This window comes from Pagrus major, chromosome 8 (genome assembly GCF_040436345.1).
Source record: "Pagrus major chromosome 8, Pma_NU_1.0".
Classification (NCBI taxonomy): Eukaryota; Metazoa; Chordata; class Actinopteri; order Spariformes; family Sparidae; genus Pagrus; species Pagrus major.
This window is the reverse complement of record NC_133222.1, coordinates 9,459,368-9,603,546: the sequence shown is the minus strand read 5'-3', so window position 1 is coordinate 9,603,546 and position 144,179 is coordinate 9,459,368. Positions and strand designations below refer to the sequence as shown.

The following is a 144,179-nucleotide window of genomic DNA, read 5'->3' as shown; positions in this document are numbered from 1 at the left end:
TGTTTAGAGACAAGCGTCACATTCCGAACATTAAAGTGGATTTCAGCGGATGAGCACGTAAAAGGCGTATCCTTGGGGAGCACTGTGATGTGCTGGTAATGAGTGGAGGTAATGAAAGACTTCACATAGACAGATGTATCCATTTAAAATAGTAATAACTACAGTTAAGATGGCAAAGAGCAAATTACACACAACTTTCACTGAAGCACATGTTTATTCAGACTCTGCAGGGACCTGTCATTTTTACTGAGTCCCTTGGAAGTTAAGGGAGCTCCTGAAGACTCTCATTGCCCCTCAAACAAGGTCAAAACTGTGATAGAGCCCACATGACAAGTGCTACTGTGTACTGTACCTTTGAGACAAGGCTTTGCTCAGTGCGTTATGCACCATACATCCACTGTTGTGTATGGTGAATGTGAGTCGGTTCAAGATGAAATGGATTATCTTCTAAATGTCTCTTCTGTACATGATTTAACATGATTTTAACACCAACCCATCACAAGTCAGTTTGAAATATCATACACATGATTTCTTCTTTGAATTATTTAATTCCAACTTAAGCCATATACTGTATAAACATGGTGCCATAGAAGATGAGAGACAAAAGACATCCATCACAGAACTTGTATCCCAAATGATCATTTGCTATTCTGTCTGCAGGCAGAGCATGTGTGACCTAGAGAGGATGCATGTCCATCCATATGGATGCTGTATCTGCCGGCTGACAGGGTAAATGACACTTTATAGAGCTGCGTCGCTCATCAGGCTGCGTTTGTACGCTGGTGTGTAGGTTAGGCCCAAACCCTTCACCTCTTGTCTGTTGTTTCAGGTACAGCCTGCCAGTGAATCACTAAAGGTCAATAGACTCAAATGACAGAGCTGAGCACTCCTTCATTCAGCTCTGATGGAGAGCGGCGAGCAAGTTAAAGACAACGCTGTTGTTCGACAGCAAACCGCTCCTTACCTGAGCAGTCATTTGTGCCGTGTAATTCCCCTGGCACTGTGTCACAGGGATGCTTTGCAGACAGCTGTGTGCTTTGCTGGGCCTTTGTTGTGGAGTCACATGAAGTGATGGATTGTGCACTGTTGAATGAAGATGAACCTCTTCCTGCGAGTGAGAAGGTGTCTGCACTATGTGTGTTTGTGCACTGCCTCCGCCTTGTCTTCTCCTGGAGGGTCTAGCCATTTATCCTGATTTAGTCTGGAGTGGTAACATCAGTGCTTCCCCTTTGTGCTGGACAGAGACTGATATTCAGCCTCTTAAAGCCGAAGTGGCTTTCCCTACAAATCTGTGGTGTAAAACTCTGAAGAATGGTGTTTGTTTAAAACTTTGAAGAATGGAGTGGTATTTGTGTGTTTGCGCTGTGTGTGTGTGCGTGAGAGAGAGAGAGAGAGAGAGAGAGAGAGAGAGAGGAAGAAAGGGAGAAACTGTGAGGACATGAGTGTCTTTGTTTGTGAAAACTGTTGCCTCTCACAGTCAGCGTGCACAGAGCTCGCCTGTGCCAAAGCAGTGCTTCCCACGCAGCTAATGGCGGGGATGTGGAAATGAGTGGCTGGCCAGGGCGATGGAGGCAGGGGATGTGTTAATTGAAAGTTAGGATCACTTTGTGGCCATTACAAGGAAACCTGAGACGTGTTAACGCAACAGAGTTAGGCAGCACCTGCTGTCACTGGCTAATTGTGTTGGGTTTGGTCATGTCTGTCAGGAGCGGGTTCCCATCACGCTCTGCCTCCAGTTACAGCTGTATTACTGCCAGAGTTGACATTACAGCAGCAGCCACAGGGGAGTTGGAGCCAACCTGCGACCTCACCGCCATGGCTCAGGCTGATGGATCCTCGAAAGCCAATATAAATCTCAGCCATGTCATTATTTTGCCATTTGGGGTTTTTCTCTGTTTTTAATTGCATTTCATTAGATATTTTGTATACAGTATTACAGCGCGATGCCCTTTTTAACACGTGATATTTTAGATCAGTGGTTTTCATCTGGAATTATTGTATTGACTGGCTGGAAGAGCCTCTGCTAGGGAAAGAAAAAACGAGCCGTGTGTTTCCAATTCATCCTCACTTACATATGCATCAGTCACAAACCAGGGTGCTGTGCAGATGACTCACTGAGGAGGCATACTGTGCTTTTGAGGACCTGCTAGGGGCAGCAATGTATAATCTGATTTAGACTAGAGCAACCTCCTATTTATTTTTAATTGTCCCACTTTAGCATTTAAGAGCTATTGATCCCCGGAAAAGCATTAAGTGACAGAATCACTATTACTGTTAGTGCTCCCTGCTTGGGGAAGGCACATCAAAGGACATTTTAATGTCACTGACTTTCTGAGGGAATTTGAAGGCTGGTTTTGAACAGGCCAGCCTATGAACGTAAAGGACACACAATAGACAAACGCAGAAACAAATGTGAGGGCAATTTGCAGCTAATCAAAGAACGGCTGTGAATTGATTTTTCTGGCCGAATGTTTGTAGGGCGAGGGGTTTCATAAAACAACAACATTTAAAAGTCGTGTTGGGTTCTTGTTAAATCCCAAACATTGATGGTCGCAATGCATTATTTATTAAGAAAATGAGGCAGAAACAAATATAGATAGATAGATAGATAGATAGATAGATAGATAGATAGATAGATAGATAGATAGATAGATAGAAGCTATATTTTTCAGATCCCTGGTGCTTAATTTGTCCACTATTTGTCTGCTGATATCACACCTGTAATCTACCCGGGGCTCTTTGTTGAACAGTCGCCTTGCATTGACTCCACTCACAAAATACGTCCCTTTCAAGTGAGACCTCCCCCCTTCTTCTGCCACCATCCCCAGATGTTTTGATTAGCAGCAACTCGTATGCTGGTCAGATCCCGGGATTAATGATGGATAATTTGCCTAAGGTTGGCACAGCACACCGCCACGCTGCCAGCCTTTGGATGCCATATGGGCAGAAGCAGCTGTTTTCATTACTCTCCCTTGCCCAGATGTGTCAAACAGGATGCCGACTTCAATCCGCAGTCTTGCTGGCACTTGGTGGGGGGTGCTTTCTACTAGCTTGGCAGCTAATTACTTTAATGTAACCGAGTATGGAGGCCCTGCGTGTTTTTTAAAGGCCTTTTACAAACAGCTGAATGCCAGCTGTCACCTCTGTGCACAATGAGGGAAGATGGATAGGTAGTAGCTGAGTGTCTGATGAGGTTGGCCGCGGGCACAGACCCAGCCCGGACCAGGGGCACGGAAGCCTCTCCTCACGAACAATGGGAAGGTCATCCCAAATACATGCCGGAGAGCCACGTGGCCGCAGCGCCGCAGCGACACCTCTCACTTTGCTAAAAATCCGCACTTTCAGATCCGACCTTGCCCGTGTCGTCCATGTCGCTGCGTTTGCCCTCTCTCCACCCAAAAAGCTACTGCGGAGCTCGTTCAATGAAACGAATGTGAATGTGGTAATCTGAGCCGCGGAGGTACGGTGCCAAGTCACAGCAAAGACCACACACAGGATAAGCTGGCACAGGAGCAGAGAACGGCAAGTGAAAACAGAAAGGAGGATGCTGCCAGAATGTCAGCTGGGTCTTTACATGAGATTGCACACACCATGGAACATGTGTTCAATGTGTCCCATTTCCTGCTGAGCAGCTCTGTTTTATTGTTCAGTGATAAATCCTGAGATTTGTCCCAACTGCCACATTTTTCATTGTTCAGACGCGTATGCCACTGCTGTCTTTAAACTGTGTATAATGTGCTTTAAAGTGATTGACACCAGCCAGATAAAACCTTCCCTTTTATTCTGGGACATTGACACATGTCAAACGCCCTGAATAATACAAATAATAGCTCGGTGCATTCAGTCAATTTCATCATTACCGCAGCACAGGGCATCAATAAGTTTTCATTATGTTGAGATGCCATGTCTATATTATCACTTAAACAGTGCCCAGCAGCAAGAGTGGAGCGCTGACATGCTGAAAGGGTCAACAGCGCCTGTCTGTGGCTTTGATATTTCCATCAATAAGACTTCATGTTTCCACACCTGTATGTCCTCACTCCTCTAATGATCAACAAGGGGTTGCTATCAGTCAATACAGTATGATAGTTCCTTCCTAGGGCAGGAGATGATGAAAGCATTGTCTTCATCCTGCGCCTCCAGTCATCAAGGTGCTGTAACTGCATCCGATGACCCGATGTTTTTAATGTATTTATTTCTTTCCTTATAGTTCACAGCAGAAAGGTTGAATTCAAACATTTTGGAATTTGAAGCTTCGCTCGTGTTATTGACAGGCCTAAGAACACGAGCGATGTGGGGCTGGTAACGGCAGCGGAGCTCCCTTGCAGCTCGATCCAGCAAAGTCACAGGGGTGTTGTTTTGTTGCTGTTGTTTTTTTTGTTAAGTATTGATCTTAATGTTGCACTTCATGTTTGGCTTCCATTGGGGAAAAGATGAGTGAAGAGAGCATTTAGTAAATCAAAAGATGTTCTTTTACGCATGCTTTCTTCTCTTTTTTCCCCTCTCTTTGTATTTTGAGTGGCATTTTGTTCAAATTACTGAAAGTGCCTTAGGGGAGGTGATGCCGAACCTTTAAACTGTCTTTATTGTATATACAAGTTCTGCTGTATTTCCGCCGTGTAGTTCATAATTCAAAGTGGTGTTTGTTCACCGTGGCTCCAACACTTCTCTGTGTAGTGTGCATCCCCTTCACAGCACTTTTATAGTCATGCTCACTTTTGGGCCTTAGCCTCCTCTCCCATAGGAACCTATTATCCTTCTTAACATATGCAAAAGCTTGCTGGATTGTGCATCATACTCACTTAGGGACTTGACACGCTCGTATTATGAGGCTCGTACTTCTGTGCGGGCGGCTCAGCACCATTGTAGGGGTGCTTCTCATTTAGAAAGCTCTCCTCACTCTGAGGGCTTTCACAAAGAAAGTCATTATAAGTTTTGAGCCAACATGAAGGGTCATACATCAGAGAGAAGACGTTAATATGTCTTGGTAGTTTTGTGCAACTGGAATATTCTGCTGGACTTTATTAATTTTTATTTATAATCAGTGTTTATGCATTTCTTGTGTTGAAGATATAAGGTATGGTCTTGTATTCTTTCTGCCTGCTACTGAGAACACATTTTTGGCATTTTATTCACCTACAGAGCATTGCATTCTTTTTTGAGAAGCAAAATGTTATAAATATTTTTTAATTAGATTCGAGGACACAGAAAAACTAGCAGTTTTTCTCATCATCGCGTCTGTTCTGAAAGCATACACTCAATAGAGATGGGGGCACCTCAGTGACGCTTTGATTTCAGCTATGAAATTTTAATTTGAAAAAAGAAAGGAGGGAACATATTGCGCTCATTCAAATCTAACTTTGTTCCCTCAAACTGGAAGATTGGATTTTCTTAATTAAATTATCCCCCTTGTTCACATACTCAAGGGGGCCATTGGCTCAAGGCAGTGAGAAAAATGTGTCTGGGTTTTTGGATGCACGGCTGGCATAATGCTGGTTTGTGAAGAGAATGAAATGTTTTGTTCTGGTTAGACTCCTTTTTTCCATTCCATTTGGACTCCTTTTTTCTAACTGGCCGTCCCTGCTTTCTTCTGTGCTCCTCTGTGTTGTGCCAGCATCAGCCCTGAGCCTCTCACCGAGAAAACGCTTTGATGTGTCCCCACTGTGCCGCCGCCCCCCTGTGCCCTGATTGGTGGATAGCAGGCGGGGCTGGCGGGGCAATGTGGGAGTGGATGGGGGATGAAAGCGAGCGGGGCAGCGAGGGGGCACCTGCACACAGAGCCTTGCCTGTGTGTCTGCTTCATCTTCAACTGCTTCCCTTGACCGCAGGCTGAACTCCTGTGTCAGCGACCATCACACGGTCGCTGTGACCTCCCTCTCCCTCTCTCTCAATTTATTTCCTTTCTCTCTCCCTCCATATCCTCCTCTTTTCTTTCGCTCCCTTTTGTCTATCTCTCAATAAATGTGTTATGAGAGAGCAGCAGATGACAGGTGAATCTTTCTGTGTGTGTGCGGTATTAGGCAGAATATGAAGCAAATGAAATTCCCACTTTATTACCAAAGCAGAGGAATACATTCTCATTTTAGAAACCGTAAGGTATAACTTTAATACACAGTCTCGAGCTGATAATGACGGTCACTGAAGATTTTATAAATCTAACCAAAATACAGATTTTAAACTCATCGGTAATGACTCCGTGTGAGGCGGATGAACAATATCCGACTTCATCTGTCAGCTGTAAAGCTGTTCTCCTGATTCTCGGATCTGTGGGAATTTGATTAACCATAAAACGGTGCATTATGTCATTCCTATTTATGCCATTTAGAGCTGCCAGAAGGTCACAGCTAAAGGACCCCCTCCCCTTTTTTTTTTACTTTTATTGAGATGTCTCAGCAATAAGGGTACTGTTTCAGCACAGCTGTATGCCAAGACAGGCCGATCAGCAACAATGAACGTCTCTGTGCCATCACATTTCAGACTTTACTGTCTCCAGAAGAAAAAAGGGCTTTTTGGTTCGTGGATGAAACGCGGTTAGCTCATGCTTCTGATTTTCTTTTTGCAAAATATGGTCAACATTACAATTCGACTGGTCGTCTGTGATTAAAACAAGATTTCATCACTGAAATATAAACATTGGCATTGTTCTCCTTTTTCACTGTTTTCCCTTGTGTGGTTGAAATGTAAAAAAAATATATATAAGAATCAGTGTTTAGCTTCTGTTTACAGCAACACATTTGACCTAAAATATAAGCACTCACTTCAGCACCTGTGATGATAGTTGACCTCAGGTCCATCTGTACGTGTATGAATTTGTCTTTCTAAGCGGAAGGGTGTCAATATTATATTTCTTTCGACACCAGGCCCAGCTGTGACCCTTGTCTCTTATGCTGCTGATGTGCAGTCATGTCTCCACACTTAGGGAACACTATATGATTAAGATCTGTCCGCTTTTTAGTGCTTTTTTGGATACGCAGAGATCTTAGCTGACCCTGTGTAAATGCAGTTGTTGCAGAGGTGACCTGCTTGTAAATGAGGGTCATGGTTCAGGTGCTAGAGGTCACAAGAGCCGGCCTTCTCTGTGCATGAGGGCACCTCAGTGGCTGCCACCGCTTCGACCCCCAAATGCTGAACGTGCATTTGATTGTGTTAGGGCCAATAACGTATGGAGCTCCCAGGCAACAGAGAGGTCACCTCTGGGCCCATTGAGATGTGAAAGGTGACAGGCAGCAGGATCTAAGCCAATAGAACTCAAAGATCATCTGTCAGACGTCTTCGACAGGAGTGTTTGCTCAGCAATCAGACGGCATTCTTTTAAAGAGACACAAGTACTTTGTGGAGGGGGAGATATTCTTGTATGCCATCTGATACTGTGCAATTGCTAGAAAATTGTTTAATGAGAAGAAAATAATAATGAAAACAAACAGTAAAAAAAACACATAAAAAATAATATATCCTCTTATCAGTCTTTGGCTTTAGCCTTGTTTTCACTCGCCTAGATGTTTAAGAGAAACTCGATGGGATTGTTAAAGGAGTGTAAAAGACTTTGAAGGCTGCCTGTGCTTGAGAATTTCAGAGCAAAGCATCACAACGCACAGCACTTAGGCCAAATCCCAAAGGCCGTGACTGGCGCAGCGTGTCCCACATTAGCTCAACCACAGCTCACTGAAATGGACTCGCCTGAGTGGAATGAAACCCATAAGGCACCATGCACACCACGCCAGCGGCTTTATCAGACAAAGATCAATGGACGGCAGCATTCACTCTGAGCACCCAAGCTGCAAGGACAAATACAGTATCTTGGGGGGTTGTGAGAGTCATTGATAGGCTTAGGCTGTGTATGTGTACGTCTCGCCTCCTTTAATCAGGTTTCCCAACAGCAAACACTGGGCGTCAAGTGATGCGTTTCAGGCAGCGAGGCCTTTCAGGCAGGACAAAAGGTGGGAGAAGCTGTGGGACTCAGGGCCCAGCCCTCTCCTTCACTGAATGTCTCTCAGTTTTCCAGTGGAGCTCAAAAGGCCTTTGCCCTTCCAGCTGTAAAATTGGCAGACGGGGAGCCTCTAAAATCCCCTACTACTGTGAGTCCACACAAAACTGCAGCGTTTACTCAGAAGGAGCTAACCGAGCTTTAGCACAGCCCACATCGGATTGAAAACAACACGTTTTCCATACTGTTATTGTGAGTGAGAGCAGCTGAAGTGCAGCACATGTCTACATGTTTTGTGTTTTATATTGGGTTTCTATTACGGTTAATAAATGGACAGAGTAATTGTTGGTCATGAAGGAAATTAACTAAATTTGAATAAAAATGGTCACACCCATGCAGACCTGAGAAAGAGGAGATTATTGTTAAAACTGTGTTTTTATCATTACTGCAAAGAAGAAGATAAGAAGATAGGATAATCAGTCACAATTTTATAGAGGGTTTAGTTTAGTAATTACTCTGAAGAAATGACAGTAGTGTGATGAGATGAAGAATTACTTTGATAAGTGATTAATTAGATGATATTTACAGTTCAATCATTCATAGCTTTAGGGAGAAGACTCAAATCTTTAAAAACGAATAATGAAATTAAGAAGAAAACAACTAATATGTTAGTATCTATCTTGTATATTTGTATAAACGACCTGCTAAACAACCTGCTATACATTATTATATCATATCATCATGATATCACTGCACACTATTAGTTTTCAGCAAAAACGTTTTTTGAAATCATACTCAACAACGTGTGAAAGAACACATAACCCTTCCTGTTTGTCAGAGATTGTGTCTATGCACCATTTGCTACTTAAGCATTGCCTCAGTACAGTGATCCACATGTCGTAAGTCTCTATACATTAGAGCACTAAATGAAACTGGAGGGTCTGCATTCATCATTATTGCATCACAAGCTAGTGAACTGAACTGAAGCCCCTCAGTGGAGAATATCATTTATTTATGAAGTGGTGCGTGACTTAAGAGGATCATGGATCTTATGAGGGATTTTCAATACACACGGTAACATAAAACAACTGCATTTAAACGAAGTAACAGGTTATCATTACAAAGTTGTTTATAGCAGCCGCTTCGGAAAATCCCTCAAGGTCCTATGAACGCATTTGACAGTCAGCAGCGCTAACTTTAAGCTAATTTCAGCAATATTGTTTAAAGTCTCCCTCCAGTCAAAAATGCGTTCCTCTTCTTGCTGAAAATTTGAGCTTCGCTGTGTAGAATGATAGCATGTGTAGTCTGATGCCAGAAGAGTGTTTTCACACGAATTGCTGAAAGTGGAAATTTTTCTCTGTGCTCACCTAAAATCTGCTTGTAAGAAGCGGGTCTAAGAGCTAAAAGCCAATCCTGTTCCAATATTCAACTTATACAAGTGTGATGAGAAGACATCTTGTGTCCAGCAAACAAATATATATACTCTTGAATTTTTTAATTAGGGGGAAGGAGGTGCTGTTTTAAGGATTTACATGTGGCAATTTCACATTAGAGTATTTTTACTTATGCATGTGTAGAGGGGATCTTTATTTGACTTCGGTCTCCAACATAGCACTTAAAAAGCTGTTTTAGACTTTAATCAAGAATGCTTATACCATGCTAATGCTAATCATTTAAATAATATGTAGACATTTTCGTTGAAAACATTTAAAAATTAACTGAAATTATCACCAGAATGTGTAGAAATAACAGTTTTGACATCATGTATTGTCTTGCAGAGATAAATACTGAAGTTAGCATGCTAATCAACTAGCCCCAGCCTGCCCAGGTCCAAAGCTCCTGTGCTAGTGGTGTAAACACCAACACTCCCTCGCTGCTTCAAGCTCCAGGTCTGGACCGCTAACTGCACGGCTTACTGTGCTAACCAGCTAACAGCAGTTACAGCAAGAAGCAGTTAGCGGTTACTCTAATGATATACTGCCTCCTATTTGTTTTGAGTATGATTGACAAGTGGCCAATTCTTATATATTGTTCCTTTAAAGTCTCAAAAAGACCTTTTTACACAAAATGTTGCATATTTTTAATAACTGATGATCAGTGTTGGGTGTAACGCGTTACTTTGTAACGCGTTACTGTAATCAGATTACTTTTTCAAGTAACTAGTAGTGTAAGGCATTACTCTACTGAAAATAGTAATAATATTACAATTTTCCGGGCTCGTTACTTGCGTTACATTTGCTAGTAGCTACCAGCTACTTCACCACACACGCATCACACAAAACAGCACGGAGGGAGGGGGGGGGGCGTGAATGGATCAGTGATTGGTTGGGGTTTGACACGAGGTATCATTTACCATCACCGATTGGTCGCCAGCGGCACCCGCCAGGGCAGATGGGTAAAAAATGGAAGAGTCAACAAGTCCGGAGCATGTTGCTGCTGCTGCTTCTGCTAGCTCGTGTCCTGAAGAAGGCACCGCTCTGCAAAAAACCTCGTTCGACGGCTGGAAATTCAACCACTATTTTCAATATTAGTTAATATTTCTTTGTATTTGATTGCACAAGTACACTTGTTTGTATTTGCACTAGACAATGTTAATTGAGGAAGTTAAACAGCATGTAGGCCAGTCTGTTGTTGGGTTAATAAAGACCTTCAAGAAGACTCCTCCTTTGTCTGCTCTCTTTCCATCTTATGCATCTCAGGCAATTTTAGAGTAAGTAGAAAAAAAGTAACTAGTAATATAACTAGTAATATAACTAGTTACTTTCTCCAGGGAGTAATATAGTAGTGTAAGGCATTACTATTTTTGAGAGTAATATGTAATCTGTAATATATTACTTTTTAAAGTAACTAGCCCCAACACTGCTGATGATCCTGAATGACTGTGCACTTGTGGTTATAGTTCTTTGTTTCTGTTCTACAGCTGGATACCTTCTATAGGCTCAAAACATCTATGCTAATCATGATCTGTTGCTATAATTGACCATCACAAAACATCCAATTAGCCCTGTGAAAACACACTGTAAATGCTTGTTCATCTCTTTGCCATTCCTACATCCACTGATAGAGAAAATACAAGGTAAAACCGCCGCTAAAACTGACACCATGAAGAGAAAATACAGCAAAATGGCTACTAATTAGAATAGTAGCTGGTCTTCTCTAACCTTTTGCAAATTTATAAAATTGGCTAACTACAAGGTTACGACATAGGCGCGGGGACACTTGGAAGAAAGACAGTGGAGGAGATGTGCAGTTGACACAGAGCACATCAGTCAGGGCCTGGCCATGTTGTTTACATGATTCATAGGACTCACTGCTCATCACGGCCTGTGGCACTCTGTCAGGAAGGAGAGAAAGGATTGTAACTTTGGCCCTATTGTTTAACAGCTCCCAAAGACGGAGGACACAGAAATTATTCTGAAGAGCAGGAGGCACACGGTGGAAAATGACCTTTAACTGCACTTCCTTAGCTGAATCTCATCCAATTAGAGCACTGTATATTTTCCCTAATAGCAGCTGATGAGGCAGGGCGTATGAGCGAGCACGCCCGACCGGCGTTGCTATGCAGCGAGATGGCTGCTTAGCACCAGAGGAGCGCTAGGGAATAAGTGAGCAGAGAGCTTTAATTTGATAGGGTTAGAATCCTGCAGGCTCCGGGGTCGTGGGTCACCAGGAGCTTGTCTCACACTGAATATGAAGAAATCAGAAGTAAATTGCTTACATCTGCTGCCAGTGGCTGTGAAGGCTGTGATTGGCTCCCAGAGGTGTGCACTATCTAACGCAGGCAGCGGAAGGGGGCCTTGGTGCAAAGAAGGCTTGTAATTGGAGTAATTCTGCATTAATAGATGTTAAAAATCCTCCAAGCAGCTGGTTTGAAAAGCAGTGCCTTCATGAAATGCTGCAGGATCACGGGGGCGTTTTTTCCTTTTTTTTTCTTCTTTTTTTTCCTCTCTCTCTGTTTCTTCATCTTCCTCTTAAAATGCCTGCACTACGTTGCAATCACAGCAGCCCGGCTGTAAATGCTTTGTCTCCCTGATGAAGCCAATGATGGTTGTGTCAGACAGGGGAGAAGATAAATAAGGTAAACAAAAGTGCCATGTGAAAATTACTATCCATCAACATTGTCCACAGTGTGGAATGAGAGGAAATAGCTTGTAATATTACTGCCAATGAATAATGTTATATCAGGTCAAAGTTTAAGATGCTGCATATTGTCTCCTCCATGTTTCCATCTATAGATTCCATACCAGCTTTGTTTGTCTCGTATTCGTTGTGATTACCGCTGAGCTATTTCTCCATGCTACAAATACTGTACATGTTCTCTCGTCAGTGTGACACTGTCTAGTGGTTCATGCTTCTCATCACAGCCCCTACTTTGGGACTGTGTCCAACAGAAAATGGGACAGGCTGTGAATTATCACAAATGCTCTGGCAAATGACACTTCATTGGAAGGTCTTTGTCACCAATTATGTGTCTATTAAGAAACAGTCAATCAGTCAATGTGCAAATAGCTAACCCTCCAAGGGCTCAGCTATTGACAGGATGCTGTCAATAGTCCATCTGATATGATTTAGCTGTGGAGGAACTATGTGCTCACCACAGAAGCTTGACAATCCCCGCCGACCGTTCGCAGGCTAACTTCTCCTCTCGCTAGTTTATTGACCAACAATTATTTTAATGAGCCTTTTTAATGGAAATGTATTATTCACATTGGATTTGCTGAGCGGCTCCCTGTGTGTGTATGTGAACCTCTTGATTACAAGGTCTTCAGTGCATCAAGTGTAGGTCATTTCCTTGCTTAGCAAAAATAAAAGTTTCCATTTCGCATCAAGAGCAGCACAGTTGTGTGTTATGCAACTCAAATGAGCCACTTTCCTCTCGTCTCGTGGCCTCCAGCATATTACGCAGCGGCTACATTTGACTAAACCAAAACGCAAATTGGATGTCTGGCAGACTAATTTGATTTCCCAAAAACCCTGAAACTGAAACCCTGTTAGTTACCTCAAATGATGGACGCTAATATAGTGTTTTCAGCATGTAACTTCAGCTCGGCAGACTATCCCATCCCAATCAAAACAGTTGCTTCCCAAATGTTATTACATTATGTTGCCATTTTCAGATAAATGACTGTAAAACGGCTCTGTCTCACCATTGATGTCCATGCACAAACACATTACATTTACTGCCTTACTCTGGTTTCACACAGTCCCGCTGTCTCATTTAAGTAACTTATATACTTGAGATAATGTGCTACAATACCATCACTGTGGATTAAAAAACATCTCTTAACTACATGCAGCAATGGCATGGAAGCAGACATTTTTTGATCATTTAAAACCAGAACGCAGACTCCGTCAATCCCTCTCCTGCTAAGTTAATTTTCAATGTTTACTGTTTAGAGGGCATTTTACAGCTCTGAAAGCTGTCACCAGACGTGTGCAGAAAGGAAGGGAGAAAAAAACAGGCAAACCTGCTTCACGTGGGTGCTGGGAGCTTCTGCTGTCAGACAGTCTTCCTGTCAAACACTGACTGGATTGTCAGTCAGCAAATTATAAAATGAATGACAAATCTGTGACATTGCATTTGCCTTAACCAGGCAGCTGGGTACAGTAGCATTCATATTCTGACACAGCCTGATGGATAATCAAACATAGCAGTCGAACATGGCCACAGGGCACACACACTGATACCTCAAATACAGTTATTCCTTGCCATAAAATGCATGTGATTTGCCTCAGCTATTGCCATTAGGTAGGTAAGTGCATCTTTTCAATTTCCCCCCAAGCTCACAGGAGACTCTTTATGCTCAGGATAGATCAGACCGACAGTGAGCGAGCTGAGGACCTGATAGTCCTCAACTATCCACCATAATTGCCATGACAGACTCACTTAAGCTTCTCGTCCATCCAGCAGTATTACCGACATGGATAGATCTCAGGATTCTTGTTGTGCATAATGGTCACACACCGCCGGAAAAAGCAGAGGTTGCGGCGTCCACAGTTTAGACCTTGTTCTTGTAATGGAAGGTGTCAGAGGAATGTAGGTGGACTGAATTCATCCCACCGGGATGCTGTTTAAAGACTGACAGGGATTCGATTAATTAGTCATAGGCTGTATATAGAGACAAGCTTTTTTAACTGACTTATTGCACATAAAAAAGCACTCATTCAAAATAGAAATTAAACCAAACAAGAAATTAACTTCAAAATAAACTTTTTTTAAAAAAATATCCCCCTCTCTAGGGAGCTCTCTTTTCTTACATTTTATTTTTATGCTTCGGATTTTTTCTCAACAAGCAGAAGACTCCAATGAGTCCTTTGATTCCTTTTTTTTCTTTTCTATTTGGCACATTTGAATAATATTTCCTGTTTCCTTGTTTCTGATATGATTTGTGAGAGGAAAAAAAATAAACAGATAATCATTAAAAGCAGAGTAGTCTCATAAATCAGTGGTGGGTGTTCCAGCTGAGGTAGCTCAATAAGCTTTCCCTTAAACATTGGCCCATGGTAATGGGAATATCTGAGGGTCAATCGGGGTTAGGCAGTCTTCCTCAACAGGAAATGAGCTTTTGGTGGGCTGTGTTCCCAAGGTAATGAGCAGTGTGTGTGTGTTTAATCTTAGCTAATATTGTTATAATAACTGGATAAATTATTAAAAACAAGCAAATGGCAACATCCTAAAGACCACCAGTGCAACTTGAATTTGTTGCCTTATTTTACAACTTTTAACAGGACAATGGAGCTTCTTCTTGAAGGATTTTATGCTTATTGGGATCTCTTTTAAATGTTGCCCAAATGTGAGCCTCTTAGAGAGGGGTTGGGACACCAAACCCCTTACATATAACCTCTGTTTTCTTGGGCTAAAGGTCATTGCTACAACACTTCGTAGCTCGTGCTCGTCTAGTAAACTTCCTCATCACGTTCCTGTATGCAGGTCTTTCCCTCCTTTAATTCTCTGCACACCCCGCATTCATTTCACCCCCACAAGTGAGCCGTCAAATCTTTGTTCTTTTCATCTGTTGTAAGGTCATTATTGCCTCGAATCTGCCGTAAAGCAGCAGCAGTGAGGGGCTATGAAATTCATGTCCTAATATGCAAATGAATTCATGAATACTCCATATTGTATAACCGCATGCATCTGGCATGATTGGGCAGTGTGGGACAAATTGTCCTCAGCCAAGGCATTTTGCTACTCAGCAAAAGCTAATGTTGAGGAGTGGAACCGTGTTCACAATTACCATGATAAAGGTGAGCGGGGGAAGAATAAATTGTGAAATTAGGAACTTCTGCATGCCCGGCAAAAAAAGAAAAAAGTCCCCCCGTATATAAATACAATTCAGACTTAGTCCTGAAATCACAGAACAAATGCATCAAATAAATACTTTATTCATGTGCAGCTAATTTCACCCCGCCATTTTGATCACGTCATTCCCTCTGGAAAATTGCAATTAAGTTTGGAGAGATAAAACATGCCAACTACTCTGCATTTCAAGGCTTGATTGGCCTATCAGCTAGTCAGTATGCCGCCATGGTTTTCATCACTGTTAATTGATCCTTTCTTTAATTAATCTGGAAAGGAAAGCCCATATCTCTATCCTGTCTGATCGTCCCCTCTGTCTGTCATAACACAATAAAGGCCCCTATCCTACTGCTGGTAACTCTGCCTTAGCCTCTCCCTCTGGCTCTCGGCCAAATGGACTATTTATGGCGCACCTATCTTACGACGAGCCTGCTCCACGGAGTTCAATGGCTGGGTTCATTAACAGTGCTTTACCCGGCTACTTCTAATTTGCATGCACTGACACCTTGCTTTTAATATGGATGTGAAGGTTAGTGGTAGGCCAAGACTCTTTCTCGACTACCATTGGTTTAAATATTGTTCTTCCAGCTCCTTGTCCCCCCACTGTCACTAACACTGCCACATTTCCCTCTGATTCAATTATACCCCCGCTTTTTTTTTTTTTTCATGCTTTGTTCCACTGCTGGCATTCGTCATGTATGTTAGCATACATGATGTTAGCATACCCCACTGCAACATGGAATAAAAGCTTTGATTCACATGAGTGAAGACCTCACATGAGTAATGTGCATTATACATACAGGTTAAAATAGGACTGGGCGACAGTATTGAGTATTGTAGGGATGACTATTGGTACTTTCACAAAATATCAACACAATGACATTTTTGATAATCACCAGTAAAGTGAATATAATGACTAAGTATAAGAAAAGACAGAACAGTGTGGTAAGTTCAGAAAATGACATCACGTTACTATAATGCAGCTTTTAAAGGTGCACTATGTAGTTTTAAGGAAGAAAGAGAAGAAACCTTACTTATTGATTTTCATAACTGAATAAACTGAATAAACAAACAAAGGAAACTCAATTTCAGTCTGTTTTACCGTTTCCTGTTTGTGTTAGCAGGACCCCTCTAAGTAACTTCATTTCTGGCATCACACAATGTCCTGGGGAGCTTATTCCCTTTGAGAACGGCTTGTTTAGATGGAAATATATGAAATAATTATTTCTGAGTTTGTATTATTACCTCAATAATATTGGAAATATTAACTGTCTGAGTTATAGTTTTGTCCCCGAAACTACATAGTGCACCTTTAAAACAAGGAAAAAACAACACTTGTGCCATATTATGATATAACAATAACCAAAATCTAAGATTTTATATATATTTTTATATCACGATAACAATATAATGTCTGAGGTAAAACGTCAATAAAATTCTAAGCCATTTGATAAAATGAATACATAAAAAACGCAGCAGTTTAAATGCTCATACTAAATGGAACAAGCTCGTCGAAGAAGAAAGGGGAAGAACACGAGTGTTAAAATCACTTTAATATAATAATTATGATTATTTCTGTAAATACAAAGGTTTCTATAGGTCTTTGTCTGAGTAGCATGGGTGTGGTCTTCCACCAGGAGTATACCTCTAGACTTTTTAAAAACAAACTTTCTTTGTCCATGAAAAAAAGTCTCTGCCCTCTCTTTTGTGTATTTTAACAGTTGGCCTGTGATTCTGACAGCTCTACCTGCTGTAATGGTTGCCTCTAGGAGGTGTGAAACAAGGTCTTAACACTTGGCTTTTCACTATGAATGTGTGGTTTCTTTCTGTGCTCACAGTTAAAGTTACAATTGGACCATAAAGCGTTTTTTCCCCAACAGACTGTAAAGAAATGGATGGGAGGCAGCTGAGAAATGAACATGTGAGTATCTGTTTCTGTCTAATTAAATCCGCAGAACAGCCTCAAGCCTTCCTCTGCCAAGACTGGATTCAGACAACTTGCAGCCACTGTAGCCGCCTTGTGTGGTAGCACACTGCCACCTATTGTTCAAAGTCCTCATGTCGAGCTGTGAAACCTTTGTCTGCCTCCTCTCTTGATTGCTGAAAAGACAAGTTAGCTGGTAACAGATAACTGATGATAGTGACATCAGTCATGTGCCGGGATAAAACACTCTTTTAAGATCACATATCTCTTTTGAAGGCTTCTTTATTACTATTTGTACAACACATAGGCTACCTCTAATGGCACAAATCATCTGAGCAGGAGAGTAATGTAACCCCAGCTCTTATGTGTTATCATTGTGAAATGTGTTTTCTTAGTGTGGGATTCTGCAAAGGCCCATTTGTTGTTGTTGCTCTTGAGAACAAAGCAAAAGAAGAAGTGGCAGCTGGAGGAGCAATTTTTGTCCATCAAGGGCTATTGAGAGTTCAATTATTTATCTTGTGAAGTGTTCCAAGGATGTGGTCAGCTCATCAGGGTTATAATGCACGGAGTGAGAGGACATGTGCATGGAGCACAGGGAGGAGGATGTTGTTGTAGTCTGAAAAAAGTCAGCTAAAGCTTGTTTCCAGATACGAGCACTCCCACGCTCCCTGCAGCTGATGAGGAAGTCTTTAGGAACGGACGCTGTTCGTATCTCTGCCGGTGAGGAGGACAAAAAACTGACCATGTTCGACACGAGACAAAACTTTAAGACTGACGAGCAGAGAAAGGAGAGAATTGCTTCATTCCACTTTTAATAATATTTATTTATTGTAAGTGTGTAATGTGAATCTCAAGGTCAAGCCTGCTGGCCACTTGCATGCAGCAACAGACAGTTCGTCCTTTGGAAAAAATCTGTGGGAGTCTTAATGACATTATATGGATACAGTATATAAAGTGTGTGGAGTTCATGTTGTTGTGCATCCAGCAGTATAATTCTCTTTATCTTTTGAAAACGCTTTGAGACATCATTTGAATGCAAGAGACGTCTTTAACTGACTAAATTATTATATTTAAATTCTTAAATAACAAAAAAAAAAATAATCATATTTGTTTGGGAAAGAAAATTTCAGCTGACACTGAATCAATTTACAGAAAATGATTTTGCAAACCACGCTGTGATGATAAAATGGATGATCATGGACTGGCCTGGAATTGTTTACTTTTTGTTGAATAGGTAAATTAGATCCTATACACTGTCTTCTGAAGTTTATTAACACCAGTATATTTCCTTGTTTTTCTCACCATTAAAGGTGCACTATGTTATTTTTGAAAAGAAATCCAGAATCTAAGAATTTTAATATTTACAATATTAATGAGGTGATAATACGAACTCAGAAACATTTACTATTTCCATAACTGAATGAATAAGCCATCCTCAGAGGAAAATAAGGTCCCCAGAACACTGTTTGAAGCTAGAAAGGTGGCAGGGTCCGCCAAATATAAACAAAGTAAAACAGTATGAAACTATGTTGTACTTTAAGGTCAGTATGTATATTCAGTTTTCAGCTTGTTTGAGCATAAAAATCAATGGAAAAAAATGTCGTAGTGCACCTTTAAGTGAGTTTTTCCTGATGATAATCAAGGGTTTAAGGAAAGAAGATGACATAAACTGGATAGAATGTAAAGCCGTTGTTTCCCTTTGTTTTTATGATTCTGGACTATATAAATAAAATCGACTTGTCTTGATGATGTAAATGGTAAAAGACGTGTAATGGCACCAAAACTAATGTTTACTAGCCCAACATCATGCATTACATACTGTATATATTGACAGAAATGCAGCCCTGCAGTGTTACAACAAGGACTAATTAACAGAGTAAACTGACAAATGTCTGATTCTGTTATCTGATTTTGACAATTGCCACTCTAGTTTGATGAAAAGTGAACAAATGAACAATTGTGGATGCGACGCAGCCCCTAGAAGCTAGCTCTTCCCTACACACTACATAACCAAAGTGTTGAAAAACAACCGACAAACGTTTAATGTCTTTGAAAGACTTGATCTGGCCAGAAGGACCAAAGCGAATATATATTTCTATCCTTGGACTTGGACTTTGCAGCTACTGTCTGCAAAGTATTTATTCAGATATTATGAGAGTGGCAGGAGAATTGCTGCACTGATCAAAGGAGAATTTATCATCCGCGCTTAAAGCCAAGGAACCTTCGGCCATATTTTATCTGGCAAAGATACATAACAACAGTTAATGGAGAAAGGTTGGCAGGGGAAAACTGAATTTGCATTATGTCCATAAAGAACATCAACGTCCTGGATGACATCATTGACGGTTTTTGGTCCATGTTGCTGTGTAGAAAAGCATAGTCAGTAATAATTTTATATCATGAGTATCATGACTTACATTATTTTAATGCCATGTGGCCAATGTCCATTTATGGTATATTTTCCGTATTCAGTTTCAAATGAATAAAAGTTCTGATATACATTGGTCAGACTCAATTATGCATCAGACCTTTTGGCCCACAACTTGCACGATAACTTAAAAAATGTCCAAATCTGACGTTACCCAAATCCGTCTGAAAAAAGACAAAGCAGAAGTGAGATCCAGTGAATTTCAAGTGATTGTTAAAACAGCGCCTGAGGCGAAACCCATCACTAGTTTATCTACCAAAAAATGGATCACTTTCAGAATTCCTGCTAATGTCCATCCATTTCTCCCAGTCAAATGGACTCTGGAGAAGTGACTGATTTTACACTGAACTCAATAATCCAAAGCCTGTGCAGCTTAAGTCATGGAGCTCCACTGTGCCTATGTTAACACCATTAAATCACCTCAAATGTCTACATGATTCAATCTTTTTCCACAGTGGACGACAACTGAATTGAATTTCCCCAAAGTGGCTGTCCATTTCCTGTCTGCGTGTGACGAGTGGCTATGGTTGCTGGGGAATTCAGACCCACTCTCCCATTCACTTAACTCCCATATCACATTTAGCACAAAGCGAATGGATGCCCATTCTTCAAAAATGTAAAAAAAAAAATAAAAAAAATCAAAAAATGTTACATGAGAACAAAAACATGTTTTTTTCTGATTTTGAACTTTAATTCACTTCTTTTTCTATCTGTTTGGAAACATGTATGTATTTTAACAGTTTGCAAAATGTTCTGGACAGACATGGATATTCTGTTTATTTTGCGCAAGGATATCTTTTCTATGTCTCAACAGAAGACCATATTCAGCGCCTACATTTTGGCGTTTCAGCCAGATGAGGCCCTGGCCTTGGACGAGCCTGTCAGTGGCACTCTATAGCACAGCAGCTCTTAGTGGCCGTGACTCCATGACCTGCTTTCTCGCTTCGTTGTGAATAGCTGCTGGCACCTCTCTCCAGCCTGTCTACTAGATGAGGAGCAAGTTTAAAGAGATACAGCGTTTTTTTTCGCTCACAACCATTATGTTTTTGCCTTGATTATGTTATTATACTTTATGCTATGTCCACATGGTTCTGCACAGTTTGACAATGCCCTCCAGGTCAGGTATAAGAATAACTAAAAAGGAGTCTCCTTCTGTGTTCCTCAAACTATCTTTGTATAGTTGGATTATACTCCAAGCAAACGCTCAGCAGGAATTACGAAACACAGAGAAAAATATGAGAATGGTGTTTGGCTTTAGATGAGTACAACCACGGAGTTTATTTGGCGCTTCCCAGTTAACAACCTTTGTAGTCTTAGCGCATAAAAGAAATAAAAGACATTGTACTGCTATGTGACATCAATATTCCCCATAGCTTTTGTCAAAACTTTGTTGCACTGTTTTTATTTCCATGTAACAAATCCACTTCTAAAGTACGGGCACTCTAATCAATTGGAGGATAAAACCTTCCACCACGAGTGCAGCTGTAGTCAATCTGAGACAGACGACGTGCACGTAGGCTTGGGAATGCTGATTCCCTCCGACAGACTGGGCCTGTTTGCAACCTGCTTAATCCCGAGCATTTTAAAAACTGTGTTTGGAATAAACGGACTAAAGGGAATAGAGCACCTAAGAGCTGGAGAAATGGAGAGCTCTACGGGGCTTGATTGGCAGGCCTTGTCAGTAAGTCTCTTCCAGTAAGAGGCACCTGCCTCAGCCCAAGTGGGATCCCTCGCTCCAAAGTGAAGCGCAAAGGCATTGTCTTAATTATCCCCCTCCCCAATCCCCGCACCACATCTCAACAAGAGGAGGGGAAAAAAAAAAAACACAATTAACGGTAAGCGTTTAGGGGAGAGAGATTATTTACTGGGGCCCATCCAGTGGAGACAGACGCTCAGTGGTCCTGAGAGACAAGCATGTCCATCAGCTTGGGGAAGCCAAGCAATCCAATTAAAGTAGAGATCTTTCAGGCGGTCAGTGCTAACCGATGGTGTTCATCATCCAGCAAAGACATTGCTTTAATAATTATTTTCATTGAAAGGGGAAAACACCTGTTTTCATTGTAAAATATACAAGAGCAATTGTTTTTTAAGATGAGCAGATGAAGACCAATCATAAAATGGTCCAAACGCATTGATTAGAGTTGTTTAGCTGTATTTTTACGGCAGGCATGAAGCCTCACGGACTGGACTCAGTGAAGTACTCAGATCTTTTGCTTAAAGCTGTTTAAAGGAACGTTTAACTGGTAATGAATTAGTCTCAACCTAATACTGATGCCTGTATATAACCTACTTAATACAAGACCATGAGCCAGAAGATTGGCTACTTCTTTATAGTCATAATTATTCTTAACTTGTGCAGTGCCCATTCAAAACATGCCGTTCAGCACAGATTAAACATGTTTGATATTTACAATAAACACCAAGAACATCAAGCCTCAAGACCAACAAAACTAGGTCTTGAGGCTAACATTGGCTAGCATGCTACTGTTGAAAGAACTTGAAATCTCACCTCCAGTTCTTGCAGAAGAATAGAAAACCTGTCCACACTCGGCCAGACTCGTTGAAACCTTCTGCTTTTGTCTTTTTTTCTCACAGCGAGGCATTACTACAGCAGGTTGTTGCACCATGCTAGTCTCCGTTTTGTTTACGTCTGCTTCCCCATGAGATCACGTGTGAGCCCAGCTTCAGCAACGAAGCCAGTGTTGAAGCCACGCCCCTCCAAATTTCCTAATATTGAACGTTAGCTGGCTAGTGTTAGCAATGTTGATGTTTAATAGCTAGCCTTAGCAACATTAGCTAGTACAACAAACTGGCAACCATACAATGGAAAAACACCTTTACAGTAACTACACTGCTTGAGTAAACATATTCACATTCCACCACTGAGTCCGTAGGTATGTACTATAGGTATCACCAGTTGTCAGCCCTCCACATGGAGGTCTGACCACTCTGCGATGAACAAGGCTATTCTTATTAAGACAACAAAAGGCGTGTGAGGATGTGACAGGAGGAAGATTCCAGTACTCTCTACAGTGTGCAGACTTCACTACAGACCCTCCAGGCTGAGGCAAAAAAAAAGATTGCTGCAATTCAAAGAACAGGACTTTACTTTGAGAGAGGCCAACCAAATGAGAATCTGGGCCTTGGGTCCCCCTTGGGTCAGCTAGCAGGTGGGAATGAGATGAAGCAGAGCGGGAATAAGGAAGGAAAAAAAAAAAACAGGATGGCAGAGTGAGAACGTCACATCTGGGCTGAATTAGGAAAGTAATACGGCGGGCCCAGAAAAGTGTTTGAGGATCTGGGAGGCAGATCTCCTTTCCTTAGGAACAGCAGGTTAGTGTGTCAGCGGGGAGTCCAGATGAGAATGATTAGAGCTGGCCTTTGAGGAGCAGGTGCCTCCTCTACCTCTGCTGCTTAGCACTGAATGGACCGTCATTAATCTTACAATGTCATAAGGCATTTAAGCAGATGATACTTTATGAGCTTGTCAAATTCCACCTTGTATGTGGTTTGTTTCAAAAGTGGAATTCTCTTGCATATGGAGCATTGAAGTTGCCCTGTGACGGAAGAAAGACGAAAAACTGGGGGCCTCTTAATAATTCTAGATGGATTACCTCAACTTACATTACATCATTTTTAAATTGTGGACACATTATTTGACAATATCGCAGTATAGTATAAGCAGATTTAACATCGCCCCGAACAGTTGCTGCCAACTATTAAAATGGAGATACAGCCGCTGACAAAATCCTGTGAGAAGCCAAGAGTAACAACAGTGTCTCCTTAACAGTCTCACAATTTCCCCCATGGCTCTATCATACTCACTGTCTCTCTCTGCTCCCCAGCCCGCCTGCTCTGCATAGCGTGGACGGACACGTTTGAGAATCGATTCAGCGCTACATTAGGTAATCTAGTAATCATTTACACCAACTGTTTTTGGATAAAACAGAGGCATATCAGACAGGCATTAACGTCACTACGAGGAGAATGGAGCACTTTGGGTGCGATGTGAGCGCCGTCTGACTTGGACGGCCCACGTTGGGGTTTCGCTCTCAGTTTCCCTTCCTCGAGCGGTACAGTGAAGTGGAAGATCTCCTTTTTCACGCCACCATTTCCACCCCATTTCTTTGCATCTCACTGTTATCTCCTATCTCGGAAAACAATTCAGTCAGTCATGAGGCTCTACCCCAAAAGAGCGAAGCGTGCATCTGCTCGCAGGCGAGTGGGAAGAGCAGCTGTGGACACAGACCACTGCATGAGAACTACAGTGTAGGTGTTTGTCAACATAAAAGGCTCTAGACAGACACTGATACTCTTTCACAATTTTTAGATCCGCACTGGAGCACTGTTTTGTTATTCATTCCACCTCATGATTGCATGCATTTCCCTACATTCAGCTCTATTTAAGCATTGTGATACTGATACAAGTAGTGATGTAGGGGGATAGATTATGGGGCTTTTATCGTTTGACAAGTTCTCCACAAAAAAATTCTGCTCGCTTTTCAAAAAGGGATGTTAAAACACACCTTTCTGTATCGCGCCTGAAACCTGAAGTGCTTTAATAAGAATTGTATGGTCTGTAGCTGTGAGCTATCTTAAACCTTAAAACCTTGGACAAAGACGGGGAGATGGAAAAGAAAATCTAAGCCAAAGGCAGTCTAGTTTGAACGGCTTTCTAGACTTGCCTCGAGTGCATTGTGTAGATTTTGGGGTGCAAAAGAATGAAAATGTGTTACTCTCACCTGACAGTGGGTTTTCGCTTAAAAACTAAAAAAAGGGGGTTGTGTTCATGCAGGATGTTTCAAGTAAAAAGAGGTTGGAGATTGTTGTTTGCTTTCTGTGAGAAACAAAGTGGTGTCTGCGGAGACAGGAAATCAACATTTAAATGTTAGGAGGTTAGAGAAATGTTTGCATAATTTACGAATAAAGGGAACTTTCGAAACAAAATGCATCTATAGAACTACAGCTGAAAGATTTGGATCACATTTGGATGTCTGCACGACAATATAGAGACTCAACGGATATTCATATTTCTTTCTGTGGTTCTTAAGAACTTTTAAAAACTAAATCTCATCTGCTTCAGCCACTCAAAAAACTTCGGCCTGAGCGAAGCGCTTTTCTCATCCTCTCGCGTAGGTTTAGGGATAGAGGTGTGGGTGGCTGCGGATCAGTAATGATTTACAAATAATAAGTAGAGGAATGAACAAATCAATAAATCAGTAGATCTCTGGATATTTGTGAGGCAAGCTTATTTCTTTATTTATCCGGCTGCTTTATTTGTTTTCAGCTCTCCAAGGCAGGAGCAGGAATCCCAAATTATCCAGGGGGTTAGGGGGCGCAGTGCCCCTGAGCCCCGAGCCCCATAGCGGAGGTAACGTATTCAATGGCCTGGGGCGAGTGGAGGAGAGGAGCGGCCCTGCTGCATACTGATGGCAGGGAGAGAAGCCAGTAATTGGAGCTGCAGAGGAGAGGGGAGAGGAGGGCAAGCACTGGGAGATGATGGCTTTGTTTTCTCTCTTCCTGTCTGTGCCGCTCAAAACTCCTCCCCCCGCAGACCTCTCTCTCCCTCACACTCACTAAGTAGAGATATGGAGAAATTGAATAGAGATACTTGCTAATTGGTCTCTTGCTGCTTGCTTAAAGGACCATAGACATTCTTTTTCATTTGCCTATTGAAACTAATAAACTATGTCTGTCTGCGTTTGTAACGCCTGTGTGAGTGTGGTAAATCAAGGATTACATGAAGCACTGTGTGGCTCTAATGGAGAAAAGAGGAAGGTGTGAAGGACTGTTATTACAGTAGTTTTAAGAATGGTCGTTGTTAAATCTGCTCACTAAAATGAGCATGTCCTTTAACAAATCTACGAGTATAATACCATACCAAAGCTCGACTAGATCATTCACTGCTTTATTTCTCTTGGCGTGAAACATATGCGTTATGTCCACGGAAGCCAATTTAAAACCAGTGCTGGCTAATATGAAGTAAATTGGTCAATACTATTTTAATCAGAGCACATCATGGTTAATTAAGAAAATTACTTTGACAAACGGTTTGAAGCTGGTGCACGAGCTCAAGCCAACACTGCAATCAGGCTCATTCCTCACGGTGGTGCTCCCTCATGTGGGGTAAGGAACGCTGAGAAAGGCTGTTACATACATTACACAGCATCACCATCACCATCAAATCAGCCAGGAGAAATAGGAGGTGTGGAAATGAATCTGTCGCCTAAATACTTCCAAAACTGGCACATTATCCCCACGACGTCCTCCGTTGACACAGTTAAATGGTATGAAATACACTGGACTGGATGCTGGAAGGAGCTTGTGGTGGCGTGTTCAAGTCATCGCTGTTGGCCGGTCTGCCTTTAACAGGTTGCAGCCCCACAGGTCACGAGAAGGACATAAGCAAGTGGAGCTTTCATTTCCTGTCAAAGAGGAGCGGAGAGACGCTTTCCGAGGCATCAGTCGCAGGCTAATTGGGCCCCGGTGGGTGACACTGCAGCATCATAAATAAAACAAACACAGTTGTGGTGTTTCTGCCACTGGACTCTTTAAACCTTCATCACAGAGCAAGCGGTTCCGATGAAACACCCAGCCTAATTACTGTGGTACGGGGCTGTTATCTGTTCTGCCTCGCCGTAATTGATCCTCTTTTTTTCCGCATGCATTTATGTTTTTAATCAGAAATGAGAGCATGCAATGCCTGAGAGCTTCAAGACCTTGTAGGAGCCGATAATTAGCCGCTCTGGTTAATGGGCCTAACCGTGCTTGCGTGCTACATGACTCTCCGGTGTCATAACGTGGCAGAGCTTGGAGGAGACGGTGCTCAGGGGTGATACACATGTGATTAGTCTCCTCACTTCACCACAGCCCTCTTCACACCTTAGCTTTGCAGTCAGCAGCACCACATGCCTCTGGTGGAGAAAATTACATATCCTGAACTGCACTCGCTAATCAAATCGGCTCCGCGTGAACCCCCTGACTGATCCGTGACCAGTGTTAAGGTTTAATCTGTGTTTTAATTCTCTTGAAAGGAAGAGAAACACTGAAACACGCAAGTAGTGTCTACGGAGTTATACTTCAAGTGTAGATGATGAAAGTAGTGTGGCCTCTTTAATATGTGCTGCATTTGTGTGTTTGTATAGCAGCATGTATGCTAATTTGGATAAATATACAACTTGCCCTTGGCCGTGAATTATAAATCAGGCTAATAATAATACACTTACAGTCTACTGCTTCTTTTAAATTCACACTGGATCAAAATACATCAGCTCCCCCCGATTGTCATGTTGTGCATTCTTCATTCTGCTGGGTTTGCAGGAGATTTCACTTTGTTATTCAGCCAGTGGCTCCTTCCTTGGGACCATATATCCATATTCATTCAGAACCTATAGAATGTGTCAAATAGAGGTGTCCTAATTGTGTCCTTGATGAAAGGCTATTAATATTGAACACTTTCACATTCACCCATGTGCCAGCGCGAAGGAAATGTGTTTTCCCCTTCTTTCAGCGAGACAAAAAGCAGATCTGTTCATATCTCTAATGATACCTGATTCCCCGGGGGTTAGTGGCGAGACTAGCGGTGTGGCTTTAGCAGATTCATCAAACAAAATATGGTGCTCTTTCCTCAGGAGGCTGAGAGTCACATTGCGTTATATCACTGTTAATTAGAATGAAATATGCAGTTCAATTATTCTTTGTATTGTTTCCTGACGCGTGTGCCCGTGCTAACTATAGAGCGCTGATGTAACACCGAATGTTAGAAAGCTAAACACTTTATTCTCCCACAGTTTACCTATTTTTCCGCGTAACAAAGGGAGCCCATAACTATTCCACACAGCTTGAAGGTTCTTGTAGATCTCATAAGCAGTACTGTCATGATTGCGGCAGTAGCTGGCCTGATTGGCTGGGTGGCCGGGTGTCTGCTCCCATGTGACATTGTTTTTGAGGCAGCCAGTAGCTGTCCTGTGGCCGGTGTCAGTACCCGCCAACCTCTGATCCGGGAACAGCAACTGTCAGGCCTGCACCTGTAACACCGAGACCTTGTGCCTCCCCGCCATCCACAACGAGGGGTTGCGCTCAGACATGCTTTGCATCTCACCGGCACTCATTGGCCCAAGCAATACTCCTGAGACTGGGCATGATCCCAGCTGTTGTCTTCATTTTAATGCACTCTGAATAATATTAAAGCAGAATCAGTTGAATTTATTAATGCAGCTTGCCCCTTAGAGAGATGCTTTTAAAGGCCAATGATTTAATTTTAGCTCTTAAAGGCCATCCTCTATTCTTGATGCTATAAAGAATTATGGCTTTTGCCATGTCTTAACACCAGTGTGTACTCTGGGCCACAAAATGAATTATTAGTAAACTGGAGCTGCTGAAAACAGCGGCTATTAGCGGCCATTTTTCTCTCTGTTGTTATCGCAGACATATTCCCAGCCCCTATTCCCAGAGACAACATCAATCCTGGTTACCGTGATTTATATCTTCTATCATTGGGAGAGACTAAAGCAATGTGCCGTGATGTTAGTTACAATCTAGAACAAACAGCAAAAGCAGGTTACAGCATCATTTTAAAAGCTCCCCGTGCAGCCAGCTCAGGTAGATACAGGCAAATAAATCGGTAAAACTCAGTCACTTCTGTCATTTAGATTGTGTTTCTGCTGTGTTGTCTGCTCTTTATTGGTGTCAGGGTTCTGTCTGGAGGCAGACCATAACCTCTGCACCTTTAATTTAGGCCAGTTGGGACTTGGAGCGCAGCCACTGATCTCTGTGACCTGCTTCTCAGGTGGTACAAGCAGACCAAATAACACGTGCATAAGAGCTTTAACACATGTAAGTCAGCCATGAGTCGTGCTTTTCTTACTTTGTCCTACTGTGCGCATTATGTCTCTCAGAGAGGAGGTCAGAGAACCTTAACGGCATTGCACATGTAACAATTACTAAGGAGGTGCTGAGAATAGTGGCTTATTCAAATGAGGAGGTTTTTTTTTTTTTTTTTGCTACGCATCTCCTTGTAAAGCAGCGCAGAACTGCAACAGAGAGAAAGGGTGCAGTGTTCTCTCTCTCTGCACTTGGTAGTTTGACGCCCGCTCCGGGGCTGAACATCAGAGGAGCGGCTGCTGAAAAAACAGGTTGTATGGGTCCTTGCACACAGCCTGCCTGTGGTGCTGCCTGAAGGACTGCCATGGAAACAAGGAGTGTGACAGGCTCTGGGGGGATCCGCCACAGCTGCAGGCACTTCCTTTTTGACAGCCTGATGAAGACATCACTGCCACACCATGCACAACAACAACAACTACTGGAGAAAAAATGTGATCAGACAATGTTAACTGCTGTGTGGCTCAAATGTTCATTAGCAAGCTTGTAAAACATCCAGGGATTTTCCCCACTGCATTCGGGGACCATATTGCACAGTGACTTCCTCTGCTGAGATTCGCCGCCCTCCCAGGAGAAAATACATTGATAAATAATTCCTTAAATATCATCACACCTCTTTGAAGGGGGGCTTATGTGTGTTTGTGTCTATGAGTGCGTGGCATGAGTGTGCATCGGTGCATGGAGACCCGAATCAACAATTGTTGCAACCCTGTCAGACTCGTCTGTATGATCCGCTGACTGTGAATGATACAGGGAACATCCAAGTCCACAACCTCAGTGCCACAGACTCAAAGATTTGACAGCTTGGAGGCAGGCAACCGTATTCCCATATGACCTCTCCTAATGTCACTGGCAGCATTTGCCTCAATAATATATCTGACACATGACACAATATTATTTCAACTTAAAAATTGCTCTTTTCCAAAGTTATTTTTTATGAGTTAAATTGGGCTTTATGTGCCCACTAATTGTCAGCTTCTTATTTTCACGTATTCTGTCACAGATTTAGATGTCCTGGTGCGGCAATTTAGCTGTTTGCTGAATGTCGATTAAAAGTACCCTGAGACTATTGCTTAATTGGTTTCACCTCTTGGGGACACTTCATCGGGTCTTGCCAGTGATCTGCATGTACCCTCCGCCCCTCCCTCCCCAACTCTGCCCTCCTCCCGACACAGCCACCCCCCTCAGCCCCAATGGAGCCAAGAATGTAGGAGGGTTTCAGCCAGTGTGTGGGATTTAGCTCGTCAGAAGCTCAGGGTCACCTCCACACCCTCTCACTTTGAAATGGACCCCTGGTGGCAGCTCCTGGGAGAGCCCAGTGATGTCTCTATCAGCCTGTCAAAAGAGATAGCCCGGGGCTCCACCAGGTCCCCCTGAGCCAATCAAACTCTTCACAAAGCACAGATGGATGCTCTTTCACCAGCGTGCTACTGCTGAGGAGGGGGGCACCCGGCCGTGATGCTCAGTCCCCCAATCAGTAAGAACAAACTCCCACCGGTGGGGTCCAAGCCTCAGTTCAGCCCAACTTCAGTTCTAACTATGTATATTTTAAAAGAGGACTTGCCATTTGTCTACTATCAGACAGAGAGCAGTTAAAGGAGGAAACTTTCTGTCTTTAACTGCTTCTGATGTAGATAATCTCATCTATTGAATCAATGCTTTGATATTTTGATGCTTCAATATTTTTAAGGAAACTGTCACAAATGTTTTGAAAAATCAAAATGGTGAAAGGTGTCAATAATTGATATTTTGAATGCAAACTTAATATGGAGGAGAAAATTGATAGAGGTCATACTACATCGCTCTACTTGAAAAAAACTATTGTGGGAAGATGGAAAAACCTGCGTATGTGTGTGTGTGTGTGTAGCCATTAGATAGGCCAGGTGATTTTAGTGGAAATGTAAAGCACTAAGTGCTGAGGATGGAGAGAGCACTCTATGTGAGATGAGCTCTTTCTCTCTCATCTGGACCCTGTTATTGTGAGAAGGCAACAAAGCAATGCATTAGGAAGCACACTGGAGCCACACAGCTTTGATGTGAGCTCGGTAACCAAGGCGCAGCGGTGGCCGGTGTGTGAGCTCTGTTCCAATGGCTGTGTTGTGTAATCAGATGTGTTTACTGTGTATTCAAGTAAAGAAGTGGTGTAATCCATCCTCACTAGAGTGCAGTTATTGAAAACACCCAGGCAAAAACAAGAGCTCAAACTGATCAAGATTCTTTATTCAGGATTCTTGCAAATTCTCCATTTGATGATGCAGACACGATACTGAGTACAAATAAAACTCTCAAATTAATCAGTCTAAGATACACTGACATAGAAACTTTACTTAAAAAAATGAAGTCAGCTGAAAAATAATACACATAAATATACATTTGCTGCTGAGATAAGATTAAGGAAGCTGACAGCATTATATTATGTACATTAAATCCTTACCTCACACAGAAAAGCAACATTCAGAACTGGCCAAACATTTTAAATGTGCGACATAACATATTATTTTGATTATTATTTACAAATCAGTTGTGATTTATAAGACCTTTTGACCTATAATTACATTTAGAAATGGAAAAATAAGAAACATTACCATAGTTTGTTTTCCATAAACTTAAGCTTGTATTAACTTTACCTGAAGGCAAATTTCTCAGTTTCACCAAAGTCAAAAACAAAGTATAACTGCGGTGGTCTAAGGTAAGCCAAACCCAATGCTTTTCATTCCTTTTCTAAATTATATCCAAAGATGAAGGCTGGGGCTTGCAGCGCTCTCTTTTCTTTACCTCCAGGCTTGTGATTGACAGCGCCATGTGCTGCCCTCCTAGCTGCTGCAGTTCACAGCCTCTGTCAGGGGGGTGGCAAACACACAAGCCAGAGAGGGGCTGGCTGCCCCTCAGCAGCAGGGGGCAGAGTTATGGTGGTACTGTGGGGTGCGTGGGGTCATGGGCTCTGCTGGCACTGGAGCACTGCTGTCAGGTGGACTGCGTCGTGCCGTATTCAAAAGGAGACCAGCCTTTCATCCAGCGTGTCCGCGGAGCTTACTTTCTCCTCCGCGGCTGGCTCTGGCTGGTGGGCGCTCTCAGAGCGCTGTACTGCACCTGTAAAAACAAACAGGAGTTTGGTCAGAGGCAGGTAATCCGAGCTCAGTGGAGCGCACGGTAATGGCTCCCCTGAGGAGAGCTGGTGCAGGGGAAAGCGAGGCGGGCTCGCCTGTAATGAATCATTTTTTAAACACAGGAGCAGAGGGGATTAATCACAGGGAGGAAGGATTTGAAGAGTCAAGGGTTCCGTACCAGTGTACGCCCCCCTCATTCTGCACCACAATCACAATATTAGAAACAGACATCAACTGTTGAGATGACCTGCCAGGCCAGTGAGGGAGTTGCAAACTGCATAATCACTCACTTTAAGTTATGTCCCCTAAAGAAAACTTTGTTAAAGCCTGAGAATAGCATAAATTACATTATTTAAGTTACCAACATCGTTGACGTGCCACTTTCTTCACAGCTTCACAGACCCTTGGTGTGACTTTGATTTCTTCAGCAAAAAACACGACCTGACATGTGACATCTGAACTTGGGTTTTTTTCTGCGACTTGCATATGTAGAATTAAGCTCAAGATAGATTTCCTTTTCAAGAACCCGCTTGATGTCAAATGGATTTACAAAATAAATGTATGTTGTAGAATCATGTTCTCTTTGACATTCCCAAAATGTGATTGAATTGTCCGTATTTTTTTTCCAAAACTGCCACCGCAATCCAAAGAGGACTGATCATAGGCTAAAGTGAAAAGGAGAAGAGCTGGAATTTGAAAAACTTGCTTTTGAAGCATGCTTGCTGAGCTCAAACAATACGGTGAATCTGTTGAATAAAGGTAAGAACTCTATGCTAATTAGCTGGTCTCCATTATTAGAATGGGAGATGGAATGTGGGAACAAAGTGACTGCCTCCTGCATCAGAACATGAAACTGTCCTCAGAACTGACAGATGCTTCTTATTTCAGGACAGACACACTGTTGTCAGAAGTCTCCGTTTGAGGCAGACTTTGTAGATGTGCACAGGCACTAATTGCCAAGTCACATTTGCAAGAAAGACAGGAGTCAATTTTCAGCCTTTGTGGTGTTTTTGTGTCCACACCTATCTGAGGATTGAAGTTCTAAGTCAACAAAAACAAAATATGTGGTCTATTGTTTTGGGTCTCCTGTGTATATGATGTTAAGGTTATTTTTTTCACAGTACATAATGAAACGTACTTATGATGAATCTTAAGGGTGTTTTGTTTTTTATGATTGGAGCTATTTTTTTAAGATGTAGTTTCTCTTTTAAACCGGGCTAAAAAGTATTGTTTCCAGGAGATTTGAAAGTGAGTCATTTTCAAAGCTCAAACATTGTATCCCAATGGGGAAGAAGACATACAAAGGATTCCGAATCAAAAATGTATTCACCACCTTGTTTTGCCAACTCAGTCAGCCAAATCTCAAACAACACAGGCTCCCTCCAACATCACAGAGAAGTCAGGAATGGCTTGCTGCAGGAGGACATCAAGGGTGCAGCAGAGAAACAGACTGGGGTGAGAGTGTCTTTCCAGATCCAGACTGTCAGGATTTCTCGCTGAATTCCGTCTGGCGAGTTACCTGGGAGATGAAGGCACTGTGTGGCACTTCATTTCCTGGCCCGAGCAAAATTCTCAGTCAGAGAACGGCGAGCACCCAGCGCCACTTACAACGCCCTGACAGCTCTCCTCGGCTCTGTGATGTAAATGCAAATGACATATCAGCCATGGCTAATATGTAATCACATATGGCACCCAGCAAGACGACTGGGGCTCACGACTACATTAATTGACTCCACCACCCTGAAGTGACTGAGGCCACATCAGAGTTTCCGTGCTGACACAACAGCCAGAGACGTCAGGAGCCCTCTGCCGGCCCTCGGCCAATCAGCGGCTTTAATGTCACAGCGCTTCAATCAGACAGACAAAAATTGCTAATAACGGGACGAGGCTGCAGCAATATGGCTGAGGACGGATCTGAGCAATCTCCTCACTCGGGCGCTACGGCGACTACATGGAGCTGCACTGAGGAATAATTGGGCCAGAGCTGCTTTAAAGGCGAGAGTCCATTAATAATCAAACAAAGCCAGAGGATATATTTCTGCAACACTCGGGAATTCTGGTACAGCAAATAATGCAGACATCTTTGGGGAATTCCCTCCCTATCTGTATGTAAAATTGGACCCTTACCTTTTGAACATCAGAAGGCACCCTCTTGAGGAAATTCAGTATTTCATTATTGTCAATAGTATATGGGTTGCGCAGCTTCTTGGTAAATTTGTTAACGCCTGTGAAAACAAGAACACATTAATAAATAAAGGTGTCATACCAAGCAGCATATTTTTACACAGTTTTACATTGCAGATAATAATTATAATAATAATAAAAAGAGTTGTGTAACTCTATCTGTACACAGTATAGGGTTCCCACCAGGGTATCACTAACTGCATTATATGATGCTGTTTCAATTGATCCTTCTCAGCCAAACTGAATTCAAGCTAAATCAATACAATGGAGACAACCATGGATAATAATGCTAACTCTACTTTGAGAAACAGGCGCACATTCATGACAACTTTTCCTCACTTTTGTTTGCTTCAATCTGATCATTCCTAGCACATCTATATTTACTTTGCACATGGCTGCATACCACAGAGAAAAGAATATCTCTGGGGTCTTGTAATGGGACCATTATATTCACAGCTTGGTACTGCCTGTACCTCAACATGCAGACAAAGAACCTAAGGACTTAAATATGTGCAAGCAACTTGAAAGGCTTGCCTTGCAACCACAGAGATGGGGGTTAACTGGGGAGGCAGAGGAGTGTCTCAGACTGTGCGTTTTTTGTTTGATATGATGGTTTTTTGGTATTGATTGTGTTGAAGGCAGTGTGGAAGTACAGTGGTTGTGGGCTTACAGCTGGAGGAGGAGAGCCTGTTAAGGGCAGCGTATCTCCCTGACCACTGAGATGACTGTCTATTCTGTATGACTACAGCAGATAATGAGAGGCTAGACCAGGAGCCTACAGACTGCCCAAGGACATCATGTATTATATACAGCTTGCTACTCTACCTCTGCTTTGTTTTCACACAAACCCTAGGCCTCGCCTCTGCTGGGCTCTGCTACATCAGCCCACACTGAGCAGAGCAAACCTCTGCAGCTGTCTGATCTCAGTGCATCTGCAGAGGTGTAGGGATGGCAGAGTTCTTACATTACTGTACTTCATTAAATCCTGGGTTTCCAGTTCGGAAGATTGAATAAGAGTAGTGTTTTGCAACAGCAAGATAGGCGGCAATTTGTAGACAATTTGCAAGGATGTTCGTAGTAATCGTAGTAATGAAGGATCTATCGAGTAAAAGAAAGTAGGAGTTTGTAAGCTTTTGCTATTTTGTCAGCTTTAAGTTACGCCTTTTTTTATATTTACCATTTTAAGAATAAAATGTGTTTGTAGATGTAGAACTTACCCCATATCAGCACTATATATCGCAGTGGGACCAAATATAATAGCGCTGTTGCCACGAACAGCACCAAGCAGGCCAGGCACGACAAGAACGGGACAGACCAGTTGAAGATACTGTGAAAGAATAATCGAATCAGATTAATTTGAAGTTCTATAGAAAAAAAAATCTTTTCAAATAAAAATGCTTTGTAGGACAAATATAAAATCATCAAATTACTTTCTGATTCGCTCTCCGATGTTTGCAAGTTCCTCCAAAGCGTTCTGGACAGCCAAGACTACTTCCTGCACCATATGTATCTTATCCATCAGACCCTTTTTGCCGGATTCCTAAAAAAGAAAAGAAAAAACGCACAGACACACTGATGAGGTACACTGTATGTCAATTGTTGGGCAGGGTAGACAAAGACCAGTTTATCTCTGCTATGCTATTATGTGTGATTTATCTATTGAATGGCCCATAATGAGCAAACACTGTACATCTTCAGACTCTGCTTTTGAAGATGAGACGGACTCAGTGCTCAGAAGCTGTTATGTGGACGGCTGAGAGATTTCAGCTTTTGTCCGCCACGTACAATAGAGCTGTTGCACAAGTGCGGCACAATCAAGACTCTCTGGTAGATGAAAAGTACACAAAATGGCCATCCGCAATCAGGCGGACTAGACGACCTAGACGAGACGTGCAGGGGCCTCTCACAACTTAGGAAAGATTCCATTCAAGCAGCCTGCACAGGACGAGTCTGAACATGTTTTTACAAATCTGTCGGGCCAGGCTCGCTAACCTATCCTAACAAAGAAAAACACTTCACCCAGCTTAGAACACCAGTTGGACTCATTCTAGTCATATTATTTGCTTTTATGCACTGACATAATAATGACTGCGTCTGGTAAAGCAATAAGTCAACATGTGAGGGGGGGAGGGAGGGTTTGTCTCAAAATTAAATAAATGTGATCACATCAAGGCTAGATATAACGACAGGCATGAAGCCTTCCAGAGGCAGAGGAGTGACTCGAGATAACACAAGTAACACAAGCTAAAGAGGGCTGAGAAGCCTCACATCAAAAGGAGCAAATAATGACAGGAATGATGACAGAGGGCGGGAGAGGAAGAGTGAGTGGGAGAAAGGGGGATGAGAGTGTTGGGGGAGGGCACTCTGATGGACCCTAACAGGAGGGCTTGGGGATGTCTATATGTTTATGTTACAAGTCAGCCGCAGCCACAGCCTGTGTGCATTGACAGGGTCCAGACAGAATGCCTTTATCAGAGCTTCATGAGGCAGCCCCTGGGAACACGCTGTCTGCCAGCACAGAGAGACTCCCCACTGTCAGGCCCACTCTTCTCCACGAAAGGCGCAGGAAGAGAGCAATTCCCACACTAGCAGAGCCTCCCCCACTGGGCTCGGATCTGGACAGACACTGGAGGCTCAGCACTGTCCAAAAAAGGAGAAACTATCACAAATATGCCTCCTTTGAGATTAACATCTCATGGTCTCATCATGGGGAGAGGGGACCATCTGCATTTAGGCATCATCTTACTCCGCTCCGCTGCATCGAGGGGGCTTTAGCTTCACGTGTGTCTTTTAGTCCACATCAGGTGTTAATTGAGCTCTTTATCCTAAGTTAATTTTGAAAGCGGGGAACTCTGTTCGAATCTGCTAAAAAGCCATTGCAATCCGTGTCAGGAGCTCCTGATGGACCCAGAGAGCCATGCACTGGGAAATGATAGCTCACTCGATATGGAGCCTCATCAGTTAGGCTCACATTCCTTTTCATATTTTCTTGTTTAAGCAACCCAATTACATGATTTAGAATTCAAAATCTAATAAGAGATATGAAGCATTATTTAACTGCAGCGGATACACATGCAAGGTAAATTTTGCCAGAAACACAGCTCCGGCAGGAAATAAAGGAGGAAACCATATTGGCTTTCATTTCTAAAAGGGAAAAACAGACAAATAGATGTACTCTGAAGTATGCATCAAGAGGCAGAGCTCTCATGATTATCATTATTCATGTGCTTTAAGATTCTTGAAATCCTCCATCTCCTTAGCAACCAAAAACTGAAGTCCTTCCTACATTAATCATTTGATGATATTTTTTATCTTTGTTCATTTCTCTTTTCGACCGTGTTCGTGAGTGCAGAAAAAACAAAAATAAATAAAAGATCTCCTTCTGAAATGGAAAAGCATGGGCAAACTGGGGATGGACTAAATGAATCCTAAATGTCTACTGATTAGAAAACCTGTGTGAAATCATATTCTCATTTCAGATAAAATTGTAAAAGCTTCCTTTTAAGGTGCTGTAATGGAGAACCAATTTGATCTCCCGCACAAAGGTAAACATATTCTTGCAGACACGTGGGGTGTTATCAAAGGCTGGAAAAAGCTCATTTAGCATCATTTTAATTAGAATAAACGGTGCCAAATTTGAATTCTCAGACTGAATATTTTTCAAGTGACTTTTTTTTTTTTTGACAAAGATAAGAATTGCATCTAAATGAAAGACACCTGTGTTCCTGGTGAATCATCTCACATGCGGCTAACAAACAATTTGCCAGGATAAAACACAGAAACACTCTCTGGGGCTTTAATGTGCGGTGGCTCGTCTCATGCACGCCACAGATCATGACACGGGCAGTCTGTCTGACTGGTGTGCTCAAGGAGACCCAGCGGTGACTGTGGACTGTTGGGTGAGAGATGGAGCAACCCCCCAGCCCAGTCTAGCACCCCCACAACCACCTCCTCACCCTCCCCTCTAACTCCCCTGGGCTAGGCTCTGGGAGCAAGTCAACCCCAGACCAGCACTGCCAGCCGGGGGGCAATGAAAGGGCTGTTTCATCTTCCCTGTTCGTTTCTATTGGAGATCTATGGACTTGTTTTGCCTCTCTGTTTCTTTATGTTATGATTAAATATTGTCTATCTGCACAATTGATACCTGAGGCCAAAGGGAAGTCACTTTGCCCACACATAATTTGTAAGCTGTCTCTTTCCCAGAGGACAGATTTGTTCACAGGCAGAGAATCTGTTCTGTATTATCCTGCTGTAACACTGCCTTGCCTTTCGTCTCTCTTTAACGTCATGCCTTCACATTCTTGCTGCTCTGTCTGAGGTTTAAATATTTCCTTCCTCAAGGGGGAAAAAAAGGGGGGATAAAAACATATTTGAGTGGTAATCATAACCTTCTCAGAGGGAAAAGCCTTTATTCACATGTTACAGGAAAGACTAGGGGGAAAAAGCAAAGGCTTTGAAGCCATCAAATTTAACACTGATCACTCTTTAACCCCAAATATTTTTAAAGAAGACTTTGATAGGAGGTGTAAAGCTACACTGCTTGATCTAACTGCATGATATCACATTCAAGTGACAGCGAGACCATAACAAGACTTTCAAATAAGCCACTTTAAATTAAAGCTGACAGCTTAAAACAAACATGGGTGACTGCTTAATTAGTAAATGAAAGGAGATATTTCATTTCCACGGAGTGTGAAAGGGCTTAGGGAAGCTCACGGAAAACCTTTCAGAAAGCTTTAAAGAGACGAAGGCTGAGTTCAGAAACATGTGCGACGTATTGAGACAATCTTAAACCTCCCTCTAAAGACGCTGCCGTTTCCTACACTAAAAGAAGTAAACATTCCTCTCTTATAAATTGAGGTTTTAAGGTAAAGACAAATGTAATAACCATTCTATATGAAATTCGGTGCATAAACATAATCCGGCCCGATTCTATATTCATAAATACACTGAATTTTCTGGACCACTGCTGTTTGTTTAAGCACCAGTTTGCCTGTTTTTTCGAGCAATGATAGCAGGTCCCACTCTGTGTGTGCAGACATATCATGCGAGTTTCATCTGTGAATTAGCCCATCCTTTCAGACAGGATTTGGTGGATGTGCCTGTGTTTTTAAAAGAATCTGGCTTCTTTCGTAGCCCCAGGTCATCACAACAGAATATATTGAGCGCATTATGGATATGAATCCTGGGCCTAGACACGCAGCGCAAGGGTCATTGCTCGGAGGCTTTGCGTTAGCTCCACACTTCATTGCCATAAAGCAATAATACACATCCCTGTTAACTCTTCCTTCTTTACAGAAAACAGTGGGATGAGTATAATTGAATATTATGTGCTGTGGGGAAGTATAATTTTCAGGCTACTTAAAGATTTCCTGTTGTTTTGTTTTTCAAGAGACACTAGAGAGATATATTAATAAACATCATCACTTATGATTTCTCACAAACGAACAAGTGAAAATGACTGATAACCTTTAGGGCAGAGTATAAGTTTACTGCTGTGTTATTGTACTTTGTTCATTTGTTCTGGTTGTAAAAGGTCGTTCTCGTCGCAACTATCACATTTAGACAATGATGATACGAACAAAATAGATTTCATCACCAACATCTGTGTGCAAAATCTAATTGACACTGCTGTTTAGATTTGATTTATAGATTTTAAGAGGGTGGCAGTATCTCAGCGGAGTACATTTGTAGAGTGACACTGAATACCCAGAGGAGCAGAATAAAGAGCTACATGCTACGACTGTTTCATAGATGTTGCCCTCATTTGGGATGCAGGAAAATATTTCTATTCTTAGTTAGAAAAGAGCCTCTGAGAGGTAGCTGTCACTGTGACTGTGAAATACTGTGAAATACCAACTAGAACCTGTGTGGCTCGTTGGTAAAATTGAGTTCATTTGTATCAGAATCGCAGCTTTTTTTGCTAAACCAGGAATTTGTACTCGCCAGAAGCAACGCAGACAATGTTATGTGTTTGATTTAACCTTGGTTATTCAGAGAGAAATTTTCTCAGACAATTTTTTACACAAGCCACTGTGTAATGTTAAAACATTCAGTGTTTATATTCAACCTTTTATTTATAGTGAAAAGTGATAACTCGCCACCAAAACATATTATCCCTTAAAATGTTAGAAAGAGACAAGATAAAATACCTTCTCGTCTTCCTCCTCGTCGTCACCCATGCTCATGTTCACCTAAGAGAAAATAAAGGGTAGTGGGTGATTTCAAACGAACGGGACATGTGGGCACTGGAGCATTTTTAACAAACACCTAGTAATGAAATTTTCTTTGAGTACATTCACCCCTATTGGGAGAGGCTTGTTTCCATAGAGACTGCATCACAGGGGTGACCTCACACAAAAGGAGAGGTGAAAGAGGGCCTTCCTCACAAGAGCACTGTCACACCAAAGCAATCTCATTTCTCCACAACATAAGCACACAGAAAAACAGAAAAGAGGAGGGAAAAAAAAAACACATTTAATTTGGATGCTGTTGCCTAGATCACTTTATATCAAGTCATCCCTGACCCCAATGTGGTGCACACTGTGACATTGCCCGGGAACAGAGCTGTGTCATTGCCGGCCAGAGGGTCACAGAGGGGTGGCAGAGTCTCCACACTGGATATGAGGGTGAGCATGGGCTTTAACATTGCCCAGGGACGGCATCTCTTTGCCAACAGCCATAAACACAATCACCGGGCCGGGTTTGTTACTTTGGGGAGGGTGTGTGAGCAGGCCAGGCCCCTGGCTGGCCGGTGAGAAGGCTTACAACACAGTGAAATTGGGGGGCAGTCAGAAGTGTGAACAGCATTAACCTTCACAGACATGTGTAGGGCAAACATAATTTCCATAACAGTAGATAGAGATAGTAGAATGCAGTGTGGAGAACTATAGTCCTGCTTTTACAGATGTGCTGAGACTATATCAACAGACTGTAGGCTATACATACATTTACAGTGATTCAATTTTAGTGGCTCCTTACTGCTTGGTGTTTTATTGGGCCTCTGGACGCAAGGTAGAAACTAGTTTAAATAGCTATAAAACATGTGGAATGCTGCTACAACTGACTGCACTGTGAGGTGAATTTATAGAACAGCTCCTGCATTATATAATATACATGCAAGTGTAAGAGATGCTAATTGGCATTAGAGCTGCAACCATTAAACGTTTCATTTTTTTGTTGAGCGAAAGAAAATTAGTTGTACAACTACTTTGATAATTGATTCATTATTTAAGTCATTTTTAAAGCAGAAATGTCAAACGTGTTGTTTCCAGCTGCTAAATGTAAGAATTTGCTACTTGTGTTTGTCATTTATGATAGAAAATTAAGTCTTTGGGTTTCGGTTGACAAAACGCACCATTTAAAGACGTGTCTTTGGGCTCTGGGAAATTGTGATGAGCATCTTTCACAATTTTGACTCAACAATTAATTGTGAAAATAATCAGCAGATTAATCGATAATGAAAACAATTGTTACATAACTGTCAAACTGCATTTGCCCATTGTGTCCCCAAAGGATTTTATTCCATCAGGGTGTGAACAGAGTAAGGTTAACATATAGATTGAATTTACACTGTAACAGCATGTGTCTACAGATGCGTATGGGTGAATACTGAAGAGTTCGGAGTCACTCACTAGGTCCTGGTTGGAGCTGGCCTTCCCTGCAGAGAGCTGGAAGTACTGCCATCCAATGAGCAGAAGCAGGAACAAGGGCAGCATGAAGAGATCCCAGTTCCACACTGTCACGAGGAAGATCTAAAGAAGACAGGACATGACAGTGTAACGCAAAGCCCATCACGCTAAAGCAAGGACCCAGCTTTCAAATCTCAGCAAGCTCAATGCTCCCAAAACAAAATATATAATGGATTTAACCACATCCTAAATCTCATGAAAAGCACTACAGACTGTAAAGCCTCTGAGATTTACAGCCGATGGCAACAGATTTTACTCTTAGTGGTTTGAAAGTAACAGACATTCAGGGACAACTTTTAATATCTTGAAATCCTATTTATATACACCAATAACACTGCGCTGGCAGAGTGCCTTACTGCAGAACAGAAAGTATGACATGGATAGGCATGGTATGCTGTCTTTTAACTAGCACATCAAATCCTCTTAGATTCGGAGGCAGTGAGGCTCTCTGACGAGGCGCATATGGCAACTGGAGAAGCATTTGCAACATTTACCCCCTCCGTGGCGATGATACTGAGAAAAGCCAAGACCCCTGGTAGAAATAAGATGGATCACACTGAATGAGTAATCCCTCATAATTCTGTAAAGGAGTGGTGCTAAGCACGTTGCACAACACCCACTGCATTTCACAGCAGAGCACTAATTGGACGGCTGCATTTAAACCCATTTAGTGACAGCCTAATGAGTCTGTCTCCAACTGAAATTATCAGGAATGTGTGAGGAGGATCACACCAGCAGGTTGACAGGGATGAAATAAAAATGTCCCCCACAGCAAGTTGAATCTTAAAATCTATTATAGTGTGATTATGCGCCAATACACCCAACATATGGTCCACTTTTACTTACCACAGACATCTTTCATAATGTAAAATCTTTCTCATTCTTCATATACAACAGTTTCTCTAATTAATGTGTCCATTACAGCAGTTAGATTCATCTTACTTTCTTAACAAGTTGTTGTTTATTTTTGCAAAGTTCATATGAAAACATTGTGTATAACTTCTAAGCTGAACCCACATGATGCTAGCACTGTGCAGCCTAGGCTCACAGAGCTGGAGGCTGCGTAGAGTATGAACAATATGTTTGAGTTAAGCCCGAGACAGGATGTGAAGCACTGGGGCCTTCAGGCCTCAATAGCGGGCCTGTAAACAGCAGACTGCTCCTGTCATAGCAACCATACAGAGTCCGTGCATGTTGCTCTGGGGGGCGATCTACCTACTGCCACACCAGGCCTAGGTTCAAATGGCCACCAGGGAAACGTGAACCATGAGTAATGCAGACAACACTGTGGCCTAGCCGCCCTAGGCTTCACTACTGTACAGCTTATTATCCCTCAATATAACCTGGGAGATGGCGGGTGAGCCGAGGCCCCATGCGGAAACACGGCGGGATGACCAAGAAATAAAGGAAGGAACAATGTTATTTTTCATAAGAGCTCATCTGAATTACGTATCCGGCATCAAACTAGAGCTGGTGGGGGATGAAAAAAGGTAAACAATGAATATGCATGATGTGCAGAGGTAGCTGCAGTACATCTCCTCTCTGTTATGAATAACCTACGTCATGTGTTGTCACCTCAGTTCCCATGAGGCGGTTCTAAAGCGACGCTCCCCTCACCCCAGAGGAATTCAGCTGGACAGGTAGCTTGTCATATTCCCAGTATTCTCATAAAAAAGCGAAAAGAAAAGAGGGGGAAATGTGCCTGGAAACTGACATGAGCCCAGCAGGAATGTTGAACCTCCTTGCCCTCCCTGCAAAAGCTGCTACATTAACCACTAAAGTCTAATTGCTTGGTCTCTGTCTTCCTGTGCAAGTCAACAGAGGGAGCCAATTCATTTCCACCCAGGGAGCCGGCAGAGAGAATCTGTCACAGGTATTCATAATCGCCCACTAATGCAAATTTCTGCTCACCGCGTTCTGGCTCAGTGGACAAGATAAAAGCCTACAGAAATACAATGCCTTGTGTCTAAACTGAGTGCTTAAATGAGGGTATAAACCAAAACTGTCAGAAATATCTTCTCAATTCCTCCCTCATGGTATGTCAGCCCATGTGTTCAGGATTTACATGCTTTTTTAACACTAATAAAAACGACGGAGAGAAACATCTGGGAAAACCTCTCGGATTCCTTCACTCAGGTGCACAGACTGAGACTCTGCCGTCAGATATCCCGCGGTAATGAGCAGAGGCAGGACTATACCTTCCCCTTGTCTCCTCGCATTCTCCGGAGTTTCTGTGAAATGGAGACAGAGCTAATTCCCCACTAAGTGGTTTATGTTTTATTAGCGAGCAGCTGAGTGATTAAAGGACGTGTTGGACAAAGTGCAACCTTTCAGGCGTAAGTGTAAATTTGTATAAAAAATAATCCACATTTTAATTGCCGTCAGAGATGGGCTACGTTTCAGTCTTACTGTGGATTTTTTCGTCTGCCTACAAATTACGCATGACAAGTTAAACCTTGAAGTTTTTAAACATGGCGATGCTTGTATGTTTCATGAATGGTAAAACAGTCATTTATTTAACTTGGAGAGGACATAAAGCAGCAAACAAAAGCAAGGGAGGTGATAATTAATGATATACCTGAACATTTAGGTTTACACACAGCAGAATTGGATAACGAATGACTTGTAATTGAACAAGTGTTAGTATGTATGTCTGGGAGGAGTGTCTCTAATGTAGAAAACCTCCCTTGACAAACACCATTTAGCTGAAAAATGTCTGTATGATTATGCACAGGGTGCCTGGGGAGAAAAAAAAGAATGAATTAATAAAACTATTAGCACACGGTGGAGTAGATGATGGAGATGCACTCTCCTTAGCCACCTGTAAGCGCTTGGAGAAGGGGGCAACCCTGGGCAGAGCAATTCTGCCAGCAGGGTTAAGAACAGCCTGACAGATTTGTTTTATAGTGCCATTAATATGATTCCACTAAATGCATTCTGCGCCTTCTCATGCAGATCCCCTGGCCAGCAGAATCCAGCACCTAATAATAAAGCACTCAGCGATTAAAAGTGTGAATAAAATAACTTAAAGCTGAGCAAGCATGGCAGCTCCCACCACCCACACTCTCCCAGGAGAGGGAGAAGGGATCGTAGCAGGAACAAAGGGACAAAGACACCCTCTATAAGAGTTTCTACCATCCTGTAAATTGATTAACAGAGGAGGGGGTGGCCCGGTCTACCAACCCAAACTAACTGACTGGCAGACGCACCAACAGACTGCATGGCTGCCAAATGCTGCTATACACGAAAACATAAATGGGATAAAATTAGGATAAAATACAGGCTTTACCTCAGTATAACACATAATACTGTTCGTGAGCCAAGTTGATGTAAAGTCGCAGCACATGGGGCCACACAATATCAATGCTGTTGCAGCTAACTAAAAACACCCTTTCCACTATTTTCATTTTTTTTAACATGGCAGATTACAAAAATACCCTTATTTTGAAGACTACGTACCATCCAAAAACACGTAAAGATTTAATCTTGGCTATATCTTTACTACTCTCTTCAGTTGCACTCCACTTGGAAAGCTAAACAAAGCGAGAAGAGCGCCAGCCAGCATTATGAGGGTCAGTCATGGGGGCTGTGGACGGATGCCAGATTACGTGAATATATACTGAAAGAGTTTAACAAGGCTGACTACAGGCTGCAGGGTTTGTGTATGTATGTGTGGTTGGCTGTGTGTGTATGTGTGTTTTTTGTGTGTGTGTGTGTGTGTGTGCAAGAGACGGGGAAAAGGACAGAACCCGTGCGGGTGACTATGTGCAAGTATGGCATACACAAAAATTAATCAAATAAATTCAAATGATTAATATTTTGAAAATAAATCAGAACCTCTACAAAACCTTGAATAGTCTTTACTCTGAGAGAGATGTTCTTTTTCTGGGTGAAATCAAGGGCAGTAAAATTAATCTGCATTACTTCCTCAATTAAAATATAACAAAAAAAAAAGAGATTAATAATGAATCAAAGGCACAAGTAGCAGCTCAGCTCACGCAGGTCTTTTTTTTTTCAGCTGGGCTGAAACAGAGTCTGGCTGAGGGCTTATGTTGGGGACAGGAGCGGCAGGCTTTAAAGTAGCTGTAAACGCAGAGCAATGAGACATGTAATTTGTGTTGAGCTCGGGCCAGTGTGGGGACAGGCTTTCAGGGGGTGTCGGAGGCAGAGGAAGCACAGATAAGATTTCTCTTCGGGGCAGGTAGAGTGTGTGGGCAGCTATGGTGCTCTGAGCTAACGCTGAATAAATATTTCACATATGCTCAGCTCAAGTCTTATCGACTGGGGAGAGAGGGAGAGAGAGAGAGAGCGAGAGAGAGAGAGAGAGAGAGAGAGAGAGAGGCTTTATTCGAGTGAGTGCAATAAAATGGGGAATCTCATGTCCCTCTTCAGCGGGGCGAAATCGGTTGTGGACGGTCCTGGAGTGTGATGCAATTTACAATTCAATTTTTAAAACGGATATGGATTTAGTAACACTGATATTTACTGTACTTAAGTTACTCAAGTTGTGTTTAGTTCTCCACTTTGTTTACAAGTATTACTTGTAAGTATTGTAAGTATTATTACTATTATTTTTCTGTATGATAGCTTAATAAAAAAGTAAACATTTTTAGTAATAAGGCCATAGCCAAATATAAATATAAAAAAATATATTCTTTAGGTAAATAAAAAAATAACATAAAAACAGTGCTATATGGTCCAATTTCATTTAATTCAATGTTCACAAATTAATTGTAATTTGTAAACAAAAGGTTTGCCATAGCAAAATGATAACAAAATGCCACAGCTTATAAGGACGCCTACACAGTACAGTGAAATAGTGATAGCAGCTCTTTATCAAAGCACTGAGGAAGAGCAGCCGTGCGAGGCAAGGCATTAGCATTTGCTCACGGGGCCAGCTCTGGCCGTTGTCTCCCCAACTGTCTGACACATGCCAGGGCCAGAGTAGCACCAGTATGAGGCTGGAGCGGGGCAGTCGGCGGGGGCCCCGTGGTGCCTGTCATTGGTGGCTACGCTGACCCCACACTCCGGCACTGGCCACTAGTGTTTAATCCGTGTCGGGAGCGTTAACACTGAGCGACCTCCTGGGTGACAGATCTGCCATGCGAGCCTTTTCCCCTGAGGAGGTGGGGAGGGAGTGGCATGGACTCTCTCTCCCTGTCAGCTCGGCTCACACGCACGTTAACGCGCCGGGGCCAAGACCGGCCCCGGAACAGCCATGCACGAGGGCGGACAGGTCGCCGCCTCAGCTGCCTGGGGAGAGGTGTCCTCTGTGACTAGGAAGGTGGCGAGTATGTTAAAGGCAGTCATTATGATATGGCACACACAATGGGGTTAAACACAGAGCATACTTCATCTAGGCTGAAAAAAACGCATAATAGTAGAAGTACATCAGATGCACAGACAAAACCGTGTTTTCTCAGGAGTCAATAGGTTCATTCAATCAGCAATAATTAGCTTCTTTGTACTTAAAGTTAAATAAAGTGAAAAAATAATGATGTATTTAGTTAATGTAAAAAGAATCAAAAGTGTTCTCAAAACTGAAATCCACGCCCTAAAACATAGAAATAAGGAGCAATTTCAAAGCTCTAATGAATTAGTGAGAGAAAACCTATTAATCCCACTAATAAGGGGACATGTTTCAAGGTTACACATCCCAGTCAGCCAACCTCAAGAGCTATCAAGTGACACATAGCCATTCAGGGCAGCTAAATAATAATAACACTGTGTTAAATCAGGAGGCACTGCTGAGCAGTTTACAAGTAGTCATAGCCTATCATTTAATAATTAATAGATCTCAGACTCAGACAAAACCATGAATACACCCATCACCATCACTGCCATAATTTTTTTTCCCCTACTAGACACATTCCCACTGCGAGGTCTGTGAGAACTCTCGCAGCCACAGAGATGGAGAGTGTAACCCCCATGAGACTGAAGAAACCCACTCCTTTAAGGCCTCCAACTTTTTCCAACAGAGACAAAACAGATGCAAAGCAGAAACAAGGAGACAATTCACAGGCGTGCTCAGTCCTCTCTCTGTTCTCACAAAAGCTCGGCCACACTGCAATGCAGCAAACCACAAACAGTCCGATCCAAGACTCACAAAGCATCTCATTTTCAGGGACAGTGTTAACAAGAACAATTATGACAACTCTGATTATGGCTTTGATCTCGGCCAGGCTGGTGTTCTGGTTAATGGCCCCGACTGCTGTGGCTCCACACAGGTGGTCTCCCCGGACCTCTGGAGTCAGATCTGACCCTGTCCTGCCCTCATCTGGGGAGACGATGATTCTATCAGCTCCCCAAAAAAAGTGCCCGTTGCAGCTGCCAAGTGTGTTTACAGCTGCACGGCATCAAACATTCATCAAATGCCATCTTTACAGTGTGTGATGTGAGGCAATCAGCATTTCACAGGCTGTCAAATGATGTCTAAAGCGGTTGCTACCTGGCAGTGTCAAAAAGAAAACGGTTCAAATACTCTCATAAGGTATACAGGTTTCTTTCTAGTCTACCTCCTGACAGATGAGGTACCTCATATGTTAAAATATTAATTCTACTTAAATACTTAAAGCGGTCTAATGACAGCAAAGCTCAAAATCAGCTTTCAAGTGTAAATGATCCTTTTTCTTTTTTCTTTTTTTTTTTTTTTTTAACTTTCATCCATTTCATCTAAATCAAAATTGTTCTCAACTTTAAACTTCTGAAGCAGATTAATTTGGCCGGCTAATACATGCCCATTTAGCTTCTTTTTTTTTTTCTTCCTTTTTGGTGGAAGAAACTTGTGTCTCTTGGTCTAATGCACAGAATGGAGGATTTCACTCCAAGTTGTTCCCACAAATGGCTCCTGTTGGGAAAAGTAACTGATCTCCTCGGCGTCTCCGTTCGCGTTTCCAGCAGTGCTGTAGCTCCATCTACAGGTCCCGTTCTTGTGTGCAGCAAAGAACTCTGGGTGACCCCTCTGCAGTCACTGCTGATGTATAGCACATTCATCTCGCTCAGTCTTAGTGAAAAGCACATCTAAAGGCCGTTATTTTATGAAGATTTTAGCTGTCACATTTCCTCTCTCTCAGAGAAAGGAACATGCTGTTGTCAAACTCTTGAAAAGCGCAGATCCTAGGCTCATTACTGTAGCATAAACAAGAAGAGGAGGAAAAAAATCCAAATTTCTTGTTTGTATTTCCATTCACTGATGAAAATGTTTATGAGGATTTGCCAGAACTTTGTTTTAATGCGTGAGAAAGATTTTTTCTTTTCTTTTCCTTTTTTCTTTTTTTGCAACATTACCTAATTAGAGAAACTCTATTTTAAAACTGCTGCACATTGGTGGAAAATCGAAGGCGACTTCAAACGCTACGGACTCTGCTGATGAGATTGCACAATCAAAACAAGTGACCTCCTGCACTCGCAAACAGTGACAATCCTGCAAGTATTTCCATTCCTTACAGAGTTTCCTCTCACACACAGCAACACTGAGCAGCAGCATAAAACCAAATAAACCATCAATCTGTAAATGCTAATTTGATATGTTCCTGGATATGCAGCTTTCTAATTTGCCACTCATGAGGGAAAAGTTATCTTGATGTGAACAAAGAAGACTTCGGCGAAAGAAAAAACTAAACACTTTTTTTCCTCACTCTTATTCACTTGGTTCACGTGAACCAGAGCAGTGATCCCTCATGCAAAATTTGAATACCTTACACACCACATACCAACAACCACTTCATAATGCATACATGAATCTACATAAACAGGATACAAATGTAGACTGCATGCTGTGTGGAGGTCAGAAAATTGGCCTGTGGGACTGAGTGATATAATGGCTAAGTATTCCTGGTAAAGCACTACACGAGCGTCCCGCAGTCCCAGTAGAAACCACAGCAGCGGTAATGCATTACAGGATGTATATGGTGTAAAAGGGTAGGACTGGTCTGCCTGCTTGATAAATAATGTATTGTAATGTATATTAAAGCTAGACCCACCACTGCAGCGTTTCCTACCGGCATACCCTGAGAAGCCCTTGTGCTGCCTGCCACTGTGGAAAAGAGCAGACACTAGTGGTATAATTATGCACATCTGAGAGGCAAGCAGAGGCCATCTGTCAATGTCTGAATCAGTTACCTTATTACCACTGCCTAAAGATATAAAGATAGGAGTGGGAGCTGCTTTCATTAAGGCACATGGTGGCATGCTGCTTTAGACAGCTCCAAACACTAACTTAATTGCAAATGATGACTTGGAGGTGGAGAGAGGAGGAGGAGTGGCTGTACAGTGAGCAGCCTTGGAGTGGGCAGGGGCACAAGTGTGGATAGTGGCATGGCACCGACGCAGTCAGTGAAGACCTCGTTGTTGCCCTCACTCAGTGTCAGACGCTAGTTCAGAGCTTTCTCCTGTTACTATCAATTAGAAGCCATATTTACATGTGATTTGCATGTTTGACCGTGATTGTTGAGAATATAATGAATCATTGAAAAAAAAGAACTTTTCACTTGTTGAACTCTGCTGATGAGTGGGTGATGAATACACAGTGGCAGATTCACTCCGGGCAAGCACCTTCGACACTTAGACTATTTGAAGCACAACTCATCGCAGACAAAGGCGTACTCTGACTACTCTGTTACTGTCTGCTTTTAAAAATATCGACCAGTGAGCTGATGTGAGTGTCTGAAAAACAGAGCAGTTGTTTCCAATAACAGGACTAAGCAGCCACAGACAATGTCACGAGAATTACCGTCTTCAGATGACACACGCAAGCGACAAAAATAAGATTGGGAAGCACTATGCTACAGTTACGGTGATCATGATGAAAACGGTGAGTGTGTGAGTCTTTTTCCTTCATTCTAAGATCTCTATTTGTGTGCCTGACTTCTAAACAGCAGGTGGAGTAGAAGTGGAAATGAAAGATTAGAGTGTGCCACCACACACTCCCATCGCCTGCGGAGGATCTAATTATAGGTGGAAGAAGATGGCCCCATCCCGCTGACCTGTCACCTGTCAGCCTGCCTATCCTCCTGCTCTCCTGCCCATATCCCTGCCTCCCAGTCTCTCGCTATCTACCTTCGTGGACCGCACTCTTACCCAACTGTCTCCCTCTTTCTCTGCTCCAACTTTCTTTCCCAGATAGTAGCCTGCCTCCCACTCTATCCTTATACAATCGCCTGCATTGTTCTCCGTCTTCCTGTCTGTGTGTCTGCCTGCCTGTCTTGCTGTTCTAAAGGCTGTGATACATTGAGCCCGGCCATTGCCTGGAGGGATTTGCACCTCAGGATCAGTGAGAAGGGCTTATAGAATACACCAGGTATGAATTGCATGTCATTCTGAGACAGAGCAGACAGAAGAAAGGCGGTGAAAGGAGAGTTCTTCACACACCCTGTCTGTGACCGCTTCCTCACCCTGACACGGCGCTGGCAGGGGCTTTCATGGCAAGTGTACACTCTTAATCATGACATTACATGTGCTGTACTGAGGGGGGATTCACAGGGTGATTTAAGATTATTTAAGCTTAGGACCTTAGATCACATACCCTCATTAAAAACAGCTAAACAGAGACATTTAAACAAGGTTCAAATCTCGGAGGCAGAGTGTCACTCCTCCACCCAAGGAAGCTGAGACTGTGATCCTCCTTACACCGTCCCCCGGGTTCGGAGGCTTTGCTAAGAAGTCAGATGTACAAACGCCCAAACCCCACCCCCTTCAAATGCACTCTAATGTCATCAGAACTGAAGGAAAGCCAAGTGGGGTTTGATTTAAAGGATAAAGCACATCCATCACATACGCATGGGATAAAAACAGAAGGCAACCATTGTTTTTCATGGGAAAAAAGACTTGCCGAGAGAAAACGGCTAAACCAAAGATTCTCCTCAACATCTAATTCACATAAAATGAAAGAGTTAAAACCGGGCTGCAGTGAAATGGGACAAAACTTGTTCGCCCCAAGGCTTAAAGAGAGTTCATTAACGTGAGGCAATGACTTACCAGAAAGGCTATTAGACTCCGTTGCGTGCTCTCCCATTGAAAACAGCTTTTAATGTACTGTAACGTGTACAGAACTGCTGTGCTGATTTTTCGTACCCGATATATATTCCGGGCAAGAACCTAATGGGAAATAATTGGAACAAAACACCGGTTAGTATTATTTGATACTGGACATAATGGTTATGACTTTTTCAATGAGGTTGAATCAGCTTTACAATCCCTCATTTACTACTTGTGAGGTTAGATGTTTAAAGCCAATTAAACAAATTACTTTGACTATGTCCGATCCAAACTGTGGCCATGTGTAGCTTTGTTGTGGCCGCTTTATTAGTGGGATGTGAGGGGAACATAATGGCCGAGCTTTCTTTTGTTCCATGTGCTAAATTCTGATAAAATCATCAATAGATATCACCTTTTTGGAGAACTTCAGGTTTTCCTCCATTAATTTCGTCTCCTCTGGTTGGAAGGTTCTGATACCAGCCCTGACCTGGAGCGAAAGAAAATAAATAAATAAACGCCACAGCTTAACTACTTTTTGACTTCACAGTATATTATATAGACCATTATCACCTTTCTAACAAGCCTGAACACGTTTGATTCTTACTTTGTTATAGATGACTTCCAGCACCAGAGTGATGGTTCCTTTTGATACATTTCCCAAGTCTTCTTTCTTCAGGAACAGACAAATCTCCTGCCCATTCTGAACCTATTAGAATTAGAAAAAATATATCAGATATTTTACGAGGTCAGACCTTTACAAATGTTATCCTGTCACGGAAGTAATGCATTGGCTGATCATAAACAATCTTACAGTCAGTAATGGAATGGCCACTTTCCCCAAAAAGTTTGGGGCTTTGTCTCCATTTTCATCGAGGACGGTCAACTCTAACACATCATGAATGTCCTTGATGGGGCTGTAACACAAGAGTTAAGAATTATTTCCTTTATATTCAAATATACATTACAGAATATGTTTTGTTTTTTTCTCCACATGTCTTACTTACAATGTAAAGGCTTTGCCCCAGTCCGGATTGAGGGACCTGTAGATCGTGTGAGTTTGAAGTTTGCTGTTACCGAGTTCAACAACACAGAAGGAGTTGCTTTTTCCTGAAAATGACAAGGAGGTATTTTAGTTAAAGTCCCCCTCCACTCAAAAATGTTTTTCTTCTTGTTTCCACAGTTGAAAGCTTCACTGTGTGGAATGATGCATGTGCATAATTTGACACTAGAAGGCTATTTTTTCATACATTACTGAAAGTGTCAATTTTCTCTGCATGATTTGTGACTTCACAAATAGTTTGGAAGCCAATCCCGGTCCTGTATTCAATTTGCACAAGTGTGATGTGAGTCTGGGGCCTCCAGCACACAGAGAAGTGAAGTAGCAGACATTGTGTGTCCAGCTGTTATGGAACTTTGGAAATAAAACATAAAACATACATACATATTCATATACTCTGGAACTTTAAATGATGCAGAAAGAGTAGATTTTAAGGACTTTAACAAGATAACTGAACTTTTTTGTGAAAAACCATCATCAATCAGACACAAATTATTATTCAAATTAGAGTAATTTAAATACATATTTAAAAATGCCTGAAGGGTAGCTTTAATGTGAAGAAAAGTCGATGACCATGAGAATAGGAGACAGAGAAGTGGATTGTTGTTATGGATTACCATTGAGGTCTGTTGCATGAAGATCATTTGCCCTTATAACCTTGACCTGAAGGAAGCCAACTTCATCCATACACTTGTGTGAGTTCTTTAAGCACTGAAAAAAAATATTCAAAACACATTTTTTGAGCATGATCAATAAGGTAGCACAGAAAAATGCATTCTTAAGACCTGGTGTATAACACAATTACATGGGTATTAGTGTAAATGTATCTTTATAAAATCATTACTAATCATAACTTTACTCTTTACACATTTAAATAAAAAAGAGCTTACAAATTTCTCCTTTACTGTGTCTCTCTCCTCAGGCTTCTCCAAGGTAGCTGTTTCAATGTCAGAGATGGAGACTCCCCAGCAGGGTCTCAGGGTGACCAGAAACACCAGTCTGCCCTTTCCTGGGTCCAGCACATGATTGTAGAGCTGCCTCTCATTAACTTGAAGTCTCGATAGGTCAACCTCAAACCTTAGACACAAAAGGAAAATAGTTCCATTGAAACACATAAGGCCAACTAGTTCTGTGGAGGAGCCAATGTGAGCAAAATTTAACACTACCCACCAGGAAATACTCACATCCCCCATGATTCCTCACCCTTCCTCCCTCTCTTAGAGCACACCTCCACCTGCAGAGGCTCCTGGTTATCTTCAGACTGATTGAAGTCAAACTGCTCTCTCCACTGGGGATTGGCCTGAATGCAAAGGTTCTGAGGGCAGTAAAGACACAGATTCAGCACATACAGTACTGTGCGAACACACACACACACACACACACACACACACACACACACTTTGACGCATGTCAGGTTTAATGCATTATCAGGCTGAGCAGCTCCTGCATGACAGGTGGATTAAGTCTTCATTCAGTTCAACCAGAACAAGGCAGGAGAGGAGAAAGAGAGGTGTGCTGTGTGTATGTGTCTCTATTTGTGTGTGCTTGTATGTGTACACCTCAGTAGCCACTCTGGGATTGTAAACACTGACAGCTTCCAATTAGAATCAGCTTTGTCCAACAAACAAACAAGCAGAGAGGAAAGCGGAGAGGTTTACAAAGAAATAACACGACAACACAAGACAAGTGCACCATAGAATCATCAGGGGGGAGGCCAACAAGTACAGGTAGATGAACAGGGCATGCTGGGTATGCAAATGAAGGCAATGAAGCCCAGCACCCGAAGCACAGGGAGAAGTGAGTGGCAGCCTTGCCCAGTCTAATGAGCTGCCTCTGCCATGGCCCAGTGAGCCAAGGTGGAGGTGAGTCACTGACAGGCACCTGCTGAGAGGGAGAAGTGGGGAAGTAAGAGATAGGGGCTGGGAAGAAGGATCTGAAGTATAAAGAGCAGACATTAAAAAGACTGCGGAGCAGGAGGAAAGGGGAGTGTTGGAGAAGTGGGAAAAGAAAAAGACTTTTAAAAAACGTCCAACCTTGCTCTTATACTTCTGATCACCGAGGCGAAGGCGGACGTAGATGTCGCCGTGGCCATACTGCGGCAGGTCCTGTCCCTCCACCAAGGTGATACCAAGCACTCGAGACCACATCTGGTTCTTCGGCTGATTCTTGTGCGTTTCAGCAGGTCGCTGAGTTGGTGCGGCCTGGTTCTGCTGCAGGGCAAAGATACACACAGACAGTGGCAGTTTTATTTTAATGTGCGCTCGCCTCTGTTTACCTGCTCCTGCCTCTGCCTGGCACCTCATCATGCTCACAGAGTGCATGAAAGTAGGACAAAGGTTTACACTATACAGTACATCTCTGTTGGAGCACATTAGCACATCTCTACTGACAGGCAAGCCACACCATGGAGGCTCCTGGAGAGAGAGGAAGAGAGGGACGTCAGCGAGCAGCCAGATGTCCCTGGCTGTGACAGTCCCACTCATCACTGGCTCCCAGACTGAGTGTGGGGAGGCAGGACACTTGGCATACTGCACCAGAGACAGCAGGCAGCAGTGAGTAATGATGCAAACCACACAGCTCTCTCATCAGCAAATTATGCATACATGCAGTATGTATGGCCAGCATCTGACTTTACTGCATGTTGGCAAATTTATCCAGTTTTAATTCAACCAGAAAAATATCAAATCTCTTCAACTGAAGCAATTCGACCAAACTAACAATGATGTTGTGCATTCAAGAACTCTTTGGAAATCAAGGACAAGCCCAGCAAATAATCCACTTCTCCTGCCGTGTGTCACAGAGGGAGTGAGAGAGGGAGGCCTTGATATGTTTCCATGTTAGAGTTCCCGTGAGGCCGTGCGGTGATAGGCCAGGGCTGTAAAAACAAACAGCAGAGAGGTTGTGTAGGGCTGACTGTAATTAAAGAGCAGGACCGTAATCTGCTCTAGCCTCTTTGATTGCCCAGCTCCTTCGACTGCCCCGGCGACGCTGCTTCAAACAGCCCCACTACAACTCCCCTGCCACTCCGGCCCCTCCTCTACACTACGGGGTCACAACCCACATTGCCACCCAATCCGGAGGGGATCAAAGCACATCTCAGGGACCTGAATTAACATGGAATACCACAGGCACAGCCCTATAAATATCAGCCCCTTCAAAAGAAGAGGAACAGAGGGAGTGGAGGAGCGATATAAAACAGGCCTCAGCCAAGTCATCCCAAGTGTTTATCTTGGACACATTTCTATCTCAGCGGCCAATAAAACAATTCCACTTAACTGTAAGTGGCCCCTAAAGAGAATCTATTCCTGGTCCTAAAAGGGCTGTGCGATTGCTTCCATATGGTGGGACAGCATGGGGACAAGCACGATGAGCTCAGACCCAGGTCCATTTGGCTGGTACCTCAGCACTGTCCATCCACAGCTGTGATATTACATCCTAACATCTGGGTTATTGCCCGCTATGCCTGGGAATTATCAGCGTTGCCGATCTTAGGCATCCCACACTGGCAACATGCCTCGAACAGCAGAGCACCCCCTCACCACCACCCCTCCCACCCCTCTCCCGCTTCTCCCATACGCCCCCCTCCTGTTTGAAACACTATCACACAGCAGAGTTTTACTCAGGCACTTGCCATTCCCTGTCTCTGTGGTGGTAACACAGAGGGAGAAAACGATGTTCTGAAAGAGGGGGAGTGGAGCTGTAAGAGCTGGGTATTCAGCACTTCCAGGATAGGTGTTAAATGCAATAAGATATTGTACGTTTGTCAAAAATGAAATGGGAAAAAAATGGCATTGTTACATTGTTAAATTAGCACTGCGATTTAGGCAGCAGAACATTGTGAAGAGTCCCATCACACATTTCTGTCTCCCTTTGAGTATCTTTAACCATCTGTAGTGGATAACCTACAATGTGCATGAAAATGGCTTCATTCCTTTGTCATCTAATTTCAAATTGAGATTGTCTACTGGACCATCAAGAGACTGAACAGTGGCAGATGCAGTGACTACATAGGTGTGAATATAAACCCACTCGCTGCAGTGTGAGTCCCAAACAGCAACCCTCCTATTTCACTCTGAATCTAATTACAGCTGCAATATATTGAAAGCCACTTGAGAAGAGATGGAACTTTGTTTACTACAAAACCAAATACTGCTCTATAATACTCATCTAAGGGCTCTTTCATGAGAACGTATTCAGTCAATATTATTTATTTGGGTTTTGATCAGAATGTAATATCGCACCGTACTTGTTTCACAGCAAATGATACCACTGAAAATATAATATGCAATGCAAAAAAGCTTCAGTGTAAAACCACAAAAGAAATAGGCTGTGCTGAAACCAAGGTTACACACAAAAGCCTGAGTCCTGAGCATACACCTCATTCTTTGTTGCACCATAGTACAGTGAGCTACTGCCCCCTAGTGTTTTAGATAAGTGTAACTGTCAGCGTGTAATTTAGAAATACTGATGGCATTCTGGATACAATTTAAAAGTGTAAAAATAAATGTAAAGATATACAAATCCATACCTTATTCTTCTTTTGTGGCCATCTCTGTGAGAAAAGAAAGAATTACATGAATCAGTACAAACAATTCAGGGGAGACTAGGGATCAACAAATACTTCTCATATCAGAAATATTCTTACGGGGCTTCTTTTGATGGTGGCATCTCTAAACATTAGGCAGACGTCAACCAAAATAACGCCCATGTCGTCTTCTTTACTTTTTGGATCATCGAGACGCAACTCCATTTCATAAGTTCTGTGAAGAGACAGAGAGGGCATTAAAAGTGATGATCACTTATTGATATCTTTATGATAATCTATACCCTAAAATATTATTTAAAAAAAAGTATTATTCCTCACTTGTACAATTCCAGACTTTTCAGGGAAATTGTGCTGGAACCCATGAAATCATCAGAGGTGCGATTTTTATCATAGACCTGCAACAACATTACAAACCTCGTTAAGATTATAAACAGATATTGTGTGCTATGGTACGAGACCACTTTTGCATCTTCTGTTCAAACAAACAATCCCTACCCGAACTTCCACGACATGCTCTCTGTCTCTGAGAGGATGGGAGAAGGACTCATTCCACCGTGGATTCAGGTTTTTATAAACCACTTTGCTTTTGTACAGCTGTTTTCCTTCAAGTTTGAACTTCACATAAGGATCACTGGTACCTACAATCAAACACAAAATGGAGCAAATCAGAGAGATCATGTTGTGCTACACAAGCAATAATTAATACATAAGCACAGAGTGTAAAACGCTGATTTCGTAGCAATCTACGGCGAGCACGTATTATTAAATGCTAACTATGTTTACTTTGTTTGGAACATATTGTCACTTTAAAAATGTACCCTGTATGAAAACACACACGTACACACCCTTCCCCCATGCTGGTTGTGTGAGAGACTGAAATATATGAGGAGGAGGTGCACCCCACACATGGCAAAAACAGAGGGATGTAGCTGTTTAATTGTGAAAGAGTAGAAACACTCGCCAGCATGAGGCAACCAGAAACCAAAATCTAGAAGCAACCAGTGTTAATCTCCCAAGCCTGTTAAGAAAGTCTGTCTGCGAGTGGGGTGGGGGTATGGGACTTCTTTGTTTCTGCAATTGCATGCAGATTGGCCAAAAAATGAAAGCCAGTCCCATGCCTTCATTTGTATAGGGGAATAAAGGGGTGCTTGAGAGAGCCTGCAGGGAGGCTTGAATCACATGACAAAGGCCCTGTGGGGATGGGCTGTCAGGCCTGTCAGCTCCCCACTCCAAATGAACATCTCGCAAAGGCAGGCAGGACCCACAGCAGCTCCACCCTGCCAGCCTGTGACAGGGAAACCTCCAGGCAACTTGACAGGAGGAGAATGTGGCAGCTAGCAAGGAGAAAAGCTCTGGCATGACTGAGAACGGTGACGATGGAAATTAATGGGAAAAAAGGGGAGAACAAAAACTAAGGAGTGGGGGCTGGTGGCGTGGGTCCTTTCAGAATATGTAATGACAATGTATGCCATTGGTGAGCCTTTGGCACGGTGTTTATTGTTGGGCAAACAGTGGAGAGACAGGGGGCGTGTGGGGATTGCATCATCATGGTGCCATCTTGTCAGGGAAAGTAAGGTCTCAACTAGCAGGGAGTAGGGCACTGGGCGCGGAGGGTCCTCTGCCACCGGGCAGGAAAAAAAATTGTTAAGCATCTTTCCAAGAAGGACGTCCTTTCACCATTTTGATGTAAGGTGACTTCCCAAAGCTATAGGGGCTACAGCAAAGTGTAAATTTGGTTAGTGCTGCAGCATAGCCTGAGGTTCACATTCTTTGATTGGATGAGAATAATATTACTTTAAAATATTGTCATATCACAGTTTTTCTATTATGAAATGCATCTATCACTCTAAAATGGCCACTTTTAACTATTATTTTTACTTTAAGTAAAACTAATTATGCAAGTCAAAAAAAATGCCAGTTGCAGTAATAGACACACTTAATGAGACCACACATGAATTTTCTCACATGTTGTAGTTCCACTTATGGCCACCTGATGTCACTGCTTTTCCAACAAGAGCTCTACTGAGCCTGGCCCTCAGGGACAGGTCAAAATGAGTGGCAATTAGTACTTCACACTTGTGTCTCTTCTTCTTTCGCTTTCTCACGGATCAATATTATCGACAATGGGAAGTCAATAATCCAAAAAAAAAAAAAACTACAATAACACCCAATTATGAAAATCAGCTCACTGCAATGTGTAAAAATCTAAATGATCTTTCAAATACATGATTTTATGTCTGGACAAGAAAATGAATAATTACAACCAAAATCACAGATCAAGATTAATTTCTATAGGATGATTCCATTCATAAATTTGGTTTTACAACCTCAATCCTCCTATAGAAAATCAATACAGACTCATTTTCAACATGAAGCCTGCGGACATTAACAAAATAATTCAAGAGGAAAACGTTTGGTAATTTGTGGGGTAAGTGATAACAATGCCTCCTCTTTAAAATCTATGAGCCGCAGGCTTTGTTTAGAGACAGCCAGGAGGGAAGAATTATTAACGTCTGACTGTCAATCAAATTTAGCAAACAATCCACCACCATCACTCCAGGAATACCATTTTAAAATCGGTTCCAACTAGGCTGCAGTACCAGTGGATTCATGTACAGGTCATGTAATAGTACTGATTGCTCTATCCCAGTCTGTCTTTTGTCATACTGGTCTGACTGCATACTTCTCTCGCATTTTTTTCCCTTCTTTGTACATACACCACTCGACAAGAGACGCCACTCTCACAAGTCAACAGAAGCATTAACTGAACATAGCCCATCTTGCCTTTACACACAACAACACATTTCCCCGTACCAGCGTTCCACTATCTGATTGGCTCATAAACACAGCAAGATAAACAAGATGTCTTACCACTACAGTATATGTATGTGCAGTGTTTCATCAGGAGCTCACCCGGAAAAGCCAGCACAAAAAAAGCCACATTCTTTTAGGGTGTACATGAAACCTGATATGGTATCTCTTGATCTGGTCTGATCCATCTGAGGGTGTTTCAAAAATTCCCACAGTCATGAGAACAGTTTGATGTTAGCTAATAAAGAGCTAGTAATTATCCTCTCAAGGTCTTAGCGAGACAGGGTGTGAAAGGCCAGGACTTATGGATCACCTGCAGTGTGTGGACCTACCGGAGCGCTTGTCTCTGATGACCAGGTTCCTTCCCTTTTTTAGGTTGATGTTCAGGAGGTATCTCTGGACCACGGCAGGAAGTTGGGCCTCAGGCCCTGTAGTTATCATCTGCAGTAGAGAGAAATTCACATTTATAGGCTGTCTCATAACTGATGCTTGGCGTACTTGGGCACAGCAGTCCAGGGAGTACTCACAGAGATGTCCAAAGGATCTATCACACTTTCGTCAAAGAAATCAGCCTGTTCACTGCACATCTGCATAGAGAAGAGTGGCAATGACTTTTGAATGAAACATCAGAATGCAAACACAGTATAGTACAGTCAAGCTGAGATGGCTAGGTGTTTATCCATTTGAAGTTTTTCTAAGTATTCCTCATGACTATAGATACTGTTTTAGTAACACTTTATATTAGGGCACACACATTCACCATTACCTTATTGCTAGTTAGTAGCATATTGGCTCTTTATTGGCCATTATAAAGCACTAAATAATGATATTCTACAACTACTAGGCCATTAGAGTTTACTAGTAGAAACTGTGTGGGTTAATAAGTGTTAACTACTAGTGAATTAGTAATGAGCAAGACCTCAGTTAAGAATGGAGAACATATTCTGAGTTAGAAAGACTTAATTTAGAGTTACTAGGACAATATTAACACGTCTAGCTTCAGAACAGAATAGATTAACTATTTTTGTAATATTCTTTTAATTAGTATACAACGACTTCCTTACTTACTATCAAAAATCCATAATTAGGAACTTAATTGAGAGAAAAAGCAGTTGTAAAATACAGCTCATGCAAATCAGACATTAATAAATTAGTTTTAATGAGTAACAGAGCCACTATGCTGCTACTTACATGAAAATGCTACTGAGTTAATAATAAAAATGTGTACCTCAAAATTAAATGTTACCGATGTTTGTTAGTGACACAGCTAATGTGAATACAATATGCAAATACTGCTAGCAGACAGTAGAAGGTGTCAACAATAAAGCAGAGTCAGATGTTAATCAGTCATTTTTGTTTCCACGGTGTCATTGTGTGTCTGACTAGTAACACAGGTTTCCGACTGGTTTCCTTGTCCTAACAGACATCCAGACAGAAGACGATACAATAGTTTTAGTTTCAGATGTACCCAAGGGCTGTATAAAGTCAAGTCCCAGGTGGTCATTTTACATGTAACACCAACCATCTGAGGATGCTTTTGATATGTTGCACCAGTAGACTGAATAGTCACTGTCACAATGGGTATGTATATAGAATATACACTATGTCTATAAAACCACAAGCCTAATCTTTGGGCTTAGGAAAGGAATGTGGATTTCATGCTTTTCACCATATTAGAGGCTGTGGACAACTCTTAACCTAACAGCTGAAGTGTGTGAAAAACCAAACCACAATATTTGAAAGTGAAATGAAAGCTACGATGACCCAACATATTATATGTTATTTTAGTTATTGTGGTGTTGCTTTATATTTTATCAGTAACAGCTCATTCGTTTTTATGTGTAATTCCTTTATTTTATCACACAACATCTTTTGGACTACTTTACTGTGGCACTAGAGCTTGCATACTTTGATTTTACTTCTTCGAGATCATCTAAGTTTTTATAACATAAAAGATGCTCTATAAGTTACTATATAAGCACAGGACTGGCATAGTTTGTTTCCATCAGTTTGATTTTTCAACATGAAAAGAAGTCACTACTTTGACATCTGCCAATTTTGAATATCATAGTCAACAGTACATGCAGACTACAAATAAGAACAGGATCTTCTGACTATTTTTGTAGTTAAAAACACCTGTAAAGAAACTGACCTCTGCTATGTCTTCCAGGGTATCGTCACACTGGGCCTCTTGTAGCAGAGCGTCATCCATGGTGAGTTGTTTCATCAGAAGGGGAGAGCTGTTTTCTCGTTCAATTTCCTCTGAGTCTGTCGTCCAGGGCATGTTGACCCGCTCCTCAGTGGGAGAGCCACAGGCAGAGTCCAGAGAGGTACCATCTGCACTCTCCAAAGGAGTTCCCAGAGTATCTAATCTCAGAGCAGGAGGTTTTTTGGTTGATGGCGGAGTCCCTTTTTCGGATGCTGACTTTCTCTGCTCAAATGATGTAGGCCTCTTTTCTGTGTAAGGGTTCATTTGCTCTCCAAGTGAGCTTGCTCTGAACAATGCTGCAGAAACAGCACTTGAACGAAATCTGTCTGCTGGGCTGTCTTCACCATAGAGACTCTCTCTGTCTACAAGGTCTGGCCTTGGTAACAGACCAAGTGCGCTGGTAGAAATAGACCTTGGTGCAGGAACAGGGGCAAAAGTAAATTTCGGTACATTAGCCTTGGCTTTTTTATCCACTTGTGCATACAAGCCTTCTTGAGTCAGGTTCACCTTGTCCTCCAAGCCTGAATTTATCACATTTCCAGTTCTCTCATAAAACATCTCTGCTGGTGCACTCACTCTATTCAAAACAGCAGGTTTGTAAGCTGTCGGCACTCTGAGTCCAGTTACTGAGACGGAATCGGTCAGTTTGTCTGTGCAAAGTGGTCCATCGATGACGGAGTTACTTGCCACAGAATCAGTATCGCTGTGACCAGGGGAGCTGCCAAAGAAGATGGCGTCAGAGGCAGCAGACACCAAGGCATGACCTGAAGAGTGTGCTTCATCGGGCACAAACCTGAGGTCTGGTACGGAGATACTGCGCCGATGGGCCAGCCCCCTCCCCTGCTTTCTAAGGGGCTTGTTACGTGCCTTTTTGAGGTTGGGTAACTTAGTTTTGAGACGGAGGTTCTCCAAGAAGTTCTTTTTCTTGACTTCCATCCTGAGTGATACCTTTCAGATAAAAAAAAACAAAACATGATTATCAAGATGCTTTGTGTTACATGTGTGAAGGCTTAACACAACAAACATGTAAAATGCACTACAGGTAGCCACTGATTAAGTTTATAAACACATTTTCAAAAAAAGGTATTGTCCAAACTCACACATAGTTTTGAGCAAAAAACATAAAACCTCTGAACATATTTCCCTTCGGTGTTTGGTGATTCATGTCGGACACTTTGGCCCAAAAAATATTTGATAAACGCACAGTTTAAACTATTTAGGCTAAATTACTTTATGTAGTGTCTTTACAGGAAATGACATCGTCGATTTAAGATGTAGAAAAACTGTGGCGGAATAAGCACTTTTAAGAAGTGCTTTTGAAGGTAGGGTGCTGCAATTCCCAAGGGTTCTTGCGGGGCTTTCAGGGGCCCAGCAAAAAGTGGAAAAATGTATCTTAACTATAATTTCATTCATTAGTTACACAACAACACCATGTATGAAAATTTTGGTCATGTGTTTTATACACTTTCTGTAATAAAACATCCAAAAGCAAAAATTCTTATCAGATGGGGGACTTTGGGACAAAATCTTATCAAAAGTGGGTCTAAGGTCTACTTTGTGTCCGTTCAGGGGTCCTCAACCTGAAGAAGTTTGAAAACCACTGCTTGAAAGAATTTGTCACCATTGTGGCTGCAATGACTATCTCTCTCTGTCTACAAGGTCTGGCCTTGGTGAAAGAGCGACTGCGCTGGTAAACACAGACCTTGGTTAATCTTTGAGTAATCGATCAATCATTTAGTCTTTAAAATGCCAGATATGCTCTTCACAACCTTCAAGAATCCAAAGTAACATATGCCCAACCAACAGTCCAAACCTAACCCTCTGTCTTGACTTCTGTTTTAAAACATAAACAATGCTAAACTACATGCGGATCAGCTAAACCAAAGATAAGAAATATCTCAACATCAGTGGTATGGCCTAATGTCTCACAAACATTTCAGAATAAAATGATTTTACATGGCCTTATTTCAAGGATTATTCAAGTACTATAATATATACAAAGAAAACATCATACTATACCTGCCTGGTCGAAGTTTACCGAACAGCTTGACAAAGCCACGCACTGAATCAGTCTCTACCGAGAGCAGCAGTAAATGTCCAGAGAGGAAGCTCAACCATCCTAACTATGATGAAAAAAAAGTGTACCAAGCAACACTAACAAGTAGTTAGTGTACTCCCCTGCTTCTTGAAGACAACTTTGAAGAGAAGTGATTGGTGGAGATGGCAAACTGGGTGAAACTTGCCGTACCAGTCTGACAAGATAGGTTTCAACGACTTTGAGAATGCCACAGTCATGTGTTGGGACCTACCCAAGTTTTTGTCCCAGTGACTCCACATACAGTATAACTTTAGGTGTGTGTAAAGAAAAAAATCTTTGAGTATCGAGCATATAAAGACACCGTGGAGGGAGATTAAACGCACACTGAATCACTGAAACGATGATGAATCAGCGGCTCACAGTACAGCAGGTTGGACAGGCTGTTTATTGCCTGCCTGCCAGTCTGCTTATTGTTTATTTGAATATTTGACTGTCTATTTACATTTGTGAGGCTATTTGTCTCTTTTAAGACTCGCATGCATTACATTTCCTCTAGTATGCGTTCACTTATAGGTCCAAGTGTTTGAAGAATATACTTAATGCCATAATCTAGCCTAATTCTACAGTACAACTGTCCTTCTTATCTGTCCAAAACAGTCCCAAAATACTGCTGATGGATTCCACAACATGACTGAGGCATATGAAATGTTGGCTATCTCTTCATCTTGTCTCATCCCTGATCTTCAGTGCGGATCTGGCACTCGGTGGCTGCCTTGTCATACCAAACTCCATTTCTTTCACACAGCCCCATATTTGTTTACAGTGGAACATGGTTTAGCCTAAGCTCGTCAAAAGTGAGCATTTGTGTTTGCAAAGTATAAACTATAGCTTTCTGTCCACACATACAAGCCAATGCGACAGACCCACTGGTGTTCACTCTCTCTCCTTGTCTGTGCCGAACAGTAGAGACTATATGACAACAGATGTGTTTGAGTCTGGACTCAGTCTTGTTCAATATTTGCTGATGTCTTAAGGAGATCAGGCCCACATGAAAGAACCCTAACTTGGCTCCCAGTTGAAAGGCAGGGCTGGGGGATCCGAACAGGGCAAGCCCCTATGGCAGGTGGCCTGTCGCCCTTCTTCTCACACAACTCAAACAGCCCAAAACCCTGCTTGGTTACTCTACACATGCACACTGGACCTGTTCCAGCTTGCAGCACAGCTGGTCTGATGGACGGGAAGCCAAGAACATGCACTTGGGGACAAATATAGTGAGTGATGCACATGCAAGACTTCACACTAAAAAAACATGAAAGATGGAGGTTGTCAAATACACATCTGACCTGAAAGCCTTGTTCGTCTCACTGCAAGTCAATTTAAATTGGTTCATTCATGATTTCATATACAAGCTTAACAAAACCAAGTTAAACATTCAGAATTCAACTTAAGCAAACAACTGTAAGTAGGCTACTTTTGCCTCAAGTAAAAGTTGAAGTTAAAGTTTTAACTTTTTTGTATGTTACAAAGTAATGCGTCATGTCTTATGAGACACTGAATGTTTTGGGATGTCATGTAAAACCCCACTGTATAAAAAATATCAAACTATACTTATAATATAAGTCACTCCAGATACATGGAGTGAAAAGTAAAATTATTCTCCTTTCCAAAGGAGTCAGAGACTCGCTTAATGGTATTTCTTACCTTTTATAACAAGGTATATTTTACTATATTAATATTACTGAAATGTGTGTCTCTACTATAGATATTTCATGACATTTACTCACAACAGGTTCAGTCGTCGAGGGTCAGTTAGCTAGGAACTGTTGTTAGCATTTAGCTCGTGTTCAAAATGTCCAGTTGTTGTGACCTGATTCACCAACTTACCTTCACCTCAGCTTCCGACATGTATCAACAGGCCCCCAGAAACTGTGTAATGTATTGTGTTACAGTGCCTCCTGCTGGTGAGAGTGTGGAACTACATGAGAGCGCCCTCAATACTGTTGTGAAAGGAAAGATCTCTAAATCACCCGTGAAACACACATTTATATATCATGTGCTGTCCAAAATTAAGCTAAAACAACTCAAATAGATAAATAAATTAATACCACACACATTTGTGCTACTGTCACCAGTGGTGGAAAGTAACTCAGTACATTCACTCAAACACTGCAGATAAGCAGGCAACAATCTTGAGGTAATTCACTTATGCATTTCCATTTCACTGTGGTACTTTATATCTTTAGTACACTATATTTTTTACAGGGGGAATATTGTTCATTTGTCTGACTTCTAATTACTGATTTTTCATCCAAAACATTTGATCAGTTCATAAAATATCCCACATTGTTATAGATGCCAGGGCCCAACTATAAAGCAGTTCAAATTTGCTCATTAATCAACATTAAAAAGTTGCTTACATGTTAATATAATAGCATAAAAATCCAACAATATGACCTATGAATATTACACCCATAATATAAAACTCTTATGTTTTATTTTAGTAATAATTATTTACTGTTACTTAAGTTAGACTTTACATGCAGGACTTTTGCTTGTAATTAAATGTATTATTATTACTTTTTATTAAGTAAGGGATCTGAGAACTTCTCCAACCACTGGCTGCCGCACAGCATGAAGAAATTAATCCAACACAAAGGAAATCCAAACTGTAAATTGAGCAGCACTCATTATTAAATAACACTTTGAAATCTGGTGATTTGATTGAAGACTACAGTGTTGTAAAACTGGGTCAAAATAAGTCACACTTGAATACTACTTGATTAAAAATATAAAAGCATCTAATATAAAATGTATTAGTTAATTTATTTATTTAAAGTATCAAAGGTACAAATAGAAGTAAATTATTCCTATATTTACATGTATGTATATATTGTTTACAGAGTGGTCGATCAATTATCATGTCAGATATTTAGCATTTTTTTAAATTATAAAGATGAGTGGGTCTGTTTTTCTTATGGCCAATAAAATCAATTTAAAAATGCCCTATGTTGGCTTTGATACAGCGTGCAATCTGCAAAGTAACTAGTAACTAAAGTTATCAAATAAATGTAGAGGAGTAGAAATACAATAATTGCCTCCAAAATGTAGTTGTGTGGAAGTATAAAGATGCAGAAAATGGAAATACTCAAGTAAAGTACCTGAAAATTGTACTTGAGCAAATGTACTTACTGGTTGAGTAGACCAGACAATCTTCTTCCATAAAGTCAGTGAAATACAATGTGTGATAGACAACGACAGCGGCTTCGGTGTACAAGCTGAGGCATGCAGTCAATAAAATACATTTTCTAGTCAGAGTTCAAAGATGAATGGACATCGAGTTGAGATTGAGCATACACTGAGGTGTTTAATAAAGTTGACAGTTTCTACTGTTTGGGACTTCACAGGAGAACAAATTCTATGTAAGAGTTGTTTACTTCATTTTATACAGAATAAGAGAGATAACCTAAATTACACATTAAAAGCCAATATTTGTACTTTTGTGAAGAATACAAATTTTGTACAACAATATCTAGCATAGTATCTTAATTGTTTAATAAAAAGTTCACTTGAATATTTATCGTATGATGAAAATAAAATAACACATTCAAGGGAAATAAAATGTAGATTAACTTAAAATCTCTTTCGATTTTTGAAAACAAATAATTTCATTATTGGCAACAAAGTCCAGCTTGTGCCGCCAAACGGTCTGAGCGCTCAAACCGAAAACAGCTTCTTTAGTTAAGTGAACTATCAACTACAAACACTTACCAAACACATAGTTCTGTTTATAAAAGCCATGAAGCAAAGCAGTGTACTCTTACACAGCGAAGTGAAGAAAGTCCTCTACAAAGGTTCCTTGATTACTCTTTCCTTTCACATTCATCAGTTGTGCACAATTTGGAACAAAGACCAAACCGAGTGTAAAAGTGTATCACAGTGCATTCACCGCGCATTTTTGCTGTGTGAGTCTTCTCTGAGAAGAGGCAGGTCTGGTCAGCTTTGAGTGATATCTGTGTTGTTTTTTTTAACCGAGAGAAAATAGAAGAAAAGTGGTTTTTAAAATTTTCTTTGGGATAAGGCATTTCCTAACTGTGCATATACTGTAGATAGAGAAACTACAAAATTCCCTGATATGTTATCAAGTGCTAAAGTGTGTGCTCAACTACGAGGTGGTGCTGCCAAGACAGACAGGCAGACTATTTTTGTTGTAGTCATTTATTATTGCTATTTTCACCAGCTGCGTTCGACTGGATTACATTATGGATTACTATACATTATGTAAAGTATGTCTACCAATGTATATGAACATGAAGAGACTGCCCCGGGGGTATCCAAATTAATCATTTCATAAAATATATTATATGTGACTTGTAGTCCAGCAACCTCCAGCTGTGGCACTTCAGGATAAGAGGCTAACAGTCGACTCTCAGATGCTCTTCTCCCTCATGCTTCGCGGACTAAATGTGACCTGTAGTGACATCATTAGGGGCTGAAGCTGCATAGATTATTATATACTGAGAAATACCATGGAGCTGACGATGGGGCGGCAAGAAAACAGAAACCCTCAGAAACACACGCAGCTACGGTATGTCACGGCGAATGCAGTGTGATACCTTTCTCTCGTACAGCAAACTTCTCATACAAATGTGTGCAATCCAGCAGTGAGATTGAAGTCAATGACATTTTCGTTGTTGGTGTTTTTTTATGAATTAGCTGCTGTAATTATTTTGCTTCTGTGATGATGGAGAAGAAAACAAGTCACAGCCCCCTTTTTCTTTTCGCCTTCTGCCTCCGCACGGTGTGATAGCACAGGCGTCGGCACCTTCCGCGTACGTGACTTCATCGCCTTCAGGTTTTTCACTTTTCTGGTTCCTAAGGTTCCTACACCTAGAGCACTCTTACTAGTAATAGGGCGTTGATATAAGATACAATTTCTGGGTCCAATTAAGGAAACACATGAGTATTTTTGTACATGACATTTCAAGTAGACTGCGATATTTACAACCACATACGGGCACAGGCATGATCAGTTTTGCATGAAGGACAGCAGCCGCTTTGACCACATTTTTGTCTTCTCCTTGAATTCTACGAACCAATAACAGGATAGTGGAAAGGGCTTGAGAGATGGCATGTCTTTCAGTCGAGCTACATGCAGTAACAATAGATTATTTTTTCAGTGTGGGGCTGGGACCTTGGGTTTGAATGTTGGCAGTGTATTCAGCAGCTGCTGGTATACAACTAACACAAGCTAACAATAGGAGGGCAGAAACCCCATTTCCCATAGCCTTGTGATCATCCTTCACAAATGTGATATTAGTGGAACTTCAACCTCACAGCATTGTTGTTACAATGTCTTCAGGACAAACAGTCACCACTAATAAAGAGAGAAAAAAAACAAATTGACCACCTGGAACTAAAACACACGGGAGGTTATGTTCAATTTAGAAGAGATTACAGTAAAAGGAACAAAATAGCAAATATCGACCAGTGAATGATCTACTTTTTAAGGGTCTACTCTTGTAAACTTGGCTGTAATCCACAAAAATATACTTTTCTTGAAAACGGTGGTCGTACAGTACATTCAGCATGTACTCACACCCCGGCGATATATATTAAAGTCGTTATTTACACAACAGAAAAGAAAAATGTTTGGCTCAAATTTTCAATTATACAAACAGAACGGCAAATGTTCATGGCTTTAGATATCGATTCAAGATCTGCTTTTACATGACCAATACAGCACAATAAAAAATAAAACTATGACTGAAAGAGATGGTGCCTTTGAGTGAATTGTTAGGAAACCGTAGCAACTGTACAAAACAACACAAAAGAACAGCTTTGGCTTATATTACTGATGAACTGTTGCACAAATGTGAACACGTTGATTTTCTCACCAGTTCAACTGGACAGGTTCGCATTATCTTAATTGCACATTTATATATCCTACTCTTTTAAATTATAAAATGAATAGTATGTCATTATTGCGATAAATTCTGTTGCTATTTTGTGTTTAGCTCCAACAGTATTGTTTCATGTATTCACTAAAGTAGTCTCAGCTGCTGCAGTTATTTACTGTGTGATCAAAATTCTTATCAATTGACTCCGTGTATCTCCCGATGGACTGGATCGATTAAATTAGAAGAGGCCACTCGAGATAAAGGTCTTGTATGGTTACAGCATGATTTTAAAAGATCGTTCTTGCAGTGAACATCGTATGTACGGGTCCTCAGCCTGAAAAGCGACACAACTCTCTCTGATTGTTTGCAACTTGCGAGCACAACAGCAATACAGCAACTACATGTAAGTGTCTGACTAGACCAGTGACTACAATAATCTACCGCCTATTCTTTAACAATTTCTCTCTTCTGCAAACGTCATCTGAATTGCACCGAGTACCTGATACCATCTGCTTGTGCACATAATTCAGTACAGCTAACTGAGATTTTTGAAATCTTACTGTATCAGTTTGAGAATTTTACTTTAGATATGTCCTGACACGTCTTAAAAACATTTTCCACTCAGTCTTACAAATTGAAATGGAGTTGAATAATAGTATCATAATGATAGCTCTAAGGACCCTTGCTCTTTCTGTTATCTCCATGTCTAACCCCTCCCCCTCTCTCTGACTGGCTGGTGACTGGAGGCCTGACGCGGGCTCTTTATGTCACCCATGTGTCCATGCGCAAGCGCTTGACCGAAGGGCTCTCCCTCTCCTCGGAGCCGGCGGGGGGTCTGCCCAGCCCCAGCGGGGAGTGGAAGTCTGGCCGGTGGTCCTCGCGATCACTGCCGTCATACGAGCTACAGGAGGAGCTGAGGCTGTCGGCAGGTGAACGTCCCAGAACTTCCTGTCGGCTGGACCCTTGCTGCAGCTGCTGAGGGGGGAAGCCGGAGGGGGTGACACGCTCCCGCGGCGGCGAATTGGGCTCCGACTTGATGTTTATGCTCTGGCTGGTGTTGATTGAGAGGTTGGAGCCCTGAGGTAGGTGACCTCCACCACTGCGGGGAAGATAAGCGTGACATTTTTGTGTTCAGTCTTAAAAATGAGACGACAAATGTGAGGTGCAACAATGTGAAAAAAGAGAAGAAGAAAGAAAACGGGAATATGTAGATGTGTGATTCAGCATGATATCGCAGAGCACAGTGGGTGTTGCTTTTATGCGAGGGCGTCTGGAGAGTGTGCCTTTGTTTGGAAGTGTGTTACTCACACCAAAGAATTAAGAGCTGCCTGGCCTAGTTGATGCTGTTGCCATGCCGACATGGAGCCCAGTGCGAGCCCAGGAGAGCTGAAGCCCTGTAGGGAAGAGATCTCTGCACTGCTCAGGGAGAACTCTGTGAAAACAAAAGCAGCCACACACAGTGAGAACTCACTCACATTTCAGCTACAACACCGTGTGCCACTGAGAAAAGAGCAGGAACCAACAGCGTGTAGTACAAACAGTCACGGCTGAGGCGCTTGTTTTCAGTCCGAGGGGAGAGCGAGGCCAGACTCACCAGCAGGGTTGTAGGAGGTGGGCATGCCTGAGTAGACCAGGCCCTGTGGGGGTAAGCTGGGGGTGGTGACAGACACTACTGGAGTGGCCAGCGGCTGGGTGGACTGGGAGCTGCTTATCCTCTGAGTGTTCTGCAAAATACACAAAACAACATAGAAAATGCATAAGCCCCAAATAAAGCACTAATCCGCCTACACGTGTGTATTTCTCATTATTTAACATATTTAATTTTAGATGCTTCAATTTATTTATTATTTCTAAGTTGCCATTTACTACACATGCTTTGATTATCAGGAAATTAGATTTAATAATAAAAGCTGCCACCAGGTGGTAGTGTCGCTTCATTGCAGTCAATATTCTGCTCTCTCTTGTTCACTACTGTCTGTATCTTTTGACAAATAAATAAAATAAGAAAACACAGAAAACAGCATTCAATTAGTGATGAATTTTCTGATATTAGTCCAGATATAGTTCACTAAATATATATATGTGTGTGTGTGTACAACAAACTGCAGACTTTATCCCACATCAGAAATGGTTACTATGCGCTAAAAATAGTTAGGTACATTTCAGTAATCACAATAAATAATTTATTTCCACCACCATTTTTAAGTGGACAACTGACAGTTGTAGTCAGTGCAGAAATCACAAGAACTGACATGCAGCTTCAGGCACAGCAAATTATTAATCAGATGTACTCCAATCTGTTTCGTGAGTTTTACTTTGTTAGACATGAAAAAGAACACAGGCACAGTGACGGTGCAGGTGAGGAACGGCGAGGCCCCTTCAACAGCATCTACTGCCTACACATCCAGTGTGCAACAAACCAAAGTGAGCGCAGTGATTAGTTTTATAATCAAATAAACAACCTTTAATGGAGAGGGTGCAAAAGGATAATACAAGTGACACATTTCTAATTCCCAGAGTGACGTACAGGAAAGCTCCAGTGGTTTTTAGTGCGGTGACTGCCATGCAGTCCACACAAACACACCTACACAGCATGGTGTGGTCATGCAGCAAACTACGCTGTGAGCTCCAAACGCACACACTCCCGGCTACGCTAATCAAATGCAGACACGGTTTAGAACAATACGAAAACAAATCATCAGAATATAATGTAACAAACAGCTGCCAGCGGTTACGTTTGAAGCAGCATTGCATCATGATCTAGTTGATGGCTTCCCTGTATTGTTCCAACACTCTGCAGCCAGATGACTTCACCAAACCCAAGTATCTCACAGAATGATGTCATTTGAGATGATGTAATCTTCTCTTCCTTTTGAAAAAATATCAATTATTTATGTTTTTGCCCAATAAACACTTTTGTCATTCTTAAACCAATAATGGTTAAACAAATAACATTAATTTGAGCTTATCTTCCACCGTTCGTCTCTGTCATTCCTGGTGGTGTATGACTAACATTGACGTGTTGGAAATGGAGGAGCCAATTTAACAGGCTGAGGCAATTTTCACAGGCCAAACCCAAAAACATGCAGTGACAAAACAATTTTTTTTTTTTTTTTCATTTATTGTTGCTGGCAGTTCTGAGAGCCAATCTCCGGTTTCAGCGCTGTCTTTACTCTAGCATGTGTGATTACCGGAAGCACATTTCAGCCATTTGCCCAGGCATTTTGTCAGAACTCACCAAATCCATTTCCTCCTCCTCCGACTGCCCTCAACAGAAGAGAAGAAGAGAGGCAGAGTTACAGAGTTAAGAAGCAGAGTGACTGTAAATCGCTCTGGAAAAATGGTGCCAGCTATCTCGATTTTACGGCAAAAGGAACAATAAGGACGACAGAAGTGTGGAAGACTTCTGCGGCGTTGTAAAAATCACACTCATTTTATATCTACAGCCTGTTGTTCTACTCATGAACTACATGGTCCAAAGCACAGGCATCTGGGTAATATGTCTTTACTTTCAATTCAAGTATGTGCAGTGATAGAATTTAAAGTGCATTTACTCAAGTACTATTCTTAAGTACAATTTTGAGGCACTTGTAAAGTATTTTACTTGAGTTGTTTTTATTTTATTTTTTGTTACTTTTACTCCACGACATTTATTTGATAACTTTAGTGACTAGTTACTTGCCGTAACAGAGCCAAAGTAGAGCATTTTTTATGAATTCAATTTATTTTGATTTGGAAAAATAATGATTCTGATAATCAGAAAAATGTCAACCCACAGTATACAGTATAAACAGTACATACATGTAAATACATGTGTATTTTCATTTTAACTTGTACTTTTGATACTTAAGTACATTTAAAGGTGCACTATGTAGTTTTGAAAAGTCAATTAGAACTCACAAAAGTGATATAATAACATAATAGCACAAACTCAGGAATATTGAATTCATAAACAAGCTCGCCCATTAAGATTTTTCTCTTCTGATTGAATCTCCCAAAAACTAGACATTGCACCTTTAATATCAGATACTTTAAGACTTTTTCTCATGTACTATTCATATGGGTGACTTTCACTTTTAATATTTTATATTTTACTTTCACTCAAGTATGACTTTTGGGTATGTGGCCATGTTCTAGCAACAGTGGAGTTTGTTGGGCTATAAAGTCGACATCTTGTAAATGCGTCAGATCCTGGACAAAAGTCAGTGAAGTGAAGAACAGAGAGTCCATTTAGGCTGCAGAAGCATTCTGGATGTTGACCAGCACTCATCTGATTTTGATTGGGATGCTGCAATCATCTCTTAATCATCAGAAATTAGATTTGACGTTTCTTCACTGACCTTATAGTATTATGTATTTCAAATCCTCCCTGTGCTGAAAGAGGAACCAGAAGCCCCGATCTTCCATCTTTTCTGTGCTGTGGGACATACTGTGACCGGGCCGGGCCTGTCTTAATACCCACACTCAATCAATAGCGGCAGGAAGACACGACAAGGGCGACAAGATATTATCTGGCTCGCACCCTGGGCCCCTGATTAAGTCTTCATCTACACTCTGTCACACTGAGATGTGATTAATTTAATACCATTATGGCCTAATGACAGGCTGTCTGCAGACCTGCCACAGCCAGCACCCTCCACAGCCTCCATCTAAAACGCTCCGTTGGCTCAGACAGAACAGAATCTTCCTCCAGCCGTTGCCTAACCTGTTTCAGACCTCTTACAACACAACCCGTCCTGCTCTGCTGATTCCACATGCCAACATGGTAACACACAGTTGTTTAACGCTGCGCTCCAGGCTAGTTGTGGCTCAGAAAAAGGAGGAGCACCCACAGTAACCCGAGGTTTATTTACCAAACACAATCATTTTCCTGGAGTGGCTCCTGTTGCTGACAACACCAGCAACACGCAAAGTTGGAAATTGGCTGGCCGGTGTCTCAATATCTCCCACTTATACTTTTTCCTGAATGTTGATTTATGACCAGGGGAGTGTAGTTTAGCCTCAGGTGTTCATTGTGGTCAGAGCGACTGCATCTTCATCATTATAATTAGAGAATGCCTCTAATTTAAATTGGAATAACTGAGTGAGAGTTATGACACCTGGGCTGCAGATTCTTGGCTCAGCCCACGTTTTGAACGCTGCTCAGATGTGAGTAAGTCCCACTTGGCAGATACTCTTTGGTGAGGTGGCGACCTCACTAGCATGACACGCTACATCGATGTGATAACATAAAAAAAATGTGACAAACACCACTTTCTGCTATTAAAGTCTAGATTAAAAGACCAAACAAAGGTCTGGTGTGCCCTGCAGCAGAGATACTTGAGCTGCTGATGCTTGTGTGCAGTGGTGTGCTCTGTACTCACCAGCGGGGGCATCATCCCTTTGCTAGATGGAGGGATAACAACCCTTAGGTCTGGCTTGCGGCTTCCCATTCCCATGTTCCCTCCAGGGGGTGGTGGAGACTTGGTGGGCATGACTTTACCCAGGCCATTGCCGCTGGGTGTGCTGAGGACGCCCGGAGAGCCCCTTGGGTTAACAAAACCGTTCCCTGCAGAGGTACACAGCGACAAGAAACACATCATCAAACCACGGACTGTGACTGACAACACTCGCAGTCATCAAGCAAAACCTCTCGCACAGCGTTGTTTTCCTGCCGCCGCACGCAGCGTTAAGTGTTTCCAACCCTCTGGGAAGTTTTAATAGACTCGGATAATTATCCTGCACATTTACAAAAATAAAATGTCCATTTCAAAATTGATGAGCCTTTTATTTTTATTGTGAATGATTAGATCAAAGTCAATTCTTTGCAGCTTGGGATGAGGAGCAGTTCACTGACAAATGTACTGTGACTGCTTAAAAGGAATAGCTGAAGCCATTACAGTTGAATAAAAAACAATAAAAGATGTTGTTGTTTTACACTGTGCCCACAAACAACAGCAAAGTGTTAGACTCTCCCCTCAACGTTCACACCTTGATGTGCCTGGTCATTAGTCATTTCCTTTTTCTTGATAAGTGAGTATGAGCTACCACCAAGTTATTATAGGAACTCCCATCCTCCTCACCCCCCACTCCATCGCTGGACAACTATCCCATGCAAGGGATGATTATTATCAGTGGGTGTGGGACACATTACTTAAATGTAATGAGATAAATACTTTCCAGGGAGTCGCATATTGGTGTTAAAGACTTACAGTAACAGTGTGCAACAGTGCATAGATTCATACCAAAGCTGTAAGATACTGTATCTGATTGTATAATAGACTGTAATATGTTAAGCACCCTAAAAATATGCAACAATTCATTCTGAAGCAGAACCACAGAGTCAGAAATGACTGTACCATCCGTCTTCACCCAATATTCTGATAACTGCTGCATTTTAAAAATACAGAAAAAGATTAATTCTTCGTGGTTTTGTCAACCTAAAGTTCTTATTTTCAATTTCAAGATACGGTATGACTCATCTGATCAAGGTCTGCAGTGGGATTGTGCAGATTCCACACATATCCCCTTTAATAAAAATGAAGCTATGAACTGCTATGAAAAGAATAACCAAACAAAAGCAATATTTCAAGTGCGCTCGTATTTTAAATTGAACTTACTCCATGTGAGTCGAAGTAAAAAAATATACCATTACAATATATACATGTTGAAATCCTGAAAACAACGGGAAGACAGAATGAATTGTATCTCGCACTGCATCAACAGATCAGTAACACTTCAACAAGTTGCTGACTTCTCCATTGTGTTCAGTGTATCCCAGTGAAACACAAAGTGTGCGCACAATGAGTAGGCTCTTGCGTAGGAACATAATGGAACAATAGCCCCTCCGACTACAGATAAGGACAGCAACAATTCATGGTCAAATAAACAGTTATGATGCCGACAATAGTATCACGCAGCTGAATCAACAGTATATACAAGCTGAGATCGGCATCAGCTCTGGCTTTGATCATACGAGACTTGGCTGCTGCAAGTAAAAACAGTGTTTACAGAATTAGCAGAGTAAATGTCCAAGGCCCTAAAAATAGATCTGATTAAAAGCAGTGAAGATTTCATTGAGTGGGAATGAGACGTTAGTGCAAATAGAGTTTTCATGTGAAAGAACGGTGGGCAAAATGGCATTTGAGGAGCTTTCTGATTACAATCACTGAGCTGTGAAAGCTGTTGTCGAGGAAAACAAGACATAGGAGGTGACAACATGACGGCCTTTTCAACAGCCATTTTGACTTGTTAGCGGGGGAAACACAGGTGTTAACTAACAACATCAAAGATGGCTGCATTGCGATGTGTATCTCACACATCAGTAAGCTGGCGTGCAAAATAGCCTACAACTGGTAAACCTCAATGTAACGCAGGTGTTATTGCTGATAGACTTTTTCTGCTATGAAACGTTAGCATGGAGTTAGTTCGTTAGCTAAGTTGTTCCTGCAACACATATACAAAACCATAAAAAAACATCAATCATAACAAAATAACTGTATGTATGATCTGTTTGTGTAGGATTAAAGCAACACTATGGAACTTTTTCACCTTAAAATAAAAGCTTCAAAATTGTTTTGATGCTACGGTGTCTTTTAACTTCAGTGAGAGGGTAGGATCACAGGGTTACATACATGTTGACTTCAACATACAGGTTTGCAGCACATAACATTGTTATAACGTAGTGAGTTTTGTTTATAGTTGGAACCTACATTACGTCTGACTAACTGTTACACACCTGCAATTTGTATTTACGACAGTGACGTTGCACTCAGAAACTGTGGGGGGGCACCAAATCACACAACATTTCAACATAATGTTGCTTTAAGGAACAAACTTTCATTTCATTACGCAACCCTGTGTTGTATAATGACAAATACATTACATATTTTACATATATATATATGTAAACCTTCAAATAAGGTATAGTTTAATGCTAAATTGAATAAATTGTGCAACAACAACAAAGAAATGCTATAAGCCTGACATTTATTGGCAAAGGGGATTTTTTTCTCCTCATCTCTGCTGTGTTGTGAAGAACATTTTTAATCAAAATTAAACTATTAATAGAGCCAAGAATAACTGACAATTTTGAAATCGTTCTCAGAGACTAGATATATCTAAAGCTCCTGTGCCACTCTAATGCTCATGCAGCATTAATCCACTGAATTTCATCGTGTGTAAAGCTGTTGCTGTTGTTGTAATGTCACAACATAAATGGTGCTCACTTTGCATTATAAACAGGACTGTCGTCACGCTGTATCTATTAACATTTCATTTTCTTTGCCCACTTTTATACCAACATATGCTGACCTGATAATGGTGATGACACACTGGACACATTGCCAGTGCATCACAGGGCAAAGACAGACAGTCCGTGCTAATTTAGACTTGGATTAACCCACCTGACTTGCATATCTTTGAAACGCGCCTCTGATTATGACTTCAGAAGTCTGATGATGAGAAAATCCCACACTTCTTTCAAATAATTGCCAACGAGGGAACACATGTCTGAAGAAATATTTAGACCACAAAGTTCATTTTGAGCCAAGGTATCAGCCTCGAGTAAAGGCCCAGACACTTCAGTGGGCTTTTCTGGTGTCTGCCCTCATTCCATATTCAGACTTCTTAAATTGGTTGTGCCAATAAATCCTCTCTGGCTGAAACCTTTGCATGTTGAAAGCTGTTTGGTTTCAGTTCATTGTCCTGAATTATTAACACGGTCTGGGAAGGGGCATTACATAAGGCCTTGTGTTTACAGCTGAAATATTCAGTTTTCATTTTAAGTTCAGGGAAAGAAAACACAGTGACTTATTGTGCCCAGCAGCCCACGTGCGTCAGGCTCAGGCAAAATGTCTTGATGAATGAGAAGAAAGATGAGAATCAAGGCCTCCAAAAACAGTTTTCTAATAATAGATGCCATGCACACTCCTATTGTTGTGTCTCATAAAACTGAGTCCAGGCAGGATGTGCAGACAGTGATTTGTTAAAACTAAAGGCAGATGGAAACCAGGTAAATTATATGTTCTTTCCGTCCACTCTTCACATTTTGGTTTTATCTGTACAGCATGGGTGTCATTCATCATCATCCTCCACCTCTGAATACATATTTTTTACATTTAATTAACCTCATCATGAAGAGATCAAACACTACAATAAAAGAAAATTACTTTTTACAAGAACACAAACTTGTTGTAACGAGTACAATTTATTCAATTTCCTGGTATGATCTGCTGAACATACAAACGAGCTTTGTAGTTGTATTCCAAGAGCTTGATATGCTCCAATAGTAATTTAAGGATGGGTACAGCTTGCAGACATATTGCATAAGAGAGAGTACTCTCTTTAATCTTTTGCTGTTCTTCAACACAACTTTCATTCTTAAAGGGTAACGCCACCAATTTTACACATTAAAGTGTGTTAACAGGTTTTTGGGAGTACTACTGCATATGTGATAAAAAAATGTATAAATTATGTGGCTCCAGAGGAAGCTGCATGAAATCTGGCACCAGGTTTGGGAAAGGAAGAAGAATGCATGGAATAAAAAAGGTTATAGAAGTATTTCTGGTTCTGCTGCATCGATTTTGATCATTTGTGTTTAAACTTCCAGTCCAACAGTGTTGTTGGAGACCAAATCCGGGTGCCTTCATTACCCACAATGCAACTTAGCCTCTGAGTGACGTCACTGGAGGCAATTTATGAGACTACATGCAGCTTCCTCTGGAGCCACAACAGGCTTTAAAGTACCTTTTTTCACATATGCAGTAGTACTCCCCAAGACCTGTAAACTCACTTTAATGTGTAAAATTGGTGGTTACCCTTTAACACTCACCAGTCAAGGAAAAGCTTGTAATTAGGTGTAATTGTATGAGTTGTAAAGAGAAAAGATCTATTATAGAACTTCACAGTGGAGTAACTGTATCAAATGAGACTTAAAGAGATGCTTATTGTGAACGTGTAATAGCTGTAGAGCCGTTATCTGATCCAAAGACTGGACAAGGCCAAGAAAATATGGCTTATCAATAGATACTTGTTTGCTAGAAAAATCCATCTACAAATGTTCACTGTGACATCATCACAATCAGGCAATGAGTAAATCCTTCAAATCTCACTGAGTGACCCAAAGATTCTCCTTTTTCTATGTAAAAAAGCACATAATCTTCTCCCTGCAGTGACGCCATCGAACAGGAGTGAAGATATCACACGACACATCTTCCATCTGGCCGCTTTGAAAGGCCTCTGCTGTGGTCATAGCTGCTACTTGTGAAAAATCAGAGCTATGTCAGGAATGGTCATCTGACAGCAGGCCTGGAGAGGTTTCTCCTCCCTGTAGCCTCTGCTGTTCTACACACTTGGTACAAACAACAGCTGCAGCATGCTCACACTGTGCCAAGACGCTGACGCCCCCTGGCACAGGATCCTAACTCTTACCCCGAACCCGGTACCACACCCCAAACTTAAAACTCTCTCTTAAATGCTGCCTGTAAACCAATCCGAGGTGGTCTCTATATATTCTAATTAATACTTAACTAAATATCCCATTGTAAGCATGTCCTTATGGTCTGCCACAAGCTATGAACATTACCTATCATTAGCAGTTCGTAACACCATACTGCATCTTGTCATAAATACTATATGGAGCAATAAGGAAAGAGTTAAACTCCACCTGCCTCCGCCTCTCAGACAGCACATTGCAGCCATGACAGGCTGTCCGGTCATTGTGTACTGAGGACTTAGTGGGATGTCATGGCCCGAATACCTACAGGGTTATGCTGGTCTAGGCATCTTACAGACCCTCTCCAGCCTTATAAGGGCTGTCAGAGTGGCGGGGTGAAAACAGATGCACCTGTCAATAGAGGGAAGGAAACAGGAGGAGGGAGGGCTACATCGAGGTGACAAGTTTAAAGGAAACGCTGCGTTTATTTACCTGCCAAAGTCATTTGGACAGCTAATTGCCTCGCCTGGTTACCCAGGTTGGTTTCAAGCACAAACACAACGCTGAGTGAATGCTGCTGAGCCACCTCCCATCTCCCAAACATGCATTTTACAAGCATATCATACATTTCCTGTGTTGAGAGGAGCAACACATGTATTTCCTTTGCATGCAGTGAGAATATAGGGGAAAGGCACTTGCAGTCAATGATAGAGACAACCGTCTTCAACCAATCACAGATGGATACGCAACTATCCAGCTCGCGTGCTAAGCAGGAGGCCTATTGGGCAGAGCTACAGAGAGCTAATGAATCTCTCCGGGAGGACTTACCCGCTGGGCTGGAGCCCACACCACTTGGCACTGAAAGGTCTGTGGTATCCAGCATGCCACCTAATGAGATGCACAGAGTGATATGATTAACCATCTGCATCCTTCTGCAAGCTAGCAGAGATGTGATGGAGATGCCAGACCAGACATGAAATGTCATGTAGATCTATCTTCAGCAGCACACGAAGAGGGAGGCATGTGCTCCTGCCAGTGTCCTCACGGTGGGGAAATTTTCAATATATGACCAAAGACAGCAACATCAAGCTGTGTTCAGCATGGTGTTTGCTATGTTCATAAAGTTGGAGATAGTGAATGCAGCATTCCACTATGAGGACACACCTCCAACATGCAATTATTTATTTCCTGAAATCAGGTATCTTTGGGAGCCTCTCTTCATAATCATATGAACACTCAGCCAAGCAGACGCTTTCAAGAGACGCACTTAAATGAAAGCACACGATGCTAATATGCCACATGCGCCTGGATGTTTTTTTCAGCTTTTGTTGAAATATGTTGGTCCAACATGAATCAGAAAAAAAGATACAATAGAGATCTTGCAGCTGATAATCACGAAACAGGAGATATCGTCATAAACAACCACTAAGTAAACCTCCTGCAGATGGGAAGGTGTCAGCCAATTCTGATATGTGGTCAAAATTGAATGAGACATTTCACACCTTCTTGCATGTACCTCCATCGTATGCGGTGGAGCTGAATCTTGCAAAAGCCATCTGGACTGACTGAGTCACACCAGCCACACAAGTACTAGCGTAGAATGACTTCATTTTTCCACAATGCTGATACAGTAAATGGTGTGAAGATCTTAGAAGATTTTAAGACGTTGTGAAAAATATATCAAACAAACACCAGTTTACAGGTGTCAGTATGACATGACTTCCTGGCCTTAGGAGCAGTGCATCCAACAGCATCTTGAAAACAACGTTGAAACTCTATCTGTGTTAGGAACAACACGAGAAAAACCTGAAGTTACCTTAAATGAATAGTTTACCACTTTAGCCTAGCTTAGCATAAAGAGTGGAAGCAAAGGAAACAGCTAGCCTAGCTGAAGCATTGTGTTTTTTTGGGTGTGATGTAGGGGAAAGAGATGCAGGGCGTACTGATTAACTGTTGTAAGAACTATAGCTGGAGACTCTCAAAATATATAATTTATCATTTTCACATTTCTGTTAATAAACAAAGGCTAGCTCTATTCTTAGCATTGGAGAGAACCAAGCTAGCTGCCCCCGCCTTCTTCTAGATTTAATGCTAAGCTAAGCTAATGACTTCCTGGGTGACCACCATCAGTTTTCACCAGAACTGTTTCCTTTCCTTCAGTGTTCTTGTGCATGTAAAAGGTCTTGAAAGGGAAAAATTCCAGTCTGGACCAACAGGAGCTCCTCTCTCCCACAGAAAACACTGCTCCTGAAGTGCCTGAAACGCCTCGTCAGTAGTCCAACACATAATTGTGTGACTTTGTGACACAGTACGTCACCATGTTACACATTTGCATAATTTATGCATATATTCACTGTAGAAGTGAAGCTATCTGGAAGCTGAAAACATGACAAAGCTGACCCAAGACACAGTGATCTGTGCTGGCTCAGGCATGTGTGAGCCGACCAATCAGAGCAGACTGGGCATTGAAGAGACAGGAGCTAAAAAGGAGCATCTCAGACAGATGGAGAACACGGTGCTGCCGCACTGCGCAGTATGAGGAAACTGAGGTGTTTTTTGAGCATTACAGCATGTAAACCTATTCTAGTATTAAACTAAAATAAAACCATGAAAGTGAGCATAATACGTTACATCACAATAATTTGAAAGACACTATAATCACATACAACTTCTAGACAAAAGAGCTTTTGTGAAGCCTGCTCTGAGTGATTTGGATCATCCTCAGAACACTTTGACCAACTGACATGGGTTCTTGTCCACTAACCTGCACTGCCTGCACTGGTGGGCCTCTGGGGGCCTCCACTCGAGCCCACATTCCTGTGCAGAGAGGCCTGTGGAGGGGACAGCATCCCACTGTCACTCAGGGAGGCTGTGGCTGCTGCCAGGGCCTGGCTACCCAGAGTCCCTCCTGGCTGGTACATGGCATTAGGATTGGACACAGGCACTGCCACATGCATGGAGAAGTTCTGCTGAGGCAATGCTGTGGGCTACAAGAGGGAGACAAACACACACAGAGATATTTACACACAAACACACTCTGAATCCATGGTCTGATGGTTGTCATGGCATCATTGACAGAGAGCGACCCTGGAGTTTTTTTTTTTTTTTTAAAGGGACAGTTCATCCCAAAACAAAAATACATATTTTTCCTTTTAGCTGTTGTACTATTTAGTCATGTAATTGTTGGCAGCTGAATTTCGGAGATATCGTCCGTGGAGATGTCTGCTTTCTCTCAAATATAATGGAATTAGATGGCACTTTGTTTGTGGTGTTCAAGGCCCCAAAAAACTAAATTTGGAAAATTTCCGTTTTATTGGAGAAAAGACAGACATAGCTACGGCTGACATCTCCAAAACTCAGCAACTCACATCAAAACAAACTAGATGGACAAACAGCAGTAGAGGAAAAATATGTATGTTGTCCCTTTAATACATTAATAAATTCACAAAATAATCAGGCAGAGGGCACACTAAATAACTGCAAAAAAATAAGATGCAAGTGCATTTTAAACTCAGCAGTTGTTTTATAACAGAATATTTTAAGAAACATTTCTGCCCGACATTGATCAACTGAGGTTGATTGAGTGACATTATATAACCATCCAAAACGTTTATTCTCATTAACATCATACATACAGAATACACACATATCTTCAGTGCTACCGAAACACACAGAAAACACAGAAAACACAAAATCCAAAAACATGCATTCAGGTGATCACTTTGGCATTGCAGCAGTCAGCACTACAGATGTACTTTTTCTTTCTGAAACACTGCTGTGTAATGTGTCTCTTGGCACTGCAGAGACGGGAATGCGGGGACTCACAACGACAAGAATCGTGACTCACTTGCATTTACCTACAAAGTGCTGACTGCGCAAAGCGTAAGTGAGAATGACAGGTGGCAGTGAGAACGTTTCATCATAGCATTATCCAGTGAGCCAGTCGGCTGTTATCATTAGTTTGTTAATGGCAAAGTGATGCTCTTCATGTCAGGAACATAGAGAGAACGACTGCTTAGTAAGCACTATGTTCTTGCATAATTCTAATATTGTCACGCATGATAAGATCACAAAAGATTTGTGGCGTTTTAGAGGGTGAGCCAGTGTGGTACGTGATGAAGGAGAGGGAAGATGCTAAATGATAGTGTAGTGTTAGTGTGCTGTGGGAACACTTTACTGCTGGAGTATGAGATATTTTATAGTAGGCTGCACTGAGAGAGACATAATAGAAAGATCTGAAAGGAGAAATGATAAACATTGCATTATCAAAGAACTGTTAAGTCTTTTTTATTTGTTACATTACGAGATAAAAATCAGGTTTGAGATGTAAAACCTTAAATCTCAGAACCTGCAGAAGTTTATGATAAACACTCACGCTACGTGAGTATTTACTGTACATTCCTGATGTGTTTAAATAGCGACTGCTGTTTGAGTTATGATAACATGACCATGATACTAGGGTGTAATCTTTCCAGCAGAAGCATGCAACATTTCACCTGTTCACATGAAATGTGATCTTATCAGGGTGTGCCAAAATATCAGTTGCCGAACAAATCAACATAAGAAACAAATGCACGCCCAGTGAAGGGGGGGAGGGGGCATTAATCTTAAGCTAGAGTAGATCTGAAAGAAGTTGACAGAGGTTCTGGAGGAGGGGGGGGTAACAAAAAGAGGAAAAAGTTAAATGAAAAAAAGAGTGAAAATCCTTTTGTGCCACAAAGCCAAGCAAAGATGTTGCATTTACAGTACTTACGATTTTATGATTTCTCATCATATTATCAAACTCCTCATTAATTTTTTTATACTTTTCTTCTGTGTGAGGAGTGAGGACATATGAGGCATCAGGGTCCGGGCTATCACAACCTCTGTGTTCTTTCTTGTTTAGCGCCTGTAGTGAACATCAACATAAAGACAGGAATCAACACAAAACAGCAGGGGACAAAGGAAGTACTTACACCACAGCGCTTGTACATTAAATCACTCTCTTCGCTTAGTTTGCCGAAATGGTCGTCCATGAGGGGGCTGTGCCCAAAACAGTCATCGGGATCAGGACTAGCACAGTCATTATGGCCTTTGTTTCTCAATTTCTGAAATGAAATTGCACAGTTGAAAAGAAACAGAATACAAGATGTGGCTCTGTGTTTTTTGCTACTTTTATAGCAGAGAAATATGAAACAAATGTACAAAAAATCATCAGCTACTGAATGTTTCTCCTTCAAATTGTTTCTTTTATTGCGGCACAACATGAACAGCTGCTGCACCAATGCTAGGTTAATCTGGAGTTCGACACATGGCTCTGTACCAAGGGGAAACTGAAATGTCACTCTATATCCTTTCACCCTTCAAGTGTTCAGAGAAACAAAATATTGTCCTCCTTCTCCCTTTTCCCCTCTTTCCGTCTCCTCCTCGACCTCCCTCCCTCCCTCCCTGCCTCCATCCCTCTCTGTTCCTCCTTCTCTTGCAGCAAGTGTGTGTTTGCATTTTTCATTATATTTCAGTTATCATAAGCCACCCAGCTGGAAGAAACCACTGCCTAAGACGATACTACAGCGGAGCACTTTAAGACCGTCCCAGTCTGTAATTCAGTATGGTTGTCACTCGTGGGATCTTATCAAAGTTAATGCATGTGGGGAATAAAATGGATTATCAAATGTGGTCAAAGATGCTTATTTGAGCATGAAATTGAGCAATTATTGTAAAAGCAAAGAGCTCTTAAGTACATAGGACAGTGTGTTGTGGTGTTATAAAGAGCCTATTCTAACTTCAGGGGGAAAAAAGCTAAACAAATAAACGCAACGCCGTGCTCCTTTGCTCACTTTCATACAGGCTGTTCTCTGCTCCTCATTACAGCTCTGAATAGCAGTGTTAACAAGACTCGCTGACAGCATGTGACAGCTTGTGATATCAAGGCAGCGTACATCAAAACATGATTTATGTGTGGCTCTCAAGGTTCCTCTATCAGGCTGCTGCAGGTCCACAGCAGCCGCCCTGCCCTGTCTGTGGGCTGCCTCGGAGGCCTCGTGTCTACAGGAAGGTCGCTGACTCCTGTGGATGCACGGGTCAGAGTGCGAGGTGGAGGAGAGAAACCTACACACACTAATGAGACCTTACTCTGTGTTTCTGGTCTTCATCACCCAACAAAGTGGAAAATGTGTGTGTGTACGTGAGAGAGAAACAGAAAGTCTACGAGTAGGAGTGTGTGCGGTGCATATGTCTGAGTGTTGTGTTGGGTGTGAGAGTGTGTGACTTTTGTGTTTGTGTGTGTTATGTGTGGGGAGGGGGGGTATTTTCTACAGCTGCTACATCCTCTGACAGCAATGTGACAGTGCGTTTAGACAATGCGGCTAACCCAGCGCTGCTCACCACAACCTCAGTGTAAGTTACATTTCCTAAAAACCTGTGCCATGGCTCTTTATGAGACGCCTGCATAATATTATTGCTCGTTAAAACCAGATTACCGCTCGCTCCATCTCAATGCACTCACACGCATACATGTTCTGAGGTTTGTACATTTTTAGCCGCACAAGAACAGTGTTAATGTACATCGTACAGGCAGAGATGTGACTGTGTACGCCGAGACAGAAATAAGGAAGTTCAGAAAAGCACCAACATCTCTTCAGACCTAAGTGTCCACAATGCCCAGAGGAGAGTAAGAGAGAGAGAGAGTCCTCTGGATAATGAATGGCTAGCACTGTACCACAGATGCATTACTGTTTGGTGTGGTACAGAGCAGAGGCATTCTTCTCATTCTAAGAAAACGCCTTGCTGGTTCATTTCCTGTTTACTGAATGAACCCTCTTTAGTTAGGGTCCTGAAAGGCCTGTGTTTACTGGGGTTAAAACTATGCACTTTCTCTACCAGCGAGCCAAAGATCTGATCTCAACCTGCAAATTTTAAGCTCCAACCTGCTCATTATGGGAATAGTTTGGTCGGACTGGTCGGGCACGGCTGTGCGAGATGGGCAGGGCTGCTCTACTTTCACAACAAGCCTGGCCAAAATTCAGCACGCCGCACCCACTGGCCCAAGCCATTTAGGGAGGGGTTGCAGCAGCACAGTGGGTGAGCGGGAACCAGATAGCAGCAGACAAGGGCAGGCAGCACAGATCTGTACCGTGATACATGACATGAATCACAGCCATACAGGACTGCAACTAACGTATATATTTTCATTATTGACTTATCTGTTGATAATTTTCTCGATCATCGTGCTAGTTGTTCGGTCTAAAAATTGTGTTTTGTCCACAACACCAAGATTATTGTCAAAGACAGGCAAATAAAGGGAAAAATATTCACTTTTTTAGAAATGGAATCAGATAATTTTGACTTTTTTCTTAAAGGAGACAAATTATGCTCATTTTCAAGTTCATTATGTTATTAAGGGGTTCATCTAGAATAGCTTTACATGCTTTAGTGCTTAAAAAACACATCAGTTTTCTCACACTGTCCAGTGCTGCAGCACTGTAGCACTGTATTTCCCCTCTCTGTTTTAGCTCCTGTCTCTTTAAGGCCCCCCTCCAGAATACCCAGTCTGCTCTGATTGGTCAGCTCACACACGCCTGACCCAGCACCACTTACAACAACAGAGCAGCTGTGCTAAATAAAATTCTTAGGTGCCAAACTAGCCGCAAGGCTTAAATTATGAAAATTTGTGACATGGTGACATAGTGTGATGTCATGAAGTCAGGGAATTAAAGGCGGGACTACTGACGAGGTCTTTCAGGAGCAGTGTTTTAATCTGTCGGTACGGACTTTGACCTTTTGAACATTCAAGATCTCTTACATGCACAGAAATGTATAGAAAACACTAAAGGAAATGAAAACATTAAAAAAGCATAATAGATCTTACTCAAATTGATAAATCAATAATCAAAATAGTTGGCCATTAATTAAATAGTTTACAACTAATTGATTAATCATTGCAGCTCTATACATGTTATCTTCATAAAGATGCATTTAAGGTGCTCTATATACAAGAGTTTCTCATCTCTGTGGCGTTCTAAATGCATATCACATTGAAGGGCTTGGAAAGCATGGCTGTAATTCTTTGTTAAATGACTTGGCATGTTTCGGGTGTCCCACAGACGCTGCCCACAGCTCCTACTAAATGGATCACTAAATCAGCACATGGCCAAACAGGTGTCCCTCTTCCAAACACCTGTCAAGACCTGGCTCCCCATGCTGGCCAATCAGAGCCAGCCGCGCAGAGACATGGCCGTAGAAGGGACCACATGGAGCCCTGAAGGCCACCCGACCCCAGATCAACTTTGCTCTTACATGTCGACGCTGCGGACTGCTCCAGACACTACAGCGCTCTGACCTAGAAAAGGGGAAACTTGCCAGACAATCAGGAGGCAAAAAAGAAAGGATAACTTCTTTTTATGAATAGTTTGACAAAGGCGGCTTCAGAATGCCTCTCAAATGTCGTCGAAACAAGCTGTGGGGTTCAAAAGTGAAGTTGGCTGGACGTGAATACAGCTGAGGATGGGATTTTCAGTAGCATTTCTGATGAAAGATGGATAGGGGATGTTTGTTGCCGGAGAGGGGGGCCGCAGAGCGTATAGACAAGGGAACTTGTGTAATCTATTCACAAGGCCCTGAGAGGCTCACAAAGATGAGTGGGAACAAGGCCAGCTGCTATTTTCTCACAGCAGTCCAAACCTGTATTGATAGAAATTTGGCTCCTCAGATAAAAATGAGACTCTGAGTGGCTGACGTCAAACCAACTGGCCACTATTGTCTGTGCGCGCATCTGTGTGTGTGCGTCCAGCATTTCCCTTGTGTGGTACTTGGACTTCTCTTGACAAACGTTTTCCATTGGAGGAGGCTTCCTTATGCTGAAGAAAACACTTGTTTTTCGTCTCCACTACTAACCTTGCTGTAACCATGGGGAACATTGAGCACAGCGATTCCCTCTCCAGATTTGCGGTGCATGTACAGCACAGAGGGCTTCGTTTGCAGCGAAGAGCAACCTTGCATACCACTTTGATTTGAAATCGATGTATTTGTGCCCACTAAGTAACTTTAAAAACACATTTTTTTATACAGTTCATCATGCCTACATTCTGCTCAGTCCTTGGTCTCATGTTTACTTTTAAGCATTATATTCTCAATTTTTATTGCAAAAACTGAAGCAAACACTATTCCATGGATTAAAAATAAAACTCAAACCATTGCATAAGCCACCTACATCACCTGTTTCTTGAGAAGTACTTTCAGTGAAATGGGCCCATGCAATTTACTCTGCTGCTGTGAGTCTTGGAAAACAATTTCACTCTGATGTTCTCCCTCTCTTGTGTCAAGAGAGCTTTCTGCATTTAACTTATTCATGTACTGCACGGTACTGTACGTGAATAGAAGGCAGGGTGAAAGGAGAAAGATAGTGGTTCGGCATAAAAGCTAAACTTCAAAAATTGTGGGGGAGATGGCTGAAAGGAAGGCATGAAGAGGCTGCTTCTACAGTCTCTTCCATTGTGCCTGAATCACAGTCACTTACAGTGGCTTTCACTATCGGCAGAGCACCACCTGACCTATGACTGCTGCACCACGGCTCTGATTACAGGCCCCCTCAACAGCAAGACAGTTTGTAGCGTAATGGCAATACAGCGGGAAATTACACAAAATGTTTCAAAACAGGAGCACAACACGATGGTTTAATGCATGTTGTGTTCCCTAAACGACATACAGTAGAAGCTATATTTCAAGCGGTCGTGCAGCAGAGGCCTCCCCTCACCTCATTCCAGCCTCTCACCCTGCAGTGCTGTGAATTAGCCCTTGTGCCCGCCGCTACACTAAGCAAGGTAGCGTGCTAATCCTCATGACATCACCATTGTGTCCAGGCCGTTCCATCTAATGTGCTTATCAAAGGGCTTCTTTGAGTGTGAACGCACTAGGAAATCAGCATGGGGAGGCGGCTGATAGGAAGGCTTTTATCTGCTGAGGAATATTTCTGCTCTTATATAACATCTTAAGAGACTTTCACTACCATCGTGTTCCCTTTCCCCTGTGGTGCTGTAGTCTTCACTTGAGGGGAATAAAAGGCTCTTTTGGTTGGTCTTAAGGCACTGTATGCCACGGCCCAGCAGCACTAGCAGCCGCCGTATTCTCTCTCTCCACTCCCCACCGCACATTGTGAGTTGGGAGTGAGGGGCTCTTAGATAAGGAGACCTCTGTAATTCCCAGACATATCTTGTTTTTATCTCATGACCATTTGCACATTACCGAGCGGATTGATATCAGGATATGAGGCTGGATTCATGTCCTTCCTTTGGCTCACTCCATTGTCTAGTTACTCTGTGGACAGGAAGACAAGCAGGAGGGGGCAAGCTCTCTCGTCTGCATTTTAGTTTGATACTGTTGTCTTGTAGCCGTTAGAAAAACAATACACAGAGTGAGAATCAGTCCCACCTGACACCACAACAACAATGGACGGATCACAATGAACTGTGAGCGCAACGGCAGACTAGTAGTGACAAAATGAGTCATGCACACTAAATCTAAAGCAGCCACAGATACATACGTACGATTCTGCAAAACACGAATATGTTGAAACTTTACATTTCTGTAAGTTACAACTTTTTTTCAGTTTTTTATTATTTGACAACACTATGCTTATGCTCAGGTTAGGTTTAGGCAGAAAAACCACTTGGTTAGGGTTAGAAAAACATGTGTTTTGACTTTAAATACCTGTTTCAGTGACCACAAACAAGGCTGGAAATTGTCCCGAGATCTCCTTAAAAGTATCCAGTGCTGTCACGCTTATTAATGTAGAAACGTTGTGGGTTTCCTACTTAAATTTATTAAATAAATGAAACTAATAAATATTAGTTTCACGCTTACAACGTTGAACGAACTTGAAATTGTTTCACCTACACCCTGGTTGGTCTCGCCTACATTATTTAAAGGTATGGTACTTGTTATGTCTGCATTAAAATGTCTAAAAACGACTTTGTTATATATTTTATTGAGTCGTGTAGTTACTTTATCCAAATGTTTTCAAGAACGTTCAAACCTGGAGAAATGGTAATTTTATTCAAGGTAACAGTTCCTTTCATCGCCTGCTGCTATAATTTTGTAAGAGAGTCAGAGAGTGAGGACGGAAGTCGGCGAATATGACCAATATGACCACATAACGTGAATAAAACTTAAAAGCATTACTTCAATTGTGAACGTGTTTTCTGCCTGAGCCACATATTATTATTATTATTATTATTATTATATAGATTTTCATCAACAATGGTGGTTGTTCAATAATGAGGACAAAAACTCTCAGGATCCCACGCGACTTACATGTTTTGTTTTGATTGAGAGACCGCTCAGGGCAAGAATTACAAACTGTTCATTTGAAGCTTTCTTGTTTCTATCTGAGATGTTTTTTGATGATAATTGATCATTGAAAAATTAAAAAATGTAATATCTCCTTCGATAAATCAACTACCCGAAAACTTTTTGAGAATAGTCTATGGCTACTACAATGCAGCAGTCGTGAATGCCCTACTGTGTACTACAAATAATTACCTGCATTTGACTGGCGAGATTGCCAATTAAATATAGCCCATCCATTTAACAGAATAAGAGGCAATTGGTGTGCAGCGAGCATTCCCTTCAGAGCTTTCCGCTCTGAGACTGTGGTGAATGACGGAGTGACAAAGCTATTAGCCGCCTCAGTCAGAGAGAACAGTCTCAATCAGCGGACTGCATATTTTCAGTATAGACAAGAGGGAATTAAACTACAAATTGAGGATAAAGGCAAACCAATGTCATCATTATCTACAGATTAAAAAGAATGAGAACACACACTCTGTTCCCACTCCACATAAAGGAAAGGAGGCACACATTCGAAACTGATCAGAAGAAATTACACTCCAGACAAAAACATTAACGTACAGATTATTGAACATCTTTCTAACCGTTTTTACTCCCTGTCTCTCTGTCTCCCGCCTTCTCTTTCTCTCTCTCTGGTCATTGAGTGGATCATTAGCTGTCAGGGCCCTTGAAACCATACCCCCAACCCTGAACTCCCATTCCTGCTCGCCTCTAAAATATTCATAAGGACAATTAGGAGTTCCGATAAGGCGAGTACGGAGGGCTGGGGGGCGTGCGGCAGAGAGGGCAGGATGTGCCAGCAGGACGTCTGTTCTGCAACACTCTATACCCAGACCACAGACCTGTCCTCATCAATCTGAGACACAGCAGCCTCCCTCTTTGCCCCCAGTCAGGCCAGGCAGCCAGGGGAAGGTGGCACGGTGCCAGCTAACCCCCCCTCCAGAACCCCCTCCCCACCCACCCCCATCCCAGCAGGCTTTGCTCTGTCCTCGCCCCTGGGCAGGAGGGGTTGGCCGCACAGCACGCACAGTGGGAGGAGGGGGCCACAAGGGCAAACTGATTGTTGCACGAGCTAACTCACAGAAGCCGCTGTGCACGAAAAAGCAAGGTCCCGTTTCAGCCGTTCAGCCCGCAAGGTCATTGAGGAACGCAGAGGGTGGACTTGTGGTTCTGATGATCTTTAACATAACGAGTATCAATGCTGCTCTGTAACTAGATCAAACCAAATTAGGTCAGCTCAATGTCTGACCTATTTCATGTGGTTCATGCCACAGATATGACAGGTATGTGGTTGGAGCTCAGTTTGAGCAGCTATACATTAACTTACTGCAGAAAAGAAACGAATCATGTTGCCATTACCTTTTTTAATAGCATTGAATTACTTTTGGGTTACATCCTACGATTCTGCTAAGACACTAGGGTTTATCAGTCTATAATATAGTAAACCTAAGTGCACATTATTTGCAAGAATACTGTAAAAATTATGGCTGCTGATTTTGACATTTTGAGGTTTTATTCACCATTGTTGCCTCATTTGTTTGCACTCTGCTGGTAGTTGTGTATTACTAGTGTTTTACCGACAAGAGGGAACTTTTTTTATGTAAGTATCATAAGTTACAAAGAAAATGAATGATAAGCATGTAACAACCAATGTTATATATTGGATTCCGCCACTGATCAGCAACAATCACAACTAAAAAAATATTTTGTTGGCAGACTTGTTACAAAATACTGAGCAAATACTTCAGAGCTTTAATCTGTTTTATGTCTGTCAGACAACTTCATTTCTGTGGAAGCTGATGCATAAAGACGAATCACTTTTTCTCTGCTCTACAGGGCAAAAGGTATGTCCACACAGATCAGTTCAAATACCGTGTCTTCTTTTAAACTATCTGCATTAGTCAAACAAACTCGACTGCTGTCAGCTAAGCTCTGGTTCCAAGAACCTTTGCAGATGTTTAACAGGAATCAGTGGGGGGAAAAAATGAGTAAGAGAAAAATGTGTAATTCAGCTTGAAATATTACTCAAACATCTTCTTCTTTTTTCTGGTGAATAAAATGTTAAGTTCCAGATTTCAAGAATGAGCACATCTAGTTTAAACTGGTTAGCGTCAGTGGGTACCAATGTTAGGAAGAAGGCACCATGGCTTATGGTCTTTTGTTGTTGTCTCCTTTCATGATATGCTCTCTAATAGACCCTTGAATTGAAATAAGACATATGCGATGTAGTCAAGAGGCTGGAAAAAAAAGCAAGCTCTGACGTCAATAAGGGACGACATGTGCTAAAAGCAAAACTCTCTCAGCAGTAACCTGGTAACAAGCATCACACGCCGGAGAGCAGAGGCATAATAAAACAATGAGATGTTATACGTGATGGGTCCAAAACCAGTGCTTGATAATGGAGTTAAGCCATTGAGCAATTCAAAGGAAAACTGTTGTACGGCTGACATATAAAGAGCAGGGCTACTGATTATTATGGCAAGTTTGTAAGTAATCAAAGTACATTGACACTGCTTGAAAATCAAAGACCATTAATCTGCTATCAGGCAACACTTACAGTAAATCTGCTCTATCGCAGAGGACACACACTACAGATGAGTATATGTTATACTCGCATGAACATTACCACAACCGTTTCATTACACTGAGAAAACTACAAAAGAGGAGTGGTGACCCTTTTTCACTAAAAGCCCAGAGGAAAAGGAGTCCTTGTCCTATAAAAAGGGGCACTTTGAAACCCAGCATGTTGCTCGTAACAGAACCATTAATACTGCTTCACTCAGTGTGGCAAGAGAAGACTTTTCAGACAAGTGCCAGAGTACTCCACATTAATGTTAAGATGCAACGCTGTACGACAAGAGGAGGGTAATGACAAACTAAATGAACTGAACTTTACACTACCACATTCATAACTTTATAATGAGGCTGGAATACAGTATTACCACATCGAATACACAATGTATAAAAATCTGATTTCACTTTTTATAATTAATTAATACATGCTCGTGTCTCAATGTATCGCTGAAAACATTTACAAAACAGCAACTTATAGTAATATTTACATTTTTATATTGTTATTATGTGCCACTCTACTCACAAGGTCAAAGGGTAACTCCACCAATCTGAAACACTAGTTTGTTTACAGGTCTTGAGGAGTACTACTGCATATGTGAAAAAAAGTTGCATAATGCCTTTTGTTGCTCAAGAGGAAGCTGCATGTAATAGGATAAATTGCCTCCAGTGATGTCACTCGGTGTTGCATTGTGGGTAATGTAGGTGCCATGTTTTGAAAAGGAAGGAGAATGCTTGGGATGAAAAAAACAATATCTCTAACAGTGTTACACAAGTGCATGGTCAGACCAGTGGACTGCTTTTGAAACCTGTGACATCACTTGAGGCAATTTATTAGGTTACATGCAGCTTCCTCTGGAGCCACAAAAGGCTTTAGACTACTTTTTTCCCTGTAGACCTGTGAGCATACTTTAATGTGTAAAATTGAGTAATCCTTTAATATGCAATTGGACACATACTATAACTGTAAGTTCCTAACAGCGATAACCCATCCCTCTGTTTTCACTATAACACTTCTGAGTTATTTATTTTTAACTTGTCCTACTGCACTAGTCTGAAAATAGATGCTGGTGCCGTATGAACAGCCAGCGTGTTTGTTTTGACCCGAAGGCCGAAAGGTTAAACGCCTGTTCTCAGGTATACAAAACACTCCTGTCTGGACAGGAAATAGGAAGTTGTTCATCTTTACAACTCGCTGTGTTTATACGAACCCCAAATAAGAGGCCATGATGGGATTTCAGAATGAATGGCTGCCCATGCTGCTACTTCACCGTCCTCCTCAAGAGACAACCGAATGACTGACAGGCTTAATGTTTATGTGGCTACATGTAGAGAAAACCCACAAAGTAATATAACAGAGAAAGTACATATTCATTATTTTTTTTGAAGTTCCATTAAAGTAATCATACTTCAGGCAATACCATCATATTTAAGATAATCCACTGTACTGTCTGTGAGACCTACAGTCAAAATGAAAATAAAGAAATTCATTTCAATATCACTCCAATAAATCACAGGAGACCAAAAGTGCACATACTTTTTTCTGTAATATTAAAAATGGGCTGGCAGAATATTTCACATATATTGAAAAGCCCTGAAAAATCAACATCAACCCAATAAGTCTATGTCAATAGCAATGACATTTGATTTAGCTTAAAAGGGATTTCTCATCATTGCTGCTGTGAGCTCTGTGGTGAAACACCGAAAAGGAGAGGCGTAATGGTGGGTGGTGGTGTAGCAAAGGGTGAAGAGCTGAAGGTGGATATTGAGCATAATCAAGACTTGACCATGAAGTAAATGAACCTAATGAACACTTTTGAATTGGCTAGATGTTTCTTAAATTCCAGCTTTTTTTCATCTGACCATATTCACCTCATTTAAAGTCTATATTTGGTATAAATCTAAGATTTTCAACCAGAAATTTGCTTGTAAAAAAAAAAAAAAATCTGCTCTTAATTCAGATTTTTTTTGTTCCATTAAGACTGCAGCTTTCCCTTTCTGAGACACTGTTAATAGACCGGCAAAATTATAGATAATGATGTAGATAATTACATACAAAGAATGGCCAATTTGACCAGTCAGACAATAAGAAATCATGGATACTTCCAACTAGAATAATGACTTGTCACAAGTGTAATCTATCCCAGATGCAAAATGTCTAATTAACTTGCTATTCTACAAAGAACAAAGAAAACACTGAGAACAGAGGCATGTTTCTGTAAAGACCTAAAAACACAAACCAAAAGCCAAAGGAGAAAGACTACCTCAAACAAAAGGTTAATAAAAGGGCTAAAAAGATAAATGTCCTATATTATGCTCATTTTTATCTTCATACTTTTATTTAGAGTCTCTAATAGAAAAGTGTTTACATGCTTTAATGTTCAAAAGTCACATTATTTTCCTCATATTGTCCATTGCTGCAGCACCTTTATTAACCCTCTGTCTGATAGCTCTGATTTAGCGCTTATCGCTTTAAGGCCCCCCCCCCTCCCAAAAAGGCCCTATCTGCTCTGATTGGTCAGCTCTTACAGGCCCGAGCAATCACGTCTTGTTTAAAGGCACAGTTTCTGAATACGGGCTGTGTGCGTTTCTCCCTGGATTGAGCAGTTTGATCGTTTCACAGGATTAAAAGAGCACCTACACTTGTTTTATCAGACATGGAAATCTCATTTTCAACAATATGGGACCTTTAAGGTTTTCATACAACTGGCTTATTTGACTTTTAGTGAATTACATGAATGCTCATTTTTTAAAAAAAAAATGCTATCCCCTTCTGTGTTCACTGTGATTAGAGTCCAGACCAAGGCAGTGCATGATATTTACAGTCACAGGTCAGAAGTCAAGTGAAGAAGGAAGAGAAAACCTAAACTCAGACTTCTCTAAACTTCACAAATAAGCCTGCACATCTTAACATATAGACAAATAGACTGAGCCTCAGCCTTGTTTAGTTTGTGCCTGCGAACATCAATACAAAGGAAGACGGCCCCAATAACAAAGGTATTAAGTTTTGTCTTTCGAGAGAAAAACGGCTCTGTTGCCAAAGGAAGTGATGTCATTAATGTTTCTGGTCACAGCAACGTCAGTTTCTTCAGAGTAAACAGACAAAAACGTCTGAACGTATAAATAGAAGCAAACAAGAGCCACAGCGACAAAAACTGAGCTGTCTGCACACAAATGTTCTACAAAGTAACATGAAACCACTTTAAGACGACCAACTTTCAATGGTCTCATATGTAATTATCCAAACTACAGCTCAGACCCAACAACCATAATGTGAGTGAATTCCTGTACTTATCCAGCCAAATGTTATGGACTTCCAGTCATCGGAAACAAGAGATTTACTGTACTGGTCAGCACAAACATTGAATCCCTGAAAATACGATATCAACTCTGTTGAAAACCCTGTGAAAACGTATGTTTATCTAACTATTCACAGGAATAACTGCTCACAATACTGTTCAGATAATATACTGTTACTTGTTTTAGAGACCATGTAACCTGCTTGTGTACTTTAACTTGTGTTATGGGCAATTTGTGTTCTAGTTTTGCCAAAAGAGATAACTGTTTAAATAATCAATAATTTTAACAGTTTTACTCGTTACTGTGTGTTTTAGTCCGTTCACTACAAGTTATATACACCTTACATTCCTGCTAACCATTTTCCAAAGCACACTGTCGGGTTTGAGTTTCATGAACTTCCATCAATTTCAATTTGGTGTGATAATTAAGACAGAGATTACAAAAATATTTAAGATCATTTGTACCTAACATAACTGCGCATATTTAACTTTTCACCAGTGGCATCAGTTTTTGATAATGCCTTTTTTAACCATAAATTTAATTGTAATTTACTTAAATGAAGATTTGAAACACTTGCTACTGTATTCTGTATGATGAAAATATATACTTTAAAAGGCAGTGTGCCCGACCTTTGTTTTAAATACATTTATATATTTAAATTAATTAAGTTTGACATAAATGTATCAGTTATATAAGTTGCAGAATACATTTGAAGTAGATCTGTGACTGTTTTGAATTAGTTGAGGCAAGACAGTTGTTTCCACCTGGCTTCAGTCTACGAGGACTGGACTACTGAAAGATGGAGAGAAAGCAGAAGTCTGGTGCACAGATGCGTTAAGGCGGAGGAACGTTTTCTGTGATTCCTGTGATTTTTTTGTTGTGTTTTGTTTTTTTTAATTAATGCAGGTTTGTCAGCATGAAACTGGACACTAACTTGTTTTCAGTTTGTTGTTTGGAGTTGACTGAATAATTTATTATCTTGGAGATCTTTTCTCTGTGTTGGCAAGACTGACAGCAACGGAGACAAAAACAGTTTAGAGTAGCGGATTATACCATCATGTGAAAAAGATATGATGAACTTACAGTCGAGCAGCAACATATATTATTTAATGATATATGATATACTAAAACTAAGATCATGTTGTGTACGACGCAAAGTGTAAACAAGCAAAATCAGAAGTAACTATATGAATATTTTAAAGTGATACTAGAAAACACACGCCATAATGTGGTTGTGGTATTGTACTTCCAGCTCAGTGTACGTTTTTTAACTGTAGCCACAGACAGTATATGCAAAACCAGATCAGATAATATGATAGTTTTATGATTAGAATTAGGCAATTTATAAGTGCATGATAACAATACAACATTACATGCCTTGTCAGCAGTGATGTACATGAAAACGAATGTGCTTGATACAAAGGAAGTGGGATTATACACGTTAAATCACTGGTGATGTTTGGTTCTTTAAGAAGGGAGTGCAACCAATAGTTTTACCCATCAACTCATCTGTGCTAGCATGAATAGAGAAACTCTAATTTCAATTTATAATAGAGTCACAACATTTTTCTCACTAATATTCCATGTTAACTGCTTTAATTTTCATAATGCCAACCTCTTTCAACCAAAATAACCAGTTTTGTGTGTTCATAATGCAAAATTTACTTTTTATTGGCTCAGTTGGGATAAAAATCTTGATCGTATTACTTATAAATAATAATCATCCCACAGAAGACTTGTCTGTTTTATCTGTTAATTCATTTTTCCTTATTAATATATGATCAGTGTGTTAGAAAGGTGCATACTAGCTATAGCTACTCTCATGTTGTTGCATTAGAGAAAGCAGTAGTAGTGACAGTGTCCCTGTGTGCCAGCCAGAGCCTCATTTGACCATCCTGGTATGTTTTTGTCACAATTATAAATACACACTCAGGACAATCTGCCTCTGCTCCTCTCACCAGTGCGCTTTGATATTCAAGGATTTGTGCTTACTGTTTAAAACAAACACAAACAAGCTGCCGCACCACAATATCCTCGACAGACTTTGGAGTTGAAAGAGTACTGATCTACTAAATATTTGCACGGCTGAAGCTCGTTTTCTCACGGGAATATTTGATCAAAAATTCCGCTGATGGGGAATCAGACGCAGATTTAAAATGCAAATTGTGTTTTTGTTCGTGGGAAGTTGAGGTGTCACAATGGGAATGCCAGCACAAAAACAAAAGGGGTAAAAAAAAAAAAAAAAAAAAAAAGTCATGATTCAGAACCACATAACCTGTTAAAAACTTAACTAGTTGTAGTGAAATATGTATTTCTTATCTTATCTTTTTCAAAACAAAAAGTAAACTGCTCAGCCTTTTCAGTTACACAAATCAACACATTTTTAAGAAGTACGTGTTAAACTGAGAGCCATCTTTGAGTGAAATGAAACTCCATTATTCTTTTTGGTCTAATCAACCCCAAGAATCTGATTTATCGAATGACGGTTTTGGACAGTTTTCTGCTCATTTTTTTTTTTCCTCTCGCTCTTTCATCTCTCTTCCTACCACCCCTTCCACCCCCATCCGTTCCCCGGCTTCCATTTCCAGTGAGCCACCAGCAGGAGGATAATTGATCAATCATGCTAATTGAAGAGTCTGGACAGCTAGCCCACCATAGCAGATGTGCCAATTTGCATTCATTAAGAAAGAAATGAGTCTTAATCACTGCTCAGCCTTTGATTGACAACATAAACATCCCCTGTTTGAAACTCCTGGTGCCCGCTCAGCCCAAAGCACAGTAAAGGATTCATTTCATAACTGGTGATAAAAATGTGTTTTTCTTTGAGCCGCTAGAAATGCACTTTTGAAGCACAGCATTGATCTGAAAAAAAAAAAAAAAGATATATAATAAAGGACATGGTGACTAACTGAACCCTTAGTTGTGATCGCATAAAAAGCTTTTGTCATTTTAAAATCTGCGAAGGGCAGTCGAGAAATTCTCAAACAATAAAGGAAATAGGTGTGATTCAGCTGAAAACACAAGGCTTGACATTCAGTAATGGTCAGGATTTGCATTTCTTATTATATAATTAATACAGCTCCATTCATAACAACGGCTGATAGCGATCATGAAATAAAACCTAATGGAAATGACCTGATAATTTTATGCTCATTTCCTCTCACTGTAGTGGTCTTGTGAGAGGGAGGCGTTCCTTCATAAATAGAGAGGAGATTGTCTGTTTTTTCCCCAAGTCACATTAACAATGGCCGCCCCTCTTTATTATGAGGAAGATAAGCAGAATTTCCCTATGAATGATCTTCTGGTTGTTTGCTCTCACAAATCATCGGGGTAAAAAGAAGAAGAGCGCTGAAAAGTCAGTGCTTTGCATATGGGGCAGTCCAGTTATTTACAATTACAAGGCATTGGTATTTGACTTAAATTGCATTCTCAAATTGGGTTAAAGCCTGTTCGCAACCCTGATTTTATAGGATTACAATTAAGCGTTGACTTAATAATTCCGTGCGCCTGCAAACCTGACTAATCCAGATATATGCCATATACCTTAATTGTATTGAATGGCTCAAAGAGAGCGGAATGAAGCCTGTGAAGTCGCGATCTGATTTCAAGGTTTCTTCTGGAGACACAGTGATCTTTGTGTGCGCCGGAGAACGGTGTGAGGTTATAGCCGAGCAAGAGCAAAATCTCATTAGCTCCACAAGCAGAGAGGGGAGGAAGAGTAAATATTATTAGATTAATCTAATGACTAACGGCAGCGTTTTCATTTGTGGCATAAACAGAACTCAATACGAAGCACAATAGGAAAGAACACCATAAAACCTTCCGTCGTGACTACTCTGCTCCGTTCACAACAACACAACCATATTAAACAGAACGTTTGTTGTGCGTGTTACTTTATTGTAAGGATACAGCACGAGACTCTCAAAAGACGTCGTTGCTGTAATTTTTAGGCAATATATCAATATTATATCATTATCGTGATATGAGACATTATATCGTCTTAGATTATGGGTATCGTTATATCGTGATATGGCCTGAGTGTTGACTTTTCCTGGTTTTAAAGGCTGCGTTAAAGTCAGGTGAGTTTTCTCAACTTACCAGACTATTCTTGTTTACAGAGTGGGTTTTAGGAAAAATATCAAGATATATTAATGAGGGCTGTCACGATATTAGTTTTTCATTTTGCGATTATCTATAGAAATCTATAGAAATTCTGAAAAATTGTAGTCAAGTCATCTTAACTAGTTATTGCGTGTTTTTTGGTGTAGGGAGGTGAAGAGAGAGTGTAACCACAACTCTACAAATGCGTAAGAAAATAACATTTATGTGTAACAACTTTTTCTGTTTTATGTTGGGTGGCAACAAGCTTTAAGGCGCATAATCACTAATTATTATGACAAAGCAACAACAAAAAGGAAAAAAACTATTTATTTTTAAATATCGTGATTATCCAACCAATTTTAAATGACAATTGATGTATATCGCGACAGCCCTAGTTTATATCATGTATCACAATAAGCCTAAAAATATTGTAATTTTTTTTAAGGCCACATCACCCAATCCTAGCAATTATGTTGTTTTATTGCACCAGGCAAACAAGAGGGCTGTGGTTCTTTACGATATGGTTTTGACAAAACAACACATATAACACATAATAATTACATTAAAAAAATGTTCCACCCTAATGCTGTTTAGATATGTCTGAAAATAAACAAAGGGTTTGTGTGACACACAGGTGAATGCATAAAAATAAAGATTTCATACAACAGTTCACCTGTCGCCCGGAGTGGTGCTAAGGTTAAGACCGTCAACACATGCACACGCGCACAAACACGCACACCAACACACACATGGAAAAAAAATCGGAGCCTACTGCTTCGCTTTGGACTGTGAGCCAAGTCTGAGACAAAGTCCATAGCCCTCCACTGGGTTATCAAACTGTGGCCCAGGCATGCATCCATCTGTGGAAAACATGGAGACTGTTCTCCCACACTGCACAGCTCAGCCTTTATCTACAGATGGTACTACTGAGCAGGAATGTGACCTTTGATTCAGTTTCTCTCACGGAACGAGCATCCCAGTGAAAAGTGGGAGAGGGTTTTTTTTTTTTTTTTCCTGGCCTCCCAAACCGGACAAATGAGCACATGATTGTTTGCGTGGCAAAGATTGGTTTAACACAATTTAAGTGTCCAGTGTAAGTGTGCTCATGTGAGGCCCATTTCACTGGATAAACGGGGGGAGGGGTGGATTCTTCCCATCAATACAAAAGCATCAGCTCCTGCATGTTGTGTACTAAGATCTGTTGGGAAAACAGTTCAGGTGAGATCTTAAATTCTGATCGAATCATAGCTTTTTATCGAGCTTATCAACCACCTCCGACACAACTCGCTGGCCAAGTTAATAGAGGGCTTGTGTGGTGATGCTGTGAAGTGGACTGGGTGGGTTACTTCTGCTCCGCTTCTTCATTTCTGAACCTTAATCACGTTGCCAGCAGGCAGAAGGGGGATTTGTGCATATCTGCAAAGATGCTGGCCCGAGTGAGCGGGGACAACAGTGGCTTGTTCTCGCCTTTTGTGCAGCGGGGCAGCTTCCTTGAGAGTAGCCAGAAGGGCTAAGCGGGAGAACTGCACGGGACCTTGGTGCTACATTATGCACAATGTATCACGCTGTTGACATAAACACACATCGTCAGCCCACAGATATATGTGATAAAAACAGCCCGAGGTGAATGACCCCATAATGATTCTGATGTTGTGGTGTTTGCTTGTTTAAAAATAAGACACTTCCTGAGTCAAGGAAAATAAAAAATTGTGGTCACCGTTACGTAAGTAAGGAATGTATCCATGTATTTTTTATGCAGGTGAGCCCCAGCTCTGCTCCGAGGGCCCCTGATGGAGGAGTGACTGCATGAGTCTACTGGATGCCAGAGCACTCTTCTGCAGCTCTGCCAAGCAGGTAATTCACAAGCAGCAGCAGCATGAATAAAAGATAATGGGCCACAGCTGACTCCTTTATGCTGCATGTAATTTCACTAATTCCTCCAAGTGAAAGTCTTTTCCAAAGCTGGGGATTCTTGAAATTTTTCAATCTCGCCCATCTCAAACCCTTAATGTCTCTTAATTGGGCCGCAGTAATAAAAAATGCTGTATGTTTTAGTGGGCAGGTGGCGGTAAAAGTATTGCGATGCAGCGTGATAAAGAAGTATCTTAGTGTGGAAGAAGCTAGTCTAAGTGTATTTCAAAAACAACTTTATACTAGCAGTGTTATGATTGCATCAATGGGTATTAACATACATTGTATATGCTTTTATTTAGCCGGAGCGAAGATACCAGCCTCTTAAAGCAGATCTTGAATAAGCTGAGAAACCACACGTGTGCCAATGAAAGATGTTTGGAACAGGATGTATCCCTAATCATTCTCATTTACTTTGGCTTTTACGCTTCTGGCTCACAGTTTTGTATACTGGCATAACAAGTGGCTTACTCTTCCGCTAGTCGGCCGGGCACGCAGGAGCTGCCAGGAAACCCAAGTGCTTGTTGAGTTTTATAGAGCGGTATGGAATGTACTAAACACTGTATTTTCACTGCAGCAATAGGCGAGCTGATGGTCTGTGATGAGGAGCAGCCAGAGAGCTGAGCCCTACAGGTACAGTATCTATGGGAAACAGAGTCAGGGCTGGTGGTCAGCGGCTACTGTGTGCAGAGATAGGATTCCACGTCAGTTGATGGGCACAAGAGAAGATGAACTTATCAGGGCGTGCAGACCTCCTGTGCCCTATCTGAATGGTGACTAGAAGGAAACTGTTACTTGTTCCTCACTCTTGTGTGTCTAAAGCGTTACCCTCCAGAAAACTTTTAAGCCCACGGAAAAAAAGGATTATATAGTCTGAATCCAGTCCTAAAATAATCAATTTAACCTAAACAGGGTGTCTGCAGGTACCAGATGCTTAAATGTAATGCTTTTAAGACCTTTTTTTTTTTAAGACCCATTTTTGACCAAATTTAAGACAGATTATTGAAAAATCATCTTTTTTTTATTCAGGCATTCTAGGTAAGGATTGGACAAGGTAATAAGGAAGGTTGAAACAAGGTTAGTTGGCTAGCTGTACTGTGAAAGAAAATTAAAATAGCAATGGCACGAGTGGAAGAAATACACTAACAGCATACCGCAAAAAAAAAGTCTTGGGTTCAACTAACTGAGCTGGTTTAGTAGAAAAATAAATATGATGAGATCTTTGTTGTATGTTTTTTTGAGTTGTGTACTTACATTATGCTAAATGGTTCCAACAATGATCAAACCCACAATTTTGTTCAAGGGAACGGTGCGTTTCATTTGATCAGTCAGAGTCAGAGAGTGAGGAGGGAGGTCGGCGAACGTGACTTAACGTATCTTCGTCCATGAACATTTCTGCTTGAGTCATGTAGATAGTTTTTCACTGGCAGTGGTGATTGTTTAACAATGAAGACTACAACTCCCATAATCCTACACTATTTTTGTCTTTTGTTTTGGTGGAGAGAACTCAAGAGGCAGAAATGACATGCCGTGGGTTTAAAAAATGGATAAATGAAATCAGATAAAATGTCAAATTTAAGACTATGTAATGACTTTTAAGGCATTATGTTTATAAAATTGTGTTTAAGACATCTTCAAAAGGACCTGCAGACACCCTGCGACATCAGACAAGAGAATATTTGATCAAAGTGAATCACAGAAAAGTTTTTCATCACAAAGTATACTTATAAGAAGGTGGCGCTCACTCACCTCTACAATGTCCGAGTTGGTTCTGCTCTCATGGGGTTCGTTGTACTCTGTGTATTTCAGTAACACTTTGTCCATGTCTGTGCTGGCGTACTGGAACAGTTTGTTAGAGCTGTTGAAAATGATGAGGGCTATCTCACAGTCACATAGTACGCTCAGCTCGTAGGCCTTTTTCATCAGGCCAAACTTCCTCTTTGTGAAGGTAACCTGAGGAACACACAGAAAACAAAACCAGCCATTACAGAGGAAAACAGTCCCTCTAAATAAAACAGATGAAATCCGAGAGAACAAATTAGAAATTTGTACATCTACACACAAGCGTAAATGTTCGTTTTGCATTCTTATTATAACAGAAGGCAGTAGTTTATTTCTCCAACTCCATGTTTACTGTACAATTGTCGGTGGTTGAAGAAGTATTCACATGTTTTACTTAAAGTGGAAGCAGACAACATTTCCCCTCCCTAGCGTTTCCAAGTCATATTATTTTTGGCGCCGTGGTCACAAAGACAGCCAGATCGCTTTTGGTTTTTCCTCAGTAGCAAGTACCAACAACACAAGACAAAACATGAGTTTATTCATTCATTTAGTCTATACTTGAGACGTGAGAAGTGAAATGGTGCCAGGCTGCCAGCATGACTGGAACAGCAGTCAGCCTTCATATTTTTGTGCCCGGTGGCAGACAAAGATTGCATAGTGAAAGTAAAGTTTATAGGGAATCTAAACGCAGATGGTGTCATTACTCTATAGCCATTACATTGTGCAATCAACATTTACTTCATGATGGTAAGTTAAAGCGAAGAACTTGTCTACTGCCAGCTTCAGTAAATGTAGCAGCACCACTCCATTACAAACAGAAGTCTTGTAATCAAGTAAAAGTACAAAGTTGCTATCAGCAAAAAATACCACTAGTAGATATCACAAGAAAAATACACATTGTGCAACATTTTATTGTCAATTATATTGGAATAATTTTAGTGCTGTATTGAAGTATAAGCAGTAAAGCTGCAACGATTAGACTAGTGTTTTTCAATCCTGGTCCTGCATGTTTTAGATGTTTCCCTGCCCCCACACACCTGATTCAAATGAAGTGTTCATTGACAAGTTTCAGCAGAGCTTGAAAACGATCGAAAATTATCATTTAAATCAGGTGTGTTGGGGCAGGAAAGCATTTAAGTATATGTTCCCAAATACCAGCCCAAATCTGTTTTTTGGCATATCCAGAATGTTTCCAGATTGATTTTAGGAAGTCTGGATGGCAAAAAAAAAACACATTAATGGCAATTTTTGCCAACTGGATCTGGACCACATTTGGAGGTGATAATTGATTCAAGCAAAAATGTCAAACATTTACCGGTTCCAGCTTCTCAAACAGAAGGATTTGCTGCTTTTCTTTGTCATTTATGGTACTAAGTGAAGAGTCTTTTAGTTTCAACTGCTGGTTGGACAAAGGACACAAAACACAATATTTCACTCTGAAAGGTGGTGAAGTAAAAGAAAGTAAGAGGAACAAAACACGGAAAAGTACAGGTACCTAAAACACTTACTAAACTACAGTAATGCAGTAAATGTAGTTTCACCACTGACGACTGTGGTGGCAACGCACTCAACTGGCAACTAATACTGCAGAGCTGCTTAATGCTGATTATTTTGTCTAAAATCTCTATGTCAAGAGTTCTGCTAAGTTTTAAAAGCCATGCGAGTGAAAAACAAACACTGTCATCTGGAGCGTACAATGTAGGCTAAGCCAGGAAAATAACAGTATTAACAGCCTCATTATATTACAACAGTGTTACTGTAACCAAGGTGACAGATAACAAGATCAGTCCTCCTTTAGGAATGATTGCAATGACATAGTGCATGTCTCAAACGTCTAGTTATCAGGACAGAGGTCAGGGTAAGAGGCACGAGTCAGCGAGCTGAGTCAGAGCTTTGGCAACAACAGGGGTCCATACATTACTGTAGCCCCTGACTCCATATACGGAAAGCTATCTCTGTAGTGCAGCATAAGCCTTGTAACATGAGCCCTCAGATGGGACTTGGGGTCATACATCACTCCAATGGTAATGCAACCCTCTCTGCAAAGTGACTTTATGTCCTGTACCTCTGCAGCTCTGTCTCTGTGGTCGCCTCAGACCCATACACACATGTCATTATGTTACACCACCTCTTTACAGTATATGCTACAGTCATCTCTCAAGCTGAAATCATCCCTCGCCAGCAGGGAGGACAGAAATGTATCTGTTTTTTCCTCCTTTTGGTTTTGTAATGGTTGTTTGCAGAAAATAGCTTTAAAATGTTGTATATTTGGAGTCAGATTTATGTTTTCTCTAACTGCGTGTGTCTTGTTGAATGCGTCTTGTACGACGTGGCTCGTGAATGTGCTCGTGAAAAGCTGCGCTTAGAGCCACAGAGGAGCGCATGTGTCTGTATTCTCCATCAGCTTCACTGACCTACTAAGAGAGGAGTTGAGCAGATGAGCTGGCTTTGTTCAACTTTAATTGGTCACAGCTTGCGGCTATACCCTCATTTTAACTGGTATAATGCAGTATAATCTTATGTGTTGCATAGTGTGTATGTAACTGTCGAGGCGGTGGGGTCACTCCAACTGTGATAAATGAATTTCAAATCTTCCACACTACAGGTAATTACACAGGACCATTATTCCGGCTCTAGACATGGAGGAGCCTGTCCTCGTGTCACTCTCTATTCAATGTGCCCGTGTTAGTCGAGCTCATCCGACAAACCAGATTCTAAAATGACATTTCCTGAAATGACAAGGTTTGAATGCAGGAGGAGCTGAATCAAATGACATGTTTCCTTGCAAATCGCAGACACATAAAGCCTTTGAGTGAGTTTGGTGGAGCAGAAAAAAAACATTGTGTGGTTTTGTGCGTGTCATTCTGATGAGTGTCTCAAGGTGGATCACTGCATAGAGGCAGTCAAAGGGATACAGTCTGACCGGTCTCACATCGAGCAGATGCAGTTTCTAACCCTCTGATGCTCGTCTCCTCTGCCCACTCGTTCATTTTGCCCGCTTACATATTTGTTTGTTTGCCTAACCAGCTGGAAAGCAGGGGCTGTGACGTGGGGGAAATGATTAACAAATTGTATGCTCTTTAGCAGATGAATGTGGCTGTTAAGCCATGGAGATGTCACCTTTCAGCAGGAAGCCCAGGATGAGACGCTGAGCGAGGACTTTGTTCCACCTGGATGCATGGCAGAGTGCTGAGTGCAGGGCTGCTGACCCAGGCACCGCTTCATTTCAACCTCAGCAGCAGCACTGAGACTTGGTCCTTGCCCCAGCCATAGACACAGCGCCTCGGCAAAAGCCAGCTGCTGCTCACACAGCCATTAAAGGTGACGACCACATTACTCTTCTCTACATTACACAGTTGCCTTTAAAAGGGGAAAAAAGAGGCTGTTTTGTACAGTTTTGCCCTATTTTTCTCCTTTCGTTAGAATACATTAGAAGTCTAGTTCAATTTGATAACTCGCGACAAAAGCAGCTCTGAGCTTAAAAACCTACATTTACAAATATAACCTCCCTCCACCCCCATCTTCTCTGGGGTGACGGGTGAGACGGTGGAAAACCACAGACATCCTTGAGGTCAAGTGGGAGGTTCACTGGCGGAGCTTTCCTATGGTTCACCAAGTCAAAAGACACCCACATAGACGCTCAGTGTGGTTTTAAAAATGTGAGCTGCTCCTATAGTAAGATGTGGTACACATGTAGTCTACATCCCTGACTAATTCATGTCATTGTTACAGTGACAGGATTAGTCTCAGTATTGGAAAGCTGTGTTGTACAAAATGCATCTTACAGCTGTTCTGAGAAACAAAAATGTCAGGGCAGAAGAGGAGGGAGGCCACGTTTGAACTTCCAATAAACTGGAGTGATTCCAACTTTCTCAGCTTCTGATAAGGTCATTATAACAGCTCACACAATAGTAGGCAGATCAGTGACTATACCAGCATTTCATTTAGACTGCGCCAGGCTGACCTTTTAAGAGGCTCTCACAATGTCAAGATGAGGTGGTAATTCTGATCTCGATTCACACTTTATAAAATTTCAACTTTTTCCCAAGCGCCCCACCACCATTACCTGTATTTATTGAGCTTTAACTGGGCTTGGCAATTCAGTTCTCTTTCGTACTTTGAGTATGAACTTTATGTGGGTTTTTTTGTGCAAGAAGGGCTGGATGATTAATCAAAATATTATGGAAACTGCAGGAGCTGCAGTTTTTTGGTAAAGGTAAAATGTGTCACAACGTACCTTATAAATGAAGCACTGTGGTGCTGAGGAGATGCCCCGGCCTACAAATCACACTCTCCAGACGTGAGGGAACATGCTTGTTTGATACCGACCCCAGCAAAAATCTGATCATTATTTTTATATTCTTTTTTTTCTGTGAAAGTGAAATGTAAAAGTGACAATTTCTGCCAAAAAAACAACTCACAATTACAATATCTGTCAAGATAATCACAATATGATTTTATTTTTGCATATTATGCAGCCATATGTGCAAGCTAACGAGACCATAAAGCACATTTCACGCTGCACTGTGCATTTTGCTTCTGTAAAAATTATATCAGTCAAAATCGGTGCCAAGAGAAAAAATAATGCCAGTGTAGATTCATGCTGTTTACCTTTCTGAGGTTATTACTGAAACCGAAACTCAAAGGGGAAAACAAAGGAGCAAAGTTAACAGTTTCATGATAACTGGGCGTGCTAAATGCAACCGTTTATCTGCAAAATTGCAAAGTTTGTCCTGAGACAAATGCATGTATAACCTACATCATGAGCATATGTGCCTGTCACCAGTGCTTTCCCTGCAATACTTCGTTTTTGTTTTCATCTTCCACAAGAGAGACCCTTCCACAGACACTGTGCAGTATATAATAACATATGCTATAACAGACCCCGACGCACACATCCAACTAGAGTTGACGTGTCAATCATAAGGTCTATCAATGTCGGTCCTCGGGCAGAGGTGCCAAGCTGACAAACAAGACATCTGGGACTCAGAGTGCAGCTGTGACTGGGGCATGGCAAGAGATGCTTGAGTCACTAACACCTTCAGTGGGGTGAGGAGCTAGCGGCCTTATTAGAACCTCATGTCACCTCTGATGGCCCCCATGGCAGACATGAGAGTGGGCTAGAGAGTCAGAGAGGTCTGGCACCAGCTGGCAGAGTGACCCAGGCCCTGTGGCTGCTGCCCTGGCTACGCAGTGCCAGAGCGTGTGGACCTGGGAGACAGGCCAGGGCCACCGCGACTGTCTGCCTGGATCAGCTCTCGCTGGGAGAAAGGACAGCCCCAGGATGCCCATGTGGACAAGTGAGGGCGCAAAGGCCTCGCCGACTGGGCGGGATTGACCTTGAAACCTACAGTAGCCGTGACTGATCCTGTTTAGTGGAGAGGGTGACATGCTAGTTAGAAAAACGCAAGCAGGTTTCCTCGAAATATCTCTAATCCATAGTGAGGGTGATCCACTTTTAAGACAATTGGCTTGTTCGATTTATTGTCATTGTTGCTAAGTGTTGGAAATAATTCTACATCATCTAAAAGTGTGAGCATTTTAGTGACGCATGACTATCGACAGAGGAAATTAAAATCACCATCGTCTAACTTTATGTTTTGCAGCTTCAGCGCAGTTTTTATGGACATTACACATCATCTGGGACAATGATAATTTATGCACTGGCAGTCACATTTAACAGTGCTCCTTAGTTCTGTCCACGGCCTATCAACAAGCTCTTTACCTGTCAGAAAAATAATGACAACGGCTCAGAACTTCAGGAATGGGTGAAGGCTGAAAAACGGGAGGTATGCGCTGTGCTGCTCCCTGGAGAGAAAGTGAGAGAGAGCGAGAGAGCTGCGCTGTGCCTACAGGCATCTGAAGTGCCAGAGCAAAATCCAAAATGAGCCACAGCAAGGGCAGGCAACCCTCCACCCAGCAGCAAAATCATCAAACTTTTAATGACTTGGGCAATTACCCCCAGTGAGCCTGCTTAATGGCATCCAGAGGACGTCACCAGACACTGCTCACTAGGCTACACCAGCCTCTTCCCCACGCTGACTTACAAGACTAATGTGTACCCCCCTGTAGATCCACGCGCAGCATGGCATCTGCTCTGTGAAGAAGCAGGTGAAAGACCCTGAAAATGTTCACTGAGTGCCACTGGCTCTGCTGTTGTTATTCTGCGCGGTTCATGAGTTACGAACCAGCAAGTCAAAACACAACAGATACTCAAGGCCAAATTTCACTTCCATATTATTCCAGTGTCTGCTTGCAAGAAAGAAAGAGATGTTGTGTGTGACTCTAAGGGTAATAATTGCTGTGAATAGTGTAAATGAGGAGAATCAGCCAGGGAGGTGCTGTTGTCTGGTTGTTATCCAGCATTCATGTGCAACCGGCGTGTCAGTCGGGCTGATGACTGTGTCGCTGTCTTGTAGGACCATCACTTATGCAGGACATGGCTCAGGAACTGACTCTTCCCCATCCTACAGTATGCATGACAGGACCTCTGCAGCCGTCATGTCTCATTCTGTACACAGCAGAGACACACACTTGCACATGATGTGCACAATATTTTAGTTGTTGTCTTATCTTACTTCGTCTCTTTTGCACAATACACTTCATTACCCTGACTTATGGAATTGTGTCATCATAAACTGCAGGTAATGACTTGAAGAAAAAAAATAAAAATATCAGCCAAGTTCACTGCCTGTCTCAACTCTGCACTCACAGTTCCTGATAGATTGTGCAATTACAGACCTCCTCAGCCTTTGCCACGCTCTGTATTATAAATCCTGAAAGGTTAACAGCCCTCCTAAAGCACTTGCAGTGATAACGCAAGGGAGCCCCAGTTGTCCCCACACAACATCCCATACAGCAATACTATCTAATTAGCCCACTTAAGGACTTCTTTCATTTTAATGCTATGACTATGGATAGCTAGCAGCAGAGCGGCGTAGATAAAGATTCAAATTGTCTCCCGACAATGGGGACCATATGCTAATGGCTATTCCCCCTTGGTTAGGAGCACGCCCCAGGGAGATGGCACTGTGCGCTTCATGGCCCAGGAAAAAAAAAAGGAGAGGAAGACACACACGCATACATCACTTTACACCAAAGCTTTATTTTAGCACGGCGGTCTATTGTCACAGCACATTCTCTGCTGAGCCAGCTAAAACCTACTAAATGCGAGCTCAAGTGCCTGCGCTCTGCTGATAAACTTTCTCACAAAATATACAGGGAAGCATTTAAAATCTGATGCAAACAGTCGAGTTTGGGAGACACATTAATAATAAGCAACGTCTCTCTCTGCAGCTCTGCCTTTCAGTGAAACAAAATGTCTTCCCCTCGCTCTCAGTGTACAGAACGGATTGTCTGAAGGGTTAACTTCACCCAGGGTACACTTGACAACCTGTTTTCATGTAATTTCCTCTCTTTCTTTTTTCCCGCAGTGTCACAGGTCATTGCATACACTGTAGATACCAGCAATGAGGTGATTCCTCTCCTACGCTCCTGTTTGGATCCCACCCAGAGCCAGGTGTTATACTGATAATTGGCCGACAGTGTGGATTTTTGTGTTGCACTTGGCTGAACTGCTCGCCTCAGACAGAGACACGGTCAGAACACCGGTTGGCTGCTACCGTATCATGTTAATACCCTCAGGAGAGGAAGCTACTGTACCTCCATTATATTTCTGTATGCACAGCAAAAAAGTTGCTCCACCTGTGATGGAATGCAAATGATATTATTTACAAGATGTGTTCTAGTTTGCTATGGGAAACCTTCGCAGCTTCATTAATTGGTATAATTTGTCAAAAACTGCGCTCCTGCTTCCCTAACTTAGCTCTTGTATCAACAGAAGAGTGGCTAAAAAAGAAAATGAACCCAGCCTTCCTGCTATAGATATCCAAGCCTGTTATTCTTGTTTCAGACGGGCTGTTTTGTACGATGTTTTGCTGTTTAGGAGTTTTATATATAACACGAGCAGACAGACTGAATTCCAGCTCTCTCCCTCTCTGCGGCTAGCTGGGACCAGCGCAGCCGAGGTTGAGAAGGGTGCTGTGTGTCCCGCTGACCCACCCTGCAAATGAGAGGGTGCTGTGGTGCAGTGGCTGCTCCTAATTACTACCAAACAGCTGCAAACACATAGGGCTACAGCGAAGGGGCCCAGCCGTACTGCCAGGCCAGGGGACAAGCCCTACAGTGTGGGGAGGCCACAGGCGGCCCGCTGTGCTCCGCGCTACCCTCAGTTCACTCCCACGCCATGAGGCCCCCGCTACAGCCCAGCGCTCCTGCTGCCTCATCAACTTCTCGGGCTGAAATTGCAGGGTGGCAGGGGAATCATGTCTGTAAATACGACCGCACTGACAAAGAAATGTCATGGTCCCTGTTCAGCTGGCCGGGACTTTGGGGAGGGAGGTATGTCTGTTTAGATCCATGCACACCATGACAGCTGCTGAACTCTGGGCCGAGGCAGCAAAGGAAAATAGAAGACGAGTGTAACCTTCACAGAGGTACAGGGCAGACTGTTTTCTCAGACACAATAGAAGCATACAGTAGCATCTTGTAAAGTAAGCTAAGAATTAAGCTAAGAAAAAAGCTAATATGATAAGAATATTTAACGTAAACTGCATTTGGAACCTCTAAAAACATGATGGATGGATAATTAACAAAATTCTGACACTCACCTGCCTGTTCCTCTCATCCATGATCCTGGTGATCTGTATCTTCTTCCGCCCCATGGCTGCGTCCTTTCCGGTCTCTCTGACACCTCGACAATATCAGAAAAACAACACGATTTCTTCCCCCCGCTCTCCTAGCACATCGTGCAACAGCCTCTCTTCTTGTATACGCTCGTTCTTCTCTCTTCTGTCTTTGCAATACACTCTTCGATAGACCACACCACAATCTGCAAGAGAGGACCAAAAGAGACAGACAAAAAAAATTAGAGATGGAGGGGGGGGAGGCGGAAGAAAGTTAACTTGACACTCGACAATGTTCCACCTTCAGGCACTTCAAAGCACCCGAGGGCTCTGTTTTCTGTTCTCAGGCACAGTCAGAAAGCATGAGACCCGCATGGCGTAAATCTTATCTCCTCTGCTGCTGCACTTGAGCTGCAAGTCAGTGAAAGACGGCTTCACACTTTCAGGGCAGTTGCTATACAAGACTCACTGACTGGTTGTACTAATTTTACCACTGGTTGGAACCATTAGTGGGTGATTTGATAACTCTAAAGGTCCGTTAAATACGAGGCTACAGCCAGCAACTAGTTAGCTTAGTTTAGCAATGAAGAGGAGGAAACAGCTAACCTGGCTCTGTCCAACAGTAACAAAATACACCTGCCAGCATCTCTAAAGCTCACAAACTAGCATGTTGTATCTTGTGTTTTAAATCAGTACATAAATGTTAAGTTTAAAAGAATGTGTTTCAAACTGTTGTACCAGGGCATTAGGTGCCAGATTATTTCTGCTGTACTATAGTTTGCTATAAATCGACTCATCCAAATACTCAGTGGCATTCTAGAGTACGTAGGGGCCCCTTGAACTAGCGTTCATCACCATTATGGTACAAATAATCGGACATGAACGAATCCTTTTTTTATTTCTATTTGTTATGATCAAGTTTTTAAAAAATATGTTCACCTTAATAGAAAAAGTTTTAAAGTCTACCTTCCCTTGCCTGCAGAAACAGAAACAGTTTCTCTCTTGAGCTGACCCACCCTGATGCCAGCTTTGCTCTTAAGATGATTAAGAGAGCACCCAGGCTGGGGTTGACAGTAGTTGAAATCTCCTGAGCTGGAGGAGAAGCCACGGGGTGTGAGGAGGGTGGGAAGTATATTCCCTCATGAGCTTGTAACCTGGCCAGTGGTTCAGACCGCACTGTTCCCCAGAGAGCATCTAACTCTGTCCTGTCTCTGCTTCTCTGCAAGAAGAGATATAGCCCCGTCCCTGGAGGCGCATCCATCACTTACACCCAGCAAATAGAAAATGTCTAAACAACTACATTTCCCCTAAGAGTACAAATGTAGAAAGGTTAACAACTCAGGCCATTAGATGCAGTCAGCAGTTGTGAGGTGAGGAAGCCAGGGGCCGAATTGGCAGCGAAATCGAAAATGACCAGTTCCAGTGGCACACAGTCATTATGGGTTACAGATGGACTGGCATTATGGTGTCTGGCTGTCTGAATCGGGGCTCCACTGTAGGCAAACTTGACTGAGATCACCTCGCTAACTACCCACGCACTGCTGTCAGAGCCAGGAAAGTAACCGCCTGAACCCCCACAAAGAATTTCCCCAAACCACATCACAACAGGCCAGGGAGAATGACGGTGTTCTTTTTCATTCACCATTTCACACACACACACACACACACACACACACACACACACACACACACACACACACACACACACTGACGGAGCAGTGTTCAAATTAGAGAAATGTTGAGGGTGGGGGAAGGGGATCAGATATACCGGAGCCATCCTGAAACCAATTGTGATAATGTAATAATTTCATAACCACTCATTCTGGGGGTTTTAACCATTTTTTTTAATATATTATTGAAATCTTAAGTGATTTTCCTGAAAAGGGAGGTATGTTCAGTGAATTCACTGTTTTAAAAGTTATTATAATGACAGAAATGTGTCTTGATTTTGTCCCTTTTTTCATTTCATCACACAAAAAGTAAGTTTAATGTTTTTGAGAGCTGCAACGATTAACTGATTAATCGATCAGTTGTCAACTATTTAACTAATCGCCACCTATTTTGATAATCAATTAATCATTTTCTTGGATTCCAGCTTCTTAGAAGTGAATATTTTCTGGTTTCTTTACTCCTCTATGACAGTAAAACTGAATATTTTTGGGATGTGGACCAAACAAACATTTGAGGACGTCATCTTGGGCAACAAGAAATCGATTCATCAAGAAAATAATCAACAGTTCAATCGACAAAGAAAATGATCATCAGTTGCAGCCCTGATGTTTTTTTACCGAAAAGGCAAGTGATGAACTTGAACAGACAATAGACCACTGTGGCGTATTTTATCTACAGTACATTGAGATAAAGACACAATCTGTGTTTGTACAAGTCGGAAGCTTTGAAGCTTCACTCATAATGTTGACATTCAAATTCTAAATCAACAGTCAAATGCAGGGCTCCTTTATTTCGCAGCTCTATTCATTCTTCTGAAACCTGGTATTTCTGCATAGCTGCACATAAATATTAGACTACACTAATATTATTAGTATGATTCTATTTCCAGTGGTGGCTGTGCAGGGTTGTTTCATGTGATCCAAACATTTCCAGTAAGTCCAGAACAGCCTTAATCCAAATGTCAAAATTCATTGAAAAACGATAAATGTGATGGTTTACACAACCACAGAAACAAAAATCTATTTTGTTTCTGTCACATTTATGGTAAATTCCTTAAGTCTTTATGAAACTAAAGATCATATTATGTATCGGCATTCGCTTGGTTTGATCTGCTCCATTTAATCTGGTGAATCAGTTTCATGCAAATTGAGGAATTGTAAGGTGATGACGTCCTATATAGTACGTCACAGTTTTTATGCGCCTACGTGTGAATTTGATGTTGGTTTAAGGGAGCTTATCTGAGGTGGACGTATCTGTAAACATCTGTTGAGACAGATCTGAATTCACCACAGCAGATTATGGTCTTTGAGAGCATATCTGAATGTGTTCATCAATGTAACATGAGTGTACGCAGTGTGTCCCTCTAAAATTACAATCTTACGCCTCCAAAATGCTCATTTCATAAAAGTCCAGTGGAATTTTACGACACAAAGGATCAAGACGCTTTCATGCATCCACAGGCATGCGCACATCTCTTCCTCTCTTTATACAGACGAGCTGTCAGAGCAGGACAGTTCAAGTCTAGAGGCATAATAGCGTGTGTCATGACATTTCTCTTACACAGATACGAAATGACAAGCTGAGAGGGCCTTCAGACTGCAGGTGTGCCGCGCTCCCAACTTAGTGTCCACATTCATCAAAAGTTAGTCGAAAGCTGACAAAACGTCATTTTCGGGATTTGATTGATCTCTAATCTGATGCTGCGGTTGATCATATCACAACATACTTCAGTGTAGATCAAGTGACACAATTTCCAGAACTAAGTGGGAAATTTAAAGCTGGCACCACTGCCCAGATAGACATGTCAGAAGATGGTCAGATTATAAAGGAGAACAATGTCTGCACTGTAACAGAGGCCATGTTTGTGCGTGACACTACAACTTCTCTCGAGTGTTAGATGGGACAGAGTATCTGTTTATGGCTTAAATCATGTGCTCTTTGTGTGTGTGTGTGTGTGTGTGTGTGTGTGTGTGTGTGGGTGTGGGTGTTTGTTTGCATTGCAGTCCATGTCTCTCCAGAATCATATAATACGTGTGGTGAAGAAATTTAATAAGAAGGTCATAAAAGTGTATTTTTTGGCGAAATGGAAGTGTATTAACATGTTTTATTCCACTGAATCGTTTCCAGTGAAAAACATGCTGCCTTCACTTAGAGACTATTTTTACAAAGGAGTACAGAGGACTGATAGAGAGCTCTGTCACATGGTGCAACGACAATCACTTGAAGCGCTTAATATCAGGAAAAACCAATGAGCTTGTGGTGGACCACCAGAGGAACAGGAGGATTCCTGTCCTGGTTGTCATCCGGGGAGAGGGAGTAAAGAGGGTGGACTCTTCCAAGTACCTTTGGGTCCGAATTAAAAAGAATCACCATCTGGGTTGTGGTGGAGTATGCTTCTATGTCAACATGTTTGTACAATGTCAGCCACGTGAACTGGCTTTGGATGACACAGAGTTCCAGTGGGTTAACAACAAAAACCCCAAACCATGCCGCTCCACAACGACTCTGTTCCACAACACATTTAACAACTTAATACAGTTCTTCAGTGCAACTGGCAAGCCATTAATAATTGTTGGAGAATTTACCCTCCTCAATGAGCCCCATTCTGTGCTCAACCAGGAAATACATGGCTTTCAACCAAGCCCCTAGGAAGGGCGCCAGGGCTTTGAAGCTAATTTGATATAGTGGCAAAACCGTGCAATTACAACGCCACGTGGTGCGCAGTGGTTGCAAAGACTTACAATGTGAAAGATGCTGCGAAATGCCTTTTTTTTAATATCAGAATTTAATCCATTCGGTTCAATAACATTTAGAAAGTCTAGATGAGCCGCACCATAAATCATATTGTGCCCATTTAAGTGAGTGGTTAGTTTGGCTTCATGCACCACCGAGCTCCGACACTGTATCCAGCTAATACATCCACGTATGTACTTTCCCAACTCATAATAGTGCTTCCTTTCTAAAACGTGTGGCAACCACAAAAATTCATGTTTGCGCAAACTGCTTCGCACTCCAGTGATCATGATGTGATTTTGATTGCTGTTCTATGAGTAAAGTCACTCAGCTCATCCAACACCTGCCTTCAATCAGCTCATCACCTCTCCAGTATTCAGCCCTGGCTCTTCACCCATTCATATCAAAAAATTGTTTTCTCAGCTACAGTCAAATGTGTTTGGAAAACTATTCCTTCTGTTGTTGTCTAGCTTGTTATTCATTGTCTTCCCCCCTTGCCTCCGGATCACCTCTCACCTCCCTGTTTGCCTGGCTGCCAACACTTGTGCAAACTTCATCCTGCACACATTATGTGCATGTGTGTGTGTGTGTTTGTGTTTGTGTTTGTGTATGGGTGGGGTTCTTCCAAGTAACAAAAAATAGAGTCAAAGTTGCAGTCATCCATGACAGAAGACAATGCTTCAAATATGGATGTTGCACAACCACACGGGTGATACTTGTTGACTCGATGTAAACGTGAGGCCTACAGCAAAAGTCTCAGTAAATATATCATATATATATATAATTTGAATATAATCAATTTTTTTTTACTCTCTAACATTGGTATCGGCATCGGTCATGCTCTAATTCATACTTTTTCTGACTTTTTTGTCTGCAGGTGGTTTTCCATTCTATCTGAAGTTTAACAAGAAAAAGGGCTGACATTACAGCCAGCCCAATTAACACTGAACCTTCATAAACTGGGGTTTAAAAACGCTACAGGATGAGCTGCGCCATCTGGCAAGTCAGTTTTGGTCTGGCGAAACGGACCCAGCACTATGTAATTGCACTTAGGTAAGTCAATTCCCTGTGGACACGCTGAACATCTCTGCTCACAGCAGCTAAGAGATATTTGTACCAGTAATCCTACAGGACAAACCGTGAGTATAACATCTATCAGATGAAACTTTATGATCTGTCTGATTTTATTTGGTTGATTTTATGACTGCTTGATTTCATAAACCTTAACAATACAAGCAAGATTTGTAAAAGCCAAAAAAGCACAGTTATGTATAAACGGCTTTGCATAATAAATCCGACACAGAGAAATGTCTGGTATCAGATCAAAAGGAAGATTTCAGTGCTGGCTTAGGTTATACATACAAAGAAGCTCATTGTATAACTGCATCTCATCAATTACTCTTTTAAAAGACCTTGATATGATACACCTGGTCCACTTTGATATAAACAAGTCCAGCACTTCTGAAAGTTGCTTACCAAACATTTGTAACACATAAATCAATGTGCAGAGAATATGTGGCCACAGGAAGCTTGACGGAAAGTCAATATGACATGTCTAACACAATGAGTCCGGGCCTCACTGTACCTTCAGCTGAACACACATGTAGTTTTGGCATATGCAGTAGCTACAGTATAAAAGAACCTCTGTGACCAGAGCCACTTTCATCCTCCATGACGAGGTGTGAGACTGGTCAAGTGACAGGAGGGCCGGTCTGCCTCCACCTCCCAGAAGACAGAGCGTGGAGACACTGGGAGGCTTGGTGACAGGCCTGGCCCTTTCACAATCAATAAAACATGCTCAATTCCCAGTGTAATTACCGGATCCAGCACGTCCTCCTCCCTCTCCGCTTGTAAGTCTGTGTTCACTCCACACAAAGTTGAGGCATTACTCCCTCAACTGTTGTCCTATATAACAAGGTAACTAAATTACAGAGTAGATTTATGTTACAGGTAATGAACAAAAAATGAGGCCAGTGTAATTCTGTATGTTTGTGATATAACAAAACTGTATGAATTGATTTACTCTAATCTTTTCCTGTATTCATCTCAAACATGGAAAATAAAATCTAATTTACTAAAGGTAATTTAGAAAATTCATCCTGTCTGACTTATTAAGAAGCACCAACTATGTGCCTCCACTTCTTTGAAGGTGATGGACGGCAGCCAAAGTCTTAAGCACAGCCGTGACAGTTGTGCTTCCTGTGCAAGGCAGCGTTAGACTCGGTATCCTACCGCAGGCCGTGGGCAGACAAGACTCAACTTCCTGCCCCTCCACTTCCTGTTATTCAGGACCCCTCTACATGCCCTCTGCGGGGGAGTCAGAGGGAGCCAGGGACAGACGGAGAGGAGGAAGAAAGGGAGGGACCACCTCAGGGACACCCTTCCCCTCTGATCCTTTCCCTTATTACCGTCCTGACCATAAGTCCGAGACTAAACAACAACAGAGGCTCATCTCTTGTGGCTTCATTCTGCTTGCTTATTATGTTTACTGGAAGGATCATTACACGGGCTGGACGACGTGCACACGCTGCTCCCAGCCACTCACTTTACAATTAGTAGGCAGGGACCTTTCCTTGTTATTCAAACACTCGAGCAGTTACATAAGAGTGAATCACAGCTCTCAAAACAAGAGTTAACATACGTTTTAACAACATTATTATGGCAGAAGTACGTTTCTGATAGAACGCAAAAAGCCTCGCGCATGTAATCTGATGTGCATTAACACTGGGATTCTGTGAAATAATCCATGACGACGTTCTAAAGTGTATCGAACTCAAAGTGTCAACACTGTGGCTTAGATATGATTAGCTTCTGGCAGACTGGAGACATAAAGCGAAGCGGCCTAAATCCACAGTTTTACCGATTTGTTTCAATGGAGCCTTGACACCATGCGCGCTAGGAAATGAACATCCACCTCTTTGTTCTTGCTTTCATCAGGAGGTGCTGTACCTGTAAATGGGGCTGTTGGCCTGGGGGGAGTGGAGGCAAGCCAGCCCTCTCACGCTCTCTCCCTCTTCCCTTTTGTGCGAGTGCGCTTATCTCCCTCTCCAGCAGTGAAAGGCAGGATTGTGGCCCCAGCAGCATCACTAGTGTTAATGTCTCCTGATGCTAATCTGACACACGGCTGATCCCTCAACAACCACTTTCTCCATCCCCTCTTTTCAACCCCCCCCCCTCCTCCTCCTCCTCTTTTTTCTCGCTTGCTTTTTCTTTCTTTTTCTTGCTCTCTTTCTTTGAACTCATATTATACATTTCCTCACCTCAGTTTCCAAGGCAACTAATGAGATATAATTAATAAGAACTATTGCAAGGGCATGTGAACAAAAAAAGTGAAGAAGGAGGCTTTGAGAAATGTAGCGCGAGGTGGGGCAGTCTGCAAAACGTGGACTTTCTGCAGCACTTCCCCTTCCTCTGTAAAGCATTGCTTGGGGTGACATTTCTCACACCGGAGGATGATTTAAATAACATTCGTGAGATAGTAAAATTAAGTCTGGCAATTGTTCCACGAACTGCCCACAGATTTAAAGCCATGTAAGAAGATCGTCAAGCATCTTTCTTGTCTAATTTCATCAAGCAAAATGTTTCCTCTTCATATTAAATCAGCCGGAACGTAACTCAATCAAATACGACAAAAGTGCGTTGTTCAAAAGGAGATGTGACCTGCACAGTGGGGACAGCCCACAAAGCCAGCAGTGAGAGCCTGCGCTGAAATGGCAGCCAAGCAGACAGCGAGTGGTTAATCTGCCCTGATGACTGGTAGCTCAGTCCAACTCTCCAATGACCCAGCTGTAATCCCACATTGGATCAATGCAAGTTCAAACAATCCTCCATGCTGCTAGCACCTTGCATGGGCTGGGGGATGGTGCCGTAAGATAGGGACCAGGAGACGGAAAGCTACTTATCACCTCCAAAATGACATCAAAAGGAAAGAAAACCCCACAGGATGAACCTGTTCTCGGCGAGAAAATGTTTCATTGTCGGCCGACTCAACGGAAACGATGCCGCTTCTCAGATAAATACCGGACAAGCATCCAATCTACAAAATCTGAACGATGATGAGTGGATATAACAACCAACAACCAAAGGACATCATATGCTGACAGTATTACCAGACAGACATCCTCCATCTCACTCTCACCGTACTGTCAGGGGATGAGAGCACCATGCAAGGTGACTTTGACTAAGTGCCTTGGGGTTTCATGAGAAAACGCCATTGACATTACATTAATTTCATGTCTCTTTTTTAACTGACTTAGTGCCACAGAGCCCTGAATAGCAGGGGGAAAAAAAATGAAACAGACATTCTTTGCTTCAGCTTCGAGGCAGCGGGGATCTAGAGGCCAGGAAGACAACAGTGACAAATAGGCGACATGATCAGCCAGCAACTTTTTCCCTTGCTCTAAGAGTCATTCGACAGCGAGACAGAGCAGCTCAACGGCGCAGGATAAATGTTAGTCAGAAACTTTCCACTGCGCTTCGCGTTGTGTTTGGGTTTGATAGCAGGTGTGTGTATGAAAGAGAGACAAAAAGAAAACAAGAGAGAGAGAGAGAGAGAGAGAGAGGGAGAGGGGGGAAGGGTAAGGGAGGGAGAGTCAGACAGAGAGAGTGGGAGAGAGAGAAGACAGTATGACTGTGTTAACTATGTGGAAAGATGTAAGGGAAACAAGACTAAAAGAAGCACCACGCGCCCATCCCATCCCACCTCTGTGGTAGTGTGCGGCAGCGGCGTTGTAACATAATTACTGCTGGGACACTTCTATTCCCAATGATCCATTTGCGTCAGTCAGGTTTTCGAGCCCAGCCAATGAATGGATTCTCAGTTTCTCAAGGATAAAGAGATGACCCTCTCCTAACAGTTATATCCATTTCATGTAGAAAAGCTACTCTCCTCCTCAAGGTAAATCCCTTGATGCAGGTTTGAGTGAAACTTTCATGAACAAAGAAAATGATGATAACTTCCTTGATGCAAGCATGGGCGTGATGAATTATGTCTCATTAAAAATGAATGCGCCTGACAACTGAGACCTCATAGACGTACGGTACAGCTGCTATAGTGTCCTACGAGCCCTAGTTTGTGCCTCCAAAGTATTTCCGTTACATTCATGTTTCCCAAAAAATAATCACTCAGCAATCTTCAAATAAACCAGATGGTTGTTTAATAAGATTTTAACCTGTTTACCAAGTTGTCTTTCCTTCTACACAGTGATGGTCAAACATTCAACAAGAGAAAAAACAAATTTTTGACTAGAGGGGGACTTTAAATATCCTAAATAAATAGAATATGATTAAAAAAATAAATAAAACCACAAGCAATAAATAAAGTGTGGGAAAACCCCTGCTAGTTGTTCTGCCCACATGTTGACCTAAATGTTTGTGACTTTCTAATGTCAACAAACACAGATGTAAACAGAACAGGTAGTATAAAGGTCAAGGTCATAAAAACATTTTTTTTTTTTTTTTAAATGAAGCAAATAATATGACGATCAGTCGATAATGTAACTATGGTGACAGGCATAACCCCTTGATTCCACTGGGTACCGCAGTTACCTGACGTGTGCAATGCTGTTTTTTTCCGCCCTCCAACCTGCTTCATATCCCACTGGGAGCCGTTCAGAAACGGGGCATCATGCCTGCCTGATGTTGTTGAGTTGCTGAGATTGCGTTTATTTTGTCATTTTTCCTTGATTTTTGTGCTTCTAATGTGATTGAGTAGGCTACTTAGTTAAATCATTTCGTTTTGTGTCTGTTGTCAGTGTGTTTACTGTCAATATTTGCCAACACGAGCATTGTCTAAAACAGCCGCGATCAGCTTTGGCGACCATATCGTGGCCACAACGTGGCAGAGGTGGGTCCATGGCGGAGACGATCTGGGGGTTATACTGCTTGAGTTTTAAGCTGTTAAAGGAAAAGTTCACGCAAAAATTAAAATTCAGTCATTATCTACTTGTTCAGAATTTTTTTGTAAATGTAAAGCAACAAAAAAAAAAAAGGGTGTATTTGGGATCTCTGGACTTCTTTAGACTTAGATTACTCTGGACAAGCTGTATGGAGCCATCCTATTGATTTTTTTTTTACATTTTAAAACAAGTCCCCATCTACTTCAGTTGTTTTAGAGAATGCTGCAACGCTGCTTTGCTGTGAAGCTTACGAAATGTTTTGCGGACTGCGTAACTTCACCCGACCTTTCATTCGCATGGCAGTGAGAACATAATGACCAAACTTTCATTTTTGAGTGAACTTATCCTTTAAGGCATTTTTTTCACTGCACAGAGCATCACTGGGCTAGAGAAACGTCTCTATTAGCCTAACCTCTTGACCCATACAGATAATTTCTAATCAGCCGATCTACAGGATGTCACGCTACATCTTTAACCACAATTGACAAGACTAATGGCTAACTACTCACTTCACATTAACGCCGGTGGTTTAACAAACTAAGTCTCTGAGCAAAAGCCCTCCATCACCAACATTCCTTATGACAGTATGTCAGTTTAACAAGTCAGTGTCTTGCAGGGCCTAAATCACCATATACATTGGGGGGGACATGTCCCCCCCAATATTCAGATATGCTCAAAATGTCCCCCCCAATATCTATCTGATTAAAAAAAAAAAAAAAAGTCAGGCAACCACATACACATCCCACTGTCCGAAATAATCAATAGCAAAAAAGTCATTTAATCATTATTATAGCTAAACATAAGACATTTTTGATATAGGCTAGTTACTACCGGTTGTAGGATTGCAGTTATGCGTGGTTTGTCCAGATGGTGTTGCCCGCCGTACAATACCATGTTGACACACCACCCCATCCAGCAGAATTCATTGCTCGACTGCTGTGGGTAGGGTTGCCAACTCCCTGAAAAAAAAATAAGGGACACCTCACGCGGGACATGCCGGCCGACCCGATTGCCTTTACGTCTCCTGCTGTGATTTATTTTTTAGCCCCCTTTTTTGTGCGTGAAACTATTTTTATAAGTATTTGTCTTGAACCTGCATTGAATTGGATACATAGCTATTTGTGTGACATGAACACATGGAAAACAAATTATTATCCAGAAATTCAATTTAATACTAAATAACAAAATTAGCTGAATAAAATATTTTTCATAAACATAAGCCTGCCCTGCTTAACATCAAACAGTACAAATTCATGTAAAAAAAAAAAAAATAGAATGTACAAACTTCATCCTGTAATAATAATAAATAATAGTGTGTGATAGTGTTTTTAGTGCAACAGCAAGTGCAAACAGATAGAATGTAAACTTGTAAACATATTGTGAAAACTCATCACTCCAAATTTTTATAACTTCATACCTTCTCCACATTAAAAAAAAAAAAAAAAAAAAAGATGGCTCAGACAGCATCACCAAACCATTGGCTTGTGCCTACACTGTTCAAAAAACTGAATAATAAACACTAATAATGAAACAATAACAAGATATTGTGCACAGACACGGGTCTCTCAGTCACTCTGCTCTGCTGTAAACCAGGAGAAAACTTTCCTTGTGGGATTCAAGCGTTATCCAATCAGGAGACAGAACGGCAGGAGGAGGCGTAGATAACGACCGGATCACTGACTCCTGCTTTAACAATTTTAACAACAGTGAAACAATTAATTTAACATAACCATCCAGAACATGCTGTCACATGACATAGCCTACTTTTTCCACTTGTATTTCTTCTGTTCTCTCTCCGCCCCCCAATGCAGTGTCGTCACTCGAGTCGTCACCCATGCTGCTCTGTTGTCTTCCGCTATCTTTTCCGTGTGCAACACAAGGCTCGACCAATGGGATGAGCGTATTCTTGATCGTCATACTCGTGTGTGAATAAGCTGTCAGCTCATTGGTCACAGAGCAGGGCAGGGCCCGGGAACGAGTTTACCGTAAATTTTCATCTAGCGCGCCTTGTTATTCATTTTCCATTGGCTTTTTACTGACTGTTTGTTGGCTCTCACAGTAATACGGGACAAAGTGCGTCCCGTTCCCACTCAATACGGGACGAGTGTTTTTCCTTCTAAATACGGGACGATTCCGTTTTTCAAGGGACGGTTGGCAACCCTAGCTGTGGGTATGTCAAACCCTCTCTCTGTTTTTCATTACTTTCAAACATATTTAAAAGTGGAAAATCAGAATGTAGCCTAATATGAATGTTACTAATCGACTATATTAAAGTTGTTGATTATTATTATTTTTTGTTAAGTGTTATGAAAATGTAATTTCATGAATGGTCTTGCAAGGAATAGCCTACTAGCTAGCTGGCTAACATTAGCTAACATTCTGACAGGAATTCTGAGCTAACTCACTAGTATAATGTTAGGCTACATTCCATTTACAGGTATTAGCTAGTGAACAGCCAGAGCAACTAACATGAGGAGAGGAGAAGTTTCCCAGCTCCTATATCGAACCATATTATATTTGTAAGAAAACCCACATGAAGTTTGAGTGTCAATCATTTATGTAGCACGTCAATTTCACAGTGAGTCATCATGAGCAAGAGGAAGAGTGGCAGCGATATAAGACTGTTTTTTGGGCAGCTTCAGAAAAGAAATAAAGTAAGTTCAGAGCAGTGAGAAAATGAGTAATTACCATTAATGTCAAGGAGTCAATATAGTATAATCAAATAGGCTTTCTAGTCTATAATTTACTATGTCTAGTCCAGTAATTTTAAGACAAAATGGGGGACAACCTTGAACAAATTGCAACAGAAGCAAATGCAACTGATTTTATATCCTCAACATGAGGGAAAAAATCCCTGGAGAATCCCATTTCCCAAGTTTCAAAAAAGACCCAAATATAGTCCATTCGCTAGCCTCATTATTTTCCTCACGTGAATAGGGTAAAATGTTTAACCCGCCTTAGATATCACCATGTAAATTACTGAGTTTATTACTTACATTAAGACAAATGAAAAATGTATACAGGCTTTTTGAAATTCGTTGTTAACATGAGCAAACAGTGCATAATCTAATTACTTATGGCTAATTTGCATACATAACACTGCTTCTGTTGCAATTTGTTCACCCAACATAACATAACAGTCCAATGTTAAAGTACAGACTCGTGTTGCCCCCCCATATGTAAAACATGTATAAATATTAGACTTTCTAGTCTATGGTTTACTAATATTTCATCCATGTTCACTGTGGTGTGTTCAGAGTAAGGACAGAGAGAATGAACAAGAGGATGGTGACAGGACAGGGAGAGTGTGTGCTGGTGACATGGAGGTGAGTGAGAAAGGAGCTAATATGAATGGTGAAGACCAACTAATGACAACCTAACAGTCTAATATTAAAGTAAACATATATAAATATTAGACTTTCTAGTGGTTTACTAATATTTCATCCATGTTCACTGTGGTGTGTTCAGAGTAAGGACAGAGAGAATGAACAAGAGGATGGTGACAGGACAGGGAGAGTGTGTGCTGGTGACATGGAGGTGAGTGAGAAAGGAGCTAATATGAATGGTGAAGACCAACTAATGACAACCTAACAGTCTAATATTAAAGTAAACATATATAAATATTAGACTTTCTAGTGGTTTACTAATATTTCATCCATGTTCACTGTGGTGTGTTCAGAGTAAGGACAGAGAGAATGAACAAGAGGATGGTGACAGGACAGGGAGAGTGTGTGCTGGTGACATGGAGGTGAGTGAGAAAGGAGCTAATATGAATGGTGAAGACCAACTAATGACAACCTTAACAGTCTAATGTTAATGTTAAGTTAAGATGAGATCATCCTCGTGCATTTCAGATCATACCCATGGAGAGGGAGTTTGACAGTGAGAGAGAAAGAGATAGAATGAGCAGCCAGACAGGCGATGATGAGGGCACTGGAGAGGAAGGGAGGGAGCTTGGACCTTTCCCAAATCATCCAAATGTGAAAGTCATACCGAGTCAAACCCTATCAAATAAAACACTCTACTTTCAGGAGAAGTGGTTTAAAGATCATACATGGCTCCATTACAGCCCCTCTGTAAAGGGTGTTCTCTGTTACTATTGTGCTAAATACTTTGCAGCACAAAAGTCCAAGCTTGCATCAAAAGCAGATTCAGCATTTGTCAAGACTGGCTTTAACAACTGGAAGAAGGCACTGGAGAAATTTAGTGCACATAAAGACAGCCAGTGTCACAAATTAGCTGTGATGACTAGGCTTCAGGAGCCAAAGACTGTTAATGTGCAACTTTCACGTGAGCTTGAAAGACAGCAGCAACAAGCAAGGAGAAATCTTATGAAGATTGCTGGGGGTGTGCAGTACTTGGCACGGCAAGGTCTGGCTTTTCAAGGCGATGAGAAGGAGAGTGGGAATTTCAGCCAGCTTCTAAAGTACAAGGCAAAAGGTGATGCAGAGCTGACCAACTGGCTAAAACGTCAGTTTGATTTCACCAGTCCCAAAATGCAGAATGAACTGTTGCAGCTGATGGCCAATACAATCATCAAAAAAATTGTGTCAGACATAACATCAATGCCAGTGGTCCAGTTCGCACTTATCATTGATGGAACCCAGGATGTGTCAGGTGTTGAGCAGGAGTCAATATGTGTGCGCTTTGTAGATGCAGATCTACAACCAAAGGAAGAATTCCTGGGACTCTACGAGGTGTTATCAACAACAGGGGAAAATATAGCCAAGGTGGCTTGTGATGTGATGACGCGTCTAGACCTTCCTCTGTCTCAACTCCGAGGACAAACTTATGATGGTGCCGCAAACATGGCTGGACGATGGCAGGGAGTGCAAGCCATATTAAGGGCACAACAACCACTGGCTGTGTACTGTCACTGTGGTCCACATTGCGTGAACTTAATTACACAGGCTGCCTGTCTATCATCTCCACTTGTGAGACATTCAATGGCTCTGGTCCATGAATTGGGGGGCTTCTTTAACCAATCTGGCAAGTTCAAGTTGGTATTCCAGGAAATTGCCAAATCGGAGCATGGTTTCACCTCATTGAAGCCTCTCTGTCCAACCAGGTGGACTGTTCGCACCCCTGCCATCCACTCAGTTCTAAGGCAGTATGAGTCAGTGCTGACAGCCCTAGAAGAAATGGCATCAAGCAGCTCATCTGAGACGTCAGCTAAGGCTAATGGTCTTCATGGAGCATTTCTAAAAGGCAACACTGTGCTCGGCCTTGTAATGGCTGAGGACCTGATGGGGGATCTGGAATGCCTGAACACCTCCCTGCAGCATAGGAAACAGACAGTTTCAGGCATGTTGAAAGCTGTGGACCATGTAAAAACAAGCATGCAGGAAAAGCGAACAGAGGAACACTTTGATGTCTTGTTCTCAAAAGCAACTGCTATGGCAACAAAGTTGGACCTGCAACCAATTCAGATGCCTCATATCCGCAAACCTACAAAGCGTTACACTGGTCAGGCTTCAGCCCATATCCATCCTGATGCCCAGTCCTTCTACAGAGCCCAATTCTACAACACCTTGGACACAGTGAATACTCAATTCATAGAGAGGTTCGATCAAGCTGGATTCGACAAACTTCAGCAGCTAGAAAATGTGCTTCTACAGGGAACCATTGATGAGGTTGTGGACCAGTATCCCGAATTGAATCCACAACTGCTTCAAGTACAGCTGGCCATGTTCGCAGCCAATTACACTTATGAAACAAGCTCAGATGTTGTCAGCATTATGCATGACATGGTGCCAGAAGTCCGAAGTCTGTTCAGCCAGGTGGAGGCTTTACTAAGGCTCCTGCTCATCGTCCCTGCATCCTCAGCAGAGGCTGAGAGGAGCTTTAGCGCACTACGAAGGCTCAAGACATGGCTCAGATCCTCCATGACGCAAAGCAGGCTGAATCATGTTGCTATCTGTCATGTGCACCAGAGGAAGCTGGACGAACTGGACCTGGAAGATATATGCCAATCTTTCATCAGTGCCAATGATAGACGCAAAAAGGCGTTTGGGTCCTTTTCTAGGTAGAGGAGAGGGGAGAGGTGAGGAGAGGATAGCAGAGAGGAGAGGAGAGAGGAGAGGAGAGAAGAAAGGATAGGAGAGAGGAGAGGATAGGGGAGAGGATAGGAGAGAGGAGGAGAAGAGAGAGAGAGAGGAGGAGAGGGGAGAGGAGGAGGAGAGAAGGAGGAGAGGATGTGAGAGGGGAGAGGACAGAGGAGGAGAAGGAGGAGAGAGGAGAGGAGGGGGAGATGATGGAGGAGAGGAGAGAGGAGGAGGAGAGGGGTGAGTATAGAGGAGGAGAAGAGAGGGTAGAGGAGGAAAGGAGAAGAGGGTAGAGGATAGAGAAGGAGAGAGGACAGGAGGAGGAGGAAAGGAAGAGGAGAGGAGGACATAAGCACACATACATACTTTTTTCATTTTTATTTTATTTGGTTCTGTGGGTTGTATTTGTTTTGTTTCATGTATTCCTGATGCTTTGGCAATATAGTTCTCACAACATTCATGACAATAAAACAAATTTGAGTCAAATTGAATTTAATTGAATTGACTTGACTGGAGAGGAGAGGAGAGGAGATGACGGGAGAGCAAGAGAGAGGAAAAGAGAGAGGAGAATATAGGACCACAGGAGCTTGGCAAGGGAAGACAGGATGAGAAGAGAGCAGTGAAGGCCCTCCTGCCCAGTGCCCACACAAGTAATACAATGTAATAACATGTAACGCAATGCATTATCATTATGGTAAAAAGAAAAAAAAGGTATATATATATAAGAGAGAAATTTGGTCCCCCCCAATGTTGACTCCATGGTTTAGGCCTTGGTGTCTTGACATGGTGCAACATCAGTATTCAACACTCTTTATGGATGAACACTTCCTGTCTCACACTGATAAAGTTACAAGTCACTTTTAATCTCAATTTGCACCGTCTCATGGCGTTTGTGGAGGGGTTAGTTTTTTGTGAGATAAACTGGTGGAGCAAATATTTAGAAGAAAACTGTGTTACTCCTTCGCACAAACACATCAACACAAATACAGTAAGACTAATGCATGCATGGTCCTAGAGGTTTATAAATTTGCATCGCATTACAGTGCGGCGCTGTGGTCTGATGTGGTGCTATGGCATGTGTCCATTTGCATGGTTGTCTATCATCAGATGGCCGTCTCACCAGGGAACAATAATAATGCCAACACCATAGGGAGCAACAGTCCCCCACCCTCCCAGGGAACCCTGCGAGCTGTGTTAAGTGCCATGGAAGCCTTTTGATGTTGCACAGACCGCAACTCAGAAATGGTAAACAGCAGAGATGAACCAAGATCTTCCTCCAGGGGGAATCCACAGTGTAAGGATATTAGGGACGTCATGCATAATGTGTCTCAGCAGCAGCGCGTTTACCCGACCTCAACACATCTTTTGGAAACACTGTGGATCCAGATTAGACACTGAGATTCCAGATATTCAATTCTCCCCCAGTGTTTGATGATCAGCAGGCAAGATTTAACTAAATAAATAGTGAGCGCTGCAGAGAGACAACAGTTTCTGGTGCACATAAGTACATGTACACCATGTTGTTTAGGATCGTCTGCCCTCGGAGAATGTCTGCATTTAATGGGGGAAAAAAATTAAAAAGCTCTGAATAAATATTTGATTTTGTCTTCCCATTTTTATCTTCCACTCGATGCCTCTTTCCCACAGTGTTCCATTACATAAAAGGTTTATGCAATCTGAGCAGTGAGGATGGCCATGAGTCATAACAACAGTGGACGGGGCTAGCTAAAGTAGCATTGATTTTTTTTTTTTCTTTTCTTTTTCCTTACAATTTCATGTTACAGAATTAGTCTGTTAATGATCTCACATGTTTCTTTTCATGTAAAACATTTCAGATAAAGCAACACATTTCTGAAGACACACTAATGGGCTTGAAGTGACTGGAAATGTTTACAAGCTGGTTTGTAAATGTCTGTCATGGGGTTTTATTTCTCAAGGTCCCTGTAACGTCACACTGAGAGACAGCTTGCACTTTGAATAATCAGTCTGCTTTGTGAATGATGTGTTTTGATAGTAAACATGAGTTTAGTTAAGTTAATAGCAGTTTAGCCCTGAGAGCCCTTTTCTCACAGGGAGGAAGGGACTACCATCACCATCATCATTTCTTTAACTTCAACCTGAAAGATTTTTTCTCTGGTTTATGTCAACTTGAACATCTATTGACATCAATGAACGGCATTCTTTGAGCAAACAATCTAAGGGGTATTCTGCAGCTACAGCCCAGAGTTTCTCCCAAATCAGATGATGTGTGCTAGCTGTCACATGAACACTGTGTGCAAACAGTGTGATAGAGATTGAGGGAGATAGACAGAGAAAGGGAAAGAGAGAGAGAGAGAGACCCCGCAGGCCCCACTGCTGCTGCTGCTGTTGCTGCTCGCTTCTCCAGGAATCTTTTCAGTCAAACTGTTTGCCGATAGCCTCTGGTCCTGAGTCCCAGGGCCAGCGGCTGATGATGGACGCCCCTCACCCCCCTCTTTCCCTCCTACACCCTCCTCAACCTCCATATACGTTCTGAACACCCCTGGCAGTTGGACAAGCGACAGAGGTTGAAGGGAGGAGGGAAACAAAATCAAGAACAACACAGTCTGACATGAATACAGGCTGGCAAGAGCTCACTGGTGGAAACACTACACCATTTTCAACTAGATTTGCAGCCCACAGCACACAGATGGAAAGTGGACTGGGAGAAAGGGAGAGGACAGACGGGCAGACGCACAAACAGCGGGCAGACTCAACACCTCACTCACAATCACAGTCACACTATAGAGAGCTGGGATCGAGAGACCGGAGATGCAATGACAATACTTTCCGAATGCCCTTGTTTTTAAAAGACTGGTTTTAAAGGGACAGTTGACCTCAAAATCGAAAATACATATTTGTCCTCTTACCTGTAGTTGTATCAATCCATCTATATTGTTTTGGTGTGAGATGCCTAGTTTTGGAGATATTGGCTGTAGAGATGTCTGCCTTCTCTCCAATATAAGGGAAATAGATGGAACTCAGCTTGTAGTGCTCAAAGTGCCCAAAAAAAAAAACATTTAAAAAAAATAAATAACAATGTCTTTCTAGAAATCATGACCTGGTTACTCCAATAATGCACAGACCTTGTTGTGAGCAGTTTTACGTAGGAACTATTTTCTTTTTACCAAACCACACTCACAGGCTGTACCACAAAGCAGAAGGAAGCGTGCACATGGATCTAACAATTAAAATCGGGATAAGGCGTTGGAGATGGTGCCCACGTTCATTCCTATGAAAGCTGCTGAGTGGCGCATGAAGCACAAAAGCTTGACTTCCAAGGTATAAAAATATCGGGCTTTATGGAAGGAGACACTCTTCTTGAGTCCTTCAAATGTATTTTTTGGCGCTCTGAGCACCACAAGCCGAGTGCCATTGAGTTCGATTATATCGGGGAGAACGCAGACATCTCTACAGCCAATATCTCCGAAACTCAGGAATTGAGTTGATATTATGGCTTGTAAAACTGATACTTAACCAGGCTGACACTCCCCCTAAAGTGGGCACGGTCAAAAAGAGATTCTTATTATCCTGAATCTGCTCACACAGCATCAACCCAAAATGCTGTATCTCGGTCTGATGTATAACAGTTTTAAAACTCTAGCTAAAAAGAACATGCATGAGGAGTCGCAGCGCTCACGCTGCTCGAGCTCGGCCCTAACAGCAGAGAGAAAGACAACTTTGAACTACAAGTCAGAGCCCTGCGGCGGACTGGAGTAGCTTCCAGAGAGAAGAGGGGGCTGGGTCACTTCCCTTCCCAGTTCGTAGGGCTGATGTGTGCTGCAGAATAATGGGAGGAATCACATCCTCCCCAGCTGTCCTGGTTCACAGGGCTTCTCAGACAAACATGAAAAACAACGATATCGCCAGCCAGGCCTCCTTCCTGCAGCTCGGGGAGGCCGCAGCGCCGGTCCAGCTGCAGGAGATCCAAGTCTTCCTCCCAGCAGCTACTGGACTTTAAGTCGCCGTCGGAGCTGTGACACCCAGGTCTCACAGCTGTATTTACTACGCCAGCCATTGATAAACACTTCTCTGTGGACTCTTGCTATCTTTGGTAACATAATGGGAGGCTGGATTAAATGGTGATAAAGGCCGAAGCTGATGTTTCAAATCGCCTATTTTGGCGCTCAGTAGTAACAGTAAACATCTTCATCACACAGACTTTGAAGAAAGTTTACTTTGCACATAATTCAATTGTTTGTCTGTGTGTGATGCCTCCACTCACTCGACCCTACACAAAGCCGGAGAAGTTAAATCTCCAGCGAGAGATGCTTTTTAAGATCTACAGTAGAACATCAGGAATTCAATACAGTGGGGTATATTAGCAATCATGGGAGATCTTTTGATCTAGGAAATTAGATTATAATGTATTCCTTTGATTTATGTTTTTTTCAGTCTCATTAAAATTCAGTTAAAACGCAACTCAGCAAAGAGATGTCTTTCTTAACTTCCTTTTCAACTATTAGTTTTGCTCCATACATGGTTCGACTTAATAATATCGCAGAGGTTTTGTGTAGCGACATCACCGCTCTCTGTTTTTACATCTTCACGCAGGCGTATGTCTTCTCCATGTCAATAAAGAGAGAAAAACAAGCTGAAAAATAATGACTAACCAAACCACAGGACACACACATTGGGGTTGTATGTCCTCGTGTGGCCCACTCACTTTTGAGATGACGCTCAGTGTGATACTGTGGTTTTTCTTGCAGTCCAGAAACCAAAGAAGGAGGAGGGGGCTTCATAGAAAGGCGCTAAATGACTTGACTTCTCAAAGTCATCACCTTTGCTCCACCGCATGCTTCTACAGTCTACACTCCAAAACCACACTGTGTGCATGTGCTATTGTTTCTGCTGGTTACTGGCGAATGTGGGCTTAATTCTTGAAATTAAGAGGCTAAAAACACAAAAATGTTAAATGTACAGTATATAAAAAGTAACTATGCTGTTATTTTAATGACACTACTGTGGCCACAATGACGACATAACCCCATGTGTTGGATTGTTTGCGTTCAGTGTCACAATCAGTGACCAGAGAGAGAGACGGACAAGGATCGTTGTGGCGAAAAGCAGATTAGCAGCAGATTTAGAGTGCAGCTCTGCTTGAGGATCTTCCCGCTGATTCTCCCGTGTGGTCCAGGTTGAAGAGGTGAAGAGACCGCCGGTCAGGCCTCGTTTGGAAGAGCACGGGAGACAGGAAAATACGGCGCGGCCTTAAGCTGCTCTGCCCCGCTCAGCAGCACATGTGCTGAGTGAGCCAAACGAGGTGGCTTACCACCAGAGGTCTCAGTCAAGGGCAGGACAGTTGAAAGGTCACTGCGAGCTGTCTTGCTATACAAACACTGCCTCAGCGAGTAATACATTCACCCTCTGAGCTTACATGAGGCTGTTAGAGAGCCTGAAACATACTGGAGATTTAGAGTTTCTGTCAGGTGATATATGTTTTTAGCCGAGCTGATTTGTGGATTCATCGACTGGTTAATGGAAAGAAATTTAAATCGACGACTGAAAATGAATCTTTTCAGTGGTTTCCCAAACAAAAGTGTCAAACATTTGCTTAAAATGTGAGGAATTTGCTGCTTTTCTTTGTCATTAATGACAGTTAATGAAGAGTCTTTCGGTTTTGGACAGTTGGTTGGACAAAAGAAGTAATTTGAAGACATCACGTTGGATAAATCTGATGAGCATTTTTCACATTTTTCTTGACATTCTACAGACAAAATGATTATTCGTGAAAAGTGACAGATAATGAAAATAATCATTAGTTGCAGCTCTAGTTTTTACAGGAGTCATTTTTATGGCATGTATTAGTTATATATATATATATTCAGAAAGTTTTAAAATCACTTAGTAAGTAAAAACAATAGTGCGAGTATTATCAGTTGACCTAATGAGATTTGAAGACTGCAACAAACTGACTGCTTTTTAATGTTGAAATGTCTTTAACTTTGACTCAACCACTCCATGTTAACCAATAAGTAGTTTTAGCACCTGACTCAGAGTGCCAGTTCACACACGTACCAATGGCTCATGATCACAGCACATGAATGTCCTGCAGCACATGCAAACGCCACACAAAGAGAGAGGGGCCAGGAACTGAACCCAGGACTGTGGCAGTGTTAACCAAAGGCCCCACCATGACCTAGTTAGCATTGACCAAACTCAGAGTGAAAAAAGTGAACTTAAAACCACGTGTATTGACCGAACATCAGACTATCAAAAGTTTTTCTCATGAGTTGTTTGCTGTACAACAACAGCCAGATATTTGTGTACAAAAACACAGCAGCAAAAGTCTTTTTTCTTTAGTCTGCAGGGGACAGTCTACAGTTAACTGTGGTCTACAACATTATCTGCCAGGCTCAAAATTCTGCATCTAACCTCCAGGTCTCACAGGAAAACGCTGGAATCTCCATATTGATGATAGAGCTCCAATAAACAATGAATCATGTTGCTAAGATGCTTTTGTTTGTCCAAGAGAGAATTGAATAGTTACAAAGTGACGTCGAGTATTATCACGCCACTTTTCTTTTGAGTGATCCAAAAAGAAAATCTTTTTTAAAAAACACCTTTTAAAGCACAAAGAAAAAAGGAAAACAAAAGTATTCAGATAAAAAAAACAAGTCTCCAATAACCACAATGCATTTGTCTGTGAACTTAAGAAAACTCCTAATTAAAGCCAGTCTCATCAACCAAATCAACCAAGAAACTGTATTCAATGTTCACTGTCTTTGCCTGAAAACTCAACTGACTCAACAAACAGCTCTGTAAAGATGCCACTGAAATCCTGCACGAGATATTATTCAGATAAAGCAAAAAAAAGATTCAAAATCATGTCTAAAAAATATATAAAACAATCGTGAAACAATGCTAATATCCATATCTGCTGTAATGTGAGAGCTAAATTTGCAGTACAAAAGAACATCTTGGCTTACCGAACAATCAAAGAAACACTGTCCTCTTTATTGGACCAAGAATGTTCATCCTCTAGCTCATATTTTTCATTGAATACATCCTTGGCTTACTGCTTTCTGGTGTTTTTGTCCTCCTTGGAAAAAAAAAATGTCCTGGGAGGAGGAGAGTGGAGGAGAAAGACTTTCACTCAGTGATTCAGAGGCATCGTGTAAACGCCAGCATTCTCTCTCTGACAACCGGCGTTAATTGCAGATCCGACTCGCCCACACACTCCACATTTCTCCTGGAAGGAGAAGCTGAGACACTGAGATTGAAGTGGGATGAGGAGTGCAGTAAAAGATGCTGCAGCTGCCCGTTCCTCACACCGTCACCACCTCTCATTTCTCCCTCTCCGCTGAGAACTTGTGCTCAGACGCTGACACGCACTCGTCCACATTTACAGAGACATGCAGGGGCACACAAACATAACATGTAACAAGGCTAAATCAGTTAATAAACAGTGGTAGTCATCGTGGAATAGCATCCGTCTAGCTCGCATTACCACATCATCACATAGCTGATTTAATGAGACATCTGAGTGTGTTTGCATAATGGTAAATTAAGGTAGGACATTCGGGGTCTGCGAGGTTAGAGCAACAGTTCACGGCATGCATGAAAAAGACATTCACGACGGCTCTATCTGTGCCGTCACAGACATCATGCTCATTCCTTTGACTAATATACGACATAAATTGTTAAAATGATATTCATTTCAGCCGCGCTGAAAGAATCCCTCATCCACACATTAGACATAAGAGCTCACGTGATGTGGATCATGAGCAACAAGGCCCATTACTGGTGAGGCCTGGGGCAGCGCAGGAGCTAATGACTGCAGATTGGAGGGTGCTTTACTGCTTTGCTTTAGAAATCACTGGCAACCAGCTGGTATGGTAATGTACATGCCGTCAGAACAGCAGTAACAGTGAAAAATACAAGCATGCTTTAATGCTGCTGCAACAACTCTCGTCCCTGAAGAATTACTTTGGCAATAAAATTTGTCATTGGTTTGACCTGAAAACTGAGGGATATACTGTAAGTAGTAAAATATTTACTATTGGTGCAGGTAAAGCACTTAAATATATGTAAGTTAACAATACACAGCTTTTAAAGATGCTGACAGCACAAAATATGCTGGATTTTATCCACTGAATAACCCAAAACACACTTAACAAGTTGCAACCAAAACTTCTCCAAAGACTAAATTCATACCAACATTAAAGGGGCACTATGTAGTTTCAGACTCAGAATATCAATAATGATATAATACAAACTCAGAAATATTTATTTTTGTCATAACTGAATAAACAAGTTGTTCTAAGAGGAAAATAAGGTCCCCAGAACTCTGTTTGAAGCTAGAAAGGTGGCAGGGTCCGCCACATGTAAACAAAGTAAAACAGCATGAAGTTGCGTTGTACTTTAAGGTCAGTTTGTTTATTCAGTTTATCCAGTCATGAAACAAAGAGAGTTTGTTTGTTTAGGAATCAAAAATAAGACGATGAAGATTTTTCTCTTCGGGTCAAAATGTCTTTCCCCAAAACTACATAGTGCACCTTTAACTCGAGAGAAGTTAATAGAGAACAATTTACAGGTTATGCTCCTGGTATTTTCTGTGTAAAAACTTCTGTACAATATTAATGAGACACGTTTGGTGTGAGCATACAACAGAAACATTTGAGAAGGTCAGGTTACTGCTGGCCATTGCCCACTCTGGCGAGAGGTTAAGGTCACAAGAGTCCCGGAGATTCAAAGAAGCACCAGAAAGCAAAAAGATATCCCTCTCTCTCTCTCTCTCTCACCGCACCTCTCCGCTACCAAACTGCCAATACAGCTTATCTGAAATGCACTGAGCACTCCCAAGCCTGTCACTTTGAATCACAAAAAAGTGGGATCTTATGTCGTGGGAGGTCGATCAAGACAAAAAATTAGATCTTATTGCAGCTTGTTTTAACCATCATCATTTCTCTTACACGAAGCCAAGAAAGAGAAGTTAAAAACCAGTACATATCAGATTTAAAAATCTAAATCTGCTTATTGATGTCATGCAGCTACAAGTCTCCTCTTGTTAAACAAATTACAGTACAGTTGTAGTTACACAGACAACACTGGTGACAACATGTATGGCAATAAGCAAGTGAGGTGATGTCATGCGCGGGCTGACCAGCACCATCTAGATTTCAGTGCCACAAATGTCAAGCAGATATCAAACCTGGCAACCCATGTACAAAAACTTAGAATAAATTAAATAATAAGCTAAGTTGATATAAGTTGGGAAGGTTTTTCTTTTCTTTTCTTGTCTTTCTTAGAAGTTAGTCGCTGTGTGAACTGTGGGGCTGCTGTTGTCGCGATGGCTCAACAGTGTTATTACGCACACATTGATTACTATTTTGGCCAAACGATGCGCCTGTTTGACACTTCGGATCCCACGATTAACTGCGAGGGAGTTTCACGATAGATAGACACATATGTTTGTTTTTTTAAAAAAGGAGCTGAAGAGAAGTTACCGGCGCACTGCTGCTGAAAATGAATCCTGTACAGAAAAGAAAGAAAGAAAGAAAAAAAAAAGTTACTCGCGATTGCCTTGATATCAACAGCGCGCGTCTCACTGCTGCGCCCTTTAAAAAAAAAAAAAAACAAGACAAAACCTCGCCGATACTGTCGCACGACTGACACTACGCGACTTTCACACTCCCCTATCTCCGATTTCGGCTCGTAACCCCGGAGAAGATAGCCGGAGAGATAAGGAGATATACAGTCATGTCTCCGTCTCCCAAATCCACTCTACGTCTCCCTCTTGCGCCTTCTTTCTCCTCTCACTCACTGGAGCCGCCGCCGCCGCCGCCGCCGCCACACTCCTCAACATTGTTTCTATTTCTGTTACTCACCTTCACTCCCAAGTCAGTCGCCGTGTATAGACACTCTATATCGGTGGCTCCAGTGGATAAACGTAATTTCGGTGCACATTTACACGCTGACTGCTATTTTAGGGGGAGCTGACAAACTCAGAAAAAGCCAGTCTCCCTCTTGTCAGTGAGAGACTCCTCCCCTCATCTGACGAACTGCCTCCCCTCTCTCTCTCTCTCTCTCTCTCTCTCTCTCTCTCTCGCTCGCTCTCTCTCACGCACGCACACACACATACACACACACACACACACCGCCGTCAAAACATACGAAGAAAAAAGTGAACGTCTCGGTTGATTGCGTGACTGTTCAAGTACGATGTGGGGAAGGAATCAACATCAACATGTAGCATACTTTACTGATCATATTTATTTATTTATTTTTAATATATTCGTTATCAAAACAGCCCTGAGACAGATCAAACTTATGGAAACTACAGCAGAACTACAAAAAAAAGGCAAAATCAACTACCAAAATAAGAGTCACCACAATCTACAGTCTACTTTCCCCCCAAAATTACTCGGCCTCATCACATTAGACACATTTGACGTCACATCTCTAAGACAACAGCGATGGAATTCGGTGTAAAGGACACCTCCCCGCAGCCAATGAGAAGCCGCAGCGTCTGCCGAGCAGCCAATTAGAGCAATGGGGAGGGGCGGGGCCTGCGTGACTCGCGTCTGAGCCCGTCATCACGTGTATGAGCAGGATCAGAGGAGGTGTGGTGCCTGCTGGACCGCCGGACCGTGTGTGTTTTAGTTTTTTTACTGGCTTCTAGAAACAGGTGCGATACAAATTCAGCACAACTATCATCTACTGTTTCAGCTGTGTGTTTAGTGTGAACGGGGGGAACGTGTGGCCAGGTTTAGAGAGAGTAACCACACACACATGGGAGCCTGTTATGAGGAAATGTAGCAGTTTAAAGCTTTTTACAAAGTGACCAGGGCTAGCTGCCTCACACAGGGCTTGCATACAGAGTTGGAAAGTAAGTACATTCACTCAAGTTTTCTCGAGTGTTTTCCATGTTTTCTACTTTTATTTGACAGCTATAGTTACTGCAGGTTTAGTTTGTGAACAGGCCTATTTATATAAAGTCTCAATTTTAAGATTTTGTACAAAATAAGCTTAGTATAACAACAAAGTGATAATTACTAACAGGTTGTTCTGTGTAGAGTGGTGTAGCGATGACGTTTTAAATCGCTAGCAGTAAAAAAGCTAATGTTTGGCTATAAGTATTAGCTCATAGCGGCACAACCACTAAGCGTCTTACTACACAATTACTTTCACATTTACCGTAAATTGATTAAGTTAGAATAGATTGTAACTGAAGTCGGCCTGTAAAGACGGACTTGGGAGTAGATGAGTCTCCGTGTTCGGGTGTTACACATGTTAGCAACCGCTGTTTTTAACACATGTTAGCGTTTTCTAATTAAATTATGGGAAATTTAATCATGTATTTTATGTTGTAGAACAAAACCTTTAAATATCTTATGACCGTGGTAATAAAAGACTTTAATTCAGGCATTTAACCAAAAACCAATTTAACATTACAACATTAGCAGCATGGCTACCGTTAGCAACCTGGCTACTGTCCAAAGCAAAAAAACAACGGTAAGAATCCCAATTTGACCTAGAAACCCCAATCCTAGTGGTATAAAAAGGCAGAATAAAACACCCAGTTGTAATAATAAGTAGGCAGGTTTTGTTACTTGGTAATGTAGTACAAAAATGCCAGTTTTTACCCATCTCAAGCTTAGGTGTAGTGACGCTGTGACTTTTTTCCGCCAAATGAGGAAATAAAATGTTCTCAATTTGCATAAGTGGGTTGAAAATAATGCAAGAAAATGTTTCACCTTAAAAGATGCTGGTAGTCTTTTTGTGAATTTTATAGCTAGATAATATTAACAATTAAAATGCAGCAAAACATCTCATCTTTTTTCGGAAAACAGCTAAAGAAGTAAAAGTTCAAGATGTTATTTTTAAAGATAACGATTAAAAAAACGTGCACGCATATGTGTGTGTCTTAGATGCGCACTAGACCCCTGGTCTCAAGTCCCGCTGTTAAGGGGGAACGCATATTAACGAGGGAACATTCTCTGTCACTACACCAATGCTCTCTATCAAGTGAATGCTGTCTGTTCACTCTTGTTTACTCAGTTTCTATCACTCACCTACTTTACCTTCGCTATCAGGATTCATTTTTGTTTGCAGTGTAGCGTTTTTGCAGTTATTCCAGTTGTTCCACCGTTACCGAGGGATAGCAACCAGGGTAAACAATGTCTCTTCCTGTTTTGGTTGTGCAATGGCAGATGTGCTTCCTTTGTGCCATAATGCAGCCTTCATTTGTGTGGGTAAAATCAAGCCCAGTGGGCACAGCAATTAGCATAGTGAAAATGAGGTTTTAAGGAAACCAATAAAACCAAAAATGGTGTCATTACACCATGCAAACATACAGCCATTACACTGTGCGTTCAGTATTAACTTCAGATTGATAACTGAAAGCAGAAAGGTTGTCTTTTGCCAGTTTAAGAAATGTGACTCGAGTCATTTGGTGCAAGTGTTAAGCAAGTCCCAAGTAATTTTTTTCAGGGCAAGTCAAGTCGAGGACCACATTGTGTCAAGTTGAGTTGGAGGGATTTGCCTTAGTTAAGGCAAATCCCCCCCAAGATGCTGCAGTCTTACCTGCAGTACTCAATGTTTGTAAAAGAGAAAAGACACGATAATGTCATATAATGATATTGTTGGCCAATTTATCTAACCTATAATGTTATTGATATTCAGTGAAATAAATGTAATCAAATACCTTTTTATAAAAGTTTTTTATGTCTTAATTTTTTTCTCAGTCCAAAACTATTCCCTCTCCATCACTTGTAAATAGTGAAATAACGACAGCCGGACTAAAAACAACAAAAAACTAAATGAAAACATAAAATAAACAAAGAGAAGTCATTCAAGTCCCAAGTCCTCAACTTTCAAGTCCAAGTACAGTCTGGAGTCATTTATTTTCTGTAAAGTCAAGTTGAAACTGACTCATAGCCAAGTCACAACTCATTTCTTTACATTGTGATCCTCTTCTTACACCACAACTTGAATCCTGAGTTTACCTGATAACATTCAGGGTTTAAAAGAGTTATACAAGCTGCACAAGAGTCTCACACGTTAGGCTGCTCATTATCTCAGAAGGGAATGTCATGTTGCTTTGAATTACTGCGTCTATATGGGATGACTTCATCAATTAGGTCACAGGACTTCACAGACACATTACTTATTGCTTCAAGTGTCATTTGAAAATGTAAGCTACAAGGAGTCGCCAGAGTAACTCGCTCTAAGTTTTGAATGTACTCACATCTCTTTCCTTGTTGTGGAAAAAGCAGTCAAAGCAGTCGGTTAATCAGCGATTTGACGGCACCATCCGATCCTGGCTGAATAGTAACACAATGTGTTATTATTTAGACATCCTCCTCTAATTGCATCCTGTTTTATTCATTAATGAAGGAAAGGCTTTTCACAAAGTATGGCTGCCGCTGTATGTAGCTCATTTGTATTAGTCTAGTATAGCCTGGTCCCTTGTGTATTGTGCTGCCTTTTTCAACAGTTAGTCCCAGTCCCAGAGGAAAAGTCTGTGTCTAGTCCTCCTCATCCCTCCTGTTTCCTCAGGGCCCCGGGCCAAGAAGTCACAATTTGTCCTTGATGGCTTTTAATGCCTATACAACACATTTCCTGCATTAGCAACCACACCTCAATGTGTATATGTTAAAGTCACAGTAGTCACATTAAATAATTGCTTGAAGTTGATAAAATTAAGTCTGTATTATCCTGCTCTCGGCTCTTGGCCCTGTGCCGGTTCAGGTTAAACAAGGTCGTACTTTATGGCGATGTGGGCTGGCTCTTCCTGCAGTTTGCTTGAGCCTCCGTCC

At 41.8% G+C, this 144,179-nt stretch overlaps 2 protein-coding genes across 4 annotated transcripts; both read right to left on the bottom strand.

The window, feature by feature from the left end:
• Positions 1-30,718: 30,718 nt before the first annotated feature.
• On the bottom strand, positions 30,719-65,896 carry mctp2a (multiple C2 domains, transmembrane 2a). Its single transcript, XM_073472161.1, has 23 exons — positions 65,856-65,896; positions 61,977-62,981; positions 60,352-60,411; positions 60,157-60,265; positions 57,509-57,651; positions 57,332-57,408; positions 57,113-57,227; positions 56,996-57,019; positions 54,501-54,677; positions 53,652-53,782; positions 53,358-53,544; positions 53,085-53,178; positions 52,415-52,517; positions 52,222-52,324; positions 52,015-52,116; positions 51,823-51,897; positions 51,411-51,530; positions 41,379-41,498; positions 39,897-39,938; positions 35,175-35,284; positions 34,962-35,071; positions 33,688-33,785; positions 30,719-31,543 (listed from the first exon to the last, which is right to left on the bottom strand). Exons 2-23 carry the CDS (start codon positions 62,967-62,969, stop codon positions 31,484-31,486), a joined length of 3,153 nt encoding a protein of 1,050 aa, XP_073328262.1. The 5' UTR covers positions 62,970-62,981; positions 65,856-65,896; the 3' UTR covers positions 30,719-31,483.
• Positions 65,897-67,409: 1,513 nt separating this feature from the next.
• Positions 67,410-140,410, bottom strand: mef2aa (myocyte enhancer factor 2aa). 3 transcript variants are annotated; one of them, XM_073471539.1, is made up of 10 exons: positions 140,247-140,410; positions 114,039-114,259; positions 105,337-105,540; positions 85,338-85,469; positions 85,136-85,270; positions 83,147-83,369; positions 75,332-75,516; positions 71,563-71,692; positions 71,277-71,400; positions 67,410-71,067 (listed from the first exon to the last, which is right to left on the bottom strand). In XM_073471539.1, exons 2-10 carry the CDS (start codon positions 114,090-114,092, stop codon positions 70,731-70,733), a joined length of 1,524 nt encoding a protein of 507 aa, XP_073327640.1. In that variant the 5' UTR covers positions 114,093-114,259; positions 140,247-140,410; the 3' UTR covers positions 67,410-70,730. The 3 variants fall into 3 exon arrangements, with proteins under 3 accessions (XP_073327640.1, XP_073327639.1, XP_073327638.1); XM_073471538.1 differs by lacking the exon at positions 85,136-85,270; XM_073471537.1 differs by lacking the exon at positions 85,338-85,469.
• Positions 140,411-144,179: the final 3,769 nt, after the last annotated feature.

Coding starts and splice junctions, on each gene's coding strand:
- mctp2a (XM_073472161.1), bottom strand. CDS start 62,969: ATGGAAGTCAAGAAAAAGAACTTCTTGGAGAACCTCCGTCTCAAAACT. Junction 60,412..61,976: donor CCCTGGAAGACATAGCAGAG/GTCAGTTTCTTT, acceptor TTCTCTATGCAG/ATGTGCAGTGAACAGGCTGA. Junction 52,325..52,414: donor TGGGGCAAAGCCTTTACATT/GTAAGTAAGACA, acceptor CTTGTGTTACAG/CCCCATCAAGGACATTCATG.
- mef2aa (XM_073471539.1), bottom strand. CDS start 114,092: ATGGGGCGGAAGAAGATACAGATCACCAGGATCATGGATGAGAGGAAC. Junction 105,541..114,038: donor TGGATGAGAGGAACAGGCAG/GTGAGTGTCAGA, acceptor TGTGTTCCTCAG/GTTACCTTCACAAAGAGGAA. Junction 75,517..83,146: donor CACCAGTGCAGGCAGTGCAG/GTTAGTGGACAA, acceptor GTACCTCTGCAG/GGAACGGTTTTGTTAACCCA.